Below are 144,179 nucleotides of genomic sequence, written 5' to 3'. Positions count from 1 at the left end.
CACAATTTGTTCAGCCATTCCCCGATTGAGGGGCATCCCCTCATTTTCCAATGTTTGCCATCACAAAGAGCACAGCTATGAATAGTTTTGTATATGTCTTTTTCCTTATTATCTCTTTGGGATATAAATCCAGCAGTGCTATGACTGGTTCAAAGGGCAGACAGTCTTTTAGTACCCTTTGAGCATAGTTTCAAATTGCCCTCCAGAATGGTTGGATCAGTTTACAACACCAGCAGTGCATTAATGTCCTAACTTTGCCACATCCCCTCCAGCATTCATTACTTTCCTTTACAGTCATGTTAGACAATATGCTAGGTATGAGGTGATACCTCAGAGTTGTTTTAATTTGCATCTCTCTGATAATTAGAGATTTAGAACACTTTTTAATGTGCTTATTAATAGTTTTGATTTCTTTAACTGAAAATTGCCAATTCATGTCCTTTGCCCATTTACCAACTGGAGAATGGCTTGATTTTTTGTAAAATTGATTTAGCTATTTATAAATCTGAGTGATTAGAACTTTATCAGAGGTTTTTGTTATGAAGATTTTCTCCCAATTTGTGGCTTCCCTTCTAATTTTGGTTGCATTGGTTTTGTTTGTACAAAACCTTTTTAATTTGATGTGATCAAAATGATTTATTTTACATTTTGTGATTTTTTTCTAACTCTTGCTTGGTTTTAAAATCTTTCCTTTCCCAAAGATCTGACATGTATACTATTCTGTGTTCACCTAATTTACTCATATTTTCCTTCCTTATGTTCAAGTAATTTCACCCATTCTGAGTTTATCTGGGTATAGGGTGTGAGATGTTGATCTAACCCTAATCTCTCCCATACTGTCTTCCAATTTTCCCAGAAGTTTTTATCAAATAGTAGATTTTGGTCCCAAAAGCTGGGATCTTTGGGCTTATCATAGACTGTTTTGCTGAGGTCACTTACTCCAAGTCTATTCCACTGATCCTCCTTTCTGTCTCTTAGCCAGTACCGTACTGTTTTGATGACCACTGCTTTATGGTAGAGTTTGAGATCTGGGATTGCAAGACCACCTTCCTTTGCATTTCCCCCCCTTATTTCCCTAGATATCCTTGATCTTTTGTTCTTCTAAATGAACTCTGGTATAGTTTTTTCTAATTCAGTAAAAAAGTTTTTTGGAAGTTCAGTGGGCATGACACTAAATAAGTAAATTAATTTAGGTAGGATTGTCATTGTTATTATTTTTGCTCATATTACCCATGAGCAATCAATGTTATTCAAATAATCAATTGTTTAGATCTAGTTTTAATTGTGTGGAGAGTGTTTTATAGTTGTATTCATATAGTTCCTGTGTTTGGGTTGGCAGATAGATTCCTAAGTATTTTATATTGCCTAGGATGATTTTAAATGGAATTTCTCTTTCTAATTCTTGCTGCTGAGATGTGTTGGAGATATATAGAAATGCTGATGACTTATGCAGGTTTATTTTGTATCCTGCAATTTTGCTAAAGTTGTTGATTATTTCCACTAGCTTTTTAGTTGATTCTCTAGGATTCTTTAAGTAGACCATCATATCATTTGCAAAGAGTGATAGCTTGGTCTCCTCATTGCCTATTTTAGTACCTTCAATTTCTTTTTCTTCTCTAATTGCTACTGCTAGTGTTACTAGTACAATGTTAAATAATAGAGGTGATAATAGGCATCCTTGTTTCACTCCTGATTTTATTGGGAAGGCTTCTAATTTATCCCAACTGCAGATGATATTTGCTGATACTCTTAGATATATACTGTTTATTATTTTTAGGAAAGGTCCTTCTATTCCTATACTTTCTAGTGTTTTCAATAGGAATGAGTGTTGTATTTTGTCAAAGATTTTTTCTGTAGCTATTAAGACAACCATGTGATTTTTGTCAGCTTGCTTCTTAATATGGTCAATTATGTGGATGGTTGTCCTAATATTGAACCATCCTTGCATTCCTGGTATAAATCCTACCTGGTCATAATGAATAACCCTCATGATCACTTGCTAGAATCTTTTTGCTACTATCCTATTTAGGATTTTTGCATCTACGTTCATTAGGGAGATTGGTCTATAGTTTTCTTTCTGTTTTTGACCTGCCTGGCTTTGGAATCAATACCATATTTGTGTCATAAAAGGAATTTGATAGAACTCCTTCTTTGCTTATTCTGTAAAATAGTTTGTATAATATTGGAATTAGTTGTTCTTTGAATGTTTGATTGAATTCATTTGTGAATTCATCTGGTCCTGGGGATTTTTTCTTAGGAAGTTCTTTGATGGCTTGTTCAATTTCTTTTTCTTATAGGGGGTTGTTTAGGTATTCTATGTCTTCCTCTGTTAATCTGGGCAATTTATATTTTTGTAAATAGTCATTCACATCACCTAGATTGCCATACTTATTGCCACATATGGCATAATAGCTTTTAATGATTGCCTCAATTTCCTCTTCATTAGAATTGAGGTCTCCCTTTTCATCTTGAATACTGTCAATTTGCTTTTTGTCTTTCCTTTTTTTAATTAGATAGACCAGTACTTTGTCTATTTTATTTGTTTTTTCAAAGTAACAGCTTCTAGTCTTATTTATTAAATCAATACTTCTTTGACTTTCAATTTTATTAATTTCCCCTTTTATTTTTAGGATCTCTAACTTAGTCTTTATCTGAGGATTTTAAATTTGTTCACTTTCTACTTTTTTTAATTTGCATGCCCAATATTCATTGACCTCTGAGCTCCCTAATTTATTAATATATGAACTCAAGGATATACATTTCCTCCTGAGTACTGCTTTGGCTGCATCCCATAGATTTTGAAAGGATGTCTCATCATTGTCATTTTCTTCAATGAAATTATTAATTGTTTCTATGATTTGTTCTTTAACTGATTTTGTAGAATCGTATTGTTTAATTTCCAATTAATTTTTGATTTGTCTTTCCATGTACCCTTACTAATTATTATTTTCATTGCATTGTGGTCTGAAAAGGTTGAATTTATTATTTCTGCTCTTTTGCACTTGTTTGCAATGATTTTATGCCCTAGTACATGGTCAATCTTTGTGAATGTACCATGTGCTGCTGAAAAGAAGTTGTATTCCTTTTTGTCCCTATTTATTTTTCTCCATATATCTACTAACTAATTTTTCTAAGATTTCATTCACTTCTCTTACCTCTTTATAATTTTTTTTTGGTTTGATTTATCTAGTTCGGATAGAGGAAGGTTCATATCTCCCACTAGTATAGTTTTTCTATCTATTTCATCCTTGAGCTCCAGTAGTTTCTCCTTCAGAAATTTGGATGCTATGCCATTTGGTGCATACATGTTGAGTACTGATATTTCTTCATTGTCTCTGCCTTTTATCAGGATGTAATTACCTTGCCTATCTCTTTTGACTAGATCTATTTTTACTTTGGCTTTGTCAGATATCATGATTGTGACTCCTGCCTTCTTTTTGTCAGTTGATACCCAATAGATTTGGCTACATCCTTTTACTTTTACCCTTTGTGTGTCCACCTTACTCATGGGTATTTCTTGTAGACAACATATGGTAGCATTTTGGTTTCTCATCCACTCTGCTATTCGCTTGCATTTTATGGGTGAGTTCATTCCATTCACATTCAGAGTTATGATTACCAGCCATGTATTTCCCAGTATTTTTATTTCCACTTCTAGCCCTGCCCTTTCTTCTTTCACTATTTCCTTCTACACCAGTGTTTTGTTTTTAATTGGTCCCCCTAATTCCCAACCTTATTTTCCTTCCCTTTCTACCCCCCCTTCTTATTCCCCTCATATTTTCTTTAGTCTTTTTAAACTGCCTCCCCACCCTCTGCTTCCCTCCCCACAAGTCTGTTTGTTACCCTTCTACTTCCCTATAAGATGCAAATCAATTCTCTGCCCCAAAGTATTTAATTGTTCTTCCCTCTTTGAGTCAATTTCAATGCATGTAAGAATTTAGTATTTCCTATCTCCAACCTCTTTACCCTTCCAGTGTATTGATGTTCTCCCCCCTCTGCCGTGAGCTTCTTTGTGACATATAAATTTTACCCCCTTTTGTTTCTTTTCCATTTCTCTTAATATTAACCTCTTTTTAAAACTCTCATTGTGTAAATATATATATGTGCATACATATACATATATATGTATGCACATATATGTTAATGCATACATATATCTATATATATATATTTATGTCTTGACATTTCATCCTATACAGTTTGTCAGTATTCCCTCTAAGTATAATTCTTCTAGCTACCCAGGTGATAATAACAATTTTTACGAGTTACCAATATCCTCTTTTCTTGTAGGGATACATATCATTTTCACTTATTGGGTCCCTTAAGAAAATTTTGTTTGTATTTTGTTTTATTTTGTTTTTGTTTTTTTTGTTTTGAGTTCTGTCTTTGGGCATCACATTTTCTGTTCAGGTCTGTTTTTTTCTTTATTAAATGACCATACTTTCCTCTGTAAGAATATGTCAGTTTTGCTGGGTAGTTAATTCTTGGTTGTAGACCTAGTTCACTTGCTTTCCAGAATATCATATTCCATGCCTTTTGGTCCTGCAGTATAGATGCAGCCTGTGTGTTATCCTCACTATAGTTCCATGGTATCTGAATGACTTCTTCTTAGCAGCTTGTAATATTTTTACCTTGCTCTGGTTGTTCTTGAATTTAGCTATAACATTTCTGGGTATTGTCAGTTAAGGATTAAGTGCAAGAGGTGATCTGTGGATTGTTTCAATCTCTACTTTTCCCTCCTGTTCTAGAATATCAGGGCAGTTTTCTTGGATAACTTCTTGTATGATGATTTCCAGGCTTTTTCTTTTGTCATAGTCTTCTTGTAGACCAATGATTCTTAAATTGTCTTTCCTGGAACAGTTTTCTAAATCTTCTGTTTTGTAAATGAGATGTTTCATATTTTCCTCAATTTTTTCATTCTTTTGATTTTGTTTTATAGTTTCCTGTTGCCTTGCTTCTAATTATTGTATTCTGGTTTTTAAAGACTGAATTTCATCCCCGGCTTTTTGATAATCCTTCTCCTTCTGGTCTGATTTTCTTTGTAGCTCATCTTTCATCTCCTTTGCCTCATCTTTCATTTTCTTTGCCTCATCCTTCATCTACTTTGCCTCGTTTTTAAGCTGATTAATTTTGGCTTTCAAGACACTTTTCTCATTTTTGTTCAATTTAGTTAGTTTTAGTTTTCTCATTTTAGTTAGCCTCTGTTTCCAGATGACTTATCTTGCTTTTTAAGTTCTTTCCCCAGTTGTCTTCAGCCTCTCTTAATTGTGTTTTGAATTGTATTTTGAGTTCTTCCAAAGCCTGTGTCAAATTCACTGGATTTTCTGTGTTTTTGCTTTGTGTTCCTTGATCCTCCACTGTTACATTTGGTCTTTGTTCATTGCCTGGATAGAAGCTGGAAAGAAGTTGATTGTAATTTCTTTTTTCTTTTTCTGTTGTTTGCTCATATTTTCCCCTTCCTTCCCCACTGTAGTTGCCTGCACACTTGCTCCTTTCATTGTGTGCTGGATCTGTGGGTTTGGGCTTTTCTGTCAACCTTCACCCTTGGAGCTTAGCAAGGCACTCAGAGCAGTCTGTGGGGTTAGGGGTGTTGGAGCTTGGGCTTCCTTGCCCTATGATGGCTTGATGAGATTAAGCCCAGCTGAATTGAACTTTCAGTGCTGGATGTGCCCTGAAGCCAAAAACCCCAGGAAGGGGGGGGGGGATATGGAGTCTCTGCTGCAGGGTCTAGGCTGCTTCCTCTTTGCTTCTCCTCAAATTGCCTCCCAGCCACCCTTGTTTGAGCCCTGAGCCTGGCACAGCTTTGATAGCAAGGTATTCCCTCCAGACTAGCGCCCTTGCCTGCTCAGAGATTCTAGTCACTGCTGGGGGCTCAGTACTGTGGGTGGGGGAGGGGTCCTGGGACCTTCCTTCTTCCTTCCCCTTAAACTCAAATGTTCTTGAATTCAGGCTTTGGGGGGGGGGGTGTATCTTTTAAGTGGAGTCCAGCAGAAGGGTTCCTTAGCTTTGTCCTATTGTTAAATTTGGTTTTCAGTCCCCTAGGAGAATTTGCTTTTTAATCGGTGAGGAAGGGTTTTCAGAGGTCTGAACTTTCGCTGACTCTATGCCGCCATCTTGCCCCATATCTATAATGAATCTTTTAAAGTGGCTGAATGCATTGAATTCATACATTTGGAGTTATAATTGTGTAGATTATGGTCACTAGTCCCGCTTCCAGCCCAATGGAAATTTGCAGTGCTAATTCAAATGATGCAGAACACTCCAGGGAATTAATTATTTACACTAATGGAAACCTAGTTTTAACAACATAGAAACACAGGAAATTAGCAGCTAGTTATCAAGATCTTTTTTGGAACAGACTGCAAATGCCTATGATTTCATTGCTATGTGGGTCTCCCAGTGAAGAAACTCCTCTTACTAATGCAAATCAGGAACTGCTTTGCAATTTATGGTCCTGGAAAATTTCTTGGGTCTTTGAGTGGTTGGGTTGCTCAAGGTCATACAGAGAGTATCAGAGGTGGAAGTTGAACATAGTAGTTGGGTATACAGTGACTAGAGCATTGGACTTCAAGCCAAGAAAGTCTGAGTTCAAATCCTGCCTCAGATACTAATTAATTATGCAGCCGGGCAAGTCACACTCTCTCATATTCGGTTTTTTATCTACCAAATGGGGATAATAGCATTCCCCTCATAGAGTATCAAATGAGACAAATATGTAAAGTTCATTAAAAACCTTAAAGTATTATATAAATGCTTTATTATTTTTATTATCTTCTACTTTAAAATCAACTATCCACCATACTATGGGGGAAGCTAACAAGAATAAGGTTAAAAGAGGAAGCTACTAGATGGTGGATTGGATTGAGCTCCACTTCATTCCTTTTTTTCCCTGTTGTCTTCTTCATGTAGTTGTCTCCAATGAGTGTCCTGGAGTCACCATTTCTCAAACATGAGGGAATATCCCATTCCCTTCTTCTCATCTGAGGATATCCCAAGTACTTTGTTCCCTAGACATGTTTTCTACTACTTACTTGATGCAAACATTCCTACGTATAGCTCTGCATCTTGATATATTCAAAACAGTGCCACAACTGGGAATTCTGGTGCCTGGGATGAGGAATGGTGATGGACACTCTGCAGTAGCATGCACAGTCACTATTGATTACATTAGGCAACCAAATGTGTCCCTAGCTGAGGGAGCATCTGGGCATTCTCTCTTGGTTGAATAGACTACCCTAGTCCCAAAAAATCATGATGTTGTAAAGTGGAGGAAGGTAGATTCTGAAAAAGATGGCTGGCAACAACACAGGGGTTAGTGGTCTAGGTTAGACAAATGGAGTGGGAACAGGGTTTCTTCCCCTTAGAGAATTTTATTATTGGGGGGGGGGGGCGTTATACTTCTTCTCAGTGCCATGACCCCTATTGAACCTAGCATGAAAGCATGTACCTTCCATGCAGAGATATCAATGCCACATAGGGAGGAAACTTGGTTTCCATGTCAGCAAGCCAGGGCAAAGCCAGGTCGCCCATCCTGATTATGGCTCAGACCCAAACCTTGATTTTTAGAAGCATAGAGTAGAATGATGCAGGTGTATGTGACAGGGAGGTGGGAACTCTGACAAAACAGTCTCTGGTTACCTTAAGGATAACAAGAAACCCTTTTGTGCTCCATCAACCCTTTCTGTTGAAACATTTCTGAAATGCATAAGCTGATATTTTTCACCTCCCAAAGCAACAGCTCTTGAAGATAATTGAATTTCTCTTTGCAGGACCTTAAAAGTATCACTGTGGACATCCATGATGACAGGTTAATCCAGTGAGGGTTTGGTTCAAACAGGAGGCTCTGTTGGAGGCTGTTGTTTTGTGGTGGTGTTTTTTTTTTTTTTAGTTGGTGTGTGTGTGTGTGTGTGTGTGTGTGTGTGTGTGTGTAACAGATCTCTTCTTGTTCTTAAAAGGAGTATAAAAAAAGGAAAAAGAAAAAGTGGGGAAAGAGTGTAAAAATATGTGATAGAATGTTAGACATTGAAGAAGGTCAGAATAGCAGAGTGGAGGGCACCCAGAATTGGACTTTCAGGAGCAGACTGGGGTGTGAATCCCAGTTCTTAACACTTTTCATTGTGATCAAAGGAAAGTTCTTTCATATCTTTTAAATTCAACATTTGCAAAATGAGAATCATAACACTTTGCACTACCAGCCTCACAGGATTGCTGCTTTGTGATCCTCAGAGTGCAACAGATTTAGAAGCTGATACTGTTAACTCATCCATCCTGTCTCTCACTGTGAGAACAAGTACTCTCTGAGGGGTCCCTGCCTCTGCTGCTCATATACAATTCCCAAAGGGTGAATCCTTTAGATAAGTCACTGCACTGGTAATAGCCACCATCCATGGCTCTTCGCTTCCTTCCTCTGTTCACTTTTCCCACCACCAGTTATTCTCCAATTAACTGTTATGCACATGGAGGGAAGAGGATCATAGACCTGGAATCCTGCAATTCTGTTAATAGGATCCTAGATTTAGAATTGGAAGAAATCTTATATCTAGTCCAATTCCCCTCATTTTTGTTGTGGTGTCATTGTGAAGTCATTTTCAGTCATGTCCAATTCTCCATGTCTCCATTTGGGGTTTTCTTGGGAGAAATACTGGAATGGTTTACCAATTCCCACTCCACCTCATTTTATAGATGAGGAAACTGAGGTACACAAAGTTAAGTAACTCATCCAGGGTCACATAGCTAGTAAATGTTTCAGACCTTATTTGAACTCATGAAATTGAGTCTTCCTAACTTTAGACGCAGAACTCTATCTACTTTGTCAGCTAGCTTTCTGGCCATTGTTTTACAGCTTATAAAATTGAGGTCCAGCGAGGACAAATCACATATGTACTAACAGTGCTGAGATTTTAGAGCAGGTCTTCTGATTCAAAACATCCAAGCTTTTCAACATTAGCAACCTGAACAAAAGTAACAGCCATGCTTCTGGACATCCTCAGGCATGCTTGAACTCTTGCAGAATATAATAATTTCTTGTGAGTCAGTGGGAGAAGGGGGAAAGGTCCCAGTACCCAGACACATAATTCTGATCTTATCAATTAATCAGCCAATAGATATTTATTAAGTACCCGCTACATATACCAGGCACTATTCCAGGTCTAGGGATACAAATAGAAAAGCAAAACAGTCCTTGCTGTCAAGAAGATTATATTCTACTATGGGGTTTGTAATATATTTACAGATAAGTAAACATATATGCAAAATAAAGTGACTGATTGATTGATTGATAAATGATTAATTGATTAAATTAATGGAGGTTTTGAACAACTAGAGAAATTAAGAAAGGTCTCTTGAAGGACATAATATTTCTGCTAAGCCTTGAAGGGAGCCAGAGATTCTAAGGGGTGGGAGAAAGGTGCCTCTCAGGCACAGGGCACAGCCTGGGTAAAGGGGCAATGGCAGAAGTCAGAGTATCACATATAGTGAATAGTCATCAGGTGAGTTTGTACGTTATGTAAGGGAGATTAATGTTCAGTAAGTCTGGAAAAGTGATCTGGTATTGTACTGTGAAAGGCTTTAAATATAGAATAGAAATTTTCATTTTATCACAGAGGCATAAGGGAGTCACTGAAATGTATTAAGGGAGTTACACAGCCTGTGCTTTAGAAATATCAATTTGAAAGCTATATGGAAGATTGATTAGACAGAAAGAATATTAATCTCTACTGAGAGACCAAAGAGGAGGCTACTGTAATAGTCTCATTGAGATGGAAATCTGACTACAGTAGTAGTTTTGTGAATAGAGAGAAGGGACAAAAGTGAAAAAGTTAAGGAGGTAGAATCAGGTGGCACCATTGGAATCAGGAAAAACTGAGTTTTCTCAAACATTTATTAACTATATGATGCTGCAGAAGTCACTTACCCCCTTTCAGTATTGGTGTTTCTTCATCTATAAAATGGAAAATAATCATGGCTTCTACTTCACAGAGTTGTTGTGAAGATCAAATGAGATGATGCAGATAAAATGCTTTGCAAACCTTAAATGCCTTATAAATTCTTACCATTGTTATTATGATAACTTGACAACTGATTATAATGTGGTAGGTGAAGGAACATAAAGACCCTTAGGCTGTGAATATGAGTAACTAGCAAAATGGTGGTGTTCTCAAAAGAAATTTAAATTTTTAGAAAGAGTAGATTTATGAGAAAAGGTGATGAGTTCTGTTTGGGGCATGTTGAGTTTGAGTTGTCTGTGGATGATCAGATAGGAATGCCTACTATGCAATAGATGTGGCATTAAGGTCAAAGGAGAGATATGACAGTTGAATACATAGGGTTTGGCGTCATCTAAGTAGAAGTGACAATTGAACTCATGGTGAGCTTACCAAAAAAGAGTATGTAGAGAGAAGAGTGATTCAGGGAGATACTTGGGATACCCTTATTCAACAAGCTCAGATCATGAATGATTATTCTACCAAGAAGACAGAAGTGATCAAACAGGTAGAGAGTCATGAAAGAGCCATATCACAATAGCCCATGGAAGAGGCAGAAATCAAGAGAAGGAGCAGGTCAACAGTATCGAATGCTTCAAAAAACTCTAGAAGGGAAAAGCAGAAATGGTTCCCTGGACCAGGTTTCAGCTGGACCTTGAAAAAGAAAGACTGTAGTATTTCATCAAGTGAACATGGAAGCAAGATAGAAGGCAAAACTAGAAACGGTGGCAGGAAGAAGCAGAGATTTATATTTCTGCTGGATGGAGAAAAACTTGCTAACCATTACTGTGATTCCAAAGTAGACTGGGCTGCCTCCAGAGAAAGTTTCTTCTTACTGGAGGTGTTTAAGCTGACAACTTGTCAGCATTGTTGGAAATTCTTGGAATTCTTGGTTAGGTACTGGTTGGTCTAGGTGGCCTCTGAGGTGCTTTCTAGTTTTTAAATTCTGTGAGGACCTTTCAGAGTAAATGGTGTAAACAAAGGAACTGAAACAGAAAATTCCTGGATGTATATAAAAAACCATCACTTCATGAGCAGTCAAGTTTACTTAAAGTAAAACATAGATGGGACAACTAATGTGACATAACACTGGAAAAGCAAGAAGGAGCCAATTTCAGGAGAGTCTTTAAGGTTAAATTAGGTATTATTTAATAAGCCAAAGGGAACCACTAAAGATTTTAAAGATCCTTAACACAGTCCTTGGCACACAGTGCATGCACAACAAAATGTTAGTTAATTGATTAAAAAAATTTTTTTTAACCCTTACCTTCTGTCTTAGATTCAATACTAAGTATTGGTCCCAAAGCAGAATAGTAAGAGCTAGGCAACTGGGGTTAAGTGACTTGCCCAGGGTCACACAGCTAGGGAGTGTCTGAAGCCAGATTTTAATTCAGAAACTCCTTTCTCCAGGCCTGACTTTCTGAGCCACCTAGCTGGCCCCCAGTTAATTGATTCTTACAGAGAGAAATGAGATAAAGCCTGTTCATAAAAGTGATGAATCTTGTAGCAGTGATGCAGGATATGAATAGGAAAGAGAAGTTAATGGAGGCAGAAGAACAGGCTATGCAGTTATTATAATGCCTTGGAAGATGATACTGAAGGCTTGACCTCCAGGGATTAATCTGAGAGTTCCTGCCAAGGTAGAATCACTGGGACCTGGCAATTGATTGGGCGTGGGAAGCAACAGAGAAAGCAGTGAAGCATAGAACATAGAGTGCTAGACTTGTAGTCAGGAAGACTTGGGCTCAGATCCCACCTGTGACACTTAATACCCATATTCCCAAGGCAAGCCACTTAACCTCTTAGCCTCCGATATAGAATACTAATGGCATCTACCTCTTAGGGTTGTTGAGAGTTTCAAAGAAAAGAATTCATGTAAATTACTCTAATACCTTTAAAACTATATTAATGTCAGCTGCATTTACTATTATGAAGTGACTAAAATAGCCTTTAGGATGCCAAGAAATATGTTTGCTGCTAAATGCTGAGACCCCTGCCCCAGGATACTTTCTTCTTTTTCATATGGTCCCTCAGGAAAGTCAGTTTTCCTTGTTATGTATGTGCAAAACCTCAATAGAGACAGTCATGTTGTTGTTTTTTTTAAGTTTGACATCGAGGTCAAGAAGAAAAATTAAAATAAAATAAAATGATGTACAAAGGTACAGAATAGTTTTATTTACAATAACAAGGAACTTTTCTTCAGCTACATCATGTCTAGACAGAATTTTAGACATATCCTTCCTGTCCTTGACCCATTTCTATGTCCAGGTTACCAACCCAGAGCTAAGCAATAGCTAAGCAATAGCAATGGAAGTTTCTTTCTTTGGGTGAAGCTTGGCATCTTGCTCTAATGAAACCCTAGGCTTGGACCAGGTAGCTTTTAATGGTGCTTCTGACCCCATGGCCTCCTTATCAGTGTGGTTCTGAATTCCAGGCCTTCTTGGGACGAACATTTTTTTTCTGGTTTCAACATGCTTCCTCTATCTTGTTACCCCCAACCCCAATTTCATGTGATTTCTTCCAAGTTCCAGGTTTTACCTCCAAAGGATAATAGAGAAAAGGCCAGGACAATCTAATGTTTCAGGATCATACATTCTGATCCAAATCTAGCAATAGCCTGCCTCTTTCTTGTCTAGAATATGGAAGATGACAGTCCTGGGATATCCTACGCTGGTGAAACACATCTGGAATACAGCATTGAATTCCAGCCATCCCATTTTTGCAAAGTCACTGACAGGCTGAAAAGTGCCCAGCAGAGGGCAATTAGGATGACAAAGGACCTTACAACCATACTGATGAGGATCACTTGAAAAGATCAGGGATGGATTAGCCTGGAGAAGGGAGGACTTTGGGAGCACATGATAGTGATTTTTAAATATATGAAGGACTGTCATGTGGAAACAGATGTCAGACTTGTTCTGCATGCCTCCAGAAAGCACAATGAGGAGCAATAGGGAGAAGCTGCAATGAGGCAGATTTAGACTTGATGTCAGGACAAAATGTTCAATCAATTAAAGCTGTCTAAAAATAACATTATTGTCTCAGGAGGTAGTGGATTTCTCTGTACTAGAGTTTCTTTCATGCATTCTTTTTAAAGTAATGGCTGGCTATTGGACATGTGGTAGAGAAGACTCTTGTTCAGGCATTTGTTGGATTAGATCAGTTTTTCAGTTAGTAAACATTTGCTAAGGACCTACTATGTGCCTGTATCAACTGTAGTTGATTATTATCTTTCATAACATTACTGGTTGACCTCTTTTTATGTGCATAAATTGAGTTTAAGTGAGGCAGAGTTTCACAAAGTTGTCAGCCTCACACTTTCTTCCAGAGTCATTGAAGTCCAGTGGCAAGATAAATGTGAAGACAACTGGTGTTGGCTCAGGATACATTGGATCATCTTGGCTTCTTTGACATCTAACCAAGTTCTAAGCACTTCCAGTGCCTTTTTTTTTGTCATCATCATGGCCCTTGGAGCCAACTGTTCTCATCCATCCATTCTGCCTGGGGAAATCTTCCCATGTCTGAGGTAGATACCTCCCTAATTCACCGATAGCTTTGAGGCCACTTGGTTTTCCTCAAACTGATTTAGCCTGCCTGCTGACATAGTTTCCCAAGGTATGCCCACTGAGCATGTTAAAGTTTCTTGGAGCCACAAGTGAGTGTCAGGTGGGCACCAAAGGAGGAAAGCAGTTCTGAAAAGACTTGGCAAGCCCTCACACCAGAGGTGCTAGTCTTCCCTGAACACCCCATGTGAACCAAGCACTATACTAGGTGTTGGAGATACCAAGACAAAAACAAAAAGTTTTGCCATCAAGAAATTTTAATTCTTCATGGAAAAATAAATACAAAATATCTTCTAAGAAATAGATGACTTCAGAGGTCACTTCCTGGGCAACTAGGTGTTGCAGTAGATAGAACACAGAGCTTGGAGTCAAGAAGACTCTTCTTCCTGAGTTCAAATCTGGCCTCAGACACTTGTTAGCTGTGTGACCCTGGGCAAGTCACTTAACTTGTTTGCCTCAGTTCCTCATCTGTAAAGTGAGCTGGAAAAGGAAATGACAGACCATTCCAGTATCTTTCCTCCCCACTACCCAAATGAGTCACAGAGTCAGACACAACTGAAAAACAACTGAACAACAAGGTCTCTTCTAACTCTGATACTTCTTTAATTATTCCATCAATAAACATTGATTAAACCTCTATTATATACCAAGCACTTTCCAAGTTCTTAAGAAGAAATGATGCATAGTCCTCCTTGTGTCATCTCGTTTTATGGTATTACAATTGTGTGAACATTGAATATCAACCAAACATTTCCCACTTTAAATAACAGCTGAATTTTATGTAGCACTGCATGTCAACATAATAGGAGTTTGAGGACTGACTTTTGTCCTGGGATTTTCAGTTCAAAAGTACAAGTATTCCATTTCAGCCATAAGAGTGATTTAAGACCATTTGAATGGAAGGTAAACAACTCATGTTTGGGGTTAAAGGGACACATGGTCTGTACGACAAGAATTGAGAAGTAGGGGCTTCAAGATTACAGCAATAGCGGCAAAAGAGAGAGAGCATCTCTAAGCTGAAGAAGTTGACAGCACGAAAACAAAAGGAAGAATTAAAAGAAGAGTTGAGGTCTAATTAAGAATGGAGAAAAATGAGGAGGATCATCAGGCCTCTAAAGGTACTTGAGAGCAAAAGTCTCATGCTGAAGCTATTAGATATACTTAACTCTTCAAGAATAGAGGGCAGTTTTCCCAATGCTCTTTCCGCAACTTCCTAGGATTAATTTTATGATGTGATATTCTCTATGTTTTATTTTATTTTGTTAAATATTTCCCAAATCCCAATTATTTGATTAAATATTTCTCATTTTAATCTGACTTTGGGCCACATGTATATTTGCCAACTCTGCTCCAAATAATCCCTCTAGGAAGAGAAAGGAAAGAGATGAGAACGATTCAGCTCTAATCCTCTTCATTAAGAAGGGAGCCAAAAGGATTGAGTACCAGTAAGCCTACTCTACCCAGCAAGACCCACCAGTTTTACACCAGTATGCCAAAGATTTAGCATTTCTTTAACTTGGGGCTCTCTTCCTCTGCCAGTGCAGATGACAAACCATCTGTACCCTTTTAGATGCGTCACAGGGAATTGCTTGAAGAACACAAAAGTTAAGTCTCCTATCCAGGTATCCAGAGCTACTAAGGGGCATAGGTTGGACTGGATCCCAACTCTGACTCCTGACCCAGTATTCTCTCCACTGTGGCAACCTGCTCTCTCCTCCCTCTCCCTTACTGTCTCTCACTTTATGAGTACATAGAATTAGTTTATTCATTTGATGACAACAAGTCTGTGGGGTGGGAATTATGGGTACTGTTAATATTTTACATGTGAGGAAACCGAGGCTCTGAGTTAGAGGCTTTTGACTATCAGTTGGATATCTGTGATATTCCAGAAGAGGGTCTCATTCAAGTAGGGACAGGTGGGGCTACATAATCACTGAATTCTCTTCCAACTCTAGGATTCTATGAGAAAGCCAAAAGGAATACACTGCAGGCAATTTCCAAAGGGGATGAATGGAGGATGAATGGAAGGACCATATCTTAATAAATTGTGGCTAAATGAATAAATGAACCAAAGAATCAATTTAAGTAGAGAAATATGAAATGCTTATAGTTTACATGTTTAATTGGGGAGTCAAGACATAAGGACAAAGAAAATTAAATAAACAACAGTACAAAAGCTACAGCACAACAAAGAGATGTCCCAAGATTGTCTGTGATTAATTGCCAAACAAGGCAATAAGTGCTACAAGAGTTCATAGGAGAGTGAGATCACTAGGGAAAGCTTCATAGAGAAGGGATTTGAGTTACTGTTGAAGGATGGGAGCAAATCATCACTGGGAGTGCTCAGGAAAAACAAATTGAAGGCGATGATGATGATAATTACAGCCTGCTGTTCCCCCATTACATGATTTGGTAAACCATGGCAACTCAGTAAACATGCCTTCCACTTACTTCCGGTATAAAGCAATTAGGGAGACTGTGTTGTAGTGGAAAATCAGAGGACTCTGAATCAGGGGACATGGGTTCTAGTCCCAGTTCTAACACTAATTGAGTGTATGGCTTTAGGAAGTCATGTTACTTCTAAGTCTCAGTTTCCCTCATTTAGAAAGTGATATTCCTTTCATCCCTAAAATTATGATTCTAAGATTATCATATTCTCTGACACCTGTGAATTTTGAGAAATGACGTAAGTATGATTCCATGTAGGTTTTATAAGCAGCATGGACTTCAATTAGAATATCAGTGGAAAGAACCTCCCCAAGTCATCCAGTCCAACCCTTTCTAAACACACGAGCCACTCTACTGTGTATATAAAAAATGGATAACATTTTAACCACTGCTCCAACACTTAAGTGAGGCAGCCCACTCCATTGTTGTAGAGTTCTAAGGAAATCATACATAGAATTTCAGAAGGGATAGTTAGGAGGCAGTTTCCCCCCTTCATGAAAATTGAGTGATGATAGATAGCAGCCTTCAGTTCTAAGTAAATTTCGTCAGCATCCCCCCACATCGTCTTAACTTTCCCGCTACCATTGGATGTGGTAGTTTATTTTAATGATAACTGGAAGTGAATCTAAAGGTTTCATGGGATTTTTTTTCTCACTTTGCTTATGTTTTTCATTAAGATAAAAGTGTCAGCTGCCAGAGCCTCAGCAAAGTGAGTTACATAATTTTAAATGTACAGTTCTCAGGACCATCTGTTCTCCGATCGAGCTTCGTTAGCTCATCGTGTTGTTCCATGGTTCTGAAACACAGACGCTATTACTCAAAGAATTTATGAAAAATAAATGAGCTCAACTTGCAGGTTTGAGCTGCAAGGCTAGGAGTGCTAATAAATTAAACATCACTGTCAGGAGATCTTAGCTACTGTTTAACTTTACAAGATTTGCTAATAAACAAGGCCATTTGGACAGTGGGAGGTCTAGCCTTGGGTCCTTTTTTGGAACACAGTTGAGAGCATATTTGATTTCTTTGGGATCTGGAGTCCTTTATAAAGCCTGGGTTTGAGTCCTATCTCTGCCACTAGATTGCTATGTGGCCTTGGGCAGGTCAGTTTGCTATTCTGGGTATCAGCTTCTCTTTCTGGGCAATAAGAGGTTTGGACAAAGGTGATCTCTAAAGTTCCTGGTTCTTTGGAGCAGGAGGTAGTTGGCTGAAAAAAGTATCCATTGTTCTGTTAATTTTTCTGGCCATTTTTGTACCTTAAAAAATTCAGGATGGGCATAATCACAAGAATTTGGGAATGTGTCATGTGCAAGTCTTAGAGACTAGAAGATTTTTTTTATTCTTCAAATATCTATATTAGGAGTATTCTCCTTGGGAATTAAATATAACTTAATGAACCAAGTACGTCATAAGATCCTTGGTACTTTGATAGAACTTTTAAACAGTTTATTACTTGAAGAATCAGTGATATAGTGGAAAAAAAACACTGAATTGAAGATTGATAAGACCTTGAGTATAGTCATGGCTATACTCCTTACTAGTTAAGCAACCTTTGAAAGGTCACTTAATATCTGGTTCTTAGTTCTCTAATCCATAAAATGACGATACAAATGTTTTTCTCACAGAGTAGTTATGAGGATCAAATGAGATAAAGTGCTTTGTGCAGAAGTAATCTGTAAACATTAAGTGCAATCCAAAAGAATTAATAATGCTTTATTGATGGTTATTTCACTGTTACTTCCCCCAAATCCATTCCTCAATAGACACTGTCCCTTGTAAGAAAAAAATGTACTTTAGGAAAAGAAATTCACCACACTTTACAGTGGATGCCTCATTCTACACCAAAAGTCCACCACTTCTTTTCTGAGAGGTATGTTTTTAACAATAGTTGGCCATAGCATTGATCTAAATACTGATGCCTTTTAGTGCAATTTTTCTTTTCCTGAATGAAGTGAATGAATCTTTCTAAGTTTCCCCCTAATTCCTTATAGTCTTTGTTTTTTTAAAGTCCAAAAACTTTCCTTTACACACATTAATCACAAGTTGCTCAGATATTTTCTAATCATTATCAGTATTAATGAAATAAGTACAATAAAGTGCTAACCTGGACAGAAGTATGATCCAGGAGGTAGAAGAACTGGATTCTAATCCTGGCATAGCCATGACCTTACTATGTGGCCTGGATGAATCATTTAATGTCTCTGGACCTCCATCTCTTTCATCTGTAAAAAGAGGATGGATGTGATGATTTTTAAGTTCTCTTCTTACAATAATATTCTCTGACTCTAAAGCCCTCTGTGGGCTCCAGATGGGGCACTAAAGAAATTTAATGACCATTTCTATTTTGTATTTCACATTCAGCAGTGTGGTACAGTAGAAAAAAAAATTCACTCCAGAGTCAGAGGACCTGGTTTCAAATCCTGCCTCTGAATCATTTAATTTCCCTGGGGTTGTTTCCTCATCTGTAAAGTGAAGGGGTTGGACTATGCAGCCTATTAGGTCCTCTTCAGCTCTAGAATTATAATCTTGAAAAGCTAGGGCCCTCCTTTTTCTTCTCAAGTAGAAGAGTCATGAGCAGCAAATTAAATGGGAGTATAAGGATTTGCATACTCATAACCTCCTGCTTTGAAGTATCTCTTTAGCTGCTTATCTCAAAATATTAGTTGATTCCACAAGGAATGCTGTGTAGCTAAGGGTATAATTTACTTTTGTGTGGAGCTTTTCTTTGGGCCAAATAACAGGTTGAATCATTTCAAAAGAAGTGCTCATGGTTTGATGGGAGAGTGAGAATCTGGGGGAGGAAAGCAGAGGAAGTGACTGATAGAGAAGAGAGAGATAAAGAAATTAATTTTGTTCCAGGCTGTCTAATCTAGCCTTGAAATAATAGTTGAAATTCAACAAATGTTTTATGTTATATTATCCCATTTAATCCACATAGCAGCCTCCCTGTGAAGTAGATAGTACTAGTATTATTATCCTCATCTGGATATTGAGGCTCAGACATGCGAAATTATTTAACTAAGATAAACAGTTTGTGGAAGAACCAGGGCTAGAGTCCAGGTGTCCTAAATCTTGCTTAAATATTCTTTCAACTATATCACAATATCTTCTGTCCATTCTTGGGGAAGGAGGCATATAAAAAAATCCCCTTTCTCATGTTCAGTATTAGAAGGAAGATATTGGCTATAATGAAAACCAGTTATATATTGTATGTCTTCCCTCTCCAGGAAAGTTATAAATCTTAATAAAGAAAGAAAAGGTGGGAGCAGGAAATTTCTGCAAAATTAACCAACTGATCAAAAAAGTGTGACATGACACATTGTGTTCCAGACATTTGTTCTCTCACTTCCTAAAAGACAGTGGGGAGGTATTTTTACATATCTCTTCTTTGAAGGCAAAGTTTGGTCATAATTTTACAGAATTCAGTTTCAATTATTTTTATTATGGCTGTTTCTTTCCACTTACATCATTGTAGCCATGGTGTATATCATTTTTTCTGGTTCTGCTTTACTTCACTTAGCATCACTAATATAAGTCATTCCATGCTTCTTTCCATGTTTCTCTGTAGCCTTCATATTCACTATTTCTTTCAGCCCAGTAATATTTTATTATAGTCATACATTCTAAATTGTTTAACCATTACCCAGTTGATTGACACCTACTTTGTTTTTAGCTTTTTGCTACTAGGAAGTGTAGCTATAAATATTTTGATGTATGTGGGTCCTTTCTTTTTGCCATTAGTCTCCTTGGAATAAATAACTAGCATTGCAATTTCTGGGTCAAAATTTATGAGTATTTCAGTCACTTTCTTCCCATATTTCTCAAATGCATTTTAGAATAGTTGGACTACTTTACAGCTCCACCAACAATGCATTAGTGTGCTCATTCCTCCCCCCCCCCCCAACACTTCCAACATTTACTATTTATCTTTTGTTATCTAAGTCAATTTCCTATTAATGAGATGATATAACAGGGTTTGGGAACTTGCATTTATTTTATCCGTAATTTAGAACATCATTTCATGTGTTGTTAATAGTTTCTAATCCTTTGAATCATTTCTTTTTTTTTTCTTTTTTTTTCTTTAAATTTTAAACATTATTTTATTTGGTCATTTCCAAACATTATTCACTAGAAACAAAGATCATTTTCTTTTCCTCGCCGCCCCCCCCCCCCCTTTTTCTCTCCCATAGCCTATGCACGATTCCACTGGTTATCACATGTATTCTTGACTCGAACCCATTTCCCGTTGTTGGTATTTGCATTAGAGTGTTCATTTAGAGTCTCTCCTCAGTCATATCCCCTCAACCTCTGTAGTCAAGCAGTTGCTTTTCATTGGTGTTTTTACTCCCACTATTTGTCCTCTGCTTGTGGATAGTATTTTTTAGATCCCTGCAGATTGTTCAGGGACATTGCATTGCCACTAATGGAGAAGTCCATCACCTTCGATTGTACCACAATGTATCAGTCTCTGTGTACAATGTTTTCCTGGTTCTGCTCCTTTCGCTCTGCATCACTTCCTGGAGGTTGTTCCAGTCTCCATGGAATTCCTCTACTTTATTATTCCTTTTTGCACAATAGTATTCCACCACCAACATATACCACAATTTGTTCAGCCATTCCCCAATTGATGGGCATCCCCTCGTTTTCCAATTTTTGGCTACCACAAAGAGTGCAGCTATGAATATTCTTGTACAAGTCTTTTTCCTTATTATCTCTTTGGGGTACAAACCCAGCAGTGCTATAGCTGGACTTTGAATCATTTCTACACTGAGTAATGGTTTTCATATATTCATGTTAGTTGCTTACATGTCTTAGATCTCAAATTTTTATAAGAAATATTTGATACAAAGGATACTTTTCCAAGATCTGAGTAGGAAAGGCTCTGGACACAGGATCCAGAATCTAGACCAACATCTGTCAGCCAGGGAAGTAAACCTTATAAAAAATAGGTTAGCCATAGTCATCAACTATTAACTTTTTCCTGTGGAGTAGGCAAACCAGCTTAGCTAAAGTAACAAGGCACCCTGAGGAAGATGGCATGAACCAGGCAGGTAAACCACCATCTTCAACTATGGACTAATTGACATGAATGAGTAGATCCTGAAGCCCTTTCCTGTTCAATAACCAGAGTTACTGAAGACTTGGAAAGTACAGTTCTCACCACCAAAGTTCTAGACATTCAGATGGTTCAACATCAGAAAACAATATGGTTTTGTCAGTGGAAAAGATGCAACAGTGACTATTTTGGCTCTCACTGCTGGGTATGCTACACTTCACCCCTCCTCCAGTCATCCAATAAGCATTTATTTAAGAACCAATTATGGGCCAGGATCTTTGCTAAGTGCTAGAAATACAAGAAAAAGACAAAAAGTACCTGCCTTTGAGAAACTCACATTATAAGGGGAGAAGCAACAAGCAAATAATCATGTGCCAATAAACTATTTACAGGATAAATAGGAAATAATCAACAGAAGACTCTGGAATTGAGAGGGATTGGGAAAGGCTTATTACAGAAAATGGGATTTAAGCTGGGATTTGAAGGAAACCAGGTTGGCTAGGAGAAGGAGACCAGAAGGGAGGTTTTCTAGGCAAGGGGGACAACCAGAGAAAATGCCCTGGAGATGAGAGATGGAATGAATGTTCAGGAGCAGCAGGGAGGCCAAAACCACTGTTTTAGGAATCCCCTATTTAGGATCCCAGTTCCACTTAACTACTTGCCAGCCAGATTAGCTTTTACTAAGGAATATTTATTTCAAATCTATAATATAAACAAACATTTAAACATTCCCCTAACATCTTATGAGTCATACACTACCTCAGTCTCTGGGAAGAGGAGAAGAATTGGGTTCACAGTTTAGCTTAGTTCCTATATAACATTAGACCCACCAAGTTCTAAGTCCAAAATCCCTTCAGCATCTATTGTAGCCCTCTAGCTCAGGGCTTCCCTGCTAGACAGGTAGCAACATTTGGTCTTTAGATCTTCATGGCTTGACATCCCAGGTCCAGGACTCCATAGCCTTTACCTGGAACTGAAAAGGACAAACAGATCTCTCTAAAACTCCAAGCCTGTTCCTCAGGGCCTTGAGGTGAAAGGGTGGTTTGACTGTGGACCTTCCCTCCAAAGCCAGTTTAATATGTGGTGAAAAAAGCCTTCACCACTGGACATATACAAAGAGAAAAAGAACAATTGTGTCTTAGTCACATAGATTTTGTAACACAGCTCATTATAGATATGCAGCCAATGGGAAGAGGTGGCTCCCACCCACGTGGTTGAGGAATGAAGGATGTCTCCCACATAGATGCCTCCATCATAAGTAGTCTGGGCACATGCAAAGCCCAGTGATGCTCACAAAAGGAGATGCACCAATGTCTGTTTTGTGGATGCATGTAGTGAGGGCTTAATAAATGCTTTTCCATTCATCCCCAGTTGACTATTTCATTTTTATACTAATTGCATTAATTTTTAGACTTTTAGATTTCATGTAATCAAAATTATATCTTATATGGTTATGAAGTAATCCCTTTATAAGGTAGAGGTTTCAAGTGGAACCAGACTAGTAGCTAAGACTGTGGTTATCTGAGGTGGTCATAAGGGGACCATGCAATATGTGGGGTCAAATAAAACCTCCCATGAGTTTGGTTTTTTGGTCGTTCTAAATTGTTGGGATAATAAAATTACTGTTGATATACTGAGGCCAATGTGCTTTGAACTGAGGCAACTAGTTAGCATCATGGATAAGATATTGGACTTGGAGTCAGGAAGACTTTAATTAAAATTTTATCTTGAATAGCTTTGAGATTTTGGGCCAGTCATTCAATCTTTCTCAATATTATTCACTGCATCTACAAAATAGAGGTAATAAGAGTTCATTGGGTTATTGTATAGATAAAATGGGATAAAGTAGATGAGATGCTTTATGAACCTTAAACTGCTATATACTACTACAATTATTACTATTTTAAAGGCTGAGTTGGATTGTGTGATAGAGAAATTTTACAAATATTCAGGGGGTAGTGTGAAAAAGAAAACTGAATCAAGCTTTTTGGCCTTTCTGCCACTGAAGTAGAACAGACAGCAGTTGGAATGTTAGAGTGAAGATTGATGGACAGCGATGACAGTTGGTGGGGGGAGGGGTGACTTGGAGAGTGACAGTTGCTCTCCAGTGGTGAGACTCTCTTTCCTGGCCCTTGTACTGGAAAGAGCTCTCTCTCCCTGTCTCTGGAGAGAAGTACATCTCTTCCTGGATTTTTCCCAACTGTGTGCTCTATCTGGATTCCTGTGATCATGTCATCGAACAAAAGGATTTAAGGGGACTGGTGTGAACCATAAGGCCAGCTTTTAGGGGCGCTAGCCTGAAGAGACAGGTCCAACCAGCTCTGAAGATCAGAACCTTTTCTTCCTCTTGCTGTCTACTGCTTGCTAAGACTTTGAACTTAAGAAAGCTAGCACAGATATAGCATAAACAGGAATAAAAGAAATCCTCCATCGGCCTGTGAGGTCTGGCCTCAGCCCAAAAGCTGAGAGAGACTCAAACCCACTGTGTGGCAAAGTATAGAGCAATCCCTCTTCCCTCTACCCTGATACCTTCCCAATCAAAACTTGTTATTAAATTCATATTGAGTTAAATAACCTGCAGTCAGAAAGGAGGAGGACTATCATTTCAGGGGGACATAGAAGGAGCAGAACCTAAGGACAGCCATTCAACCATAAACTGTCCTTAGCAGACCCCTGCTGGGCAACCTTGGTTCGGGAGGAGGCTTGTCTCTCAGGAGGGTCCATGTTTACTTGCCTTGAGGTATCTTCAACATCAGTCAATAGAGAAGACATCCCCTCAGGCTATCATAGTTAGCCCATTTCTTGGGAACCCCATTTTTCAGGGACAGTCTCTCAGCAGGAGGTATCTCTCTCCTTTTACCTCACCAGCATCCATATTCCCTCTATCCCTTCAACTCCTCCATTCCCTGTTACAAAACCTTCCTTATCCCCTGTACCTCTTCAATCCTCTACAATTCCTTTAATTCTTACAGTTTTGGCAAAACCAGCTAGGTTTTCCCAGCCTATTTTACCAAAAATTTGTGAAGAAGGCACTTGTAGGTGTTAGGGAAGTTTCAGAGAAATCAGGCCTACATACATTTCAAAAGCCTGTGTGACTGTGGAAAGTAGCCATTTTGAGAGCAGTGTTGAGCGCAGGAGGCAACTCTTAAAGGGTCAGACTTAAAAACATTTTTTTCCTTTGCCAAAGGCTTTTCAAGATACAAAACAGCAAAGAAATTATTAATTGCCTTGGGTTATCTAGCCTTGATTAGACATTTTTTTTATATGGTTTACAACTTATTTATTGTCATGATTCTAGATTATATTTATTTTTTGCTTAACATCTATGGAAGCTTTCAATGGCTGAAGATTAGTGTAGATAGCTTGATTTCATTCATTCCCACATATGCTAGAGCATTATTCTCCTTAATTCAATTATACTATACCCTGAAAAAAATATGTTCATCTAATTCATGGGAAAAAAGCAAAAGACAATAAAATGGCTGTGATTATTTTAGCTATGAGGGAGGAGATGACACAGCTAAAATAAGTGGTTAAGTACCTAACTGAGGAGAAACAAAGTTGCAAAGATATTAACACACAACAAGACACACCTAAAGATAACAATGTAACTGAGCAAGAAAATACAGATGGAGCTTAAGGGAGAATACCAATATTGTCATTAAGAGATCAAACAAGCCTACAGCCATATGCTAGCATAATTCATATTAAAACACATAAGCCATTTACAGCAGTAGACCTTGAAAGTCTGGGAAAAAAAAAGATGCCTTCCTGGTTTTGAGATCCTGTGCACTATTTGAAAGAATCTAAAAGAGCAATTAGACTTTATGATCCAAATTTCCAGGACACTGAAATTCTTCTCTCAGAATTATTTTCAAAAAGGGAAAAGCAACAATTCATTGATGAAACTAGAAATAATCCAAATTTAACATCATGGCCAAAGGAAGGAACAGACAGAGTTATCTAATAATGCAGATATACATTATCTAAAAAGGTCAGAGAAGATCTATTAGAGGCAATGAAAAGTTTTTCAAAAAGAGCAGATACTTGGAGACAATTTGAGAAATTGAGGCAGGAGAATGGGGAACATCCATTAAAGTTCCTTGAAAGGGTAATTGAAGTAGCAGAGGACATGCTTGGCTTTGAAAATTTAACTGAACAAAATTTCCACTATATAAGGAGACAATTTGTGAAAGGCAGTAACACACTTATTAGATCATATTTCAAACTTCAATGCCCAGACTAGGAAATTAGAAGTCTGGAATATTTAAGAAAAACTGTTCTAGTTAAAGGAATTGTAGAGGATTGAAGAGGTACAGGGGATAAGGAAGGTTTTGTAACAGGGAATGGAGGAGTTGAAGGGATAGAGGGAATATGGATGCTGGTGAGGTAAAAGGAGAGAGATACCTCCTGCTGAGAGACTGTCCCTGAAAAATGGGGTTCCCAAGAAATGGGCTAACTATGATAGCCTGAGGGGATGTCTTCTCTATTGACTGATGTTGAAGATACCTCAAGGCAAGTAAACATGGACCCTCCTGAGAGACAAGCCTCCTCCCGAACCAAGGTTGCCCAGCAGGGGTCTGCTAAGGACAGTTTATGGTTGAATGGCTGTCCTTAGGTTCTGCTCCTTCTATGTCCCCCTGAAATGATAGTCCTCCTCCTTTCTGACTGCAGGTTATTTAACTCAATATGAATTTAATAACAAGTTTTGATTGGGAAGGTATCAGGGTAGAGGGAAGAGGGATTGCTCTATACTTTGCCACACAGTGGGTTTGAGTCTCTCTCAGCTTTTGGGCTGAGGCCAGACCTCACAGGCCGATGGAGGATTTCTTTTATTCCTGTTTATGCTATATCTGTGCTAGCTTTCTTAAGTTCAAAGTCTTAGCAAGCAGTATACAGCAAGAGGAAGAAAAGGTTCTGATCTTCAGAGCTGGTTGGGCCTGTCTCTTCAGGCTAGCGCCCCTAAAAGCTGGCCTTATGGTTCACACCAGTCCCCTTAAATCCTTTTGTTCGATGACATGATCACAGGAATCCAGATAGAGCACACAGTTGGGAAAAATCCAGGAAGAGATGTACTTCTCTCCAGAGACAGGGAGAGAGAGCTCTTTCCAGTACAAGGGCCAGGAAAGAGAGTCTCACCACTGGAGAGCAACTGTCACTCTCCAAGTCACCCCTCCCCCCACCAACTGTCATCGCTGTCCATCAATCTTCACTCTAACATTCCAACTGCTGTCTGTTCTACTTCAGTGGCAGAAAGGCCAAAAAGCTTGATTCAGTTTTCCTTTCCACAGTAAGAGTGTATATATGTGTGGGAGCAATAACTGAGACCCTTCATTCTAGAGGGAACCATGACACATAGGTTAAATTAAGAAATAAACACAATCAGATTATCATAGGGATAGCAGAGACATAAAAGTTCATTTAGTTCCAAATTTACCTGAATAGTAATTCTCTCTATAATATTCATGGAAAATGGTTAGCCAGTCTCTATCTGAGTATTTTCAGTGACAGGGAACTCATTATATACTTATATAACCCATTCCTTTATGGGATTAAACTAATTGTCAGGGATTTTATTCCTTTACATGGAAACAAAATTTGCTTTCATGCTTTAGTTTTGTGGCCTGCCAAAATCAAGCATTTTCCTCATAATAGTCCTTCAACTATATGAAGATAAATAATACCTCTTCCTTTCTCCCCTTTGCCAACCTGCCCCCCAAAGCTTCTCCAGGTTAAATATCCCTATGTTCTATCTCCTACACTTACTGGTTACACGAAGGACGAATCATTTAATGTCTCTGAACCTTCATTTTCTATTTATATGAAATATTTGCAGTACTGTCCTCATATGTTTATTATAAGGTTCAATTGATCAAATATAGGTAATATGCTTTGATCTTAAAGGGCTTTATAAATGTCATCATCATGATCATCAATCAAAGGATCTTCAAGCGTCATCATTCTGAGTCTCTCACAATTCTGGTGGCCATCTTCCAGACATGCTAGATAGTTTGCAAATGTCCTCATATTATAGCTATAGATATACAGACACACATATATACATATACACATATAAAATGTATATATGTGTAATGCATACAGACAAGCATACTTTTCATAAGAAAACACATATACTATATCTATATATACACATTAAATATGTTATACATAAAACATAATATATTATGTATAATATGTTTTTATTTTACATACATGTATGATACATGTATATGTCATTTATGGAGCAGATAGTGCATTATGGAGCAGATAAGTAACAGCAGATAGAGTACTGAGCCTGGAGTCAGGAATACTTATCTATGTGAGTTCAAATCTGTCCTCAGATACTAATTGTGTGATCTCAGGCAAGTCATTTAACCCCGTTTGACTCAGTTTCCTTATTTGTAAAGTGAGCTTGAAAAGGAAATGGCAAACAACTCCAGTATCTTGGCCAAGAAAATCTCAATGGGGTAATGAATAATAAGATACAACTGAAACAACTGAGCAATAATAACAAATATTTAATATAACATATATAAAATATATAAAACAATGCATCATATATATTATATGTACAAAGTATGATACATAACATCCATCTCTATACCAATATGTACTAGGATCCAAGTATTATGGAACTTGTCTTCCACAGAAGCTAAACAGAAGAATTCCTTGTTGGTGGTTAGGTTCTCAAAATGTTTCTACTCATCAATGACACTGTGCTAATTGCACTGAACTCCTAAACACGATACACTGAACTCCCCAGAAATGTGAAGAAGACATATCTAACCATCTACATTAGAAACAAATGAATGAAAACCATATTTCCCTGGTCCCAGGCTTACATGTGAGGAAATTAAGGTATATTTGATCTCAACGCATTTAAAAATCCCAAACGGCTTGTTGCCACAAAAGCCTGTCATTTTTTAACATCAGAATTTCCTGGTAATGCTGCTTAATTATGAATCATGGATTCTTAAAAGAATAAAAATTATATGTGGAGCAGCACATGCTTTGAAGTATCTTTTTCCAACTCCTACATACACTGACAAGTCCAGTCCCCAGAGCATGTCTAATATATTTCTACTTAGGGAGAGGAATATAATGCTGGGACCAGGGATACGTTTTTTTCTTTTCTTTTTTTCTTGGTTCAATATGTATTATCACACAAAACATATTTCCATATTACTCACTTTTGTAAGTGAATAATCTTATAAAACCAAAACCCTAAAACATGGATCCAAATAAACAAGGGATCAATTGTATGCTTTCCTCTGCATTCCTACTCCAACAGTTCTTTCTCTGGAGGTGGATAGCATTCTTTTTCATAAGGCAGGGGCACATTTTCTAATGCTATAGCTCATGGTCTTTTACATATGTGCTTTTTAAAATGGCCAGGTAGGAATCAATCAGCCTGGCTTAAGTAACTTTTAGGAAGGGGTATTTACTAGGATGGTCTTGTCCCAACTACCATTACAAAACACTCCCCCTCCCCAAGACTGTGACACAGTCTCCCACAAATACAGGGGAGCATGGGTTCAAGCTTAGAGAGCCAAGTGGTAACCTATCTCTGGATTTCTAGAAAGTTCTTTGCTCCCCTTCAAAGGGTACTCATGAAATTTTCCTTAGGGATCATTTTTCTCCTGGGATCATGCATCAGCCTTACTATATTACTTATATACATAGAGCCCATTCCAGGTTCCCAATTCTGACACTGCAGCCAGCCATTGCTGTCCCAGGGATCAATCCTAGGTCACCAGAGGGAAGATGATAAGTCCAAAGGAGGTGGGGAAAAAGAGGCTAGTGCCAGGGGTGAGATATTATCCTCCACACAACAGTTCCTTCTCAGGGGTTTTTCTGGATATTGCTTCCTAGCTTCAACTCACTTCAACCTTAGTCAGATTTGCTGATGAGCTCTAGAACATGACCAAATTTCCTCAACCAATCTGAGTACATTTTTGGTGCAATTCCAGTGAGTCAAGAATCTTTCTACATTTGACCTAAATGGCTTGATTATTTGACTCAGACATGTTTTTACCCTAAAATATCACTTACTTTTAAAAAGTGGGGGTGATTTGAATCCTCACATGAGGAACTTTTCTTTAAAAAAAAGGAAATTGCATGTAAACAACCTGAGTTACTGCCTACTCTATGAGATGTGAGAAGAGCTATAAGAACCATTACAAGGACAGCCAGAGGGATGGCCCTGTAAAGAGAATGAGATATACTAAAGATGGACAACCAGAGTGCTACATTGACACCCAGAATCACAGAGTTTCAGAGTTGAAAATAACCTCAGAGGTCATAAGGTTCAACCTATATCTGAACTAGTATCCCTTCTAAAGCCTCTGTGACAAATTGGACATTCAGTGTCTACCTGAAGACCTCTAGTAATGGGAAACCTATTATCCCCGAAGGCATCCCATTATACCTCGGAATAGTTCTAATTATTTGGAAGTTCTTCCTTGCACTGATCAAACATCTGCCCCAAACCTGTAAAAACCATGTACTGCTCCTAGTTTCTTTTCTGGAACCAAGAAGAAACCCCCAAAAGATAGAAATAGGACTCTAGTCTATGGAATGAAGTCTTTATGGAAAATTTTTGCAAGGACAGGGAGAATTGCACAGGCTAAGAGGGTAGAGAAGACTATGTTCTGCATGGAGGGAAGTAATTCCAACACCAGAAAAAATCGTGAATCCCAGAACTGCTAAAAGCATCAGTACAAATATAGCCAAATAATTCTATTTATATATATATATGTATGTGTGTATATATGTATATATGTTTATATATATAAACTAACACGTCTCTCCCCATATTGCAAAGTTCTGATCATTTGTTTCTGGAACTCTACAAGATTATAAAGCTAATGCTTAGAGGTCATCTAATCCAAACCACTTAACTGTAAAATGATGAGGTTGGGTGAGAAGAGTCCTAAGATTTAGAGAAGTTCAGTGACTTGTGGGGTCACACAGGTAGTAAATGTTAGTGAGGTTTTTAATTCAGATTCTTTAACTTCAAGGCTCTTTCCATTATACTACAATACTTCTCAACACTGATTTTTTTTTTTTTGCTTGTCTAACATCTCTTGGCAAATTTCTGTTCTCACAAAAAGATTAGCAATAAGAAAACCATACTATAAGCTCTTTCTTTGTGATGTATTTCCAATTGCTCTCCCTCTTTATAAATGGAGACCACCCTCACTTCACTCAAGGGATAATGACTGCTAATTGGTTGCATATGTTTTCTCTCACACCCATTTTTGGAATCTTTTAAGAAGCAACCATGATATCAACACATCATATTATTTATAGCAGGATGTAGAAATCAGTAAAGAGAATGAGATATACTAAAGATGGATTTCATTCTGTAGAAAATGAAGCATTCCTGAAGATAAGAAAAGTAAACAAATCCTTGCATTGAAAGATGTCAACTTCTCCATCTACTGTAGCATTTCTAGCTTTGGAAGACTATAAGTTCTTAGAGAACAGGGAATTGTGTAAATAGAAATTTTGTACCCTTGAACGACATTACCCAGCATCCTTTTCCTTTTCGTCCCCAAGTTGCCTGCTTAAGTTGCGTGTTTCCATTGTATTGATAAAGGTGTGTATAACCCCAGGCTTGCTCTCTTTTCTGGAGGTGCTCTGCACTCTCGTGTTCTCCTGTGGGTTCGGTCCCGGGAAGCTTCTTTCTTTACTGAGACTATTACTTTCTTTTTGCTTCAAGTTATTATTAATAAAATTTATAAAATATAATACTTGGAATATTTGGATATTACTTTTTAATCTTACAGAATATTATTATTTTTTATGACTGGTACATAACAGTACCTGTTATACAGCAGGTATTTATACATGTTTAGTAAATAAATAAATAGATAGATAAATAAATAAATAAATGACCATGACAACAAAGTTCCTGTAAATAAAATGTGTGAGTAGAATAAATCTTTAAAATTAAAGGAGACATGAATGTATTTACAGAGATAATTCCCACTTTCCTATAATGTTTTAAGGTTTACAAAGCACCGTATGGCAACAACCCTGTGACACAGTGGCTCCAAATAGTCATGAGTCCCACTTAATAGCTGAGGAAAATTGAGGCTCAGAAAGACAAAGTATCCAAGAAAAGTCTAAGATCACACAGCTAGTGTCAGAGCTAGGACTTTAATATAGGTTTTCTGATTCTAAAACTCAGTTTCTTTCTACTACATACCTCGATTGTCAGTAAGTCTATGAGCCTTTGGTGTAAAGAATGAGATACTGAATGGGGAACCAGGAGACTGACTTTCAAATCCCAGCTCTGTTAACTAACAACCTGTGTGGTCTTGGACAATTCATTTCACTTCAAGGAACCTCAGATTCTCCATTGGCACAGTAGGGAAGGTAATTTTGTAATACTTCCCCCGTTGTTATAAGGAAAATACTTTTATACTTTAAAACACAATACAAATGTGAACCATTTCCTACAATTTTATTATTACTGTCACTACTACTTTTGCTTACACCAGTCTTCAGGATTCAGAAGGATGATAGTTTTCCCTCTTAGGTTTATGGTTTACATTCTTCTTCTTTTTTTAAACAAATCATAACTGGCTTCTCTTTTCCTGCTAGCTTTCAAATCATTCCATTTAACCTCTGAAGGGTAATCCATGGCTCCAAGTCTGCTGGCTGCAATTTCAGCTTAAATGTTTCCATAACTTCCTAGTGAGTTGTCATTTTCAAACCTTTCTTTATTAATTATTTAAGCAATTTCCATTAGCTTATGGCTCTGCCTTAGTTCAGCCATTTTTCTTTCCCTGTTTAACAAGTGAAAAACCGCCACCATAAGCTATAAATATGAGGCACCAGGAGGAGCAAATTGAAGCAAATTGAAGCATGACTCATATTTCACCCATCCCTGGAGCAAACCCAATGACTACCATGTTCTGGGAAGTGGTCTTAAATCGGTTACAATTCCATATATGAATTCAGAAGCTCTGAAGCCATGTTCAGAGAATCTCTTTTCTTCTTCACTGCTTTTCATTATTCAGCTCATTTTTTAGGTCTTCACTAAGTGCCAGTGCCAGGCTAAGAGCTATGAGTGATGCAAAGAAATATAAAACATGATCTCTGCCATCAAAGAGCTTACAACCTTATTGGATAGGCAAGACAAATCACTCTCCTCCTTTCTTTGTACGTCCATTCTAGCAATAGCACCATAAAGAATTGGAGACGTCAGAAGTCGTCTAGACCAACTATCACCTGAAGTGTACATCACTCAGACAGCTTTCCAACAAGTAGTTACCCAGCTTCTGCTTGAATAGTCCAATCTTGGGGATTTCATCAGTTCATGAGGTATTCCATTCCACTTTTGGAAAGCTCTTATCGTTAGGAACCATTTCTTCATTTTCAGTGGAAATCAGCCTTCCTGCAACTTCTATTAGTAGTTCTGTTTTCTAGATCAAGCAGAATAAATTTGCATCCTCTTAAAAAATACTTAATGGTAATGTCCATCCCTTTCCCTTCACAACTTCCCTTTACCAGGATAGATATCTACACTTTCTTTAGGATATCCTCATTGAAGATTCTCCTAGGTTAAACAATACGTCATCCTCACATTCATCTTCACCTCTCCCAATTAATTAGCTGCTGAATTCTATTGTTGCTATCTTTATTCTAAGTCTTGGATTCATTTATTCCTTTCCCACTATACCACACTAGTCCAGGGCCTCATCCCTTGCAATATGAGGTTATACACCATAATCTTCTATCTACTTTTCCCAGTTAGAGTTTCCAAACTTGAATCCACTCAACACACCATTACCCTATGGTTTCCCAAAGTACCATTATTTAATCAAGCTACTTCTCTACTCAAGAAACTGTAGCTCTTGTTAGCTATCAAATCAAAACCAAAATCTTTGGCTGGACTAGTAGATGCTTAATAAATACTTGTTGATTGGTTGATTACCTGTCCAACTGGACTCTTATTATCTCAGAGCTATTCTAGTTACGTTTGGATATGCTGAGCATCCAGAAGATTGTTCAACACATGACCGAGTCTTTTGGCCAAAGTAACACGTGAAACTGACTCAGGTAACCATGATCAGAACTATTGTGAATCAATATCTGGACTCTCTGGAGAGGTTTATTGGAAAGTTTAAATGAGACAATGTATGGGAAACCATTTTGAAAGCTATATAATAACACTGTTCTACATACATATTTACCAATTTAAGTAGATTTTTGCTATTTTCCAAAGTCCTATCCTTGCTCTCTGACTAGTCAAATTCTATCTATTCTTCACAAAACAAAGATGGAATACAAATTCTACCTTTAGGAAGTCTTTCTTGATTACTCTGGTTAATACTCATCTCTCTCTGTCCCTTGAATACCTGTGGTACTTCAACTTAAGACCGCATGGTCAAACCCTTAGCTACATGCAATTATGTGTTAATAATATTTTCTCTTTAATTTTAAGAACCAGGTATAAAAATTAATTGTAAGAACCAGGTATAAAAATCAGTATACCCAAAATACTTACAAATTTGATGGAAGGTAACTTTAGAGGGGAATGGTCTAGATCAGTGGTTCTCAACCTTTCTAATGCCGTGACCCCGCAGTACAGTTCCTCATGTTGCAGTGACCCCAAACCAAAAAATTATTTTGGTGGCTACTTCAAAACTGTAATTTTGCTACAGTTATGATTCAGAATGTAAATACCTGATATGCATTATGTATTCTCATTTCTACAAATTGAGAGGTTGAGAACCGTTGGTCTAGATGCTGAGGGGACTATACAAGACTTACTAAAGGTTGAATTTGAGTTGTCTTGAAGTAAGTTGGAGACCTCAGGAAGTGGAGGTGAAGAAGCAAAACATGAAGGGAAGAGTCAGTCCAAAAGCACACATATAAGAGTAAAGCATCATGTATGAAGAACAGCCATTGGGAAATATGGCTGGATATCTGCCCTACTTTCCTGATTAGCAAATCCTTCCCTGGGACCATCATTTTAGGAGACTTTCCATGCTTCTCCTCTCTCAAGCCTGCACTCTTCTTCTCCTTGCCAGTTGCTTTTCTATCCTGGAGGACTTTTTGTCCTGGGTCACTACTCTTCTTTCAACTTCCACTTTCCATACAGGTAGCCCTGCCATAGAAAGAAGAGCTTATTCTGGAGAGGGTCCACAAAGCCTTTTCTCCAGGCACTATTCAGGAAGAATCCTCCTTCCGTGAAGTTACACAGAAAGTTCACCCTGTGCTTCTTAGTGGTCAGAAGTTCCAGCTGGGAGAAATAGCAGTCAACTTTTTCTCTATGCTGATGAATCCTGGAAAACAAGGAAAATTCACAGTTACTATGCCTTCTGCTGCATAAGCAAACACTTCAGTGCTATTCCTAAATGAATATTGCCTTTCTCTGAGTCTGGGTGGAACTGCAGTGTTGGCTAAGAGGAAAGTTGCCATGAAATCAGCTGATCTTTATCGGCACTCGGCTTGCAATCAGGGGACAGAGGCTTTTTTCTTCTCAAATATTCAATACTTTGTTCTGTAATACTCCTGGAATCTTGGTCATTTATTCCAATGAAGACTCTAGAATGTCTTCAATAATCCTGATTTTTATAGCAATAACCAAAAAAATGTGTATTTTGATGCAATAACCTTAAAAGGCATGTAGAATGCTATTGGAAAAATAATGTTGGTGACCACTAGGCTAGGTGGTTCAGTGGATAGAGAGCCAGGCCTAGAGATGAAAAGTCCTGGATTCAAATCTGAACTATATTTGATACTTTCTGGCTGTACGACCTTGGGCAAGTGTAATAAATAATAATAAGGGACTGTATTGATTGGTAATTGATAACTAACAGATCAGGCAGTTATCTTCTGTTTCCCTACCTTCCTCTCTTTTCCTCCCTCTTCCAACCTCCCTCTTGCCTCCCCTCCTTTGGTGATTCTCCTTCTGGTTTCTCTAAATCAACTCGGGGTGAGTTTATGATGTTTTACATGAAATACTCTTTCTCTTCTTTATCTTAAGTAAGGGGTTTATTTGGGGAAGACAGGAAGGGATAAGGAATGGAGGTAAGAGGGTTGGGTATTTCCCCAGTACTACAATGAGTCTTAGATTGGGGGATGCTGAAATATAGTTCAATTGAGAGAAATGGCTGATAGGTCTGGAAGTTCAGTCACTCTCACAACAGAGCAGGTCAGAGAGATATCTGGACTATTGTCCTTCCTTCTTCTGCCTTCAAAGTCACCAGACTTCCTTCAGCTCGAGTCTCCAAAGTCCAAGAGAGAAAAACTAACCTTCTTCTCTCATACAAGCCACATACAGGGTCCAGCCAGCAGTTGGTTTTTGCCTCCAACTGTGTCTCCTGGTAACATTCCAAATAGAGCCCTCTCATTTGACTGACAGGTCATCACTCAGCTACTGCTTCTGCCTTTTTTCATGCTTCCCAATTTCTCTCTTCCACACAAGTCACTTAACCCCCATTGCCTAGCCATTACCACTCCTCTGCCTTGGAACCAATATGTAGTACTGATTCCAAGAAGGAAGGTAAGAGTTAAAAAAAAATCACAGACTATAAAATAGATAAATGCAGCAATTTAGTGCTTCAGTTTCATTCTAATATAAGGAACTATGAACTAGTATTAAACTATATCCTAGATATAGATGCTTTTCATATAAATAATTATGACTATATAGCCATGACTATTCCATGACGATCATCTATACCTTCTTTTTATTTTTATTATTTTTTTTAAAAACCCTTACCTTCTGTTTTTTAATCAATATTGTATATTGGTTCCAAGCCAGAAGAGTGGTAAGGGCTAGGCAATGGGGGTTAAGTGACTAGCCCAAGGTCATACAGCTAGGAAGTATCTGAGGTCAGATTTGAACCGAGGACCTTCTGTCTTTAGGTCTGGCTCTCAATCCACTGAGCTACCCTCCTGCCCCCTATACCTTCTTTTTAAAGAAAGCCTTTAACATCCTCTACCCTCCACTGGGAGTCTGTTCTTCCCTCCCCCACCTCCTTGAGGAACATTCAATCCTTCTCTAGCGTTAAGCTCCAATCGTTACTAATCCTAGTAAAAGGAGAACACAAAAAAATCTTTGTGCACAGGATTGGCAATCCAGAAAGAATGTTAGGATTCAGTCTGGTTCAGGGGACTGAATGTCAATGTGTTTGTACAACTCCCCTTCATAGTCTTCTCATGTACAGACAGCATAGTAGAGTGGAAAATATCCTAGATTTAGAATCAAGAAACTAACCATTTGGCCAAGTCACTTGATTCAGGCTTATTTCCTCAAATAGAAAATGAAGGGATTGGACTAGATCCAGCAAAAATTTTAGTCTTGCCCTCTTCTGCTTCCTCTAAAAACAATATCCTGCTCTTATATTCCTCTGCTGCTAACTTGGGTCTCTATTCCATAACTCAAATGTTGCTCTCCACACAATTCCCTCTACTCACACTTACTTCTGCCCAAACCTTCATACCTATTTCTTGTTATACATACCTCACTGAATTAAAAAAAACCAACCAACAAACAAAAAACCCTTAACTTCTGTCTTAGAATCAATAGCATATGTTAGTATTAAATTAGAAAAGCAGTAAGTACTGGGCAATGGGGCTGAAGTGACTTGCCCAGAGTCATCCAGCCAGAAAGTATGAATAGCCTGACTCTTAATCTATTGAGCCATCTACCTACCCTCTATCCCCAACTGTATTTTAAAAATCTCCTAGGGGGCACCTGGGTAGCCAGGCCTAGAGATGGGAGATTCTAGGTTCAAATCTGGCCTCAGACACTTCCCAGCTGTGTGACCCTGGGCAAGTCACTTAACCCCCATTGCCTAGCCCTTACTGCCCTTCTGCCTTAGTCAATACACAGTATTGACTCCAAGACAGAAGGTAAAGTTTAAAAAACAAATCTCCTAACCCTCACCTTCTTTTTCCCTTTCACTATGACTTATGGAAGCTCTATAGCTAATTTTCTTGTAAGTAAACCATTTTATTCTAAAGCCATTTATTTTATTGAATCATTTCAAATGTCTCTTTCTCCATATCCAAAAGGAGAAAAATAAAAATTTTTTATTACAAACATGTAGTTAAGGAAAACAAGTTCTTGCATTTGTTATGTCCATAAAATATATATCAATCTGCAAAGTGTTCTTCATCTCTCTATAAGGAGGGATGGACAGCACGTTTCATCATGGGCCCTATGGAATTACAGTTAGTCACTGTGCTGATCAGAGTTCCTAAGTCTTTCAAAGTAAAATATTTTTACAATGTTGTATGAATTGTTCCCCTAGTTCTGCTCACATCACTTTGTGTCAGTTCCTACAAATCTTCCTAGATTTCTCTGAAACTATCTTCTTTATTATTTCTTGTAGCAAACTATCATTCCATCATATGTATATACAATAACTAGTTCAATCATTCTCCAACTGATGGGTACCCTCTATTTCTAGTTCTTTGCCATCACAAAAAGAACTGCTATATTTTTGCATAGCCTTAGTTTGTTTTAAGACAAATCCCTTCCTTAATTCTCTCATCCCTTATTCTCTCATCCCTTTCCCTTTTCCTCCTATTTTTTTTATTAACCTATTTATTTATTTATTTAAACCCTTACCTTCTTCTTAGAATCAATACTGGATATTGGTTCTAAGACAGAAGAGTGATAAAGGCTAGGCAAATGGGGGTTAAGTGACTTACCCAGGGTCACACAGTTAGGACATGTCTAAGGCCAGATTTGAACCCAGAACCTCCCATTTATGGGCCTGGCTCTCAATCCACTGAGTCACTCAGCTGATCCCCTTTCTATTCATTTATTGAGTGAAATATATTTCTGTACCCAGCTGTGTGTATATTTTCCTTCTTGTGACCAACTCATATGAAAGTGAGATTCAAGTTCCTCATACCATGTCCTCCTTGTGAATATAGACTTTTACCTACACAAAGCAATTATGTGAGATAATTTTCTTCATCCTTCCTTTCCCTATTTTCACCCTAGTATATTACTCACCATCTCCCATTTTTTTTATATTATTTTTACTCCTAGGCCTTCACATTAGATTTCCACTATAATCACTAATGAGAGATATAAGATGAGGATACATTTTTCATCTCCTCAGATTATAAACACTTTATCCTTTAGTCCCATATGTTTCTCTTAATTCCTGTGTTTCCATGACAAAATGTCTATGAAGCTTTGATCTTTTTTATCAGCTATATATGGAAGTCCTCTATTTCATTAAAGATTTAATTTTCCTCTTGTTGCATTATATTCCATTTTAATGGTAAGTTATTCTTAGTTCTAAAATTGTCTTTTCCTTCTGTAATATCATATTCTAAGTTCTCCACTTCTTTTATGGTAGTGGCTACTAAATCATGTGTTCCTGTTTGTGGTTCTTAGGAATCTGAATTCTTTATTTCTCTATGCTTATAATATTTTTTCTTAGTCCAGGAAACTCTGGATTTTGGCTATGATGTTCCTGGGAATTTTCATTTTGGAACTTCTTTTCATAAGTAGCCAATGGAATCTTTCTATTTTGACTTCCTACCACTTTGGTGGGATACTTTTCTCCCCCTCATTCTTCCAACCTACTTTCTTACTACATATTTAAACTTTATGTTTGGTTTAGGTTCTAGAGAAAATGTCCAGGCTGTTCTTGTGTCTTCTAGTTCCTGCTATTGTTTCTTGAGATATTGATTATTATAAGAATTTAAAATTAAGTTTTTATGCTAATATGAAAGTTCTAAAGTAATACTGTGGTTGCCGATTAAAAAAAAAACTAACTCTTAAGTCACAAATCTGTTAGCTGCTCTTAACAATTTAGTTTAATAGAGATATAGTAAAAAAGAGAAATGTAGGAAGGAAGCAGAACGTATTGCCTAGCTAGATACCCTATAATTTCTGTCCGAAGAAGTACAGCTCACCACCCAGCAAGGGTTCTCAAGTCCCAATCTCCACATGGAGTTGTGGTAGTCTCTTAAGCCAGGAATCCAGGTGGTGTCTTCAGCAAGGGTTCCACCAATGCAGCCTCCTCCAGGAAAGGAAGGCCTCTCCACAACCAATCTCTCCAGAAGCCAGGAAAGGAAGGCCAGCTACACACCCAGCAACCAATGCAGGATCCAGGGAAAGAGTCTCCACCTTCAGTCCAGCTCACTGTTGTAGACTCTCCAAAGGCAAACTCCAAAGGAAAAAGAAATTCAAAGGAGAAGTCTCTTGGACAGGAATTTCAGGACTTTTTATAGTCGTTTTCCCACATCATTTCTTGTCTCTTCCCGGCTTTGCGGGAATCAATCACAGTCTTTCAATTTGCCTACCATTGCCTGGGGTGGGGCAGTGTCCTCTGGAGTACCCACTCTGGGAAGTGACTTGTGAACTCTCATACTTAGTGACTGGTAAGGTATTAAGTAGGGGTACTTAAATTTTTGATTGATTAACTTAAAAGTTGCTGATTGATAGACAAAGAGAATTTGATTCTTTCTTCACAGTAATGTTATTCTACAATCTCATGTGTACCTCAGATTAGGAAACATAAATTCAGTGTTCCTAAAGTGGGCTGATACAGGATAAAGTCAGATATCTGTCCTCCTGGGTTGAACTCTGCAAATTCATGACCTGAGTTTGCATCTGAGCATCATATCTCTGGATTTGCCTCATGTTGGAGTGCCAGTAGACTGTTGCTGAAGTCAGTTATTATCAGCCAACTAGAAAGATCTATTGCCTTACAGTGACAGAACTTTAAGGTCCCCTTTGGTCTGAGATTCCTATCATATCTATTCTGTTGCAGGCTTCAAACTGGGATGAAAATTGGAAGGGAATTCCTCCCATTCTGATCCTATGGTTAGAGCTACACAGCTGCTGCTTGCTTTAGAACTTTAGGACTTGTAGCCATTCCTTAACCAGGAATACTACCTCTAGGAACAAGAACTATCCTTAGTCAGTCCTTGATCTGCCACCTGGGACTTTGTAGTAAGTAACAAAGTGCCAATCACCACCTGTTTTTGCATCTGCACAGGTTTAGGCTCCTCTATGTTACATTTGAGAACTCTGCTCTCATACATGGCCTCTCTCTGCACTAGAATATGTGCATGACTGGTTCTGTCTAGAAATTGTAGCTAGCTCTACAAATCTATCTACTTGAGCTGACATGGGCTAGAAAAAAGACATGTTGTGATTTTTCTCTTATTTCCTGATAAGGATTCAGTCTGGTGCATTTTAAAACCTCTTTGGAGGTCCTATCAGGTTGATATTGTCTGCATTTCTTCAGACTACTCAGCCATATTGGCTCTACCTCTCCTCAACCACAGCCTCATACCTCTTAGAGGTATTGTGTTCTCCCACTTCCTCTCCCTCCCCCCCCTCTTTCTCCTCTTCCCTTTCCTATTCCCCCTTTCCCTCTCCCTCCCTCTCTTTCATGAGGTCTCCATAACTCATCCAGGCTGTAAGTGCAAGTGCTATTCATGGGCTTGATTGCACCTCTGATTATCATGGAAGCTTTGATCTGCTCTATTTTTGACCTGGGTTGGTTCTTTCCTTCCTTAGACAATCTACTGGCCCTCTGCTCCGGGGGGGCTCATAATAATGATGCCAAATGTTGTGTGGATGCCTGATTTACAAAACCTACTGCAGCATGGAATAACTGACCTTGAGTTATGTGCCAGCCTCAGTTTCCTTGGCAGCAGAAATGATGGTGTGCACAATCATGTACAATTCTCATTACTTCTTCATTTTTTACACTGGTAAGTTTCTCCACGAAGTTACTTTTATGTATTCAATATCCATATTTAAAATTTAACCCTAGTTATCTGCCTTCTATCCTTAAAAATGACTTATCACTTACCACAATCTAATTAAAAGTATATATGTATATATATATATACATATATACTATATATACACATATAATCATATATGATCAACTTATTAAATCTACTGCTGATATGAAGCTAGGAGAGCTGGATAGCAAACACATTGTATGATAGTCATAATTCAGTAATATCTTACAGATGGACACCAGAATGAATCTAATCATATTAGTAAATTAGTAGTAAAGAGACTTACACCTGGCTTCAAAAAAGAAAAACTTATTTACCACAGACAAAATTAATGCACTAAGAATAAGACTAGAAGTGGTAGAATGGGGGAAAAATCTTTGCATCAAATTTCTCTGAAAACAGTTTAATATGCAAAATGCATAATCTAGCTACATTTATATCTATATACACATACCCCCCCTACATATGTGTGTATGGATAAATAACCATTCCCAATAGATAAATGGTCAAAGGATATCAACAAGTACTTCTCAAAAGAATTGCAAAACATTCAAAAACACATGAAAGAAAGCTCCAAATCATTAATACGATGAGAAATAGAAACCAGAACAACTCCAAGGTTTCAACTCACATCTTGTCAATTGACAAAGATAAAAAATGGCAGGAGTCAATCTTTGAGGGATTTTGGAATGATAGGCACACTAATATATTGTTGGTGAAGTTGTGAAGTGGGCTTATACCCTAAGGAAGTTATTGAGATAAAGAAATCCTCACATATACTAAAATGTTTACACCAGAACTTTTTATGATAGCAAAGAATTGGAAAAAAAGGTTGATGCCAATCAATTGGGCAATGGCTAAACAAACTATAGAATATAAATATAATGGATTATTATTGTGATACTAGAAATTATGTATATAATAATTGCAGAGAGACATGGAAAGAGCTACCTGAACTGATATGGAATGAAGTCAGCAGTCCAGAAAATAACAGACAGTAACTATAACAATGTAAATGGAAAAACTCACATCAAAAAATCAAAAGTGAAGGCAACAAAATTATACAAAGAAAGCATGACTCAAAAAAGACACGATTATATATCTTTAACCCATCTTTTCATGAAGGTGGGAGTTCCATTGGCATTATATATTGCACATGTTTTGTTTTGTTTTTTACTTTTTCAGTGTTATCAATTATTTGTACTGATTTTTTTCCTCTTTAACAAAATACTATTTTCTAAATTGAATGGATTCTGGAAATAACTGTGATGATGATGATGATGATGATGATATGAGAAATGGAAGGCATCAATAAAAAGTTATTTTTTAAAAATCATCTTCACAAGTACAAAATGGTGAACATTTAGGGAAAAAGTTGTCTAGAAAAAGATCTGGGTTTAGATATTGCTGTCAAGAAAGTCAATACAATTTTAAGCTGCATAGTGAGGCATCATGTCTAGGACTAAGTAAGTGATATATTTTTTGTCTTCTATTCTGGTCAGACTATATCTAGATTGTTATGTCCAGATTTAGGCATCACATTCTAGAAAGTACACTGATAACATAGAGACTACTCAGAAAAAAAGTTTCAAGCTAATTTCATATTTGCAAGAGTAGGAGTGTGTATAACAGCTGTCTACAAATAACTGAAGGGCTGACATGGAGAAAAGAGAATACAGTTGTTCTTTTCAATCTTGGGGAAAGAACTGGAAAAAAATGAGAAGTTGGAGAAAAGGCAAATTTAGGCTTGAGATAGGAAAAAACTTCTTAATAATTAGAGCTATCCAGTATCCATATCCAGAACTGTGAGAACAGAAATGCAGAAGAAAAACATATGATCAATCATGAAGTTTGATATGGATATGATTAGGGTTTTGATGTTAAAGGATCACTCTGTTGGAAATATGAATAACATGGAAATGGGTTTTGAACAATTATACATGTATAACCCAGTGGCATTGCTTGTCAGCTGGGGGTGGGGGGTTCATGAATCATGTAACCATGGCAAAATATTCTAAATAAATTTAAAAAAGAATTAGAACTATCCAACAGTAAAATAGGCTTCCAAGAGGCCATGGGAAAGAGTTATTTAAAATAAAACAAAACAGGGGGCAGCTGGGTGGCTCAGTGGACTGAGAGTCAGGCCTAGAGATGGGAGGTCTGAGGTTCAAATCTGGTCTCAGACACTTCCCAGCTGTGTGACCCTGGGCAAGTCACTTGACCCCCTTTGCCTAGTATAAGAGTTAAAAATTTAAGGTTTTGACTAAATATGAGAATTCTAAAGTAATACTGTGGTTATCAATTTAAATAAAAAGAGATGGAAAGAGTGAAAGTGGAAAATGTAGATAAAGAGACAGAAAGTACTGCCTAACTACAAATACCCTAAATTTAATCCTAATGTCTCCAGATCACAAATGTAAATCGGAAAGCAAACCTCACCAGAACCCAAAGTCCTAATTAGGAAGCTGAAATCTGAAGAGCCAGAAGATGCTAAAGAATCCACTGAGAATCTTCAGTTCACAGGAGCCTAAGACCACCAAGAATCTCACCAGAACTCATCCTGAAGGGAGTGTCCCACCAAAGAGCCCACGAGCAGAGAGGGTCTCCTCACCAAAGAACCAAGGAAGGAATCTCTCCACTCACCATGGCAAGCCTACGCAGGATCCAGGGAAAGAGTCTCCTCCTCCAGTACAGCTCACCAACACTGAGTGACTGAATCTTTGATCAAACCTGGTCTTTTAAAGCAGTTTTCTCGATGATGTCACTTCCTGTTGCTCCCCCACTTTACAGGAACCAATTATTGTTTTTCTAATTTACCTAGCACTGCCCAGGGGGTGGGCAGTGGCCTTAGAGTTGTCACCCACTCTAGCTAGTGGCTTGTGAACTGTCATACTTAGTGACTGCTAAGGTATTAAGTAGGGGTATTTAGGTTTTTGATTGATTAACTTAAAAGTTACTGATTGATAGACAAAGAGAGTTTGAGCCACTCTTCACACTAGCCCTTACTACTCTTCTGCCTTGAAACCAATACAGTAAGTATTCTAAGGTGGAAGGTAAAGGTTTAAAAAGAAAGAAAGAAAAATAGAATTAATATCCTTTTCATCTTTATACACACATACACATATACACACTCAAGGTCATCTCAAGAGTTGGCATCACAACTGTATTTCTGTGTGTTTTCCCAAGATCAATAATGGGGTATTTTATCTTTGCACAAGGCTTCTTTTCCATTTAAGCACCTAAAAAGATGATTCATTTCAACATGAAATCAGTTCACTAAGTTTTAATGATAGAGGTATACTAAAGCTCAAGCACATTACAAACTATTGTTCATTCTGACTTAACTTAATAAATCAATAGACATTCACTAAACAATGGCTATAAGCCAGAAATGTTGCTACATACCAGGATACAAAGGTGAGGCAATTCCTGACCTTGAGAAGTTTAAAATTTAGCAAGAGAATTCAAGAAATGCCCATATACAAAGTACGAAAAATACAAGATCATTTTGGGAGGAAGGCATTAACGGTTTGTGGGGAATGAGTAGGGAATAAAAATGCCTTTATGGAGGTTATACTTAAGCTGAACATTGAAAAAAGCTGCTAGAGATCCAGGATAATGAGAGCTTGAAGGGATGGTAGGGTTTGGAGAGGGTTTCATTATTTCAGAGATTGCTTCCACTTTGCTATTCATATCTCATTAGTACCTTTTGTTGCCTCTTTCTGATTGGAGGGGTAAAGTAAACAACAAAAACAAAAACTCTACCAAAATCCTTCTTTAAAAGAGGGCCAAGAAGCTTAACTAACTCTTCATAAAGTGCTTAGCACAGTGCGTGGCACATAATAGGCATTAAATCAAATGATGACTATATTTTTTATGGAGTTATTACAGATTTTGGTATGTTTGTAGGCAGCAATTAAGGAGCATGTCTACTGTAGATGTTGCTAAGCTGGAGTTAAAGGAATAGGAAAGGATGATTATGGGGACCATTTGCTGGAGAAAATGAGAGGGAATAGAATCCAGAGTGTATTCAGAGGGATTAGCCTGGAGGTGATCACACGGATTTCATAGCTTTTGCATGAGTCCAGAAGGTGAATACTTTGGGGCAAAGGTCTGTGAGTGAATGAAGATAACCATGGTAGTTTCTGTTAATGTTCACTTGTTTTCAAATCTTCATAACCCATTTGGGGTTTTCTTGTCAACAATATTGGAGTGGTTGGGTATTTCCTTCTCTTTCTCCAGCTCATTGTCTAGAAGAGAAAACTGAAGCAATCAGAATTAAGTGACTTGCTCAGGGTCATGCAGCTGCTAAGTTGTCTGAGACTGGATTTGAACTCAGTTGTTCCTAACTCCAGGCCCAGCACACTATCCACTGAATGAGCTATAGCAGATGGAAGTCCCAGCCTGGGCAGTCTTCATTCCATGGTATCTCCTCCATCTACTTCAGTCATCAGTATCTTTCTCTTTGCTGATCATTTCCCATTAAATCAGGAAAAGTAGCTCCAATAATAATTTATATCTGTGACATCCTTCTAGTGACAACAGTGCTTAACTTTAACCTGATGCTCATCAAATGATAGAATTCTGGAGTTGGAAGATCCCTGAATTTCCAGCCAGGCCAATTGTTCTTTGTAGACTAGATACAAAGAAAAAGCAATGAGACCCCGAGACATTCAGAAGTTCACAGGGGAGAAAATCCAAGCAAGGAACCAGGAGTCACCCCTCTGCCATTAAATGCTTATACACAAACTTCCCTGACTTAGGCACTCAATAAGGGGAATTAGAGAGTCAAACACAAAAAGTTCTGTTTGGCCTCATCAGTATCACTGAGGCTTAGTGGTATGCAACTGCTTCTTATGGCTCTGGAGAGCCTTATTCAAAAGAAACAGGAGAGGCATTAGAATGAACACAGAAGACATATCTGAAGAAACCAAAAACCAAATAAAGACTATCAAAGGAGGGAGAAATGGAAGTGATTTTTAAATGGGTTTATTATTATTTTTTTTAAAACCTTACGTTTTGTCTCAGAATCCATACAGGGCATTGTTTCCCAGACAGAAGCTCAGTAAGGGCAAGGTTGTGCTGGTTAAGTGACTTGCCCAAGGTCATACAGTTAGTAATTTTCTGAGGCCAGATTATCTGCTGAACTCCCTAGCTACCAAACCCCCTGCCCCCAAATGATTTTGTGACTATCCTACAGACACCTAGACAGAAAGGAGAAACAGATGAGAAGTTTGGAGATCTGAAAACAATCCTGGTGTGTATGCACACACACACACACACACACTTTCAGGTTTGCCTTGACAAGTTATTTTTCAACTTTTCTTTGTAAAAATGTAAGGTGAAATGTTGTTTTCAACTTACTCTCCCGAAACAGGAGGAAATGGTTGCTCAGTAAAGATGATTAAAACCTTAGGGGTGGAGAAAGTGGCCACTTCACTTTAAAATTTGTGAAAAAGAGGTCACTTGGGCATAGAGAGCCATGCAAACTAAATTTTAGTTAAACCAAATGTTTATTGTGTTTTCAAACCCTGACCTTCCATCTTAGAATCAATACTGGGTATTGGTTCCAAGGCAAAAGAGCAGCAAGGGCTCAGCAATGGAGGTTAAATGACTTGGCCAGGATCACCCTGCTAGCAAGTGCCTGAGGTTCTATTTGAACCCAGGACTACGCCCGGCTCTCAATCTGCTTAGTTGTGCCCTGCCACTATGAAGAAACTTAAACGTTTAATCTATCCCATGTATAACTTGTCATTGACAAGGCTGTCACTTCCGCTCTGCGCTGCACCGTTATCTCAGGGATTGTCGGGCTCTATTTGGTAACGGCGCTCAAAAGTCAGTCAATTAAAAAAATAATGAAATGTTTACTGTGTGCCAATAGCCGTTCAAAGCGCCGGGAATACAGACAGGGAACGCCGGCTCTTAGCTCAAGGAGCTCACTTTCAGACACACACAAACTACTTTCTACATAAAAGATGTAAATCCCAGGGGAAGGTACAAGCAGCGGGTGTGCACGGGGGGGCCGGGAAAGGACTGTGGAAGAAGATTGGGGTAAAGCTGAAGGTCGAAGCAAGCCTGGAAAGCACGAGGAAAGAGAACACCCCAAGAGTGGAGCACAGCAGGGGCAGAGGTCCAGAGGCAGATGAAATGACTTGTGGGAGGAAGAGCTAAGGAGCCAGCGATACTAGATTGCCAGCAAGAGGACTAGGCAGACTGGGAGGGATTGAAAAGCCTAACAGTATTTTTGTATGCGATCCTAGAAGTAAGTGGGAGCCCGTGGAGTTGACTGAGGAAGAAATGACCACTTTAATATTTACTAAGTGGACGACTGACGGAAGTGGAGAGAGATTGGAGGCAGGAAATAGAACCAGCGGGAATAGTCCGGGTTCGAGGCGATGAGAACTTGTATCAAAATAGTTGCTGCAGAGAGAGAAAGGGAGGATAAATATGAGAGTTGTGGAAGTAGATGGGGCAGATTTTAGCAAGTAATTGGGTAAACTTTCATTACTAAGCTTTCCAGAAGTTTTAAATAGGAATAAATGTTATATTTCCTCAAAAGTTTTTTTTTGTCATCTAGTGAAATAATCCTGTGATTTTTAATGTTTTTGTTATTAATATGGTCGGTTATGTTTATAATTTTCCTAATATTGAACCCATTCTGTATTCCTGGTATAAATCCTGCCTGGTTATAGTATATTATATATAGTAGTAGTAGTCTTTCGGAAGCCGAGAATGACGATTGTCTTTGAGCATCTCATCTATTGATGTACCCTCATGTGGCTTTGAAGTCCAAAGACTGAGGCGCAAAGTTTATATTATATATAGCATACGACATATATGATAATATAGTATATATTATATAGTATTGTAATACATGACTATTTTATCTTAAAAATTTTCATTAATATTCACTAGAGAAATTGGTTTTTAGTTTTCTCTTTGTTTTGATTCTCCCTAGCTTGGGAATCAAGACTATGTTTATCATAGAAGGAATTGGATAGAATCCCCTATTTACTTTATATATATGTGTGTGTGTGTATGTGTGCATGTATGTAATTGCAATTAATTCCAATTTAGAATAGAATTTGCTTGTGATTCCATAAGACCTAGAGGTTTTTTTTCCCTTGGGAAGTTTATTTATGGCTCATTCAATGTCTATTTCTATAATAGATTTTTCCTTTTACCTTATTTTGTTAATCTACGTAATTTACATTTAAAAATATTTATTTCATGTAGATTGGCAGTTTTTATTGGTATATTGTTGGATAAAAAAGCTCTTCGTTTTTATTTCTTCATTAGTTGTGAATTCCCCTTTTACATTTTAGATACCTGTAATTCATTATTTTCCTTTTTTTTTAATAAAAGAATTAGTTAAAGGGTTTTCATTTTCTTTCCAAAAAAACAGCTCCTACATCTACTTATTCAGGGATTTTTTTTTGTCATCTTCAATTTTCTCTCTTAATTTCCAAGTTTTATATTTTAGAGTTTAATTGGAAGCTTAATTTTTTTTTTGTTTTGTTTTCTAGTTTATTTTTAAGTTTAGGAATCCTTTGTAGCATTTAGAGATACACATATTTCTTTAAATACCGCTTTGGCTACATCTCACAATTTTGATGTGATCTCATTGTTCTCAATGTCTCTAATGAAACTGATTGCTTAAAAAAGTTTTCTAAACCCACTCATTCTTTCTTTTAAACCCTTAATTTCTGTCTTAGTAATGCTACAACTGAAGAGTAAGGACTAGACAAATGGAGTTAAATGACTTGCTCAGGTTCACAGCTGGGAAGTGTCTGAGGCTGAATTTGAACCCAGGTCCTCCCAACTCCAGGCCTGACATTCTATATATAGTGTCACATAGCTGCCCCAACTCACCCCTTCTTAAAGAGTTTTTAATTTCCAATTCATTTTGTTTTGTTTTTAATTAATAGAATTTATCCACATGTCCCAGCTTCTCCCTCCTTCCCTCCACATCACCAAAGGTATCATTTGAGAGACAGATGTACTTCTGCAAGTTATGTCTTTCATATCTCTTCCTTTCAGTTCCTCTCTGGAAGTAACATTTACAATTTATTCTTCAAGTCTTAAGTATGTAGTTGTGTATGATGTTTTCTTGGTTCTACTTATTTTGCTGTTCATTATTCCATGTAGTTCTTTCTAAATTTTATTAAAATTAACCTACTTATCATTTCTTATGTATTTCATTGCAATCATATACCACAATTTGTTTATCCATTCCCCAATTGATAGGTATCCCCTCAGTTTCCAGTTCTTTGCTACCACAAAGAGAATTGCCATAAATATTTTGGAATATATAGATTCTTTTCTTTCCTCCCCCTCCCCACCCCCCCACCCCCAGTCTGTCTGGGAAACAGACATAGCATTAGTATTGCTGGGTTCAAGGAAATATACAGTTTTATAATTTTCTGGGTTTAATTCCATATTGCTCTCCCAAATGATTGGATAACAAAGTTCTCTATATAGTTTTGATAAAAGATCTCTATTTGAGGGGCTGTCTATAAACCCCCCTCCCCCCATCTTCTTCTTTGCTTCTAATTTTGGCAATATTTATTTTATTTGTACTGAAAATTTTCAATTTAATGTACTCAAATTATCCATATTCTATTTCATGATGTTCTTCATCTCTTGTTGACTCATAAATTCCTCTCCTATCCATAAATCTGATAGATGTTCCCTGTTCTAATTTACTTATATTTCCTAAGTATCTTAGTGAATGATGTAAGATATTAGTTTATACGTAGTTTCTGCCAAACTACTTTCCTATTGTCCCAATAATTATTACCAAATAATGATTTCTCACTCTAAACAACCTGTATCTATGCTTTTGTCAAATGCAAGATTAGTATAATCTTTTATTCATGTTAGTAGTACTTTTGTACTATTCCACTAATTTGCCTTTCTACTTCTTAGCCAGTACCAGATAGTTTTTATAAATACTGCTTTATAATACAATTTAAAATATGTTACTGCTAGGACTCCTTTACTTTTTTCTTATTAATTCTTTTGATATATATTTTTTTAAACCCATACCTTCTGTCTTGGAGTCAATACTGTGTATTGGTTCCAAGGCAGAAGAGTGGTAAGGGCTAGGCCATGGGGGTCAAGTGACTTGCCCAGGGTCACACAGCTGGGAAGTGTCTGAGGTCATATTTGAACCTAGGACCTCCCAACTCTAGGCCTGGCTCTCAATCCACTGTGCTACCCAGCTGCCCCCTCTTTTGATATTCTTGATCTTTAGTTCTTCCAAATAAATTTTGTTATTTTTTCTAGCTCAATAAAATAATGTCTTGGAAATTTAATTGCGATGGCCCCAAATAAGTAAATTTGGCAGGATTTTAATTTTAGTTATATTGGCACTGCTCATTCATGAACAATTAATATTTCTCCAATCATTTAAATCTTAATTTATTTTCATAAAAAGTGTTTTATAATTATGTTCATGTATTTACTGGGTTTGTTTTGACAGATAAACACTCGGGTTTGTTTGTTTTTTTTAAATCTGTGATTATTTTAAGTGGAACTTTTTTTTCTATCTTTTCTTGCAGGACTGTTAGTAATACATAAAAATGCTATTGATTTATGTAGTAACATTGTGCTACTTTACTAAAATTATTGATAGTTTCAACTAACTTTTTAGTTGAATTTCTAGTATTTTCCACATATACTATCATATCAGCAGATAATTTTATTATCTCTTTGCTCATTCTAATGCCTTCAATTTCTTTTTCTTCTTATTGATATTGCTAGCATATCTAATACTATGTTAAATAATATTGTTGATAATGGGCATTCTTATTTCATTCCTAATCTTACTAGAAAGGTTTCTAACTTTATTCCTGTGACAAATAATACTTGCTGATTTTTTTAGGTAGATACTTTGTTTCATTTTAAGGAAAAACTATTTAGACCCGGGCTTTCCAGTGTTTTTAATTAGTATTGTATTTTGTCAGAGGCTTTTTCAATTAACATATCTATTCATATAATCATGTGGTTTTTATTTGTTATTAATATAATCAATATGTTGGTAGTTTTCCTTATATTAAACCATCCCTGCCTTTTGGGTATAAATCCTATTTGATCACAATGTATAATCTTTGGATATATTATTATGGTCTCTTAGCTAGTGTTTTATTTAGTATTTTTAAATCCATATTCATTAGTGAAATTATTCTATAATTATCTCTCTCTGTTTTTGCTCTTCCTGGTTTAGTAATCAGCACCATATTTCCTTCATGAAAGAAGTTTGGTGAACTTCTTTATCTGCTATTTCAGATAATTTATTTAGGATAGTAATTAGTTGATCTTTAAATGTTTGATGAAATTCATTTGCAAATTCACCTGTTACTAATACTCTTTTTCTTAAGAAATTCATTTATGGGCTGTTTATTTTCTTTTTTCTAAAATAAGCTTATTAAGATATTATATTTCCTCCTCTCATAGTCTAAACAGCTTTTTTTTTTTGTAAGAATTCTTCCATTTATCTTCTAGTTATATTTATTTGCATATAATTGAACAAAATAACTTCAAATAATTGCTTTAATTTCATCTTCACTGGTGGTATATTTACCCTTTTCATATTTAATGATAGTGATGTTTTCTTTCTATTTAAAAATCATATTAACCCATGGTTTATCTATTTTGTTGATTTTTTTTCATGAAATTAATTCCTCAATTTATTTATTAATCCAATAGTATTACTACAGTCAATTGTTCTGATCTCATCTTTAGTTTTAGAATGAATAAATAGGCATTTACTTGGGTATTTTTAATTTATTATTTTCCTAGCTTTTAAAATTATTTTTTAAATTAATTAGGGTGGTTTACTGGATTGAGAGCCAGGCCTAGAGATGGGGAGTCCTGGATTCAACTTTGCACTTCCTAGGTATGTGATCCTGGCTAAGTCACTTAAACCCAATTGCTCAGCTCTTACTGTTTTTCTGTCTTGGAACCAATACTTAGTATTGATTCTAAAACAGAAGGTAAAGGTTTAAAAAAATATTTAAATTAATTAATTTAAATCAATTTAATTAATAATTTAATAAATAAATTAAAATAATAAAATAAAAATAATTTCATTAATATTTTAAAAACCTTTTTAAATTAAAAATTATATTCTCAATTCATGGATCTTTTCTTTCTCTTTTAATAATATAAACATTTAAAGATTTTTTCTAATTACTACTTTTGCTGAATCCCGTAGGCTTTGATATGTTGTCTTATTATTCTCTTAAATGAAATTATTTATTTTTTCTATGATTTGTTCTTTAACACCTTCATTATTTAAGATTGTAGTTTAATCTCTAATTATTCTTTTCATTTCCATAGTCCCTTATTATATATAATTTTTATTGCATTATGGCCTGAAAAGGATGCATTTAATATTTCTATTTTTCTATAATATTTTTGTGTTCAGATATATGGTCAGTTTTTTAAATGATATTATCTACTGCTGAGAAGTTATGCTCCTGCTTTTCAGCATTTGTATGGAAGATTTTTATGCCCTAATACATGGTCAGTACATGCCATGCATATCTGAGGATAGGCCCACACCTTTGTATTTACATTTAACATTATCCAGAGATCTATCATATCTAACTTTTCTAAAATTCTATTTGGGTTCTTAGCTTCATTTTGGTTTGTGGTTTGGTTAGATTTATATAGGTCTAATAGGGATAAATTGACCCCCCCAATATTTATAATTTTATTATTCCTTCCTATAACTCATTTAATTTTTCATTTAAAAATTTAGATAAACTATTTGGTGTGCTTTTAATGTTGATAGTCTTTATTAACTTCTAACAATGAAGAGTTTCCATTTAACTCTTTTACTTAGGTCTCTTTTTTTTGCTTTTGATTTGTCTTAGATCATGATTACCTTTTTACTTCAGTTGAAATATAATAGATTCTGCTCCAGTATCGTATTTTTATATAGTATGCATCTTTCTCTTTCAAGTGTATTCCTAGTAAACAATATATTTTGGGATTCTGGTTTCTAATTCATTCTATTATCCTCTTCTGTTTAATGGGTGAGCACATCCCATTCTCATTTATGATTGCTAACCATAGTTCCTTCTCTTCTATTATTTTATATTTTACCCACTCTCTTTTCCTATCTCTTCTCTTAAGAAACTTTTGCTTCTAATACGTCCCCTGATCTGCATTCCTTCTTATTCCCCCTTTCCCATTTTCCTAGGTAAGATATATTGTGAGATCCTTGGGGCAAGAATGGTCTTTTGCCTCTTTTTAAAAAAATTCTTAGCACTTAACACAAAGCCGTCATATATAGGTGCTTAATAAATAAATAAAAATAAATGAATTAGAAACCATAATCCAAAAATATATTGTTTACTAGGAATTCTTGACTGATTGACTCAACTGTATGTGTATTCTTCCCTCCTTTAACCAACTCAGGTAAGTGTAAGGTTTAAATATTATCTGTTCTCCCCTGCCCCTACTGTTGTCCTCTTATAGAAACTCATCCTTGTGTACCCCATTTATGTGAGTGAATTCTCCCCATTTTTCCTCTCTTTCCTGTTCCTAATGTTCTTCCTCATCCTTTCCATGCTACTTCTGAGATGATCCAAGCACAATACAATCCATTTTTCTTTCTCTTTTGCTCATTTTTCTAGGGTTTTTTTTTTCTGTTGCATTTTCTCTGCTCCTGGGGCATAGGAGCAGTTTCCAAGCTTGCAAAGGACTCTTCTCTGGTACTTGGGGTAGGCCCAGCTGCCTTTGTTTCTCACAGTGTGTGGGTGGAGAGGGTAGCCCTTTGGGCTTACTGTGGGGAACCTTACAACCACTTTGCCCAGCTAGATTCTGCTTCCCATCCAGACAGTTCCCCTACTGTCTCAGAAGCTGGACTGCTTAACTGCCTCAGGCCACATCGACGTGCTTTGGTCTTGTACCCTCTCTGCCTTCACTATCCTCGCTGAGTGTCTGACGTTGAGCCAGTCCCCTCTTGTGCCACTTTATTGCTTCAGGCATCGGGCCACCCCATGGAAGTGCACTGATCACCTACCTGCGCGGCCTCTGTGCCCAGAGCCAGGGCTTTTTCTGTCCCACTTCATTGCCTCTGGCCCCAGTAGCAGCATTTTGAGCTGGTCTGCATTCTGCTGGTTCCCCCAGTGCTGCACTCCAGAACTTCTCTCTCTTCTTACCTCCAGGAGACGTGTTACTCCTGCTTTCCTTTGTTTTGAAGTGATTTATTTTCTGTGTGTGTTTGTGTGTGTGTAAACAGAATTCAGGTGAGCAGAGTGTCCTTTAACCGTCTCAGTTCCCAGCATGCAGCCCCTCCCCCTGTATTCTTTATGTTGGGGTTCTTGTTTTTGTTTGACCATTCTTGCTGTCTACTTTTTGATTTGGGGCGTTGCTAGTGTTGGGCTTTGTTCACTTTTGGGGAAGAGATTGTGCTCGTAGATCCTTTCGCTGCCTTCTTACCTCCAACTAGGGACCTGAAAACTTGATCAGGCAGTAGGTCTGTTCACCAGACGCCCGAGTGCAGGGTTCTGCGAGTTCTTGACCTGGAACAGCGACGGTTTCTTTCAGAACTTGTTCTGGTAGTACCATCGCTAGTACATAGTTAAGCCAGTGCTCGTGAGCGCGCTCCTTTCTTTCTGGGATCTTATCCCTCCCTGAGTAGTGGGTAGTGGAACTGTCAAATAATACTCAGCCAAGTACCTAGCACTTGTTCAGGGATCCCTTGTTCTCACGGTTTCTGGTCTGGCACCCTGACTTTTAGACCTCAGACACTGAAATGCCCAGTGCTGAAAAAGCTCCTAGTTGGATTCTGACCCCAGGCTCTTTTTCACTCTCCCTAAACTGCCCAGGGCTAAAAAAGTTCATTCACTGTAATTTATTCTTGGCTTTCTTGATAAAAATTGGGATGGTACATTTTCTGGATATTTATTTGTTGAGGATGTGTTACTGGACAGCTAAGATTCTAACGCTTTCTCTTGCTCTACGATTTTCAATACTCTCCACTTGTTTACTTTACCTAAATATTTCCTCTCTTGATTTTGCCTGAAATATAAAGGAGCTATATTTATCTAGAACTACACAAAAATTTAAGGCAGAGAGCCAAAGCTGTTTAAATGTTGGGTATTTTCCTAACTACGGGTTCCAAGTTATTGTGATTATATTAATAATCTTGGATCTGACATAAATTCCACAAAATAGGAAACATGGAACCAAGGTCTCTTTAGCCCCAGGCTAAAAATCAAGCTAATTATAATAGGAAATGTATGGTTAAATCTTCATAGAGAAAGGGAGTAGAGAAGAAAAAGCAGTGATCAGAGAAATGAGCACACCCTAAACAACACCTCAGGGAGGAAACCGGAGACTGGAAGGATTCAGTTCTACCCTTATTCAGCAGGGGGAAGAGAAGAGGAGGGAATGCGTATAATAAGCAAGTTAATTCTGTTCTCCATAGTGACATGTAAATGTAAATACATGACTGATAAAAAAAGTAGGGGATTCATCTGCGATAAATTGTGGGTCCTTTAAATTAGCAAGAACTCACTGGGGAGATTCTCTATCCAGGATATATTTTATTAAATATTATCATTCAAAGGTTTCCTCTAGGAAAAAAAGCCCAGCATTCCCCACCCAGGCCCCCTTTTGAATTAGACTGTAATTGGATGGTCTATTTTATGGTTTGTTTTCTTTATAAGTTAGGCCTGTATTAATTTGAATACTTAAACACTAATACATGTTATAGTACTGTATTCATTTGTTAAAGATCATCTACTGTGTTGCACATTGCAGCTAATATGAACTGCATAGATTTGGCATTGTGGATTTTTGCATACCTAAAATAGTAGTTAGTGCCTATCAGGTCACAAAGAGCACAGTTTGAAAGCTTTCGATTCTCATTTTTTTCCTTCTTTCTTGCTTTTAAGCAAATTTAGACCTTGACTCACTATAACATGAGCCCAGACAGCCAGTCACAGGACCCCTACAGACTATAGGTCTGGAGGATGAGGTTTGCCTGGTAGCCCAGAAAATCTGATTGAAACAGCCTCAAATAGAAAGATGAGTGGACAGAGTTAGAAAGGGACATTTTTTTGGGGTGGGGTGATGTTGGATTGAAGAAAATGAGAATAAAGAGCAAGAAGTGGGGACAAGATGGGTTCTAATGACAGCTGGAGGTTCAGAATCACTAGAATGGAAAGGGTGTGACAAGAGGTGAATCGATTAATTGTTGAGAAATTCCTATAAAGTAGCAAAGAGCTCATGAATATTCATTTTTTCTTTCTTTTGAATGACCTCAGAATACAGAACTCTCAGGAATAATGTGGCAGTAAAAAGCTGGGAAGCTAAAAACTTAAAGTTGCTTACTGAGGTAGTAGCTAGAAACTCCATTTGGAAATGGCCCCTGGCGAAATTTCAAGTGACCAAATGTAAGAGACTCCGTAGAAATGTATGTCTGGCTCTCCAGTGGAATCACCCTGTATATGAAAAGTACTCCTGGAGACACTTCACGTGAAATATTCTGCCTCAACCTCCACTGGACTGCTTTCTAAGCTAAAGAGAATCAGGAAGGTTTTCACCTGGAATAGTTTAGTTACTTACCTAACAGTGACAAGTTGACTTCTAGTTGATCTCAGGTCCTCTACTTGTGGAGAAACTCCAGATGTTCTGGGAGCCCTTTAATTAGCAGACTTCCCACTGAGAAAGGGGCTTTGGTTTTCTTTTTGTTTTTACTGTTCTTGGGTTGGGGGGAATGCCTTTGCAAGAACCAAGACAGGACGTGAACTATGAGAATTGTGTAAAGTGATATATATATATATATATATATGTCATGTATCACCACACATTTGGAAGTTTAGAATAATACTGTTGTCTTAATACACATACTTTTCTTGTACTTTTTAGTACAAGGCAGTCGACAACAGATTTTTAAAAAAAGATAATGTTTTCTAGCATTATTTCTAGCAACCTAGTTGATTTACTAGGGAGAGAAAATGTTCAAATAAGTTTAAAGGTGAGTGGCCATTATCACACACACACATAATCACCCAAGGTCCAGAAATTGCAAATGACCCATTCAAAAGTGAACTATGGAAGGGGCAGGTGGGTAGCTCAGTGGATTGAGAGTCAGGCCTAGAGACAGGAATTCCTGGGTTCAAATCTGGCCTCAGACACTTCCCAGCTGTGTGACCCTGGGCAAGTCATTCAACCCCCATTGCCTAGCCCTTACCACTCTTCTGCCTTGGAGCCAATACACAGTAGATGGAAAGTAAGGGTTTAAAAAAATGAAATATATATGAATAAGTACTTAATCAATTTTTAAAGATCATAGGAGCCATTTCATTAAAAAGAGGTAATGTCAAATTAATCACATTTCTTTATATTTTTAGTCCCAAATTCTCTACCTTCCCTCAAATTCTCCTCCATCCATTCAGAAGGCAAGAAACATGCTGCCTATTATACATAGAAATCATTCAGAACACATTTTCAAATTAGACATGTTCTGAAAAAAAGGAAAACATTTATCAATTGGGAAAGATTAATCTCATTTCAAATAAAGTCAATAAGCAGTTATAGAAGAAACACTTTCTGCATAAATTTTAAGTTTTTAGTTTTCTAGCTATTTACTGCCACATTATTCCTGAGAGTTCTCTATTCTGAGGTCACTCAAAAGAAAGAAAAAATGAATATTCATGAGCTCTTTGTTACTTTATAGGAATGTTGATAATCTATCCAAGACATTTCTCAACAATTAATCAATTCTCCTCTTGTCATACCCTTTTCATTCTAAAGATTCTGAACCTCCAGCTGTCATTAGAACCCATCTTGTCCCCACTTCTTGCTCTTTATTCTCATTTTCTTCAATCCAACATCACCCCACCCCCAAAAATGTCCTTTTCTAGCTCTGTCCACTCATCCTTTCTATAGTTTTGTGTGTGTGTGTGTGTGTGTGAATGGGGTGTTCAGGAAGGCCTTATTCCTCATGACCTTCTTCTTTAGATCACCTCAGCAATACAGAGAGATGGTCATATCCTTGATCTTATCTTTTCTACATCCTGATCAGGAATTCTGAATCCCCTTAACTGAAAATGATCTGTTGTTCCACTTTCTCTCTCTCTCTCTGCTTGCTATTACTATACTGGGGAGATTTGTACTACTCTGTGGTCCTCCAATTCCACAACCTCTCAGTTCTTTCCCAATCCATTTCCTCAACAATGGCAATACTCTCTTCTTTCCCATCTTTATCCATGTTAAACCAATTCATCGATATCCTGTTGTCTTTTCTAAAATTGTTTACTTTCCTTATCCTATCTCTGATCTTGCCTTGCAACCTTTGCTTTCTTTCCTGCACACATGCTGCTACACAGTGCTAGAAAAAAAAATCAGGGAATCGTGCTGATTTTCAATACAAATTTGTTACACAATCTCGACTCTCAAACTATTCTATTCACCACAAAAAGTGTAATGTCAGTTGGACTCTCACTGTAGTAAGGCAGTCCTTTGAAAAGTCACTAATTCATTAATCCACTCACCAAAGTGGCAGTTCCAAACGGTTTCTTCTTTAAAAACTAAGTTTTTATTGATGTATTTTGTTTTTCACATTACCATAATTTCTCCCAGTACCTCTTCCCTTCTCCCCTATCCTGTAAAAAAAATTCCATATAAATTATATTTTTAAAGACAAAAAAGAGAGAGAAAATCAGCACAATTGTCAATAGGTGGAAAATGTAAAAATATGAGTCACATTTGTGGACCTTCCTTCTATGCAATGGGATGAGGTAGGTAAAAGTATATTCTCATATCTTTTTTGAGCCATACTTATTCTTTTAAATTTTTAAACATTTGATGTGGGGAGGTATATTTTGGTCATTCTTTCCATTTGCATTGTTATAATCATTGTGTATTTTTTTTTTGGCTCTGCTTACTTCTCTCTAAATCAGATCTTTCCATGCTTCTCTGTATTCATCACATTTATTACATTCATATTATATTCATCTACAATAATTTAAGCATTTTCCATTCAATGGGTTTATACTTGATTTCCAATTCTTTGCTTTCACAAAAAGTGCTACTATTAGTAATTTTGGGGAATATGAGGAATTTTTTCTTATCAATGGTCTCTACCTATGGTATAAAGCCTAAGAGTGGAATCCCTAAAGGTATGGGCACTTTAGTCACTTTACTATCATAGTGGCAAATTTTTTCCCAAAATGGTTGAACTGATTAACAACCTCACAAATATGCCTATCCTCCCACAAATTCTTCAACACCTGACTATTGGCATCTTTTGTCATTTTTGCCAATTTGCAGGATGTGAGATAAAACCTCAAGGTTTTTTTTTTTAATTGCATATCTCTTATGAATTATTTAGAACATTTTTTATGTTTGTTAAAAGTTTGTAATTATTCTTTAGCAAACTGTTCAGATACTTTGACTACTTTAACTACTGAGAAATGACTTTTAGTCTTCTATATATGCTAATTATTTCTACATCTTGGGAGCCAAAACTTTATCAGAAAAATTTGATCAGTTATCCTTCTTTCTCTCATTAGACCTGCCATGTAGAGTTAAGTTTTTCTGTTCTTCAAATTATTTCTGCCCTGCTTACCATAAATTCTGCTTTTCATAATTTTAAAATTCAAAGATATTTTATTTTCCCAATTATATGCAATAACAATTTTTAACATACATTTTCTAAAATTATAAGATCCAAATTGCTTCCTTCTCTCCTTTCTTTCCCTCCCCCTTCTTGGAGATAGTAAGTAATTTGTTCTAGATTATACATGTATTATAATTCAAAGCATTCTTCCATGTTGATCATTATTGTAAGAGAATACTCATATGAAATCAAAATAGTCATATAAAACCCAAAATAAAACTATAAATAAAGTGGAAGAGAGTATGCTTTGATCTGCATCTGATAGTTCTTTCTTTGGAGGTGAATAGCATTCTTTGTCATAAGTCATTCAGAACTGTCCCAGATCACACAATTATTTTTTTTTAATTAGGAATAACCTGCTATTATTCCATAATCTCTTGGAAATTTCATCAGATTTTGATCCATTTTCTTTTGTCTTGTAATTCTTATTTATAGATGCCTGAATTCTTTTGTGTGATTTTCCCTTCATATCTTTCCTGCTGGTTTATCTGCTTATGTCCTAAGTGAGTTTCCTTTCTTCTGAGATCTTTGGTCATTTCAGTTTTCCCCCCTATTTTCTTTATTGCTCGATTTCTGACTCTAATAGGGGCTTCCCTAAGGATTGGTTCATAAACCATGTTGCTCTTCTCCCACTTGTGCATTTCATGCTGGGGTGACATCCTGCACTCCGTGTTCTATAAGATGAAACAGATTCAAAAACTCCTCTCCCTTCTCCCATTTTTCAGTTCAGTTTTTTTGTGTGTTGTCTTTTCTAGTAGCTTTTTGAAGGGATATTTTGTCTTTCTTTGTATCCTCAATACTTAGCATAATGCCTGGTACATAGAAGCACTTAATTTTTGTTGACTTAGATGGTTTGCCAGTTTTTGTCTTTGCCTCAGGTGACTACAGAGCCCCAAGTGGATATTGCGTTCTTTCCTTCAGGCTTAGGGATCCCACAGGATTCAAGTGTCCTGCCTCTCTGGTAGCACATGGCCATTATAAACTGGACAAATTTCTGCAGCTGTGGGAGGAAGAGGGCTAGGTTGAGTATAGAATTAAGTTCTATTGCAAATATGTGGGCCAGCTGGTGCAGCCTTGCTGCATGGAGAGTAGTGACTGGTCTGATAGTGTTGAGTGAGGGAATTAGGAGTTAAGATTAGTCTTTTCTGCTATTAGATCACTGAGTTTTGTTTTTAATTTTTTTTTAATCTTGTTTGTTCTTGTGCTAGACTCTGGAGACTGATGAAATAGCTTTATTCCTCATATATAATTTTTATTTTGGAGAGATTTAAAGAAACATGATAGAGAAAATGCCCAGTTCTCTATCTTACCACCCATATAACCCAGTCCTTTCCAAGTCTTTTCTTCTCTCCTCAAGCATCCCATCTTTTCCCTTCCCCCTCTGCTGAAAGCCTTGCCTCATATTTCAGTGAAAAAAAATAAATCAAGTCACATGAAGAGATGTCCCTTCTCCTTGCCAAGACTGATCCCTCTACATGCCACAAGTGATTCTATTCCATCTTCTCTTCTTCAAAAGATCTCTCATCATGACTATTCTCTTAACTAATTTTTAATCTCCATCACTGGCTATTTCTGTCATGACTACAAATACAACCATGCCTCCTCCATTCTCAAAATAATACTCACTTGATCCATTCTTCTCTCCTGGCTTTTGCATTATATCTCTCCTTCCTTTTTGTATCTAAACTTCAGAGGAGGCGTCTGAAATTGGTGACTCCATTACTTTTCTCTTCTTAACTTTCTCTACTCTGCAGTCTTTGATTGCTCACTCTTTCTAAACACTTTATAGTTTAAAAAAATTATTTTCTCCTCTTTTCCCTGTTTAGCACTTCTCAGATTCCCTTTTGGGACTTTTATTCAGGTCTTTTCCATTAATTGTGGATGTCTCCCAAAGATTTGTCCTGAAACTCTTTCCTTTAAACGATTCATGATCTCATCAGCTCCCATGAGTTCAAGTATTATATCTATGGTGATCTTTGCAGATCACTTATACAGATCCAAATCTCTCCTGACCTCTAGAATCACATATTCAACTACCTGTTGGACATTTATCCTTTGGATGTCCCATATACTTAACTCAAACTCAGCATATCCCCAAATAAACTCACAATCTTTCCCTTAACTGCTAATTTTCTATTACTATCAAGGACATCACTATCTTTTCAAACATCTAGGTTTGCAATCTAGGTGTCATCCTTGCCTCCTAATCTTAATTCCCACGCCCCATATCCAATCTGCTGCTGAGCTCTATTAACTGTCTTTGTAAAATTTCTCATTTATGCTCCATTCTCTGCTCTGACAGTGCTACCACTCTGGTAGAGACCTTTATCATCCCATGACTGGACTACTACCGTAGACTTCTGGTTGGTCTCTAGGTCTCATGTTGCCCCTTACAGTTCATCTTCCACTTAACTGTCAAATTCATCTTTCTAAAGCAGAAATATCACCACTCCTAAGAATTTAAGCCTATTCTCCACACACATGCTGGCAGGATATTCTAGTGGATCCCTATCATCTTCAGAATTAAGTGTTCAATCTTCTACTTGACATTCAAAGTCTTCCATTATCTCCCCACCCCCACCCCACCCCCGCCTACTTTTCCAGAATTCTTATATCTTATTCATCCTTCCCTTACTCATCAACTTTGGCCTCCTTTCTGATGCTTGTTCAAAATTGCTCTCTACTACTCTCTCTTCTACATCTCACTACTCTAGGCCCTTTTACTGGATATCCCCCAAGTCTAAAATCCCCTCTTCTCTTTTATCTGGTTTCCTTCATCTCTTACAACCCTATTTTCTTTAAGAAAATTATTCAAATCAGCCTCAATGGCAGTGCCTTCCTTTTGTTGATTATTTCAAATTTATCTTGCATATCTTGCAAATAATTTCCTATTGTATTTTCCATCTCTCACTAGAATACAAGGTTCTTTTTTTCCTTCCCCCCATCCCCTTTTTGTATATACCCAACACTAAGTCTAGTGCTAGGTACAGAGTAGGCACTTAATAAATGCTTACTGAATATTCAAGGTATGGGACACAATGAAAGAACTTGTCCTCAAGGAGCTCAGAAACTAATGAGTGAGACAAATTTCATTTTCTGGCAGGGTTACTAAGCTTGTAGATGAGGGGAATGCTGTAGACATAGTTTGTCTATGTTTTAGTAAAGCTTCTGATACGGTATCTTATATTATTCTTGTGGTGAAAATGGAGACATGGATTAGAAAATAATATGAGATGGCTTCAGAACTTGCTGAATGGTCAGACTTGAGTAATTTTAAATGATCCAATGCCAACACGAGGGAAATCCCTAGTGGAGTAACCGAGGAAAATGTGCTTAACCCTCTGCTGTTGAATGTTTGTATGGATGACTTGGATAAAAACATAGGCAGCATGCTCACCAAATTGGCACATGACAAACCTAGATGGCTAGCCCAGGGAGTGACATGATACAAAAGGGGTCTAAAAAAAATCGACTTCAGAAGAATAAGATGGGTGAGATGGGTAAATAGAAGTTGTGCTGAAGAAGACCTTGGGGTTTTGGCAGAGAAAACTCAGTGAATCAACAGTATGATGTAGGACTGGAAAAGAAAACTAATATAGTCCTGAGCTGCACTAATGATATAATTATGATTAATGATATAGTTGAAGACCTCCATAAGGTTCTTCAAGCAGATGCTAGACAATCATATTAGTTATGTTTTGGAGGAGATGCCTTTGTCTAGGTAGCTGCTGATGTCCCCTTCCAGCCCTCAAATTTTATGAACCATTTGAATTTGAAAAACAATTCCCTATATAACTGTGGTCCTTAACTTGGGCTTCTTGAAAAAATAAATAAAAAAGATTTCTATAACTGTCTTTCAATATAATTGTTTTCCTTTTTAATAAATTTTCTGTATCACAAAAACATTATTTTAAGAAAGGATCCATAGGCATCACTGGAATGCCAAAAGAGTCTATTTCATTCACATGCTCACACACACACACACACACACATTTCACTCACATGCACACACACACACACACACAAAACTCCTGCTCTACAACACACTCAAGTTGTCATTTAGCTTGTGCTTAGAAAAACATCAGAGAATATGTGGAAAAATGGGGATACTAATGCACTATAGGTGAAGCTGTTAACTGATCCAACTCTTTTGGAGAATAATTTAGAATTACACCCAGAGTTACAAAACTGTGTATATCCTTAGACCTAGCAGTACCATTATTGGGTCTATTTCCCAGGGAAATGAGGGGAAAAAAAGAAAAGAACCCTTATCTTCTAAAATATTTATAGTAGCATTTCTTTGTGGTGGTAAAAAATTGTTGACTGAGGGGATGCCCCTCAATTGGGAAATGGCTGAACAAATTGTGGTATATGATTGTAATGGAATACTACTATGCCATAAGAAATGAACAGACTGATTTTTAAAAACAACAAACTTACAACTACACAAAATAATGGACAGTGAAATGAATAGAATAAGGAGAACATTATACATAACCACAGAATTAATACTAGAAGAATAAACTGAAAATTTGCCTCTAGAAAGTGAACAGAAAGGTGAAACATGAAAGAGTTAATTTGTAAGTACAAGTTGGCCACTTGGAGAATCTTTTTTTGTGTGTGATTTGGGAAGGGTAGGGAAAAGCTGGAACACTAGTGAATAGGATTTATTATGTAGACATTAAGAAAAATAAGTTAAACACATATTTGTTATTTGTGTACTATCTTTTTCTTTGTATGTGGAAATGCTCATTTAATTTTGGTTTTGTAAAATTTGGAATTAAAAAGAAAAAGAAAAACCTCAGAGAAGAAACCCACTACTTTCCAGGGTGCTCCTTTTCACTTTTGAATAATTATGTTTATTAGGAAATTTTCCTTTTTCTCAAGTCAACCTTCCCATTATATTTAATATTGCCCTATGGGGAAAAATAGAACCCATTTCTCCCCCCCTCAAAATAGATCTCCCCATTTCCTTGTCTCCAAGTGAAATATTCTCAATTCTTTTCACTAATCCTCATATAGTCTTAATCATCATGGATGCCTTTCAATCTACACACTATCATAGAATCTCAACAGTGCAAATGCTCTTAAGAGGTCACCTTATCTGGCCCACAGATAAGCATATATCCCACATCATTACTGTGGTCTGCTTTCAGACTTCCAACAACAGTGAACTCACTACCTTTCAAATTAGTCCATTCTCCTTGTTAGATTTGTCAGATTATCACATTAAGTAACATGATGTGATAGAAAAGACCTTTTCTCAAAATTATGGCTCTGCTCTTTGGTGTCTGAATTATCATAGGCAATAACCCCGACTTCCCACATGATTGTTTCCTTTCTTATCAAATGGGAAAACTACCCCAATTAGTTTATAAGGTTCCTTCCCATCCAGAACCCATGAAATTGTTCCTTATGTTGAACTGAAACTCCTAGTCACTCTCGAATTCTGCCTTCTTATGGCTAGCAAAGCAAGTCTAATGTAAGGAGGACATTGGTTAGTTGGTGTCTGAAGAACTGGGAGGTCAAGGACTTTGAGATCATACAAAGATTGATTAAATAAACTATATTTATCCAGCAGAAAAAATATGAGGAATATAATACTTATATTTAGGGCAGTGACATGTAAGAGAGAATATATTTATTGTTGACTCCACTGGGTAGAATTAATAGCAATGAGTAAAATGTTCAGAGCTACAAGTTATAGAGAAACAGTTTTTGGTTTGGTAGAAGACAAACACTTTCCATTAGAGATTTAAAACACAACTGACTCCTTCAGAGGAAACAGGTTCCCTCCTTTAGATATCTTTTCAAATGAAAACCAGACTGCCATCTAACTAAGCTTCTTAATAGAAACCCATCTAGGTAGACTACTGAGATGGCTACCATCTTCTTCCTAAGTTTTCTCCAGCTTAAACAACCCTACTTCCTGTAATCAGTCCCTCAGTATTTTTAGATTGTTATAAGTCTATATTTATATACCAAAGGTATGTTAACCTTTAGTAAGTTTTACTTAAAACATCAGAGTGGCTTCAATGATTTAATTCTGTGGCCAGAGGAACTTTCCAAGATTTGAGTTATAAGGAGCACTCACATCAGTGAAATCAGAGATATTTTTGAAGTTTAATTTGATTAGTGTAAAAGTTAGATTTTTTTTTCTCTGAATCTCCCTCTACCATCACAAGGAAGGATGAGGCTAGTTCCTTAGGAGCTGCTGGGTGCAGAGGAATATAACCAGCGATCATTGGCTTCTTTCTCACTGGATCACTATTTTTGACTCTCCTTATTCTTCCAAAGATTATCATGCGTTTTGCTTTACCACATGGAAGGAAAACCACAACTCTGTGATCCGGAGTTTGTTGTTGCAATTTGTCTAGGAGTCAACTCAAGATGAAGGTAACAAAAGATAGCACCAGAACTGTTCCTTCATGGGTACCAAGTGGAAGTAGTGAAGGGGAGTTAGGAGAGGAAGGAAACATGGAAGGCTAGGTGGGTAAAAGTACACAGAATCCCAGGATGAGGGATTAAAGGCATTTCGGGAATCCAGGGCTTGTCCTTTAATACTTATGCATCACCAAGTGAAATGACAAAGTAAGTATATTACATCAGGACACTGTGGAGTGTGCCTCACTCAATAAAATTTAAGGTCCTTCAGAGCAGGTTCTATTTCACTTCATATTACTAGAACCTAGTATATTGTTTGGTAGAGTTGGTTAAGTATTTGTTGTCCTGAATATTGAAACATTATACATGCATGAGAATAATGAGAAGGAAGGCTCTAAAACTGTGGTTTATATAAAAGAGTACTAATTACAGAGACATATTAAATGATTAGCTAGAAATAATAAACATTTAATTTTTTTCAGATAATTTATTTTCCCAATTACACATAATAACCATCTTCGACATGTTTTCTGAAATTATAAGATCCAAATTGTCTCCCTCCTTCCCTTCCCCCTCCCAGACATGGTAAACTGATCAGTTTAACATATGTATTATCATGTAAAACATACTTCCATATTGGCTATTGATGTAAGAGAGTATTCCTATAAAACTAAAAAGCCCAAATAAAAACTAAAGTGAAAAATAGTATGCTTTGACTGGAAGTGGATAGCATTCTTTGTCATAAGTCCTTCAGAATTTTCCTGGATCCTTGTATTGCTGAGAGTAGCTAAGTCTTTAATAGTTGATCATAGTACAATCTTGTTGTTACTGTGTATAATGTTCTCCTTGTTATGCTTATAATAAGCATTTATGACAATGCAGTATATCATCTAATTCATGTCAAATTAACTTTACTGAAAGTTTATTTGGTGATCAACCTTTATATCTTGTTGCTTGTCCAACATGAGTGTTCACAACAATAGCCAAGTTAAAGATAATGCTGGTGGCATGGTAAAGCATGCAATTCCCAAATACTAGGCATTAGAATATACATGGTACTTATGTTTGAATGTCAGGGTGTCATGTCTCAGAGAATTTATATTTCAAAGCAAAAAAAAAATCTACATGAAATGAAGTACCAGGGAGAAGACGGAAAATCGCTTTTTCTACTCTGTTCTTTCTGCTCCTAGAGATAGGCATGGTTATTTTTCAGATACCAACCTATTTATTTTAATAAGTTCTGGTTAGGTTTTCTCTCTCTTTTGTTAAAAGTAATTAGGAGTCTTGGTTTAAATGGCATTCTTCTGGACTATAGAATACATAATGGCAAACAGCACTCTAGTGTTAACAAATGACCACTATCTTATTTAAATATTAATATTTGCTGATGAATCATATAGTATAAATATAAGAAATGAGTGAGGGGGCTTGGTACTATAGACAAATTGACCTTTAAGAACTCTTATAACTAAATTGTAAGATAAACACAAACTTGAAAGCAAGATTTACTCTCTTATCTGTAGTGGGAATAACATAGGATAATGCCAAAGGGGCTGGGCTACTAAGCCAGCAAATGTGAAATTTCCCAGCGGCCTGTGGAATAACCTTTATTTCACAAACTTTTAAAGAAGCAGCAGTCACTTATGCCTCTGTAAATTGCACCTGACAATCTAGTGACCTAGGAATTCTCTCAGCCTGTATTTAAGCTTTTCAAAGGGCTCCCAAACCATTTAAGTCAGTAGGATGAACAGTAGTACTTAAAATAGCTGAGTATATGGGTGTTTAAAGCCATTCAAAACAAGCAAAGAAAGGTCATAACTTCTAAACCAGTTTTAGCTGCACAACCTTGAGAGGCCTAGGATACCCAGAAAGGTAGCTGAACTGGTTCAACTACTAAAACCTTGACTCATGGGACAGTTGGAACATTATGAAAACAGCCTTGAGGCCAGTTCATTTCTCTAATGCTAACAAGTCTAATAAAGGAAAGTGAAATTAATTTCATGTTATTTCTATTACTTTTAAAATAGGAAGAAAAAAAGATTTTGGTTTTTAAATGCAAAAGTAACTATGACAAGAAATGAAACTTTTTAAGTATCTTTAATTTTTTCCCAGGATTTCAAACAAGTTACTTTAAACTGAGAATTTGAAAATAGAAGTTGTAGCTACTCTAATTTGACAAGTATTCATTAAGGGCCTACTTACACGTCAGGATACAAACACAGGATACAAACACAAAAAGTAAGCAATTTTTGCCCTCATGTAGTTTAAATTCTTTGAGAGGAGAAAACATAAACACAGTGTAACATATAAGACATTCAAGATACAGGCTAATTTTTTTTGGGGGGGGGAGAGGCACTAAAAGCTAAGGGTGATCATGAAAAGCTTCACGAAAAAAAGGGGGAATTTGTGTTGAATTTTGAAGGAAAAATGGAATTCTAAGAAACAGAGGTGAGGAATAAGAATTTCCCAGGCACAAATTGAACAGAACTGAGAACAGCTTAGTATGTAGGTTACCATTTAAGAGACAGTTTAAAGTAGGAAACAAGAGGGCACAGATCCTAGTTTAAAGAATCATTTTAAATGTTTTGCATAAAATCATAGATTCTTCTAAGTGGAAAGCATCTCCACAATTGCCTAGTTCAAAATCCACTTGTGAAATAGGCAACCCCTATCCAACCCATGACAAAGCCCTGCTTTTCCTCTGAAGCCCTCTGAAAGTGTATTATTATGTGTTATGTTACTCATAAGGTACCTGAGATTGCAGCAAACATTTATTCCTTCATATTCATCTATGAATCTCTGATGGGCAGCAATGAGGTCCTGTTTGTCTTTATATATGTGACAGGACCTCGCACAGAACTCATAGCAAGCACTTATTTTTTTAATTTGAGACTACTAATTTTGAGAATGTGGACAGTGAACTAATCATTGAGTTGTAGCAAGGGAGAGAATGATTGACAGGTCATAGAATCTTGCCTGAGCTGGTTGAGTCAGAGTTTCAAGGAGTAGTTTGTCAACTGACACTCTGGAGCTGAAAGGTGAAGGAAAAAGGTATATGCTGAGACATCCTGGAAGTCCATCCATCAAGCAACTGGCCTTTGAGAATCTACTGGCTTTGGTGAGAGGAAATCTCCAGTCTTCTGGTGGACAGATACTAGAGGGCAGACCTCTACTTTGCTGAGATCATCTGAGAACACCATACCTGGGATTCCTGAAATCTAATCAACTATTGACTGTGTGTGTGAGATTTGGGTTTACTGTGGGATTTAGCCTTAATACTCTTTAGATAGTAACTAGATAAATAGAGTAAGCTTGATTTAGATAAAAATATAGCGGGATAAGAGTCAGATGATAACCTTTTCCCCTTATTCCATTCCCAAATCCTATTCCTTACCTGTTAATAAACTTAATTTTATTTATATGTGCCTTCTCCCTCTGTATAACCTTTCTTTTCCCCTTTCCGAAAAACCATAACAACAGAATCTCATGAAATGCTAGCATCACATAAATCTCCATTTTAAAATAAATGTGGCTTGACTTGATCCAGTGTCTAGATAGGAAATGTCTATAATTAATAGTGGAAGGTGAATATATACAAGTACATGTGTTACATTGTGAAGATTGGATTTAGCTATTTCCTGATTATAACAATGAAGATACTTAGTTTAACAAAATCAGGAATGTCTTGGGAACTTTATATTACTCCATCCTACTTAGACCGTACTTTAGGGGAAGATAAAGTTGTAATCTCCTGATTGAACAATGAAGGTACTTACCTCTTACCTTATATGAAGCTAGAACTTTAGGTCTATTTTAAGATCTTAATACAAAAAGGTGTTAAGTAACTATAAAGGTTAAATTAATCATAAAAAGGTTAAGTAACTCACAAAAGGTGAACTTAAAGAAGTGTTAAGTAACTCTAAAGATATAATCTAATCAAAAGATGAGAACTAAAAGTATGGGTAGCCCTGGAGAAAAGCCTTTAATGTAATTGGTAGATGTGAAAATTTAGAGGAGCTACAAGGGTGAAAGGTCTATATATTTGGGATTTTTCATTTCTCAGAACACTCTCCCTGATTGACGGTGGAGAGTTAGCTGAGAGCAGCGTGCTGGCCTTTTGGCATCTTAGAGTGGCTACAAGCTACTGTCTGGTTCGGTGGTGAGTTTCTGGCTGAGTTTTCCTCCTTTACTTTCCAACTTTATCCTCTTAGAAGCCTCTAATCATCTTCAGAGACCTAGAGGTGGGTATTTTAAACTCCCCCTGGCACAGGCCAGGCAGGAGAAATCCTATATCCTCTTCCCTTCTTCTCCTTAAATTCCTTCCCTCTACATTAAATTACCATAAATTTTCAGACTGACTGGGGTATTTTATTTGAGATGTTCCTTTGGTAACCAATTAAATCTGGATTTAAGTCACAACCCTAAATTATCTTTATAACATAAGACATATTTTAACATGATTACATATATACATATTTAGGGTTCTACTGTATAGTATGTCATCATATGTATGCAACTTTTTCATCTATTACCCTTTTTATGTGCATCTCCTCAGAGACATATTCTGTGCTACCTCAAAAACAGCTATAAATGTTTCTGTACATCCTTAGGGTTTGCTTTGCTTAGGACGAATCCCTCCCTTCATTTCCCCATTCCATCCTATTTTCTATGTGTGGTATTTCTTTTAAACAGCTGAGATTAGAATAAGGTTAAGCATCTGCCATTTACCACCATTTCCTTCTTGTTTGTATATTTATTTGTGGTTATGTAATACAATTTTCTCTAAATTTCCTTTGCCTTTCCACCTGTCATGCCCCCATGTACTCTTCTTCCCTTTTCCATTTTTTTCTTGATAATTATGACATAACAGAACTACTGTCAGACCTTATATAATTGGACTCCATGAAATTCCAACAATGATAGAGTTCGGAGGGGATACATGTATCATATGCCCATATTTGAATGTAAGCATTTTATCTTTTAAATCCTTTATCACTGTTCATTCATATTTACTTTGTCTTCCTTTATTCCTTTATTTTTAACTTCAAAGTTTCCATGCAGCTCTGGACTTTTCATGACACATGCTTAGAAATCCTCTATTTCTTTTAAAAGTTAACTTATTTTTCCTTTACTATTATATTGGGCAAATAACGTTTGGTCATAAGCCCATATCCTTTGCCTTCTGGAATAACATACTACAAATTCTCTACTTAAGAGTTTCAATGGCTGTGTTTTCTGTGATCCTTTGATTTTAGTTATTTATTGAATTTTGATGGCTTGCAATTTTTTTTTTGACCTGGAAGCTCTAGACTTTAACTACATTTTGGTTCTTGGAAATTTAAATTTTGGAGGTTCTTTCAAGAGGTAATTGGGAAATTTTATTTTGTTCTCTAATTCTGTAAGATCTAGGTCAGTGAATTGAACCTATGGTACAGGTGCCAAAGATAGCACTCAGAGTGCTCTCTGTGGGCACATGGCTATTTCCCCTGCCCCAGTCTAGTTCATTACTAGAAAGGCAGAGGGAATCAGGCAAAGCTGCTCCCCTCTCTACCACCTATTATTTTCTTCACATCCCCAAGGAGGGCAGCTCACAGGTGGCAGAGCACTCAAGCCACTCCCCTCCCCCTCTCTACCTGAACTGAAGACATTCCTCATTTCACCCACCCCTCCTTCCAGTAGCCCAATGGGAGCACTTCTTCCCTCCCCTGAGAGGGGTAAAGGGTGGGTGGGTGGCAGGGCAAGCCCTGCACTTTGTGGGAGGATAGGCATGGCATGTGGCTACTGGGGGGGATAGGTATTGCACTCAGTCTGGGGGTAGGGTGGGGGCAGGGCCCAGCACTGTCTCTAAAAGGTTTGCCATTACTGATCTTTGAATATTTGATGGCTAGACTTTTGTTGTTGTTGTTATAGAGTTCAGATAATCCAATAATTCTTAATTTTTTTCTTCGGTTTTCCTGGTTTGTTGAATTTTTTGTTATATTTAATATTTTCTTCCATCTTTTCAATTTTAATATTTTTCATTCCTTTGTGAACTGATTTCTATTTAGTTCATTCCAATTTTCAGTTAATTTTTTGTTTGGGCAAGGTTTTGTTCCTCTTACATTATTTCCTTTTCCAACTTTTTCTTTCAAAGCTCTCATTTCTTTTCCTTTTTTTCCCCAAGTGGTCTAATTTTTTTTACTAAAAACATTTTAAAACTCTTTAAAATTTTTACTTCATCTCTTCAAGGAATTCTAGCTGAGTTTGTGCCCAACCCATGCTTTTCTCTGATGTGTGTTTTGGTCTCTTTTGCATGTGTCTTGGAATATCCCTGCTACCACAATAGCTCATGGTGGGATTGTTTTTGTTAATTCTTGGAAGTTTACTTCCAGACTTTTGGACTTGATGTGGTTGAGCTCTGCCACACTTTAGGTGGGAAGGTCTGAGCTAGTACTGTTGCTGCTTTCTTGAAGTAATCAATGTTATTGCAGGATCTCAGTGACAGGATAGGAATGTGAAAAATGTCTGTGTATCCTAAGTGGTATAATTCTGGGTAAAGTTTGATTGCTGGCTTCTTAAGTTGAGCTCTTCAATCTCCTGACCTGGGTTTGAATCTGTGCAAGAGAGACTATTACTGAACTTTGCTCCAATCAGATAGCTAGAAAGCTGTTGGTTCAAAGTAGCAGAATTATAGGATCCCCTAGACTCAAATTCCTGTTTTTTCTCTGCAAGAAGCAAGATCCTACTCTGTGCGTAGGTTCTGAGCCACACCTTTATTGCCATTACTGGCTTCTGAACTTCTTCCTTTTTCTATATACAATGCAAGGCACTTCCTAACCTGGAAGTCTCACTCTCCCACAGAGGCCCCTCTTCAGGCTGCCCTGGATCTTTGAACTGAAACTGGATAGTGATCAACAAAGTTGCCAATTACACCTATCCCTATTGCAATAACCTAGCATAGGTCTGGGATCTGCTCTTAGGTGCTTGGTCTCTGCATGGCATGCCTGTGGCCCAAATTCACCCCAATTGTTCATAGTCCTCCTTATTTGCCTTGCTATGCAGAGCAAAGCTGGATAAATTACATACTGTTTCTAGATATGCCCATAAGATTCTGGTCTGGTATATTTTCTAGATTTATTTGGAAGAGTTTGTGAAGAGGCGCTCACTGCATTGCTTCCCATTATTCACTTATTTTAATTATTTTATATTAATCAACATATCTTAGCAGTTAAAAAATGAAGTAGAAGAGTCCACATCTTTTAAAAAATGTTAAGTAGAATGTAAGATTTTTTAAGGACAAGAATTATTGTATTTTTGTCTTGGTATTTCCAAAGTCCAATAGTGTTTGGCATATAGCAGGCACTTAATAAATACTAAATCGAACTGGCAAAAAGTAATGAGTATAAAACAACTTTGAATTTGCAGTACAAATTCAAGTATAAACCTAACTGAAGAAACAGAACTTTGTGTTTTCTATCAATAAAAGAAAAACGTTAAAAATATACATGGCATATATGGAGTAGTTTGGTGAAAAGGAAGAATCATTTCAGTATTTACTGCTGCCATAAAAACACATTTTTAGCAACAGATACTCATCTTTGGGTAATTGAGCTTTTATGTCAGGAATGTAAAGTTTTTTTAAAAATCACGTTTGTTTTACTAGAAAAGAAGCCACAACATTTTAATTTCTCAAAACTTTATTACAAAGTTCTATATACATACAGAAATTTCTCATTATTTGCAATAAAACTTCCACATATGGTTGCTTGGAGAAAAAGGAAACAAAAAATTTTAGTCAATAGAGAATATTATTTTCAGGTTTAAATGACTAAATGAACAATTATATGAAAAAAAATGCTGAGAATGTCAGTTAGGAATTTGACCTATGTGTGGCCAGATAACCTCACCTTATGTAAGCACTCCAGCAATTTTTGAGAGTGTAGAATAAAATACCTATTACTTTTTAAATATGTTTGAAGTGGTATTAGAAAAAATATTTTCAAGCTACTTTTAAATTGTGTAGTTTTTTCCATAACACATTCTAGAACTGCTATTGAATTTAAAGAAATTATAAACAGATTTGAAAACATTGGATAAGTTTGGGTAAGCAGGTACAGAAACTGTAATAGTATACAACTAATGCATCTCAATATACTGAACTGTTCCAAGTCACTATTCCCATGACTGAGGAATGAGGAGCTTGGCACACAGTGGATAAAGAGCTGGTCTCAAAATCAGAGGCCCTGGGCTCTAATCTCATCTCTGATATGTTTCCATTGTATGACCCTGGGCAAGTCACTTAAACTCACAGTGCTCTAGCGCAACTCTCTAAAACTACACATTGTAGGAAAGGCCAGATTTTCATTAGCAGAGGAATACCAATGCAATCCCAAAAGTTCAGTCCCCATTCCTTCATTTCAGAAAGCTCTTAATGTATCAAACACTAAGTAGGAGAAACCTTCAGAGACTTGGGGTTTCAATAATCATCCTTTTGGATTAGGATTAGGATAATTCTTGTGTTTGCTTTTTTAACTAGGATTGCCCTCCAAATCTTGTAGTCATCTTCCACAGCTGCAAAATTAAACTTATATTCCCATTATTTCTGGACTTAGGTAATTGGGTTACAGATATGGGTTTGAGGAGCTTGCCAAGTTGGTGACAGAACGTTTCTTAAGAGAATACAGAAGAATTTTTACTTGTTAGATTCAAATAGGTCTATAGATGTTTCATTGATAGCAAATAGCAAAGATTTATACTTGTAAAACTTATGGGAAAATTAAACAAGTATATTTTAAGTAGTCTATAACAAGGCTGAAAAATGTTAAATATATAAATATAACTACACATGGATATTAGTTTATCTTTAAATCATTCAGAAAAATATATTATAACTTTTATGATCCAAAAATGCTATTGGTAGCTATAATAATGTTAGATAACAATTGCTCATAGTCATCTCCCTTAAACCAGAAAATTAATATTGCTTTGACTACCTTAATAAAAATAGTTTTAAACTCCTTTAAATCTGACAGAGATAATAACCAAACAGAACGTATCTAATAACCAAAAGCTTCTATCAGTACTTTTTGTCTCCAAAACATCACACAGCTGCCTGTAATGTTGTTAGAAAGACTATAATAGATCAAATCTTTAACTATGACTTTGAAAATTCAACCCCCTAAAATATTATTGCCAGATTCTATTTTAGAATGTTAATAGGCTGTTATTCCAAGTCAGCTGAAGTAAACATCCACCTCCCAGCCGATCCATGTGTTACAGCTGAGTGTAGGATGTTTACATGAACTGGAACTCAGATTAATGGCCAGTTTATGAAACTTTTTTATTTTAGCTAAGTATACTACCTATGAGAGGCAAGTTCATCTTAGGATACATATAAGGTCTCATACAAACTTCAATATAGTGGAATATAAACTTTAAAACAGCATAATAAATGACGGATTAAAAAAAAAACAATTTAGAAATGTACTTCAAGTTTCAAGAATTCAGGCCTCAACTTGTTAAGGAAGAGAGTTATAGCTATACATACTGATACTTCCTATATACATGATCTAAAGAATATCTTAAATTGAATATAGTAAAACCTAGCCACACTGTATCCCTCTGTCCCCACCCTTTTACTCCCACAATTACTCCATTCTGTATATGGATTCATGTATTCTTTGTCCTGCCCCAAACTGTCTTGGATTTTCATGCAGTGCTTCATTCTAATTCAATAATTCTTTTCCATTTCTCCCTCAGAATTCTTATGTATATATTTAGTCTTTTTTTCTATTTCTACTTCAGGCAATCTCTTATTACAAAGAACACTAGGTTAGCAGATAGAAGACCAAGGTTTAAGACCTTGAACAAATCACTTCATCTTGGGGCATATTTCAGCTTCCTCATCTGAAAACAAGGTGGCTGGACTAGATTATCTTTAAGTTTCTTTTTAATTTTCCTCCTTCTCTCTTCCCAATCTTGCTGAGTTACCTTAGGGGGAAAAAAAATCCTCTTCATTTTATTTGACAGTCAAATATTATCTTAGTATTAAGAGTTAAAACTGAAGTAAAATTATATATAGAACAAGAATCAATAATCTCTAATCCTTTAGAAGTACCCAAAAGTTCTTTGATGCTTATCTGCTCATTCTTTGTCTTTAAAAAAGCAAAACAAAACAAAACCTTACCTTTACACCCTCAGTACCCAGAGTATCAAGCTTAAGACAGAAGAGTGGCAAGGGCTGGGCAATTAGGGTTAAATGACTTGCCCAGGGTCACACAGCTGGATAGTGGCTTCATTATTTTCTAATGAAAGGAGTTTTTTAAATACAGCTGTCAATATTTAAAAATAACATCCTATTTCCTTGCTTAATTCCTAGCTTTACAAAGGTTTTATGAATCTTAAAAAGGAATAGCCATAAAATAAAATTAACTCCCAATTACCACACAAATGGAAGGAAGTTGTGATGAATGTAATCCCAAAATAACAATCTATTTCACTTGCCTTGACAACTAGTTAAAGATAGGATTAAAATTAGTTTACATTTCCTGTGCATATGTAGACTTAGACTTTTGGGGCACAATTCAAAATCAAAATGAGTGGATTAATTCACACCTCCATCAGTAGTACATTATCATACCTGTTCTTCCACAGCCTGTCCAGCAATGGTCATTTTTTTTCTTATTTCATCTTTGCCAATCGTATATTTTTTCCTATGATTTTTGATAGCCTAGATATCCTGCTTTAAAAAGTCTGTTCAAAATTGCTTAATCAAGTATCTGTTGAGGAATTTCAAACATTTCAATCAGCTCCTTACATGTTTTGGATGTAAGACCTTTATCAGAGGAATTTGCTGCAAAAATTGTTTTCTCAGTCAACCATTTTCTTTAAAAAACATTTCGATTCCATGTAATTTCTTCTGATGCTCTTTTCTCATTTGCTCATGAATTCGTCACTTAATCCACATTTGGTAAAATTCTTGATCCTCAAATTTGGATGAAATAACTTTTATATGTAAATTATATATTAATTTAGAGAACATCTTGCTATATGGTGTGAGCTATTGGTCTAAATCTAGTTTCTGCTAGAGTGCTCTCTAGTTTTCCCATGAGATTTTTTATCAAATAGGGAATCTTTCCAATAAATGGCATCTTTGAATTTTTTAGCACTATTTGCTTCTCTGTGTTAAATATCCCTAAAAGTACTTCTAGATCATCTTCCCAGACATTTTTCTTTCATAACATAATCCCTTGAGATTCTTGACCATTTGTTACTTCAGTTAAGTTTCATTTATAGTTTTTTCTAGCTCTACAAAATAATCTTTTGGTAATTTAATTGTTATGGTAAGTATTTAATATGCTCAAGGCACTATATTAAAACATTCTGCCTCCTATATGGAGTAGTGTTAAGAGCATCTGGCATGTAATCTGGAGACAAATGTTCAAGTTTTGATTTTAGTACTTTCTAGCTGTATGGCAATGTTGACTTCATGTCCTCATATACATATATAAAAGGGTAATAATATGGCTCGTATTGTTCACATCATTGGCCTAAGATTTGAAAAGGTATTTAAAGTGCTTTCTAATTATTGCTACATAAATTATTATTACAAATACATTGAGCAATAAAGTAGGAACATTATGCAATTTGGAATTTGCATTAATCTACTTTTAAAATTACACACACCTGGTTAAACAAGGGCTGTTGGAAAACAATTTTAACTAAAAAAGGGTTGTTTTTTTTTTTAAATAAAAAATTTCCTAATTTAAAAATGAGCATTTGGTTATTTGATTTTAACAGAAATTTTGGGTTTAAATGAAGAAAAATTATCTCACAATCATATTAAAAACACATTTTAGCAAAAAAAAATGTTTGAGAGATTTTAATTAGACACAACTAGATATAAAAGTAATCTTTAAGTGACAAAGCTTCCTAAGCTTTTTATTAAACCGAACATTTTCTATTTTCCCAAAGCACCAATTAGTACAAGGCTACTAAGAAACAACTTAATGGAGTATTACAAACAACTTAATGGTTTATGACAAACAATTTAAAAAATTTAACTTTTCTAAGAAATTATGATATAAATAATAGGCTTGATCACTTAGGTAAAGTGAGATTTGCCACCTTCAAATATTAAATTAAAATCACTCACAAAATACTCAAGGTCATAGCTAAAGACACCTGAGCAAGGGCATTTAGAATTATAGCTGACAAAGAATTTATTTCACCTCATTAGGCCTGAATAAAATAGAACAAGTGTTATATAATACCAACTATACCATTAATCCTGAAGTATCTAGGGACAACGGAACCAGCTGAGCATAGTATGTCAGCTTTAATGAAGAGGTCCAACCCTTTTTGCTTAAAAAAAATTTATCTTACAACTCTATAAAATATGCAGTTGCTAATGCATATGATTATACATGAATACAAGAAATAAACTTCTAAATTAAGCTTTTCACAAATAAACAATTATTTGATAAAATGTAAGATTTTAGAGCAAATTCTGAAGCTCATGTATGAATGTATATAATTTATGCCATTAATTCACTGGGTTATATATGGTACTAGATATTCTACTACAAGGAAAACAAAAATAAATGGTTTCATCAAGATATCAGTATGAAGTTAGACTTGATAAGTGGTACCATAAACTGAGATTGATTGCTACAAGAGCTCAAGTTGTCTGCATTTTAAGTAAACAAAGGAAAGACTTAGGCACTAACCCTCTCACAGAAAGAGAACATTACTACATAACTTAAAACATCACAGTTCAGAGATCTTAGAGGACAATTAGTCCAACCCATATGAAACAAGTACACTCTATAACATCCTTTTAAACAAACTATATAATTTGGAACAAATTGGTACTTTGGAAATCTATGATTTCAGTATTATGGGTCCCTCACTACCACCACACCCAAAGAAGACAAAAACCCCACTATGCCTGACTCACATCCCTATTTTTCTGAAAATCTTCCATGAAGAAGAAAATTACAATAAACATCACATGATATATACGAAGGCTTTACTAGCAAGGCACCTCAAAAAGCTCATAATTTGGGGGGAAAAGTTGCTTTGTAAACCTTAATCATGATAGGATAAGAAGCTATCAGTAGTATTAATAATGTAATAGAATACAAAATTATTAATATTTATAAACAAAAATGTCACTTCAGGGAGGAAAAGATGCTTATTAAAATATGTTCACTTTAATCATTATTATTATGAACTTAAATGGTCAATTATAAGAATTTTAAGTGTAAGGGCAGAAAAGAAGCAGGGTGATATATAGTGGAGAGAAGCCTGGCCTTAAAAAGAGAAGATCTGAGTTCAAGTTCTCCCTATTACTTATATTGAATGAGAGGTCTGGATTAAGTCATATAATTTCTTAGTATTCTAGGCCAAAGGTATCAAATATGGGAGGCAGCCAGATACAACCCACAACATATCCAAGCTGCCTGAATCAGATTAAAATGTAATTTGGTGAAATAAAAAAACAGAATATGTTAATACATGGGTTTTCTAAGTCAATATGTACCTATACAAGGATGCTTATGTACCATTCAGCATATTCCATTTCTATTTGGGTTTGACACCACCACTCTTGGTAACTCTCTAAAAAGAATATGGCTTTCAGAAAGGGCATCAACATGAATTTGTCAAGCCAGTTTCCTTGTATGGAAGATACCTATATTAATGAAATCACAGGCCCAGTTCATATCCCAGGGATAAAGAGAGAACTATGTTTTTGGCTCAACTAGGTGTTGGATTAATATATTTCCATGGGTGAAAAGATGCCTAGCAATTGATAAACCAGTGTTTTAACTGAAGAAACCTTAAATAAATTAAGAAATCATTACACTAAAAAATGCAAAAAAGAAACTAAGGTATTGAGGAAAAGCATCTTTCAATATTACATAACATCAGTCAATGATAGTTACTGAATAATCATGTTGTATTTTGTGTAAAGACATACATTCTCTTGGTGAATTTAAAACCCAAATACAGTAGGAGAGAAGTTAAACAAGGGAATCAGGAACATATACATAAAAAATGCTTTAAAAACATAACAAAGGTGGGGTAATTAGATGGGTTCAGTGGATTGAGAGCCAAGTCTAGAGGTGGGAGATCCTGGTTTAAAATCTTGCTTCAGACAATTTCTATTTGTGTGATCCTGGGCAAGTCACTTAACTCCTATTGTCTATCCTGTACCACAGTATTAATTCTAAGACAGATGATAAGGGCTTTAAAAAATTTACCAAAGATAGAGATGAACAACTAATTAAGTCCTTTGGATATTTTTAGAGTTGAAAGAGACCTTTAAACTGTTTACCAGATAAACTGGGCAACTGAGGTCCAGAGAGGTTAAATATCTTTTTCCAAGTCATGTACATAGAACAGCTAGGATTTGAAATCTAGTTAAATCCAATTCTCAGCTGTGAACAAGGCAATGAAGAAATGCTGGCATGTTTGAAGGCAAGTATTTGGGGTCTAAAGAAGGCTTCACAAAGAGGCAGTATTTTTTATCATTGTTCCAAAGATTAGTGACAATTTGGCTGAGAGTAAAGAGGTGGGCATCATAGCCAGGGGGAAATGTAGTATTTCCTGGATCAGAGGGAAGAACAAATATGTAGAGATAATCACAGATAAACTGGCTTATCATGTATGGAAAAATATGATAAAGAATAATACTGATTAACCTAAATGCAGAAAATGAAATGATAGAAATGGAGCTATAAAATGGTAACTGAGAGTTTTAAAGCATACACTACAGAATGATTAGATTATCCCCAGCTATAAAATTATGTATTACAGAGCTGGATTTTGGTCAACAATTCCTTAACTTTTACTAAAAAAAAAAAAACTCTTGAGAAAAATTCCTTATTGCAAGCTGCATTAAAAACACTAAGGAAAGAACTAAACTAATTTCTTAGTAATTCAATATAATGCCTAAAGGAATATCAGTACAATGATAAACTCTACCCTCACTGGAAATATAAGGAATAATAGAAAAAGCTTACTTTTATGATATAATTAGAAAAGAATACAAAATTAAAAACTTCAATGAGTTACTAAGGGTCCTAAAGTATAAAAACTAGCCGAAGTCTGAAGAGCTCTGAAGAACAGGATATTTATTCTATTTACAAATACAGAAGTTTATTAATCTAATTTACAATTAAGTGCTACACAATGTAAACAAAAATACAAACTGAAAAACACATTTAAAAAACAACTTGGTACTTCTAAATTTTTCCACACTCTTCTTATATCCTCTCTATGACTGCTCCATAGGTATAGGAGAGATCTTGTAGAGGATATATAATTATAACAAGATGATGTTTGTGATTAGCCGGTAGCAGCAAACATCTGACTGAAAGCTTGGCTGTGTCTTACAGCTTCCAGTCGGGGATGTTTACAACAACAGACTTTCATTGATAGTTATAAACTTGATGTACTGCTATAAACATATCAGTTACTTAAAGGAAGTAATATTATCTCCAGTCCTTTTTTACTTATAAAACTTGTGTTAAATACCGATTATTTTTAAACCAGGATAGTAAACCTATAGTTAAATTCTGTTAACATAATAGGAAAAAGTCTTAACAATTTTACTTTCCATAAAGAAGCTAATGAGAAAATCTGATTCAAATATATGACCATGAAAACACTTCTACTTATTTTTCTTTATGGATGTCATTTAATGATCTTATATAACAATGAAGATGCAGCTCTTCTCCTAACTGCTTATTGAGGAAAAAAATTAGAGATACAATTGCTTTCTCTCCCCAAACTGGAGAAATGCAAAATGCTTCTGGGAAGGGCTGAATCAGATAACTTCCAAAAACTCTTCTAATATTTTATGATATGACAATTTACATATTTTTTAATCCAAAGTTAACCCTTCTGAACTTCCCTCAGTAGAGCATGACCTTTTTATGCTACTGATGATAAGATTTATTATCTGTTTATCCACTTTTATCCACCCCCCCCCCCATTGTGACTAACAGGATTAGTATGTCATCATGGATTAACATCACCTTCTTTTGTCACAAAGTCACTAGAGAGGTGTCAGGTACTCCAGTACATTGGTCTCCAAGGTGGGGATGAAGGAGCTGTGGCACTTTACTATGGAGGTTTCATGGCTTAACTCCAAGTGATGTAGTGATTAACCAAGAGACAAAAGTTAGATAGCACTGTGGATGCTGATGGACCTGGAATCAAGAAAATAAGTTCAAATCCAGAATTGGACATATCAAATGCCTACTAGCTGTGTGACTAGTTAAGTAATTTAAGCTTTCTCAGTTTCCTCAACTATAAAATATGTATAATAGCACCTACCTCCCAGGGTAGTTGTGAGGATAAAATAATTTAATATTTGTAAAGTGTTATGAAAATCTTTAAGTACAAAATAAATGCTAGCCACAGATCTAACCTCCAAATCTTCCAGTAGTTGAGGCAACTCTGTCCTTGGATCCACTCGTTCATATTTTCAGAACCTGTCACACTTTTGACTTATTTTCTCTCACTGCCAACTCACCCCCAACACATCTACAATCAGTTGCCAAAACTCATCACTTCTTCCTCCACATCACTCATATTTGTCCCCCTCTTTCTATCTACATGGCCAACACCTTACTATCCTCACTGTCTTTCACCATGTCTACGTAAAAAACCTTCTAATTGGTCCTGCATCATGTCTCTGCTCTTTCCAATTCATTCTCCACATTGATGACAAAAGTGATTTTCCTTTAACAGATGTGATCATGTCACTCCTCTACTCAATAAACTCTAATGGCTCACTATTAACAGTAGAGTCAAATATTATTTCACCTTTATCTCATCCTTTTTCATTTGCATTTTTATGGAAGTTTTATAATGTACAGAGTAGGGCAACAATACAGGTATACAATTTAAAAAAGGTAAATATACATGAATTGAGGGTATATTCTTAAAAACTTTTGCATTGATGGGCTATGACATCAAAAAAAGTTTGGACACCACTGCTTAAGGGGAATGTATATACAGGTATATGTATATACCTGAAAATCAGGAAGGCATTTCACAAAATCTTTGAAAAAAATAAGAGAAATACAGACTGCATAATAGTAATGAGGTAGATCCATAATGATTTAATGGATAGAGCTTGTAAGGAGAGCATTAATAAAATATCCCAGTAATTTGCTCTTTGCCTTATGCTATTTAACATTTTAATCTATTATTTGGATTTATGTTTGTAGAAAACACACGAGGCAGCTAGGTGGTGTGAGCAACAAGCCTGGAGTCAGGAGGACCTGAGTTCAAATATGGCTTCAGACACTTCTCAGCTATGGTATCCTGGGCAAGTGACTTAACTCTGTCTGCCTAGTCCTTGACCTTCTGTCTTATTGTAATAGGAAAGTAAAAGACACAAAGAATTTGGAATTTTAAAAAGGATCCCAATAGACTAGAATAAAGGACTCGATCTTAGGTTCAAAATCAACTGCAATTACATGATAGGCTTAGAAAATAATAAGAGCAAGCTTGCTTTTTATATTGCACTTGCTTTATAAATGTTATTCACTTGAAAAAATTCCCATGAGAGCTGGTATATTTGAGGTAATTGGGAGCTGAATTAGTCTACACCATGTTATGGAAGCCAAAAAAGGCTAACTTGATCTTAGGTTATAGACAGGGTGGCATACTTTTCACAAAAAAAAGGTGATCGTCCCATGTATTCTGCCCCAATATGATTGCACATGAAATGTGTTTACTGTTAAAAAATATCTCTAGTGTCTAACATAGTAGTCAAAAAATACTTGTTGAGTCCACATATAAGGAAGGATGCTGATAAGTTAGAAAGCAACCAAAGGAGACTAAAGATGATGGTAAGAATGCTTGACACTATGGTATTAAAAGTCAAGTTGAAGAACTGGATATGCTTAAGCTAGAGAAGCTAAACTGTTTTCAAATACAATACATGAAGGGCTGTCTGTCAGTAGGGAGAAGGAAAAGATTTGTGATTTGCTCAGCTCCAGAGGGCAGAATGAATGACAGTTGCAAAGGCTATGACTGCAACTCAACCAACATAAGGAAAAATTTCCTAAGAACTAGAGTGGTTCAAAATTGGGGTAAGCTGCTTTAGGACAAAGTGAGTTTTTCATTCATATGTAGAATGAATAATCATTTGTAAGGGATACTGAAAATAGGATGTTTGTGCAGATAGATAACCAGGTCGAAAGATAAAGAAATCAAGAAATCTTACTAGTCTTACTTAGAATCTAGACTTCATTTATGTTCAAGATAGATGACCAGGGCTAGGGATACAAACCAGGATTATGAAACTGAGGAAAGCAAATGGAACTACATTACCCTACCTTACTACCTGAAATTATTACATTGTCCGAACTATTTTCCTAATGGGAGCAATGTAGCCTCTCTAACTGTTTTTGCCAATACAGATATATAGATGTGGAGTCATTAAACCTCTGATATTTGTTAGCCCTGTGATCTTGATTAAGTTGTATGACTTCTCTGAATATGTTTTTTCATTTCTAAAATGGAGATGGCAATACCTATACTATCTATTCGGGATATCGTGAGGAAAAAATTTCTTTCATTCTTCCTACTCACACAGCAATTGCCTTGTTCATGCCCTGACTTCCTCTGATTTGTAACTATCTAGACTTCTTAACTGTTCTTGTTTCCTGTCTCTTCTTCTTTCAATTGATCCTCTAAACAGCTGCCTAATTAATATCCCAAGGCATTTGATAACTATGTGTTAAAATTAAAATGGCCATATTCAGCTTTCCTCCTGAAAAGTTCCGAGTGGCTCTCTCTTTCTACCAGGACAAATACAATCGTTTTGGCTTGACAATTAATGTACCAGATAGTTTGGTTCTAACCAAGAACTTCCAAATTTTATTTCTTATTATTTACTTTAAGGTCTCTATTTAAGCATTTAAGCCTTGCACTGTTCCTGGCACATAGAAGGCAATTAATAAATGTTTGCTGACTGATATCTTCCAACTAAAGTAGACTACTAAAAGTTTCTCAAACTTAAGCACCATGTAAATAAACAATTAATATTCTGAAAAGTACAAGAGATAAAATCTAATTAAAAATTGAAGGATATGAATTTTAATCCCAGCCAAAATATGTTTTATAATTATTTTTTTTACCAGACTTGTGATTTCATTCATAAGGGCAATGCCAATGGAATAGTCCTTCTCCCAAAGTATATCAGCAATTATATTTCTAGTCTCAGATTTGCCAAGGTTTCTGAGAAGACAAGCAGCTTGCTTAGCAATCACAGAGCTGGTATGTCTGAGTGAAGTATGTGAGATATTAGGTGACTTGACCCCAGGTCTTTCTGACTCAGGGATCTATTCTCTTTATCCACTATACTAAGGCTGCCTCATTTAATTTTGCAAAAGTTAATGTGAAAAGACAACGTTTTAAAGTATATATGTTATCCTAAAAACAAAATTAGAGATATCTAAGGTTAAATTATAGGGAAAATTTCCAAGAACCTATTTTCTTTTAGCCTAGGAATGTATGAAATACACTCTCAATGTAGCAAGCAAACATAGCATACATCTACTGAGGAAAAAAGTATCTAGTATTCTGAGGATACAAGGATGATTGCCCCTTAAACTACTATAATTTTTTGCTTCCTTGAGAAACAACATAGAAACTATTATTTTAAGTGCTGCTAACTACATGTTAACATTAAAAGGTTGTTTTCCAACATAAAAGTTTTTGTTCAAATAATGTAAATAATTCTATTATAGGAACTGTGTTACAATTAATGAGAAAACTACACGTAGTCTCTATGGTTACACACTTGACCACTGTTTTTGAGGACAAATATTTTAAAAATACAATGGCCATTTACAATGAAGTCACTGTTGTCTGCTCTACAACTGAAAAATTACAGGTTTAAATAGAAAAGAAAGTTGTTTCATGCAGAGTTAGGCACATGGTATTTGACTAATTAGGCTACCAAGCATCAAGTTGCAATGAACCATTTATTACAGCAGCCTCCTTTGAAACATTTATTTCTTTAAAAATCAGTGAAGGTTAACATAATGTCAGCTACTGAAAATGAAGGAAAAAGACAGTTTTAAAATAAGGATTTCTGTACCAGTCATAAAATTTCACAATATTGTAACATCTCATTATTAAAGTACCTTACTATACCAGTATTTTTTTACACTATAGATCAAAGTACGTCCTTTTGGCTCATACTTATATACAAAGAAAATCATGGCATCTAAAGAGTTAGACAACCCCTGTCAGCAACATGAAAAACTACAAAGTGCCCACACAAGAAGTCACCCAGTTTCTACTTGCACTAGGGTAATAGTTAACTTACCACTTTCAAATTGTGAGACAGTATCTCCTTAAAAAAACTCTGCTTTTTAAGTTCCATATACAGGTCCGACTTCTGCCCTCTGCAAAATATGTTTTAGGTGTTCAATAAATACTTTTTAAAAAGAATGCCTTTCATTGTAATATGTGATAACATTTTTATCAGCCACCCTTCCCTACCTAGAAGTCCTAAAGCTAACATCAACTTCAATGAAAAACCGCACCCATAAGCACACACTGAAACACCAGAATCCTATACTATATTTAAAACTTTGGTGTGGGCAAATTTTAACAATCCCCCTACCACCTTATGCATTAAGAAATTAATTTTTTCCCATCAACATGTCATTTCAAGTTTTCTTTCATAATGCCAGTCTTGTCACACTGCATACAACTGCAAACATTTTCATGAATCTCTTCCAGAGTCCTTATCCCTAATTCAAACCAGCAGGTCTATCCCTTCAAAGGGATACCTGGTAGGTTCTTCTTGCAAATCTGTTCCATAATGCACATTGTAAATCCCACTCTATTCTTTAAAAAAAGATTTAAAAAATTAACTGTTATTCTCATATCACTTTCATTTATGAATGTATTTCTTTCCATTGCCCCATTTAGACCAAAGTAAAATTTTCCCTATCATCAAGAATGTATATTATCGTATAATTGTATTATAAATAATGTTGTATATTACTAGGGAAAACACATAAATATATACAGCTATACACAAAAATATGTAAGATATTTGGGGGACAATGAAGGAGATATTAGTAGCTGGAGACCTTCTGGAAAAATATCATATAGAAATGAGCATTTGTGCAAAACCTTGGAAGGAAACGGAAGAGTCTATGGAATCAAACAAATGTGTAACTAGGCATGTTAGTTATTATTTCTCCTTTGTTTTTTAAAAGAATTAACAACATCACAGGGTGATGTCTTTACTTTGGGCATGAATTGGATTTAAGTGAGGCAGAGTTGCAGTCATCAACCCTACTCTCTCACTGAGACATTAAAGTCCAGTGGCAAGACAAAAGTCAGGACAACTGGCAATGTCCTAGGATGTAGTGGATAACTATGACAATTTCAATGTCTGACCAAACTACAGGTGTTTCACAGGCCTTCATGGCTGGTGGAACAAACTGTTCTCATCTACTCATTATACCATGGAAAGGCTTCACATGCTTGTGTTAGATACCACCCTAACTGACTCACAAGTTGTGGCCTAGTGGTCACTCTGGACCTGGTTTAGTCCATCTGTCAAGATGGGTTTACTGGAGTGCGGGCCACTGTTTATGCTCTAGTTTCTTGGGGTCATTAGTGAGAGTTAAGTGCCAGGTAGACACTAAAGGTGGATGAACAGCCCTCAAGGCATGTTAAGCCCTCATAGTAGAGGGGCAAGTCCTCCTTTAACACCCATACCTGGTAGTTCAACACTGCAAAGGCAGAAATAGGATATGGAATATTGTACATAAAGGAAAAGTTAAAAAGGCCATATTTGCTCACAAGCAAAGGAGGGGAGAAAAAATGACAAGGAAATATAAAAAAAGGTGAAATACTGACAAGATAAAGAAAAGAAAAATTCATTGTAATTCTAGCCACAAGCAGACAGAGAAGATGCAAACATCAGAAGAATTGAGTTAAATCTCAGATGATACAAAGTTCTTTTAATAAATATAGTATGAAGGAAAGTGAATTAATAGTAGCTGATGAAATACAGAAACCTGGACTCTCCAGTGAGCACAGAACAACAAGAAACTCTAGAATGAGTTCCAGGGAAATAAAATACATAAGAGAAGAAACCAGGAATGAATACTGGTCAAAAATTGGTGGTCTCAAAGTGGAATTTTAAAAACTATTATTAGATTAGAAAAAAAAATTAAATCCATCATAGAGAATCTCTCTAAAGAAGTAAGATACCAGATTTGGAACCCACAAAGACTAGAGAAAAACTGGTAGAGGGTAAAAATAAACAATGATAAAGAAATACACATACATATATAAATTCTAGAAAAGCCAAAGCACCTAATATTGAAAACATTTCAAGAGAAATAACCAAAGTTCTCCCAACACATTTAAAAATTAATATCATAATGCAGGAAATAATATAAGAAAACTGAACTTCTTGGATCCACACAATAGTGTAGCCTAAGAGACCGAGGATTACCTCTAAGAAAGGAACAACTGCCTTGTCCTTCAACTTATAAGACATTTAATGGTTATATTGAACAATTTCAATGATAAAAAAAAATTCAGAAAGAGAACATAAGAAAAACTTTCAAGTATGAAGGAAAAGAAATTCAAATGATAAAAAATGATTGTTATTCTGAAATATCAAAAATGTAATGGAATAACATAGAACTTCAAGCTGCAACCTCAAATGGCATACACTGTAATTACCAAAAATAGAGAAAGAAATGAATATGCCATAAAAGAGAAGCATTTGAGATATTTCTAGAAGAAAAACAAAATATTTTATTTACCAACATCCTAAACAATAGCAACAACAAGAAAATACATAAAAGTAGAAAAGTAAAGTCAAGAAAAGAATAAGTAATCAATTATATCATATTAAGATGTTATTATTTAATAGAAGAGAGAGACTGACCTATGGGCTAAAAGAAAGGGAAAAAAAAGGGATGGGGGGGTGGGCTGGGCAGAGATGATTGCTAGCCAAAATATATTTAAGTGAAATTTAAAGAATCAGGAGGTACAGAGTGGAAAAGATGAAATTATATGAATGTTAGTGTTTTATAGGAATTTTCTATCTGCCTTTGATGCTAATGGCCTCTATTATTGACAAACTCTCCTACATACTTAAATGTTTCCTCCAAAATTCTCCTCCCTTCAAGTTTTAACTAAAATATGGCTTTTTCACTAAGAACAAATAGCTCTTAAAACCCTCTCAGTTGAGGACCATTTCTCTCTAATCCCAGACAATTCACAGATCCAATTCAAATGGTTAATAGACTTCTTCCTAACACCTCTTGCAACTTCGAGATCATTTTCAATAGTCTTCCTCTATCATGATTTTTCAAGTTTCCTCCTTTGAAATCTATCTCACCTATTTAAATCCTCTTTGACCAAACTTATTGCAATTACCTACTTATTCACAGGTCACTTATTCTCCCAAAGATTTTAATTAATATGAGTTTTCTTCTTTATACCATTCCTTGTGTGCTGATCACACTCAAAATTCCCTTCCTCGATAAATCTTTCTTGTAATTTCAAACAGCTGTTATACTGGCAAAGCTTAGATTCTTACCACCTCACAAAATTATACCACTTGTAAGGACATGAATGTTAAAATTACATTTTCTCTAATTTCTACCACTCCTTAATTCACATTAAACTTCATCTTCATTTTTATCAGGACTTTAGTTTTCCATGATTGTGCTCTGTCCATCTATTTCCATTCTAGCTTCATTTACCTCCAAACACAGGATTGGTTCAATTATAAATTTCTTTTTAACAAGGAACTAACTAATTGTGGATTTCCTTCACATGCCCATATACCTACCACACCATCCACAATTCCCAATCTGCTAATTTTCAACCTTGGGTATGTAATAGATAAATTTCTCTACAGGTATTCCTATCATTTAGTTCCTTAAATTCCTCTCTTCTGAGGCTACTTTTCCCCACTTTTCTTTAGGATTGAGATAAATTGCAACTTCTAGAAGATTTCCTGAATGACAACTTGCCTTTCCCTCAAAATTATTCTGTATCTATTATATATATTCAGGAAAACATATATATATATATATGTTGCTCCATGCTAGATTGATTACAAAGTTCTTGACGGCAGGGACTATGTGACCTTAAGTTTTGTTTTTCCAGAGTCTAGGATTGGCTGATTCAAGATGCTTGTTGACTAACTGGGCTATTATGTACACTAGACAATAATAAAATTGAGTTGATTTCACTATTAAAAGTATATAATATAGAGCTGGTCAACCATCCTGGAAAGTAAAATGAAAATATGCTAAGAAATTACACTATGGCCCATAAATAACATTCCTAGGCACATAATAAGCTAAGGAGATGATTTTTTAAAAGTTATATATATATATATATACCAAAAATATTTAATACTTTTTGGAGTGGCAAAAAACTGCAAACAAAACAAATGCTCACTGACTATGAATAGCCAAACAAATTGTGGTATGTGAATATAGTAAAATATCATTGTGGAGAAGAGAAAATGAATATGAAGGTTAGAAAGGCATGAGAAAACTAATACAAAGTGAAGTAAAAGGCACAACAGGAGAACAGGGGACACAAAACGCAAAAAGAAAGAATGGCAAAAAACATGGATATAAAACATTGCATATATTGCCACACTTGACTGCTATGTTAGTCTACCTTTGCTGAACAGTTGTTTCCTCTCCTTTTGTATTCTGTCATAAGGAGGAGAGGAAAAGATACATCTGGAATTAAAGGTATGTAAAAATAAAAGATAAAATGTTAGATTAAAAAGTATTCATGTATAATCTCACTTGGGCCATCAGTACTACTCAATAATTCAATTCTCCTCTTGTTTTTCCATTCACAACTGATAATTAAAATTGGTGGCCAAATGTAATAGTTAAAAATTTTGTTTCACAAAAATAATAATGGTTTAAAAAATTGCTGTGGTTGCTGTTTATAAAAGTTAAAGTTAAACTATGAGTCAGTAGAGTGTTAGCAACTTCATTTACAAGGTAGAGATATTAAAGCGGGAAATATAGGAAGGAAAAAGAAAATATATACTAGCTAAAAATATCCTAAGTCCTAATCCTAGTGCCTCCAGACTGTAAATGTGAATCCAAATCCAAATCTCACCAGAATCCAAAGTCTAGATCAGGAAGCCAAAATCCAAAGAGCCAAAGATGCTGAAAAAAAACCACCGAGAACGTTCAGTGCACATGAGGCCAAGACTCCCAATAATCCCACCAGAGATCACACCCCCTAGGCTAAAGGCTGCCAAGAATGAAGAGCCTAAGAATTCAAAGAGAGTACCAAGCATGAAGAGAGTCCGAAAATGAAGAGCCAAGAATGAAGACCCTGAATCTCTCTCAGGCTCCCGCTTATATTTTTCCCCACCCATCAGCTCTCTTCATTACATCTCAGGAATCAATCGCCTTTCAGTTTGCCTAGCACTGCTGGGGGTAGGGGGGGAGAAGGGGCAGGGCTTGTGGTCTGTTAGGGTGTGAACTTTCTTTGTTAGTGACTTATTAAGTGTTAAGTAGTTATACTTTAAGTTCTTGATTGATTAACTTAAAATAGACAAAGGGATAAAAATTCTCTTTCACATAACTATGATTTTAAATCTCTTCTTCTCAAAACCCATATACAACACAAACTCCAAATTTATAATAGACAAGTCTCCAAGTTCATGCACTTTTATTTCCCTTTTGCCATTCTGAATGGCTTTCCCTACTCCACTCCATAGGCCAATAGGACACAGATTTGGAGAAGAAAAGAATTTTAGAGATTGTCTAGACAATTCCTATTGTTTTAAAGATGAATATACATGATCCAGCAAGGTCAAATCACTTGTTTAAGATCACTTAAAGACGGAGAAATATGTACCTTCCTGTTTTGCCAGTAAACTCTGTGAAAGGAAACATACAGTCTTGTACCAATCAACACCTAACACAGGGTTCTGCACAAAGTAAGGCACTTAAAAATATTTGCTGGGGGCAGCTAGGTAGCTCAATGGATTGAGAGCCAGTTTAGAGATGGGAGGTCCTAGGTTCAAATCCGACCTCACACACTTCCCAGGTGTGTGACCCTGGGCAAGTCACTTGACCCCCATTGCCTAGCCCTTACCACACTTCTACCTTGGAACCAATACACAGTATTGATTTCAAGATGGAAGGTAAGGGTTATTAAATATATATATATATATGTATATATATATATTTACAAATATACATTTGCTTATTTTTCAACTAAGTTTATTGTGAAGATTACAGGTTTCTAACCCACAGATAGCCCATGAATCAGAAAATATAATTAATAATAGTGGAAGGAAGAGAAATAATGAAAAAAAAAGAGAAAGATTTCTTAGAAAAAGGCATAGAAAAGGAAAATAAATAAAAATAATAAACTGGAACATTTGGAACAAATCACTTAATTAAGCAAGGAATGGAAAAGGAAAAAGAATAGATAATAAAAGAAAAAATAATTTAAATAAAATTCAAGTATTATAGAAAGAATAGGCAGTCTTAGAAAGAGAAGGGGAGAGGAATCTGGGAATAGGATAGAATAAGAGTAGTTTAAGCAAATTTAATTATAAATAAAGTAAAAGATGTAAAAGAGATTTCTAAAAAAATGGAATAATGAAAGGAATAAGATATAAGACTAATAATGTAGTGAACAATCTAATAAAATGAAAATAAGTGGCATAATCAATATAAGAAATATGGGAATAATCATGTAAGTTGAGGGGAGAAAGGGAGTTGCAATTATTTCAGATAAGGAAAAAAATTCAAAATATCAAGAGATAAAAAGGAGAAAATATGATAAAAGAAAACACAATGACTTAATAACAATATTAAGTATATTTAAGCCAAATGACAATGACAAAGCATAAAGGAAACAGTAATCAGAGCAGACCTTAATGTTCCTCTATAGTTAGGCCAGTTAATAGTGTTAGACCAATGATTAGTCAGATTTTAATTCCAATCCTGAATCAGACACTACCATTGTGGGTGAATCTTAATCTTTCTGTACCTTATTTTCCTCATCTTTAACATGAAGGAATTGGACTTGATCAAGTCTTCCAAGTTCTCTTTAAACTGTTGGAAAACTCAAAAAGTTAAAAGATATGGTATTTCTCATTACCAAATGATACTCTTACAAATCTACAAACGAGGACATAAGGAAATTATAAATGGGAAAAAATCCAAATACTAAATACATCCTTTATAGATCACAACACAATAAAAACACAAATTAAAACAAAGATCATTAAGAAAAAGAAAGTCTATTAAGTAAAGGTTTTATTTACAATAGCATCCTAAATAATGAGTGGGCCAAAGAACAAATCAAAGAAATACTAATCATTTAAGACAATGAAAATGATGAGAAAAATGTCTCAGCACCTAGCACAATCCTCTGCACATTAGCAAATGCTCACAAGATATTTGCTTCATTTAAATGTATTTTAATTAAATTAAAATTAAATTCATTGTGATAATACCACACTAAACTAATAGCTCACATTTATAATAGTACTTTAAGATTTGCAAAAATTATTATCTCATTTGATACAATATTCCTAGTAAAAGAGGTGTTGTTATTATCCCACTTTCCAGATGAAAAAGTTGAAGCTTAAATAGGATAGATGATTTGTCCACAGTCACATAAAGAACAGATATGTAGGGTAGAATCTGAATCCATGTAGGAATATGACCCAATATCAAAGCATTCTATCTACTATAATACAATTCTTCTTGATCAAAATATTGCAAATGTATTGATGACTGTAAATTCTGTGTGATTCATCTGTATCCAGGTAAAGCTAGGATGCTTACATTCTCTTGACAACACAAGGTGACAAAATAAGTATGCTGGTTCTCCATTGGTTATACCTTAGTCTCACCACCTAACCAATCTTTTTTTTTTTCACTTATACATTTCTTTGATAACTTTCAATTATAGATGCCACTTGTCTTTCATAATTCCCTGTTTATAAAGTGCAGCATAGCCTGTTCATTCTTGCCATGTATTATCTTGATAGTTTTATGAAGATTTTCCACATAAATTCTCCCGAGGCTATAATAATGGTCTACAATTTGCAGTCATAAACATAACCAGAATAATACTGGTCTTTGCTTCAGAGGGTCACAGAGGAGCATCAGAAAGAGGCTTGTTCTAGAAGTGCCATCTGAAGTAAACTTGGAAAGACAAAAAAGGGGCAATAAAAATTCCTGTTGATTTAATCTGTATAAGTGATCCCTCCACTGACACAGATTATTACAATTCCCTGTCTTAGTAGATGATGTCCATAAGGTACCAGGGTCCAAAATAATACATTACCCCAAGGGCTAAGTTTCTAGTTATGAGTTTCTCAGAATTTGCCATCACTCTTGATTAACAGTCATAGTCTGTTGTAAGGCTACACTTGAAATCTTTCCAGCAGCTTCATAGAATTATAGGATTAAAATACCTCAGTTAGAAAGGACCTAAGAGACCATCTTATCAAACACAAACCTGTACAAATGGATAACAGATTTAGAGCTAAAAGGGTAATAATCTTAAAGGCCAAAACCCTCATTTACAGATGCTGAGACCGTGGCATAGAGAAGTTAAGTGACTTGCCTGCGTCACACTGCTAATAAGAATCTGAGCAAGAATTTGAAATCATATCTTCTTACCTCCAAACCTAGTATAATTATACCATATTACCAAAATTAAAAATCCTCTATACAGAGTGTCAGACAAATAATTATCAAACTTTTGTTTTTAGACCTGTTGTTTGCAATAATAAGAAGGCACTCTTCCACTCTCTCAACCTATTAAATATGATACTGATTTCTAAAGACATGATGATTTACTTGGAAAACCCTAAAGAGTAAACAAAAAAAAATTAATCACTTCAGCAAAATTTCTGGATCTAAAATGAACCTACAAATCATCAGTATTCCTATATATCAATGTCAAAAACCAAAAGGAAGTGCTAGAAAGTGAAATTCCACTTAAAAAAACTACAAAAGTTTTAAAATATTTGGGAGTGTATCTATCAAGATGAACTCTGAAATTATATAAACCTCATCTATAAAATACTGTTGGCACATAAAAGTAGGGCTAAATTAAGAGAAACATTAACCATTCATGGGTAGTTTGAGTCAACATAATAAGAATGACAATACCACCTAAATTAATTTATTTATTCAGTGCTATACAAATCAAACTACCAAAGGAATATTTTATAGACTAAGAAATAATAATAAAATCCATATATACAAAAGGTTCAGAATATCAAGACAAATGATGAAAAAATGGAACAGTCTACTCTTGATTATAGACCAGTGCTACCGGGTGATCTCAAGATCATGCTGTATAAAGACTGGTCAAAGAAAATGGGTACATTAAGCATACCTTCTTCAATTTTAGAAAGGTCAGGGGAGAAACACTAGAATATATGTTACTTTTATTTTCAAGGGTTATCATGATATTGGATTTTTAAAAACTGCTTTTTTATTATAAGAATTCAGGAGCAAAAAGGGGATATTTACAGAAATGACTGGTTTGCAAAAATAAAATGTAATTGATCTTTACAATTTTAAATAAACCTTAAAAAGGGAAAGGAGCTTATTTATTCTGAATTAAGAGAACACTTAGAGGATAGAAATGATATCAGCTTTCTTCAAGTATTTGAAGGACTGTAACACTGAAATGGAAATAACCTTTTTCTTTCTGTTTGATCCCTGAGGGCAGAACCAGAAGCAATATGTTCTGAAACTTCTGCCAAGATATGGTATTTAGGATTCATGTGAAGAAATTCCTAATGATTTGATCTACCTGAAAGCAAAATGGTTTATCTTGGGAGATAGTAGTTCCTAGTTTTCTAGAGGCCTTTTAAGAACAATTGTCAGAGATGTCATAGAAAACATTCTCATTCAGAAAAAGATATTGGATTGGATGACTTCTTAGTTTTCCTGAGATTTAGTCAGATTCTATGAGTGGGTAGTTCTCTTTCTCCTAGTCCTTAAAACTTTACAATATCATAATTATCCCCCCCCCATTCAGATAAAAGAAGCATCCCTATTTGTTAAGGTTAAACCCTTTAAATAAGCCTTTGATCTCATACCTTCAGAACTCTTTAAGATCCTAACTTTGACAAGCATTCCTTCTCTCTAGTACAATTAATTTCTGCCTTCTAAATGGTTGTTTCCCATGTGCTTGCAAATAAAGTTCTCCTAATCCTTAAAAAAAAAACAAAAAACTTAAACCTTCTTTTCACTCTTCTACCCTAATTATGTCATCTTTCTACCTTGTGCACAAGCCAATTTCTTGAACAATTTGCTTACAATACCTCTATGTCTTCAAAAATTCTGCTTCTTTTCCTTATACACAAAAACTGTAATATCACTCTTTTAGTCAAAATCATCAATGGCTCACTTCTACCTATTCAATTTAAATTTTCCAAGCAGCATTCAAAGTCTTCCACAATGTAGCAATGCTTATTTATATTCTTGCCTCATTCAATATTATACTCTTCCCAGCTTTTAGCTGTAAACCTCAAATTTCCTTAGACTTATAAATGTTGGAAATTTCACCATTGGGATATTTCATACTTGGAAAATTTCTTACTGATAGTCTATTGGAATGGGAACCCCATTGGCATGGGAGGTTCCTTCTCTTCCCTTCTTAAGATTACTTTAGGACAGAAACCCTTTGCTGAACAATGGAAAGGACTTTGACCTATGCTTAAGCATAGAACAGGAATTTCTTTGAGTCTTGATTGATTTTAGAATTGATACAATGGAGATACTTGGAATAAATCTCCACCCTATTCAGTCCTAATAGGATTGAGTAAGGGCTGCAGCCTAGATCAAAATTTAATTATTCCAATCTCTACCCTACTCAAGTTAACAGGATTTAGAAAGGGCTGTAGCAAAGGAGTAAAGATTTAATCATTTGAAAATATAACCTTCAACAGACATGTGCAAAAGCCAGAAACCTCTGGGCGGTCCTGGGTTAAGCTAGAGCCTCCATTGACAGGGAAATTGATGAACAGTGATTGGTAGATGTGAGGACTGAGGGGAGGCAACTTGGAGGGTTTCCTTAAAGATAGGAGGGTCTGAAGCTGGAGGAGGTGGCTGAGGTTTTGGTCGGTGTGGTTCCTGGGCTCTGAGAAGGCTTGCTCTGAAGGAAGCTGAAGGTGGGGGCCTCTGAGACTGTTTCTCCATTTTGGACACGTGAGTAATAGGGACTGATCTCTTTTCTTTGCCCCAGCTATCTAAGGGCTTGGGCCTTTTGGCCCAGCCTAAACAGAAGGGGTATTTAAGCCCTATTCCCTTCTCTCCCTTTTTCTCTCTCTCTATCTCTAATTCCCTTCTTACTCCTATTGTAATTAAACTCCAAAAAAGGCTGACGGCTGACTTGAGTTTTTCATTTAGGAATTACATAGCTGATTCCTTGGCGACCTTAAATTAATATATATCAGTCTTTTAAAGTGATTCCCTTGTAACATAGCCAAATTGGATTACTGTCTGTACCTTACACCCAAATGTCCTGCTCTCCTCTCCGAGCTCTCTCTTTGTTTACAAAGGTTTTCTCTATACTGGGAATATCCTACACCTCCTGCTGAGGGTCAACCCAAATTCCATCTCCTTTTTTAAAGTCTTTTCTGATCCTTCTCAATAGCAATGACATTTTAAATCTTCCACTGAATACATAACAAAATATTGTGTTTACATGTGATTTTGCATATTTCTTATACCCCTAATAACTTTAATATCCATCAGTAGAGAATCCTTGTTTTTTTAAATGTATATCTCACCTAACACTATGCTCTACATATTGTAGGCATTAAATAGAAGTTTGATGAAATGAAAGCCTATCATCAAGAGGCATAATTCCTTTTCTCCAATGACAGTGTTATATAGGATTCCACTAATGTTCTTTTAAGAAGTTATTTGGATACATAGGTAGTATATGGAACACTGAAAATAGATAATACTAGGAAAACAAATAAATTAAACTTAAGAGTGAGCAGAGGACAGGCTTTCCTCTCCCAAAACAATTTAATTATTTCTACTTAGTATAGTAGTACCTAAAGTAGGGTGTTTTTTTCTATTGGTGGTTTTGAAATTGGTGTTAAAGATTATAAAGAAAAATGCCAGGTGTCATGATGAAGCTTCTTATTGCAAATGGCACCCAGGATTTATTGAATTTTTACTTACTTAGATTAAAAAAGAATCATAGCTTTTGGGTGCTGAAAGGAATCAAAAAATCCAACTCCTTGATCTTATACATAAAGTATACCTATAAAGAATCATCTGAGATCATACAACTAATGAGTGGCAAAGTCAAATCTGTAGCTCTAGACTTCCTTGAGCCTTCACTGCTAGCAGAGCATCTTTCCATTAAATAGTTTAGGCAATCAGAAAACCATTATATGAATGTATAAATTGTAAATATGAGATTATTTATAGTATTTTTGAATCAGAGCACCTGTGGTCATCAAGGCACTTCCATTTACCACTTGTATGAGCTTAAACAACTCACCAAACCTCATGTCTCAAGTTTCCCTAACTAAAATTATGGATTGGATTGACTGCTAAATACCCTTCTAGCTTTAAATCTGTGATTCTTTGACCCTATTTAGTTATAATTTTATAATGCTGTTTTCAGATTAAAAGGAATTAAGACTCTTGATGGGGTGTCTAGATTATTTATCTGTATCTTCCTCAATTCCTGGTACACACTTAAGAAATGCTTGCTGACTGCTTTATAAGATATAGGGCTATAGTAATTTTTAAAAATTTCTTTCAAATGAAAAATTATATCATTCAGCAAGTTATTTATTGAGCACCTACTGTGTAACAGACACAGTGCTGGGTGTTTTATCAAAGAATTAGAGTAGAAAGCACAAAAGGTATGCAGGGGAATAAACAAGTGTTTAAAGGAGTGGATTAAATAAGATCCCTTTCAACTCCGATTCTGTGATGATTGTGCTGGGGAAAAAGCAGAGATGACTAGCAAATCTCTTCAGAAGAATACAATTACAAAAAATGAGGGAGAGGAAATTATGGTACTATTAAATGGCATAGATTAAGCATGCTTATCTATTGACTACAGCCTAATTATGTGTGTTATGACTAGAAACTAATCAAGAGGAAATACATTTAGTCTAATTGTGGTCTTATCCATAATAAAACAATCTCTATCAGAGCACTGGAAGAATAGAAAACAAAGGAAAAAAGTTGAGAACTCACTGTGAAACATGTTTTTAACTTTCTTTTAAAAAGTTATTCCTAGGGGCAGGTGGGTGGCTCAATGGATTGAGGGTTAGGCCCAGAAATAAGAGTTCCTGGATTCAAATCGGGCCTCAGACACTTCCTAGCTATGTGAGCAAGTCACCTGACCCCCATTGCCTAGCCCTTACCACTCTTCTGCCTTAGAACCAATATACAATACTGATTCTAAGACAGAAGGTAAAGGTCTTTAAATAAATAAATAAACTAATTAATTAAAAAAAATTATTCCTGGGGCAGCTGGGTGGCTCAATGGATTGAGAGCCAGGACTAGAGACAGGAGATCCTGGGTTCAAAGCAGGCCTCAGATACTTCCCAGCTGTGTGATCCTGGGCAAGTCACTTAATCCCCATTTCTAAGCCCTTACCACTCGTCTGCCTTGGAACCATCACACAGTATTGATCCTACTAGGGAAGCCAGGGTTAAAAAAGTTATTCCCTGCAATAAGAAAAAAAAAATGTATATAACCTATATCCACTGTAAACACATATGTAGTGCCCCCTTGGTCCTCTTCTATTCCTTAGAATATGTTAAACTGGCATTTCAGTCAAATGCATAGAATCTGGGGGTGGGGTGGGGTTGGGGATTGGGGTGGGCTTCTCCCTCTCCTCTACCCACCCCTCCCCACCTGCCGCACCTTCAGGTAGAAATAGATGTACTCTAGCTGCTTCTCTGTGGCCATGATGATTTATAGACTCACACCCCTGGGTAACAATTAAAAAAAGGTCTAACTTAGCTGCTGAACCCTATGGATAAACTAAAAGGGATTCCCATCCTTCAGGTTTCTTCTTCCTATCAACTTTGAAGCAAGGGCAATTGTTTGAGTTCTTCAAAGGATTGGATCAGGCTGGAGGTATACTTCCCCAACATAGCCACCAAATTGTAAACTCAAGTTTCTTAGGCAAGAATGTATCAAGGAATCGGCTAGCTCCTGTTTATGATTAGTTAGGTGTTTTGCTTTTTTGTTCTTTGGTAGAGGGCCTTATGAAAACATGAAAGGGAGCTGAAGTCCTTTCCTGTTTAAGCACTCAAGCATCAGGATAGCAGTTCTTGTAACAATTGTGGCAGCAACAATAGTAGAAATAGAATTGCCAAAATGAAAGAATTGTCCACAGATTAAAAGAACATCCAGAAAAGGCAAATCCAAGCACTCCAAGGCCTGGGCCCCCACTGGCAATACACCTACTACTACAGACATAATAGCAACAATAAAGTCACAACATGAAGACCTCAATCTAGAAATTCTAAAATTGTTTATTCCACCCATTTCCTGACTCCTTGGGTCCTTACATCCTAAGAGAGAAGGCATCACTTACATGCTTGAACGAAACCTGCTCAGGTTTCTCTTATTATCATTACTTTGCTTTTCTATCATACGTGTGTATATCAAACACTTTCTCAAATGATCCTTAATACATCTTTATAACAAGTATTATCATCATTTTTTCAGATATGAAGCCAAATCTTAGTTTTGCCATTTATTCCTATGTGTAATCCTGGACAAGTCAACTCCTCAAGTTTCATTTTCCTCATCTGTAAAACGAGATGGCTTGACAAAATTGACCTCTAAGGTCCCTTCTAGCTTGAAAACTATGATCCTGTGTATCTTAACCGAGATCACATAGTCAGAAAGCTGGAATTAGGAATCCATCTCCTAACTTATGGTCTAAATACATAGGCCTAACAGATAAAATTTTCAATTGTTTATGTGTTCTGGGACATCTTTCTATATTTTTAGTGAGATTACAATCTCTTTGAGAATAGGAATATCATCTTCACCTTTCTTTTTTATCACTCTGATAGTGTTTGGTATTCCAGGAATGGAAGAGTCAATAAATAAAACTGGTTAGGAGGGAAAAGAGATAGTTACATTTTGATTTAAATGATCATTTCCTAAAAGCAGAACTAAAGTCACAGAAATAATTACAAATTTCCCTTATTTTAAGAAAAATTCATTAATAATTTTAAGCATCCTAGCTAAAAATTGTATTTTTCTGAAATATGAAATTACAGGTGTTATCTTGCCTATTCATGCTTTTCCTAAGTGAGTGTCCCTATGTATTATTTGTTAAGATTCAATTCAAATACTTATTAAATGCCTATTTATATTTTTATATATTTATAACTATGGTTTATTAAGCAAGGTATATACGAATATAAAGAATTGCTATTGTTTATTAAGTGACATAGCTGTATATGGAATATTTATATGCATACAGAATGTGTGTGTATACTGATACTCTCAAAAACCTTGTAATATAGCTAGGAGAGTTATTACATAATACCCATTTAATAGATGAGGAAATTGAGGCTTAGATTAGTTAACTGACTTGTCTGATGTTTCGTAGATAATAAGTTATGAAGCCAACATTTTTAATACAGAACTTTCTAATTCCAAATTCAATGTACATTTTTACTACTTCAAGGGAAGATGTATCTGATACGATATTCCTCCAGCATTTCAATTCCACATTTCAGTGCTTACTACCAGAACAAATGCATGGTATGATGTTTGGTTGAAATGAAAGAGCCCTCAACTAGAAGTCAGGAGATTTTTGTTCTGGTCCCAGTTATACTACCAGTTAGGTCCATGACCTTTAAAAATGAATATTTCAATCATGTTAAAATAACATTCACTAATATATTTCTGTCCTGCCAGGTACATGCACTATCTTGGCTATGAAGAAATTACTTTGAAAGAAAAAGTATTGTGTACATCTTATTCAATTAACACCTAAAGAAAATCACATTGTTTGGACTTTGGCTTATAAGCCCAGCCATAAAGACCCAAAGATAAAAGTAACTACTAGTTAATAAGAGTGCTTGACTTAGAGTCAGGGAGATATGGCAAGGCCTGCCTCAGATATTTAATTAATTGTGTGACTTTGGTCAAGTCACTTAATCCATTTGCCTTAGTTCCCTCAACTGTGAAATGGGGATAACAACACTTGTCTCATAGGGTTGTTTGTGAGGATTACATGAGATAATATCTATAAAATGCTTAGCACATTGCCAGGCACATATAACACATAGTAGGTATGACATAAATGCATATTCTCTTTCCTTTCCTCTATCCCTCCCTGCAATTATAACTGATTATTCTCTTTCCTTTCTCTTACCTCCATATTACAGATGAGTTAAATGACACAATTTACCTGAGGTCAGAAAGGTTAAGTGCCCAAGAGAAAAGGATCATGAAAATCAAGAGAGAATAACATGTCCAGGAAGAGAGGTTGGCCAACAATGTCAGATGCTACAGACAGGTAAAGAATAAGGCGGGTTAATCGAGTTCATTGATAATTTTGAAGAGAACAATTTAAGTGAGGAGTTAAGGAAAAATAAGAGGTTGAGAAATTGGGAAATTAGTCGGACCATGGTACCCTTCATGGACACAAGAAAATGAGGAAGATGACTAAGTTTAGGGAAGATACAATTATCCAACTGCACAACCCACCCATGCCTGCTCATTGGTCGCTGCTCACTCTCAATTAAAAGTTAAAAGCATGTGTATAAAAGAGAGCTGGAGTGGAAGGTTGGAGTTCTAAGTGGCTGCTGCCCCAGCATGCAGAATCCACATACTGATGAGTTATCCGGAGAGGGTAGACACAAGGAATTTATCTTGCTTAGCTGTGGTTTGCCTACAATGGATCTGGTTATAATCACTGGAGGAAGCCCACCAACACAGGCTGTAAGCAAACATTCATTTGATATTTAAACAATGTAGCCAGCTTGTTAGTTGTACTCACTACTCTTGGAATACTTAGCAGTTCAACTGAGAAAGGATCTCAGTTTTCAGTACCTTATTTTGTCAGGTGATTTTCAGATTCTTCCCAAGACAATTCAAATGGACTTGATCCAAACTCCTAGTATGGCACTGACAGTGTGTCCAGGTTTCACATGCTCAGCACCATGACTCTGTAGCCATTCAGTTTGACAGGCAGCCTAATAACTCTTCTCTACCACATGTTCTTTTGGAGCCTGCTTGCTGATTGAGACTACTAGACATTTCAGATAGTTATGATACAATACTATTTTACATTCAATGTGTCCAGAAAAGAACACATTATCCATACTCTCCCCTAGACCCACCCCCTTACACCTCCTCACCTCTTCTTAACTTTCCTATTTTTGTTGAGGGAATTGTCATCTTTCCAGTTACCTAGGTTCTTAACCACCACATCACAATCAATTCTTCCCTCTCCCTCACCCAGGTGCCAATAAATCAAGTAAACATCCATCTAGTCAATTATATGCCCCACAATCTACATCCAGGACCTAACATTTCTTGCTTGGACTACTTCAATATTTTCCCATTCTTTTCCTCTTTTAATCCTAACATTGGCTGACAAACTGATAATCCTAAAGCAAAAGACTAACTCTAGGTTAATCCTCTTCTAAAAACACCTCCAGGGGGCAGCCTGATAGCTCAGTGGATTGAGAGCCAGGCCTAGAGTTGGGAGGTCCTAGGTTCAAATATGACCTCAGACACTTCCTAGTTGTGTGACCCTGGGCAAGTCACTTAACCCCCATTGCCTAGCCCTTACCACACTTCTGCCTTGGAGCCAATACACAGTATTGATTCCAAGATGGAAGGTAAGGGTTAAAAAATAAAATAAAATAAAAAACTTCCAGTGATTCCCTCTTGACTTTAGGATAAAATGTACTCTTTCCCTCCCTGTTTCACAAATCCCAATTAAAACTTATCTTCTATAAGAAGTCTTTTCTGATCCCACTTAATGTTAATTACTTCTTTGCTGATTATCTCCAAATTGTCCTGTAACTTATTTGTACATAGTTTGCATGTTGTCTTGCCATTACACTGTGAGAACCCTGAGGAAAAGGAGTGTCTTTTGCCTTTCTTGGTAGCCTCATCTCTGTAGCACAGTGCCCAAAGCATAGTAGGCACTTACTACTTATTGATGCTTTTTAAAGGCCATCAAGATCTGGCCTCAGCATACCTTTTCAAATGGATGGCATATTACTCTACTTAAGGCACATTTGTTTTTCTGCAGCCTGGCCTACTTGCTCTAAACTTCTTTGCACAGGCTGCTTCACTGGGCTAGAATGTACTCATTTCTCTTATAACTTCTGCCTTCTTTAAGGTTTATCACGATTATCACTTCTTACAAAAAGCGTATTTGGATCCTCCCAGATATACCTCATGAATTACACTGTATTTTCATTATATATAAATTCTGCATTTACTTAGCTGTGAACATGCTTATTTCACCACTTTCCCTTCAGATTTTAAACTCCCTAAGGGTAGGAAATGTATATTTTTGCTTTTGTATTCCTAGTGCCTAGTATAAGACCTGGCATATAGTAGGTGTGTAATAAATGCTTGTTGAATAAGTAAATTATAGAATTAAACTAGCTGACATCCATTCTAGCTCTAAGGAAGTATTATTTTATGATTCAAGTCATGTTTATGAAGATTAATCATTGTACCCTGCAGTGATATCCTGAGCACCTTACAGAGTTATGGAAGTTTGTTTGCTTTTATATTAAACAAATAAACCAAAAAATAAAATGTCTAAGCTTTTTCTCTTCCCTAATCATCAGGCTATCATTTTAAGCTTCTACCTATATTGTTCTTCTCTACAATGAATTGTCTATTTCTTCTAATTTCCCAAGAGCAGGAAAAAAAATCAGACAGTGAAGCTTAAAATTGTATGTAAAATAGAAGTAAATAACATCAAACACCACCACCCAAGCCTTACAACCTAGATCTCATGCTCAACTCCTCACATTTTTACGTCTGAAAACCAATGAGTGGTCAAATCCTGTTACCTTCACCTTCATAACATCTCTGGAATACATCTATCCTATCCTCTAACACTGCCATAACTCTGGTGTGGTCCTCTTCACTTCGCATATGGACTTCTACAATCACCTGCTGATTGGTCTCCCTGGCTCAATTCTTTTCCCAGTCCAATCAATTATCAAACTGATCTGCCTAAAATGTAGATGTGACCATATCCTGCCCCATTAAAAAAACCCAAGTGGTCCCTATTACCTCCAGGATCAAGTATAAAATCTTCTATTTGGCTTTCAAAACACTTCATAACTTGGCCCCTTCTTACTTTTACAGTTTTCTTACACTGTAATCTCTTCCATGTATTCTGCAATCCAGTGACACTGGATAAGACACTCCATATCCCAATTCAACACATTTTTATTGCCCATCATCTATGTCTGGATCTCCCTCCTCATTTATGCCTCCTGACTTCCCTACTTTTTTTTTCATATCTATGATAAAGTGTTATTTTCTCTAAAAAGCCTTTCACATTGTTCCTTAATATTGGTGCCTTTCCTCTGAGACTACTCCCAATTTTTCATATATTACACACACACACACACACACACATGAAAATAACCATATATCCTATTTTTACACAGTTGTTTCTATGTTGTCTCCTCCATCAGACTGTGAGCTCCTTGAAGGCAGAGACTGCCTTTTGCCTTTCTTTGTATCTCCTGTGCATAGTACAGTTCCTGGCTCATAGTAGGCACTTTAATAAATATTAGATTGCTAACTAATAGGCTATAATACCAATTAAGTTTCAATGTAATATTATGTAAGAGTTATACTAGCCATGTTGAAGTCCCTTCTAATTCTGTGACTAAAACACTGATTATCTGGAATGTTAGAGGAATAAACATTTGTAGTATGTCATGATTTTCTGATTAACAAAAAGTTAGTCAGAAATTTTATTTTCTCACTGAAAATTTCTTGTATATCTTTATTTCACTACTTTAGTAATAAATAAAATATAGCCAATAACATTTTTTTCTTTGAGATAAAGGATCATTTATTCAATAAATATTAAGAATCTGTGTGAATCTTGTCTTCATGGAGTTTATAACCTAGTAAAGAACTTACTATATATAAAATATATATTTTATTTATTTATAAATTAATTTATTTATAAATTATATATTCTCTTTCTGTGTATTAGTTTTGACTGTTATTTGTGTATATAAAATATAAAATATATATAAATATATACATATATTTATATATATATAATATATAAAAATAAAATATATATAAAAATATAAAATATACACAAATAACAGTCAAAACTAATACACAGAAAGAGAAGTATGAAAAAGGTATTATGAAGTATAATACAAAGATGAAAGATTATTAGGGGGAAAGGAAAGAGGACTTCACAAGAGACCTGGAATTTGGACTGGATGGTAAAGGATGAGTAGAATTTTGCTTTTAGAAGAGAAGTATTTCAAGCATAAATAATATTAAGAACAAAGGCAGGAAAACACAAGATGTGTTCCAAGAATAGTGAGTAATAAATTTGGGCTAGAATTTAAAGAAAATATGATACCAGAATGTAAAAGGATTTGAGAATCAGGCAAAAGAATTTAAACCTTATTTGACCAGAATAAGATACTTAAGGGTTTTGAATAAAGAGATCTAGTCTTATTCATAAAAAAAAAAAAAGAATGAATAACACAGAGAAGGGAAAGTGGAGGCAGGAAGACTAGTTTAGGGGAAAACACTGGGTTACAACTATAGAAACCTAAAGAGATGGTAAGGAGAATTCATAATAGCTTCTAAACACCAAGTCAGGTGACAGATAAAAAAGGGGCAAGTACTTCCACCATTTAAAAATACAAATAGAGTTCCATTTCCCACCTCCTGTCCTCAATTTGTATGAAATATCTGTAATAATTTAAATTGGTTATTTTTATATTAATTATAAAAATGTTATAGTTAAAAAATTTGGCTTGACAAAGATAATAATGGTTAAAAAAAAAGAATTGTTGTGGTTGCCATTTATAAAAGAGTCAGTAGGCTGTTAGTAGCTTTATTTATGGCAAGGTAGAGATATTAAAGTGGGAAATATAGGATGGCGGTAGGAAAATATCACCTAGCTAAAAATACCCTAAGTCCCAATCCTAGACTCTCCAGACCACAAATGTGAATCTGAATGAGAATATCACCAGAATCCAAAATCCAGATGAGGAAGCCGAAATCTGAAGAGCCAAAGATGCTGAAAAACCGCCAAGCACCTTTAGTGTACATGAGGCCAAGACTGCCAAGAATCCCATCAGAGATCACACTCCCTAGGCTAAAGGCCACCAAGAATTCACCAAGAAGCCACCAAGTCTTAAGAATTCAAGAATGTGCCAAGCAATGAAGAACTGGAATCTCTCTCAGGGTCCCGCTTATATAAAGTTTTCTCCATGCATCAGCTCTTTATAATCACCTATTAGGCATCATGGTTCAGTGGAAAGAGTACTAGCTAAAGTAAGAAACCTGAGGCAAATCACTTTGCTCCTTGGAACTTCAGCTTTCTCAGCAGTAAAATGAAAGGGTCAATGTGGTATGGGACCGCCCTCCCCACAAATTCATGTGATGTTGGGCTTTAAAGAAAGACAACTTAAAAAGAATGTGGCAATATTCCTCCTATACTCTAGTTAGGCTAGTTAGGAAGTTGCAAAGAAGCAAATTTTGGTTTGATGACTAACGCTCAGAGCTATAACAAAGTGAATGGGCTATTTTGAGAAGTAATATTTCCACTCCTCACTGCAGGAAAGGAAGAGAGCATGGAGCTTATCAATCAGAGACTAAATGACCAATTTAGAGTATGGGGTAGACACAGGTTGGACCAGGTAGTCATTGTATGTTCCCTTTCAATTCTAAAATTTCTGTGATTCTATAACTAGAAGACCTCTAAGGTCCTTTATAGCTCAAAATCTATTAGCGTATGAATAGTATAGTCTGGATTAAAATTAATTTGATTACAGACCACAGATAGGCTTACATATGTACTAAATATTGACTACAAACTGATTAAATATCAATTTATACCAACTTGTTTTTTGTAATTTGTGTCTCATTTAAAAGTAGGACATTAAAAATATTCTGGTCAAAGTTTCTAGTTAATCAGGTTAAGCTAACCAAGATCTTAATGCAGTTTTTAAAGAAGCTTCTATTAAAATGTTGCTTACTTCTGAAGAAGAGAAAAATTAGTTAGAATAACCTAATATGAAAGAGCTTAATTCTAAAGGGATCAAAGATGTAAATAGCCCAAGTCACCAAGAAAGAGAAAATATAAAAGAAAGAAATAAAAATCTATGCTAATATTTCACCTAAAATCTCCAAGAAACAACTGTGAAGACTTAAGAAGTAGGAAAGTAAAAGTTCTTATTTGAGGAACTGAAAGAGAAATTTGATAAAAATCAGGTTATTTATGAACATCAGAGCAATCTCTCAGAAATTCAGGTTAACTATGATGCTTAAGGGAAGAAATGGTACAATTTTAAATGAGAAGAAAATAACAATAAGCGAAATAATTGCAACCCTGTATTTCAGACAATGCCATAATGCCAAGGTGAAATTAGAACTGATGGGGGCAGGAAAGAGAAAAACCTTCATTATTCTATAATAATATTAGATATATACATTCTTTTTATAAAGTATATAACCGAAGAATACTCAACTTGGGAGTCAGAAAATCTGAGTTCTGGTTCCACTTTTGCCATTTATTAGCAAGGTTGGGTGAGTCATTTTGCCCTTTTCTAAATTTCAGCCAGGGTTAACACCTTCACTATGGTGCTGGTTTGTTATGTTCTATCTGGCAGAGAACCAGATAAATATAAGCTGTTGTTATTATCATATTCAATCTTTAAATCCTATAATTCATATGATTTTAGTAATTCAATCTAAACCTAACAAGATATGGGCAGTTTTTAATTATGAAATTTACTATACCTGTGTGTGTGTGTGTGTGTGTGTGTGTGTGTATGTATATGTGTATATATATATATACTGTACATAACAAGATATGGGTTGTTTTTCACTATTTAGGTAATAAAATGGGTTCCAAGAGTTAGGAATCCACTTAACATCTTTGATATCCACACCCAACCATGAGCATCCTGGACCATTCATTCCTTGACTATTACTTGTAGACATTTAAAGGAAATCTATTCAGAGTAGCCTTGCTCTTTGTACCTTCAACAACTGTTCCTGCCATTCTCAACTATAATGCTCTGAGAAAATGCAAACAATTTTTAAGCACTTGTTATGCAAAGTTTTATCTATGTTAGTCATCTTAAGCCTGGACTATTGCAGTGATCAAACCAGTCTCACAGCTTCATAAAGATGAAAAAGTACTGACTGTAGTCAGAGAAACTGGGTTATAAATCCCACTTCTAAAGCTTAATTTATCTGCATGACCTTGGGCAAGTCACTGAACCTCTTTGAGTCTCAATTTCCTAACATGCAAGAAGAAAAGGTTAGACAAGATGGCCTCCAAGGGCCCCTCCAGACTTAAATGTATGAACTGATAATCTCATAGTTGTCAAAGTAATTTTCCCTAAGCACAATTCTGACCATAACTCCCGAACTCAATTAAGGTTTAGTGGCTTCCTATTGCCTCTAAGATAAAAATATAAACTCCTTTGTTTGGCAGAGTGCCAAGCACAAAGTAAGAGTTGAAAAAATGTATTTGTTTTAGCTTTTAAGACCTTTTGTAACTTGGCCACAGATATTTTTCTAGCCTCATTATACATTAGTGCCCTCCTCACTGGCCTTCTCTTTGTCCTTCTGCCTTTCCCCTCAGACTTTTCACCATCTTCCAAACTTAAAATGAGCCAGTTCGTCCCTACTTCTTCTTTCAGGACAGCTCCAGCAGCACTTTCTACACGGAGCATATCCTGATTCTCCTATGCCCCTTTTATTTATTCTCTATTTACTTAAATAGCTCCATGGTATCTCCCCAAATTTAATATAAGCTTCTTAAGAACAGGAATTGTTTGTGTTAGCTTGGCAGTTGGTATGTGCCTATAGTAAGACTTCATAAATGCTTATTATTTGACTGTCATTAAATGACAGCCACAGGTATCCCTGACCTCAAGGAGAGTTGCCTATAGATTTTTAATCTTTAGATTATAGGTTTTCTTCCTACCTTTCTAGTAGATTCTTCTCAGTTTCCTTTGCAGGGATCATCACAGTAGAATATCCAAGGGCTCTGGCCTGGGCCTTTTTCTCTACTCTCTCAGGAATCTTATGAGTTCAACTATGTGATCAAATGAGATAATATTGGTAAAGCACTTAACACAATGCCTGCACATAACAGGAGCTATATAAATGCTTATTCCCTTCTCTTCTCTTTTATAGAGGTAACTCCCCTATCTACATACCCAGATCCAGTCTCACATAAGAATTTTAGTATTACATCACCAACTGTCTATTGGATATCACTAAATGGAGATGTGGTGTTTATAATGCCTACTTATAGAACAGAACTTGTATTTTCCTGCGAGCTCTCACCTCTTATTAACTTTGTTATTTTTGTCAAGGGAACCACTTTCCTTCAAGTCACTCAAATTTGCAACCTTGAAGTCATTCTTCAGCTTTTCATTCTCTCTCACCTACTATTGCCAAATCTTTCTGCTTTTACTGATAGAATACTGCTTCAATCTGTCCACTTCTATCCATCCTACACAGCTACCACTACTCTAGTTTAGGACCACATCATTTTTTACCTGAACCACTCTAATATCTCCGAATTGATCTCCTTGCCTAAAATCTTTAATCCATTCTCCAGAAAGCTGTCTAAATGATATTCTCAAACAGGTTTGGCAACATTAGTTTTCTTTTTAAGAACCTCTAGTAATAGCTTCCTTTTACATGCTGGTTAAGATATAAATCCCTTTTTGTTTTCCAAAACCTTCATAATCTAGTTCCAGTCTAGTTTTCCAATATTCCTAATACTTTACTGGCCTACCTATTATTCCAAAAAAAAAAAAGTCCCATCTCCAATCTGTGACTTTACACAGGTTCTGTCTTTTCCCCTATGCCTGGAATGAATTTCCTTTTCATCTAAACCTATTGAAATTCCTTGTCATTGTTCAGTCATTCAGTCTTGTCCAAATGATCATAATCTCATGAACTGTCCAATACTGTCCATGAGATTTTCTTGACAATGCTACTAGAGAGGCTTGCCATTTCCTTCTCCAGCAGATTAAGGCAAACAGAAGTTAAGTGATTTGGCCAGTAGCATACAGGTAGTAAACTGTCTGAAGCTAAAATTTAAAGTCAAGTCTTCCTGACTCTAGGTCCAGGATTCTACCTGAGCCACGTACCTGTCTCCAAGGTGAAAAAAGGTTAAGTGATTTATCCAAGGTCACATAGCTCGTGTCTGAGGCCTGATCAGGGCATCCTAACTCCAGGTCTAGAGTTCTATTCACTGAACTATCTAGGTGCCTCTTTTGGAATCCCTAGCTACCTTTGAAACTTAGTCAAGGGTCATTTGATATAGGAAATCTATCCTAATCTCTTCAGTTACAAGAACTCTTACCATCCCTGGAATTACTTTGCATATATTTTATACGTAACTTCCTATATGCATGTTGCTATGATCCCATCTTCCTCCCCAATCCTTCTGCCAGTAAAATTAAGTTTCTTGATGTCAGGAACTATTTTGTTTTTATCTTTGTATCATCAGGGCTTCAAAACACTGCTTTTCACCACCAGGTGTTATAGGATTTTAAATATTCAGGAGAGCTATCCCTGTGTTACTAGAGTTAACCAACGTAAAATACATTCTGTATTCTTAATTTCTTCAAAAAAGAGTGGGCTCATGAGTGTTAAAAATCCCCAAACTGTGGAACTATGCCCAAAGAGTGCTAAAAGACTGCCTGCCCTTTGATCCAGCTATAGCACTGCTGGGTTTATACCCCAAAGAGATAATAAGGAAAAAGACATTCATAGCTGCGCTCATTGTGGTGACAAAAAATCGGAAAATGAGGGGATGCCCTTCATTTGGGGAATGGCTGAACAAATTGTGGTATATGTTGGTGATGGAATACTATTGTGCTAAAAGGAATAATAAAGTGGAGGAATTCCATGGAGACTGGAACAACCTCCAGGAAGTGATGCAGAGTGAGAGGAGCAGAACCAGGAGAACATTGTACACAGAGATTGATACATTGTGGTACAATTGAATGTAATGGACTTCTCCATTAGTGGTAATGCAGTGATCTGAACAACTTGGAGGGATCTAAGAGAAAAAACACTATCCACATTCAGAGGAAAAACTGGGAGTAGACACACAGAAGAAAAAACGACTGCTTGCTTGAATACATGGGTCGAGGGAATATGGTTGGGGAATATAGACTCTAAATGAACATCCTAATGCAAACACCAACAACGTGGAAATGGGTTTTGATCAAGGACACATGTAATATCCAGTGGAATTGTGCGTCAGCTACAGGAAGGGGGATGGGGGAAGGGAAATAATATGATTCTTGTAACCAAGGAATAATGTCTAAATACATCAATTTAAATAAAAAAAAAACCCAAACTGGATCCCTAATAATATTAATGAAATGATCCCCAGAATGATTAGGGATATCTTATTATGTTTAGCTATTATTATCTACTAAAAGGAATAACTATTACACAGAAAAATACAGATAGAAGGTAGTTTCCATTTGTTAAAGACATGTATGATTACTTTGGCTCTCTACTCTGGCTTATGTCTTTGCATGTGCCAAATTCAAGACATATCTTTTTTATGTAACTTTTCTTCATAATCCCACACCACAATCTGTACAAAAGGGTAAGCATACAATCACATTATTTGATTGTGTCATTCTCAGGCTACTAACCTGAGTCCAAATGTCTCCATTCAAATTCTGAGCACCTCGCTGTCATCATCAGTCTTAGATGTGACCCAGGGGATGGATAATACATTAGATTGTCAAAATTGGACCTGTGCTAATAAAACCTGAGGAAACATAATGAAGCCTTCAAAAATTTATCACCTAATATTCCCTGAATTACATGCTATAGTTAAAAATTTCAATTTTGTTTCTCTCTAAATACATTTTTCTTTAAAATATATCAAAGTCACTCCTTAGGAGAAAAAAGAAACTGTCAAATTATGCAGGACTAAAAGTTTTGAATTATATAAGCTTCATTTAGAAAATACAAAGTCAAACATTTATCTGAGCATTTATTTTTTTGGTGAGAAAAGTAAATTTATTATTCTTTTTTCACCTCAAGTGTAAGTAATTCTGCAGGCTCTAAATAAAATTTTACTCAAACCTCATAATACAAAATGACTTTTGGGTAAAGGAAAAGAATAAAACATACCTATTCAAGGGATAATTTCTACATTTTGCAGAAAATTATAAGCTCCTGAAAGAGAAACTCTTAGAAGGAAAGTACTGACTCCTACCTAATTACAATGCTACCTGACCTATCTCTCCTTAGAATGTGTCTGTGAAGGGCTTATTTTAAGATTCAGAACATGTTCATTAGAATCTACAATGAAAACTGCTACTTCCTCAGGAATGATCATTCACAAAAGATTAAAAAGCATTGAAAAGGTTAAGCAAAGGTGTGCTGTTTCCTTAAAATATTTTTCTAAAATTAAAGTTATTTAATTTTGCAATATTACTTAAGAAAGGCAAAATTTACCTCTTCATAGGTTGAACTAAAATAACAGATTTTATATTTTATTGAATATTTAGTTGAAACTAGATATACTATTATAACTAACATTGAATGGGTCAGAGGCTTACTTTGCCACCTCTAAGACTTGTTCAGAGCACTCAAGGTTGTACAAAGCAATGGTAGCCAGGTTTTGCTGGTCAAATATAAATTCAGCCTATTTTGAAAGCTTCTGTAGTCTTCAGGCCTAGAATAAACTGTTCTTAGGTCATATACTATGACATTGATATAACAAAAGATGAGAAATGTCATTAGTTTTGTTTCCACAGATCACAACCAATCTATTCTCCACTTGAATAGTTTCATGAATCAGAATGTATCTCTTAAAAAATTCACCATGTGGTTCTCAATATTTGGACAATATGCCACCCTGAACTTAACCAGATTGGTCCATTTCTAACTTTAACCCTCAGTTGATAGACACAGAATTCATTGCCAGGCAAAAACTCCAACTTTGTTGACATGGCATTGGAGAATCCATGCCAAGCGGGGGTATCAAAGTTGAACTTTAATGGTGGTCATAAGCCAATATGGACTAAAAACACTAACCAAGACAACTTGGATATTTTTATCCATGGGTTCTGACTGATCAAGTATAGAGACTCTATAACCAAAGCCACATTCATCTATGTATATTTTAAATGAACAGGTTAATATATAATCTGTTTGAATGGTAGATAATAGTTTTAAACTTAGGTAGTTAGGTGTTGCAGTGGATAGACTTAGAATCAGGAAGACTCTTCTTCATGAGTTCAAATTTAGCCTTAGATACTAGCTTCTTGACACTGAATAGATGCCAATGGAGCACTCAAGCTATCCATCAGTTATACTTCCTTAACTGATTAATTAATTTAGGTAGACTAATTAATATTTTCCTGATTTAGATTTGACTTTGTGTGAAAAGTGTTTTTGTAATTGTATTCATATAATTCCTGTGTTTGCCTTGACAAATAGATTCCTAGGTATTTTATATTGTTTAGAGTAATATCAAATGGGATTTCTCTTTCTAACTCTTGTTACTGGACTCTGTTGGTAATATACAGAAATGCTAATGTTTTATGTGGATTTATTTTGTATCCTGCAACTTTAAGAAAGTTATTAATTATTTTAACTAGTTTATTAGTTGATGCTCTAGGATTCTCCAAGTATATATACCATCATATCATCTGCAAAGAGTGACAATTTAGTGTTCTCATTGATTACTTTAATTCCTTCAATTTCTTTTTCTTTCTTTATGGCTAAAGCTAGCATTTCTAATACAATATTAAATAATACTGGTGATAATGGGCATCCTTGTTTCACTGCTGATCTTACTGGGAAGGCTTCTAAGTTATTCCCTTTGTCAATTAATACATCTCACTGGTGATATTCTTTATATCACTTTTCCTGTTCAAGTCTTCATAAGTTATATATTACAGCTTATTTAGGCATACCATGCTCCTCTTTACTGCCGTTTAATTTTATTTCTCCAATGACTGTAGTATTCCATGATTCTCAGTCTTACAGTATCATAGAAAGACTCTTTTTTTTTTAAAGTTAGGCTTTGTTTCATAGAGAAGAGTTGGTGTATAATTTCCCAAATGCAATCCAGCCTGTTTTCCTCCTACTCAATTCCTGGCCCAACACCATGGAGTATTAAAAACAAACAAACAAAAAAAGCAGCCTACTAATAAATTGCCTTTCTTTACTACCCTTTTCCCAAACTCAAAAATTCTTTATAAATTGCCTTAAGGATTTAAAATATTCAATATGTATTCACATATTACCAGGACTTATGCCCAATTCCTTCTGGGCTAAAAAAAAAATTTGGAAGATTTTATATATCACTGTAGAAATACATATATTTCCCTGTAAAAAGAATATAAGGTATTAGTGAAAACAGATCAGTTGATATTCATAACATTCCTCTTATTAGAAACAAAGGCAGCTTTAAACATAATGAACAGTAGTGAAGTAAATCCAACGTATATTGAGAACACTGATGAAATAAACACCAAATGCAGAACTGAAGTCAGACACAATGGATGTCTAAGATAACCAACTATGGCAAAATTAGGTGGATTCAAAGGAATCACTTTCCACAAGCCTCAGTCTTAAGGTAGCTTAAAAAATTGAGAAAGTAGTGGAAGATGTATTTCAGTCACCACCAGCAGCCTAGATAGAAAATGGACAGAAAAAACTCAAAACTTCTAAAGATTGGTTTCACCTCCACTGCTACAATTAAATAAGCTATTAATGACAACCACAATAATCTACATATCAGAATGCCAGTCTACAACAAAACTTAAGAGCAAAAGCTTACTTATGGTCACTCAGCAATCAATGGAAAGAACAATGCTTAAAACCACTCACTCTACTAAAAGGTAAGTAAAGATCAATGCAGAGAAGATCACTTGTGAGAGACACATTGATATAGCTTAGCAAAAAAAAAAAAAAGGCAAATTATGCAAGGGTAATAGATAAATGACAGAAACTTATAGAATGTCAGAGCTGAAAGGAACCTAAAAGATTGTTTAGTCCTGTAATTTCCAAACTATATTAAGGAGTCACCATGAACTCACAGGGGTGCCATGGGATATTTTAAATTTTCAAGGGAAACAAAGAGACAATGAACATCTGGTGGACACTGCATGAACTATTAGTTTCAGGAAGTTGACAGTTTCAACATCAGATTTTGCTATATTCCTTTTGATGACATTAGTGAACATTATATATGTTTTTGTTTACTTGTACTTTTGGTTCCACCAGTAACTTCTCAAGCTTTCTTTCTCATTTTCAATATCATATTTCTGTGAAGCTGGGTATTCAGCAGTTGTGATAAAAAGTACCACATGAAAATTAATGAATTAGGAAATGACATTGATGATATCCAATATGATTCCAAATTTTAAATGTTAGTGTTGAACAGATGCACATCATATTAATAACTGTGAATTAAACAAAATATTAAAAATGAAAATGTTTCTTTCAAATTATATTATTTTTTCAAGCACTTACTATGTTGTTAGGATCTAATTATTTAATAAATGTAATTATGTACTTCTTTGGGCCTAGTGGCAGTATGAAAATATAGAGATACTAAGGGCATGAAGAACCAGGAAACTTTGGGAAACTCTAATTTAAACCAATTCTCAAACTTTACTTGAGGAAACTGAAAGTCATGTGACCAGTGTATTCAGGCCTTCAGACTCTAAATAAACCCATATCATCTTGACAAAAGGTAGCCTGTTCAAATAACAGGAAGTATCACACAGTACCATAAACAGCTGTTGGGACAAGACGGGCCAGCACTCCCTACTATTTGGCCAAAACTGGTAGCAAGGATCACCAACTTGATATTCAGTAAAATTAGGCTCATGTTGAAGCAAGCGATAAAGAATTTAAACATAATATTTATTACACAATAAAATCTTCCTGCACTCACCTAAATCATCATTCTTATTTTAAAACTGTAGAAAAAGTTAGAGAAATAAACTTCTGTACTTTCTTACGATACTGTTAGCACCAATTTTATATCTGAATTTGAACTATTTTAAAACATCAGCAACTATTCTGTAAGGCGCTTGAAAAATGGAGAAACAGAAATGGATCACCAATAGTAGAAGGGATATATTTGGAAACAAAGGTAACATAAAAACACAAAAAATCATAATAATAAAGTTTTAAAATGCATTAGCATTTTTATTCCTTTTCATGGCAAAACCAAATAAAGAATGTAGAGGCACTCTTGTTTTATAAATTTTGTATAAGTAAAATAGGAAGGCATTTTGCTAAGAGGCCTCCAGAGTTAATCATAACACTAAATACACTCATATCCTCCTGTATCTCTGAAAAGGAAATAGGCTTGGTCTAAACTTAACTAATCCTAGAAGTTGTTTTTCCTTTTGTGGCTTAGCTCCCAGAATCCTAAATAGAAGAAGACAAAAGAAGGCTCCCATTAGGAAGAGCAGTCACATTTAGAAATTCTTGCTTACAATGTTTGGGAAAATTTGGCTTATGTTAAGAACCAAAGCACCAATTAAAATAAACTATTTCTGTCTGATTAACTTACATGAACATTTCTACTACTTTTATCATTCTTTAAATGCAACCTAAAATGCTTGTCATAAATTTACTTTCTGTTAACATTTTGGTTGCTCTACCCAAGAAGAGAGCAAACTAAAAGGGTATTATGAGAGTATATTTTATCATAAAAGGAAATCAGTCTTTACAAAATACTTTAACTAATACAGTAAGTACCTGCTGCATGCAAAACAAGGTAGCTAGATGGCACAGTGGATACAGTGCTAGACCTGCTAATAGGAAGATCTGAGTTAAAATTTCTCCTCATACACTACTTTGTATGACCGTGGGCAAGTCACTTAACCCTTTTTGCCTCAATTTTCTCATTGCAAAAATGAGCTAGAAAAGGAAATAGCAAACCACCTCAGTATCTTTGTGAAGAAAATTCCAAATGGGGTCCATGAAGAGATAGACATGGCTGAAATGACTGAAAAACACACATGCAAATCACTTTTAATTACTAAGGCATGGGGACAAGGAAGAAGAAATACAAAAATTTACTAATGAGATAATATTTGGCTCAAGGAGTTTACCATCGAGTAAAATCTTAAAAAATAAAAACTAATCTGTTATACTTCTGACATTTCCCCCTTCCCAGTGTTATTTCCCATAGGCATATTTGTTTGTTTATAGAATTTTATAAGACTGCTGAGTTCCTAACACATTTCATTAATAATTTCATCAATAATAATAATCTTGCATTTACATAATGCCTTTTGCAAAATACTTTCCTCACAATTGCTCTGAGGTAGACCTTATAAATATGATTAATCTCATTTTACTGATGAAGAAACTGAGGCTCTGAGAAGTTAAGAGCTTTCCCTAAGGTTACCCAGTCATCAGGTCTGGAGACAAGATATGAAATTATGTCTCCCGACTCCAAGTCCAGGGATATTTCACCGTGATTTAGTGGCTCTTCCATACAAACATAGGCAGTATGCTATCTTGAGTCAGATTCTCTAAAGATTTTTAAAGGGCCTTTTCCACTATAAACAAATGAGTCTTTCTTTGGGACACAGACAAAAGAGTACTAATTCAGAGGATGTACCCAATATGAAGCCAAAAAGGAAAGCAAAATGCCAAACCTGAAACTGTTGGTTCTAAAGTAAAATAATGAAGTTTTTAATACTGTTGGGTTTCCATAAATTATGTAAAAGTTGTTGACATTCTTTTCTCAGAATCAACATTATTCTCCTAAGGTTTGTTAAGTACTGGCTAGAGCAGCACAAATGGTACGTAACACATCATACTTAGCTCTAAAAGCCAGGAGAATGTAGTTTCCAGTTTCCTCGTGTCATTCTGATTGAAGCAGTCTATGCTCTACTAGGAACTATGAGAATGGAATACACTAACCTGTCTTAAAGATATGGTGACACTGGGGCAACTGGGCAGCTCACTGGATAGAGAACCACCCTAGAGATGGTAAATCCTGGGTTCAAATGTGGCCTCAGACACTTCCTAGCTGTGTGAGCTTGAGTCACTTAACCCCATTTACCTAGCTTTTACTGCTCTTCTACCTTGGAAATGATACTAACCATCAGTTCTAAGACAGACAGTAAGAGTTCTTAAAAATGGACATGGTGACACCTTGAAAGTAGAAAAAAAATCCACAGGATATATAACAGAAAAGTGGAACAAAAAGAAATCTCAATTTCCCACCTGAAAGAGGTTCTCAGAGGATATCTACTACAACTCATATAATGAAAAATAAAATCAAAAACATACCCAACTGTTCATCTAGACCCCTTGAAGACATCCAGTGAAGAAGAACCCACTGCCTTCCAAGACTGCCCATTTCATTACTGGGCAACTTCTGTGAGGAAAATTTTAAAAAAAATCATGCCTAATTTTGCTTCATTGTAACCTCCATCACTGATGGTAGTAGTTTTGCCCTCTTGGACCAAGAAGTCTTATTCTTACCCCAAACAATACCTCTTCAAATACTCAAAGATCTATCATGTCCTCCAAATCTTCTTATTCTATGTTCCATCAAAACTGGCCTATTTTGCTATTCTTCCTACACAATAATCTATTTCTCATTTCTGTGCTTTTGTACAAGCTGTCCCTCATGGTAGGAAGCTACACTGTCTTCACCTTTAACTTTTAAAAATTCCTAGTTTCCTGACCACCTCAACTGCTCATACCCATTAGAATTATATTTGCTTTGTAACTATTTTGTACATACTTAAATGTATACACATTTGCCCTAATAAAATGTAAGCTTCTAGAAGTTAGGTAATGTTTTGTTTTTGTCTTTGTACCCTCAAATCCTGTACACAGTAGGTACTTAATAAATGCCTGTCAACTGATTCCTTCTCCAGCTAAACTATATTCCTTTCCTTCAGGTGATTCTTGTATGGAAAGATCTTGTCAATCTTCAACATCCTAATTATATTTCTCTGGTCACTCTCTAGTTTACCAATATTCTTACTAAAATGTGGGCCTCAAACAGTTGCTCAGAGGTTAAGCTGAGCCAATATTATAAAAATGACAATTTCACTGAAACTAATCTATCTATTCATATTCATATCTAGTGTCATACCACTCAAACTACCAAAAATTATTTCATAGAGTGTAACCGTGAAAAATGTGGGTTTCAAGACTGTGAATTGCCAAAACTGTAAAGGTTTTGGCCAAACTGTAAAGATAATTTTTAGTGTCTCAATTTAAATAAAAAATAAGTGGTTGCCATGGGAAAATCCCCAAATATGAAAATATCCAAGTCAGCTGGGTTTTATGGAGATTTTAATTAATACAAGTGAAGGAATTAAGGGAAGGGAGAGAGACAGAGAAACAGAAAATAGTAGGAAGGGCCTAGGCCAAATGGCCTAGGCCTGAGCCTTAAGAGAGACTAGTCCGTCTTTTATCACTCACCACAAGATCGTCCTAAAGCAAAACTCCAGTCCTTCCCTGAAATCCTCAACTCCTGAACTCAGTTCAGAGACACAGCTCCTCCAAACTAACTCCAAACTCCAACTAAGTTCAGAGAGCCTCCTCTGAACTCCTGACCTCCTTTTAAAGAGAATTTTCTCTTGTGTCACCTCCCCTAAATTTTCACATCTACCAATCACAGTAGACGCTTTTCCCCAGGACTGTCCATTCTTAGTTCACATCTTCTTTTGTTATCACCTTCTCTGATTAGATTATATCTTCTGAGTATTTCACATCTCTTTGCTAAGCTTGCCCTTTGTAAGTTGCTTGACCTTTTAGTGATTAATTGAACCTTTATAGGTACTTATCACCTTTTTGAATTGGATCTAAAATAGACCACCTAGCTTAGGGTTTTTGCTTCACTATAAGTATGAGTTGGGGACTTTTCATTGTTCAATCAGGAATTTTACAACTTTATCTTCCCCTAAGGCACTGTCTGAGCAAGGTGGAGTAATTTTAAAGTTCTCAATACATTACTGACCAAGTACCTCCATTGTAGAAAATGGGGAATAGCTTAATCAAATCTTCTTTAGTAGAGTCTGAGCAGTTTTAAGATTCACAAAAGCTATTAACTCCCCCACCCCCAACAAAAGTCATCTGGAAAAACAAAAAATCAAGAATAGCAAGGGAATTAATGGGAAAAAAAAAACTGTAAAGAGGAAGATGGCTTAGCAGTATCAAATCTCAAACTGTATTATAAAGCAGTAACCATTAAAACAATTTGGCATTGGCTAAGAATTAGAGTGGTGGACCAAAGGAAGAGATTAGATACACAAAACACAATAGAAAATAACCAGAGTAATCTAGTATTTGATTAAGTCAAATATCCAAATTTCTGACAAAAACTTCTGGAAAAATTGGAAAACAAAACAAAACAACAACAACAAAAAGCAAAAAGCAAAAACTAGGAATAGACTACCATCTTACATTGTTTACCAAGATAAGGTCAAAATAGATACAAGACTAAGAGAGACATAAAGGGTACTAACATAAGCAAAATAGGGTAGGACAGAATAGTTTACCTGTTAGATCTATGGAAAAGGAAAGAATTTATGAACAAACCAGTGATAGAGTATTACAAAATATAAAATGGATAATTTTGACTATATTAAAATGAAGTTTTTACATAAAACAAACCAATGCAACCAAGATTTAGAAGGAAAACAGAAAACTCGGAAAATGTTTTTACAGTAAGCATCTCTGACAAATTTCTTAACATATAGAGAACTAGGTCAAATTTATAAAAATACAATAATTCCCAACTTGAAAAGTGGTCAAAGGATATGGACAGGTGGTTTTCAGATGAAGAAAGCAAAGCTATCTATGAAAAAATGCTCCAAATCATAACTGATTAGAGAAATGGAAATTAAAATTACTCTTGAGATACCATAACAGCAGATTGGCTAATAAGAATAAAAAGAAAAATGATGAATATTAGGAGGATTGTGGGAAAATTGGGACACTGTACAATGGCACAGTAATCCAACCATTGTAGAGAACAATTTGGAACAATACCCCAACGGTCTAAAACTGTGTACATCCCAGTAATACCACTATTAAGTCTCTAACCTATAGAAGTTTAAAAAAAATAAGGGTGGGGGACCTATTGTACAAAAACATTTATAGCAGCTCTTCTTGTGCTGGCAAAAAACTAGAAACTGAGGAGATGCCCATCAATTAGTAAATGATTGAACAAGTTATGGTATGTAATACCATTGTGTTATTAGAAATGATGGATTTCAGAAAAACCTAGAAAGGCCTATATGAACTAATGCAAAATGAAGTAAGCAGAACCAGGAGAACACTGTACATAGGAACAGTAATATAGTACAATGAACAACTGACAATTCAATGATCCAAGACAATCCCAAAGGATTTTACGAAGAAAAATGCCATCCATCTCCAAAGAAAACAACTGGTAAGTCTGAAAGCAGATCAAAGGAGATCATTCATTACTGTATTTTCTTCATGAGTCTTTAAAATTTTTTTAATATGTATCCTTCCAAAACATGATGAATGTGGAAATGTTTTATGTGATAGCACATGTAAAACCAATAGCAAATTGCTTGCTGTCACAGGGAGGTAGGAAAAGAAGGAAGGCTGGAGTGAATATAGATTTCAAAATATTAGAAAATGAATGTCAAAAATTGTTTTTACATGTTAAATGGAAAAAACCAAAACATTATCAAATAAATTTGACCTTAAAACATAATACCTCTCATATAGTCAGACAAGGACAGAGAACAGATGGAATATCACTTCCCCAGCCATCTGTGGACACCACACCATTCTTTAGACTGCATTAACTTTTCTGGCTGATATATTACATACTGACTCATATAGAAGTAGGAGTCCACTAAAATCTCTAGATATTTTCTCAGAAAAACGGCTGCCTAATTATCTTGTGTTTCTTATATAATATTATATACATAGTGTGTCATAGATAATATGTATCCTATTATGAAATTCAGAGTAAGATTGATATTTCATATCATTAGATCAGATACAAATTCTAGATTCTCAAGATCTTTTGGATTAAACTCTTTTATGCATTATTTTAGTAATATTTCCCAGCTTTATGTTATCTACAAGTTTGATAAATATGCTGTTATCTAAATCACTGATCAAAATGATTAAATGGTAGAAAAAGGCAGTATAAAGCATGATTTATCTCAATGAGGACCTACTTCATACCACAAAGAGTACTGTCATATGAATTGGTATGTGGAACCAGAGGCTTAAATTTTATACAAGTTATAGAAATGCTTTCTGAGTTATTCAAAATTATTAGCAGTTTCATGCTATATGTAGAAGGTGGCATTTCTCAACCAATTTTATAAGTATAAGAAATTAATCCCAGTCATTCATTTACTTTTGAACATTTTGCTAGTCAGTTAAACTCATTTTGTACCTCCAATTCCCCTCAGACCATAAAGAAGAAAAGCCAAGATCATGAACTCAAAAGGCCTTGGGAATAGCAGTGTCTTAAAATTATCAACCTTGCTTCTAGCATGGACTCCGCAACCACTGAGAGAGAAATCAATTATTACAGTGAAAAGGCTTACTTTACTTGCCACAAATACTAACTTCTACTATCAGTCAAAAGAGCTTCAGGAGTGCCAGCACCTCTCAGACTACCAGTCCTGCTTCTAGTCCAGTTTCTGAAAGATCATCCATGGAAGCTGGCACTATGGAGATGCTAGCAACTGCTCCAAGGGGTACTACAGTCCCTGCCTCCTCAAAGACCCTGAAAATAAAAGTCCTTGGCATTGTCGAGGCAACAAAGTGGCATAGTGAATAATGCATAGGATCTGGCACCAAGAATACTCAATCTAGCTCAGCCTTAGATCCATACTAGTTGTGTAAACTTTGACAAATCACTTAAACCTATTCTAATTCCGTTTCATCAACTATAAAATGGTGATGATAATAACAGCACTCACTGTGTATAAGGGCATTGTGCAGATAAAATGAGATAATATTTTAAAGCTCTTAGCACAGTGTGTGGCATATAATAAGCTTTTAATAAATGCTTATTCCATTCCTTCATATGGTTCAATATCAGAAATATGATTTTACCAGTGGAAATGACATTAAAGTAGATACATTACTATCAGCTTTGCTAAAGTATCCTAAAGACCATAGGACCTTACTATGACTTTGGACTTTCCAGACTTGCCACTAAAACTTTCCATGTCTGTTGTTTCACCATTAGATTTCAAGTTCCTTGAGAGTATGGATTATTTGGGTTTTTTTTAATTCTATCCCCAGCCTTTAGTATAGTGTTTTAACTATAGTAAGCATTCAATAAATGCCCTCCCTCTCTTCCTTCTTTTCTTGTAACATACACAAATCACAGAATCTCAGAGTTGACTGGGACCTCAGAGTCCATCAAATTCAACTTGAATTAGTATATGATCTTTGTGCTTTCTACCTTCACTCTTTGAAAAATGCTAGTAATATGTCTTTAATACACTATTTGCTCAATAAATATGAGTTGATTAATTAGTATTTCTGATATGAAAGCAATTTGGGAAATATTACGTCTACATCCTGCAAAGCACTATATATATACTAGGAATTGAGGGAGGTAAGAGATAAATATCAACTGGGCCTTGTCCTCAAAAGACTAATTTTTGATCTGAAAAAAACTAAAAAGGTAGCTAGGTGGCAAAGTGGAGAGAGTGTTCAACTTCAGAAAGACCTAGTTCAAATCCTACCTTAAATATTAATTGTGTGACAATGGACAAGTCACTTAATCTCTGCTTCAGTTTCCCCATCTATAAAATGGGGATAATACATTGCTTCCTGAAGGTTATTGTGAGGATAAATTACAATTTTTGTAAAAGTGCTTTGTAAACCATAGCTATTGTTTGCTGAAAACACCATAATTCCATAACCAAAAAGCAAAAAAGAGACCTTAAGAGAGGCAGCTGGGTAGCTCAGTGGATTGAGAGCCAGGCCTAGAGATGGGAGGTTCTAGGTTCAAATTTGGCTTCAGACACTTCCCAGCTATGTGACCCTGGGCAAGTCACTTAACCCCCATTGCCTAGCCCTTACCACTCTTGTGCCTTGGAACCAATACACAGTATTAATTCCAAGATGGAAGGTAAGGATTAAAAAAATTAAAAAAAAAAAAGGCCTTAAGGTCAACTAGTTTAACCTTATTTTATAGTTAAGGAAACTGAGGCCAAGAGAGAGTGTGTCACTTAAAGTCATAAAAGTATTAAGTGGAAGAGCCCAAATTTTGATTCTAAAATATTTTTAGTTTTCATATTCAAAATTAATGAATCAATGTAATTATTGTCTCATTTTCTAAGTAGTATAGTTGAAAGGCCTTTTTTTTTTCTTTTTCAAGGGAGAAAGTCTGACTTTGTGATTCATTTGGGGTTTTTCTTGCAAAGATACTGGAGTAGTTTGCCATTTCCTTCTCAAGCTCACTTGACAGATGAGAAATTGAGGCAGACAGGGTTAAATATTTGCCCAAGTCATATAGCTAGCAAGTGTCTGAGGCCAGATTTGAATCTCAGGTCTTCCCAATCCCATGCACTCTATTTGCTGCAAACCTAGCAGCCCCAACAGAAAAACAACTTCACTAATATTCAAGGGAGTCTGGGGCTTTAGAACTGACTGTTCCTAACTACTTATATGAGCTCAGATAACTCACTTCAATCCCTTGGTACCTCATCTGTGAAATGAAGGTATCTGATTCTATTTGATATGAGTCCAAGTTCAACAAAACCAAGGTGCCATGTCATCATGAAATTTATCATGACATCTAGCATGTTCTCTGCAATCTCACTCAAACTACAGAAACTCTCTTTCTTCTTCTTATTGTCACAATAGCCTCCGACAATAGGAGACTCCTCTAAATTCACTAGTCCTTGCCCCAGCTCCTCCTTTCTGGTTTGCACTGGAGAGGAAAGAAGATTGCCTGGAGCACTCAGGAAGGACTGATAGCAAAGGTGAGTTTTCCTCAATTGCTACCACACTAATCCTCATGGTCCTTAGTGACCCAGTTTGGTTCTTGTGTTTCAAAAAAGGAATCAAAGACTTAAGGCACTATATAGTTTTATTTTTATTTTTCTTTCCTAGACACTTAAATAATTGGTAAAAATGTTACAGTACAGGAAATTATAGTATCTCTCTTTTACCACTGGCCCCCTATTCAGTTCAGCTTCCAAGCACACCATTACAAGCACATTTTGCAAACCAATGGCCATGGGGAGTGATGGTGAACCTATGGCACAGGTGCCAAAGGTGGCACGTAGATCACTCTCTGTGGACACATGTCCTCCCCCACTGACCCCAGTTCATTACTAGAAAGTCAGAGGGACTCAGGCAGAGCTGCCCCCTCCCCCTTCTCCACCAAGTCTGACAACATTTTTTTTCACATCACCTGCCCCTCTGCCCAGCAGCCCAATGGGAGTGCTTCCTCCCTCTCCTGTGTGGGATAATGGAGGTGGGGGCATAATGAACATGTATGTATGTGTCAGGGTGGCACTCCATCTCTAAAAGGTTCCTGTCACTGGCCTAGGGTAATGATGTTGAACCTTTTCAGAGATCAGGTGCTGCACTGCCCCCTTACCCTAGACAGTACAGGGGGAAAGGGAGTGGAGTGGAAGTGAATGGCCTGAGTGCCCTGCTCAGGGGAGGGAATAAGGGGCGAGGGGTGGGGCAAAACATCAATGGCAGTGGAAAGGGGGAAAGGAGCAGTTCCATCGAGACCCTCTGCCTTTCTAGTAACTAACTCTGGCAGGCAACAGTACATGTCTCTGTGTGTCATCTTTGGCACAAGTGCCAAAGGTTTGCTATCATGGGCCTAGGGTTTCCAAGGAGAATTTGTATATGCAAATTCTTCCACTGAAGGCTTGTTCCTCTTTCTTCCTTTCTCCAGTCTTATAAAATTCAATTCTTTTAAGATTTAAGATCAATCACCCAGAATAAAAATTAGTGAGAAAATAGCTTTATTTTCTCTCTGATGGTAGTCTTTTAAAAGTACAATATCAAAATATAAAGTTTTTAAGGACTGGATTATTTCTATTTTAGCAACTTCCAAACCATATTGTAAATCACTGACCATTCAACATTAGAGCTATGTAAACAAATAGGATTGTAATCTTGGGGAAATAGTATGAAGCAATTCAATAGATTTTACTTCAGTCACTTAATTCACTTTCTGTAAAGCTCCTCCTTTTCATTTTTATTCTCAAACTCTGAATGCTAACATTTTAATAAGATTATACATTCTGAAGAACTGTTTTCCAACAAGATTTCCTTTCTTTTACACACATTCAAAATAATTGTTCAATACTCAACTTAAGTGTTATAGGAAACGCAACAGTGTGGGCTAAGAATTATCTTGCATAGTTCTCATTTCTTTGCTCTATCAGATAAAAACACTGAAAAAAATGTAGTCCATAACAAAGGAGGAGGCAAACCATAAATTCATATTTAACCAAAACATATAACACTTATATTATCCACATGATAGAGATGACCAGAAACAAAAATAAAACTTGTAACTGCCAAAGTATCACTTCTGTGTGGCATTCTAAACCAGCAATTTAGAATCAAAATGGTATTTCAAATAGTTTTCAAATTCCTTAAGTTCACAAATTTAAGTTATTCCATTATATTTATTTTGTTTTTTATGGGTCTTTATATCATAAGTTAAATTTAATTGTGCACTCTCAACAAAATTACTACAACTTAGTATATAGGTTTTAGAACTGCTATATAACTATTAAAAAATATTTTGTAAAAAACCAAACAATGTAAACATGTTTTTTGATATACATTGTTTTATATTTATTTTAAATATATTTTAAACATGTAGGGGAATATAGTCTCAGGAAAAGATTTCAGTACTTTGAAAACTACCTTGGCTTGTGATGACAAATCATTTCCCATCTCTGGGCCTCAGCTTTCTTATCTGTAAAATGAAAACATAAGATAACATGATCTCCAAGTAAGGTAGTGGCTCCATTGGCAGAGGGATAGACTGGAAGTTAAGAAGATCTGAATTTTAAATCCTGCTTCAGATACTTAACTAGCTGTGTGATCCTAGGCAAGTCACTTAAACTCTCTAAACGAGAGAAAATTTCTCGATTTTCTAAGGAAAGTTAGGTGGTGAAATGGATAGTGCCAGGCCTTGAGTCAGGAAGACTCAACTTCCTGAGTTAAAATCTGACCCCAGGTACTTATTAGCTGTGTGGCCCTGGGGAAGTCACTTGACCCTGTTTGCCTCAGTTGTCTCATCTGTAAAACGAGCAGAAGGGGCAACTGGGTAGTTCATTGGATTGAGAGCCAGGCCTAGAGATGGGAGATCCTAGGTTCAAATCTGGCTTCAGACACTTCCCAGCTGTGTGACCCTAGGCCAGTCACCTAACCCCCATTGCCTAGCTCTTACCACTCTTCTGCCTTGGACACAATACACAGTATTAATTCCAAGACCAAAGGTAAGGGTTTAAAAACAAACAAACATTCCAGAAAAGTCTAACAAGACTGAACACCAACAATAAGATGAGGATAGTAACACCTACCTCACAGAGCTATTGTGAGGATTCTGATCACATAAGAGAATATATGTAAAGTAATATAACAACTTTAAAGTGCTATATAAATACCAAGTATTATTCTTCCAGGTTTAATAATGAGAAAAGGGTAATTTCTAGATTATAAAAAATTTCAGTTATTTATATGTCAATTATTAAATAACAGAAAATTTTAGGATGTAGGGAATAGTTTAAAAAATATTCCAACGGCATGAAAAGTTTTTGTAATAACTCTCTGTTGTTCATACTAAAGTTAGTTAAGTGCTAGATCTAATATCATTTAATTAAAATGTTTACTAAAATGTTCTGCATTTGGTTGTCTCACTTAAAATTTACAAATGCTCATTTATAAATTGATTTGGAAGGTTAAGTTTTTATTTTTCTTTCCTCATATGAAATGCAAAAGTCTTCTATTTAAAATAAATTGATTAATGTATGCTCCCTAATACAATTCAAACAATGTTTAACTTGAAATACAAATAAAGAAGAACTGGGAGAAAAGATGTAGAAGGAAATAAAAAACAAATCTATTGGTGTTATAGTTAAGATGGTTCAGTATGTAATGAGATCATTAGTTTATAAAATGCAAATAAAAAAATCTGTAAGTGGAGACATGAAGGAACTTCATTTTAGAAGACAAACTAAAAGCTAAAATCTATTAAGATTACCTCTAACATTTTACTCTAAATTCTGAATATTAGTTATATAAGGAAACTTAAAAAATATGTTAACAAATATCAGACTAAAATAAAAATAAGCTTATGACAGATTCCCAGAAGCTTTTACGTTACTTTATATAAATTAGCCCTAACTTACAAAGTATATTCTTAATTCCTTTTGTAGATAAGAAAAATAAGAACAGGAAAATTAAATGATACTGAACAATTTAAAGAACTGGGATTCATTTAAGATTCCAATGCTTCCTTCTAATCATTATCCCATTCTTACAATTCTATGAACTAGTATATACTATGCTGCACACAAAAAGCATATATTTGCTGCATTTAAAAAAAAACAAACAAACCTTAAAACACGTAACCTCACATTTTAAAATTTGGAACTAGATCCAAGTATCTACATTAATGGTACTTTTATGCTTCATTCTGCATTCAAAAATTAATATTCTTTTGATATGGATATTCTAGATAAGAAATAATCAAAAGGTAGTTCTTTAAATACATATTCTCCAAAATCCTTCTTCCTTCCTTCTCTCTCCCTCTCCATAAGACAACTGCTCTAACATAAAATGAAGAAAACTGTGCTCAGTATCCTAAATGAAGTCTCTTTTGATCATATATGTAATATCACAATAACTTTGTGCTTTAAGGACAATGTCTTCATTTTTTAAATAAAAAGTATTTTAAAAAAAGTTTTGAAATATCTATTCATCATTTTCTTAAGATTCTTTTTTCTCATTCAGTATGAAGTTGGAATGTTTTATTGTCAACACACTGCCACATGATTTGTTTTCATAATTTTCCTTCTTGTTAATCATAAGATTACTTTTAAAATGCTGGAAAAATACTCACCTCTATTCTACCTGTGGAGTAAACCAGGCCAAAAATGATTCCTCTTCCTTTCAGGTCTTTGGCCTATTCACTTTCTCTTTTCCTCTCTTTCCCAACTACATAAAGTTTGTTATAACACATAGGAAGCTTTAGTTACATTATTACAAACTCCTTTTAGGTCATTCAACCAAATTGGTCTCAAAATTAAATTCTGAAACCAATCTATTCAACTATCTTCTGCCATTTCAAATAAATGCATGATTCTAGCAAAAGAGGAAAAACTCTTCTGAAATTATTAAGTGTAGTAAGGGATTTCATATTGTGAGAATCTTGGACCCTGTTGACTTTACAAATCCCTCTTTATCTTTAATTCTCCTTTAATTAGTCAGGTTATGATAATTTAGAAAGTTTAAGGTTTTAATATCTGAGTGGGTTTAGAAGTAAGTCACTCCCTGATTCCCTTTCCCCTTCCTTTCTCCCTTTAGTTAAATAAACTTTTATTTTAATTTATATATAGTTTGAACCCTTCCTTTACCCCTCCCCATAACATAAGGAGATGTAAATACAAAGTACTTATAAATTCGAAGAGCCATGATTAGTACTAAAGATCTTATATATGAAGTGAATATTAACTATATGTAGGTCCTAGGAAAAATTAGTACATCATTAAAGCTTGTAATTCTGAAGAAATTTTGCATCTAAATGTATTTTCAAAATAACTGGATTTTATTTAAAGTGAATTTCAGAACAAAACTACATTATACTGGAGTTTCAATTTAACATTGCCCCAAGGGTCCTATGGGACCACCTTACTGGTGAGAGTATCTTATGACAAGATGCTTCTGATACTTGAGTAACTAAACCCTTTTGGATGGGATCCGAGACAGACTTGCCTCAGACCAAACTTTGCTAGAAACCAAACGGTGGGAGTTCAGAATACTGCAACATAAATGAAGCAGCACAAATCAATGACAATTATACAACACCAAAAGCAAATGGCCAAAGAAAACACTACTTGGAATCACAAAATACAAAAATACTAACCTGGGCACCTATGAAAGGGGAGATTGTACAACGAATGTAAAATGAGGGAGTTGAACTAGATGATCTCTAACATTTCTTCTAGTTCTAACTCTGCCCTCTGTGTCTGTCCCTGTTCCTGTTTCTCTCTAAACACACGTATACCTTGGCTATATGCCACAAAGATGTTCATAAAACTTTGTGAAACTGAACTACTGCCAAACAAATCACATTTAAAATGTATAATACTAGGAAAGCTCACTATTTCAAAAAGCCCTATAGTGAATTCTTTTATAAAACAAAGAAGCCTTTTGTATTATGAATAACCACTCCCATAGTTATTGATTTGTATATTTGCATGTTTTTTTTAATCAGGTAAATTCACAACTACACCTGCTTTCTTCTCAACCTCAACATGTATTCATTAAAAAAAGTATCACTTTTCAAAAATTGTAGAAAATACAAGTTATTCTGGAAAAGTGTAAAGAGTGAACTTTTAAATTATAAATGAGAAAAACATATATTACAACATGAAAACCGGTACCAATACACTTGTCGGGTTTTTTGGTTTGTTTTGCTATGGCCTCAGTAAAGAAAAAAACATGAAAAAGGTGTTCATGTTTTGAAGCATTTATTTCTATAAACCCTGAGGTTCAAACTGTTTAAAATTGGTTTCTGTATTAAACCATGACCTCTGAAATGTCATCAAGGTCAATTAAGATCCACAACACAGGATGATCTGCTGAATAAGTGTTGTTTACAAAAATTAATGATGCTCAAGGGCAAATATAAATTTACAATTGTTAACTTTCCCGTTTTACTGAAAATCCTGGACTTATGAATTAAATGAAACAATTCTTCGTATTGCACAATCCCATAAAACACAGTCAATGTCAACAAAGTATAAAAGCATAGTACGAGGTACAATCTCCTCCAAATAGGAGAAATTACAAGACACGAGAACTTTCTTACACTGTGTACTACAGACCTTTGAACTTATGTTTTGGTTAAGTGCCACAGAGCCCAAATTTCAAAATAGAGGGCCCTCTGGAGAGATGACAGTTTTCTGTAAAAGTATAATAACTGAGAAGCTGAAAGAATATTTCAACTGATCAGAAATCTTTTAGTTACTAATAAGTTAGTTTGGGTGTGCTGGGCCTCCTACTCAACATCATCTTCATTTTTCTTTCTGCATTAACCTTTTGGCCACTACTTTCACTACGGCAAAACAAATTATTTTCCAGTGTATGCTTTAAATATTAAAAATTAATGCTATCCAATTTAATTTAATCTGTTTAGGCTACACGTACAAAAAAAACTTATAGTAAAAGGAATTGCTTTAGAAAATAAATGTCAAAAAAGCTTAACACTTCACAAATTAAACACATTAAAGTTTAAATACCTACAGATTTAAAATTAATGTGGGAGAGTATCTTAGTCAAAGAGACTTCTTTCCAACATCTGCATTTAAATTCAAGCTGAAGTGATACAGATACTTTGAAATGAATACTGAAGTATACATTCTTTATAAGGAAGTATTTTGCTATTATCATCCCTCTATGTTTCTTCAAGTAAAGCTTCAATCTGAAAGGTGGCACTAGGTCAATGTGATTACTAAACCCTAGCAGGAAAAACTAAAGTGCACTTTGATAGTTTCCAAAGCTTATTACAAAGATGACTTCTTGAACATATCAAGTACTTATACATTCTCTTTCCAATTTTCTCCCAGGCAACACTGAACCACTTCAAACTCACCTGACAAATGTTACCTAGGCAGATTTGTGTTTATTATTTTTAATGTTTGTTAAACACACAGAACAAAGATTAACTTATTTTGCTTAAGTACAGTAGATATAATACAAAGGCATTTAAATACCTACCAATTTCATTAATCAGTTAGTGCTCCCTAAAATGACCAATTAATAAATTTACAAAAAACTGAAATGTCAATGGTAACAGTCAGTATCCTGATATGCATATCCAGTTATTATTTATCCCAATCCAAACTTGGCCTTCTTTTCTTACCTTACTTCTGCCCTACTTAGGTCCGGTACTAGCTAACGTTTCTCCCCAAATTAAGCATTTTGGACATTCCAAATGCAAGGGATTGGCCCATTTCAGAGAATCTCCATACCATTCAAATTCACCCTGGCCCAATAACTCCCCAAATTTGAAGAGTTCTTGTTGATCATCCAATGCACCCCATCATTTTACCGACAAAGAAGCTGAAACTCAGAAAGGTGAAGTTTCTTGTTCAAGGTCACAAAGCATTGGGTGGCAGAACTACATGTAGAACACTCTGTTTCCCAAATACTAAGCTGTACTCCAGTGTTCTTTTTGCCTCGATATCTTAGCTGTCTTTTTCCACGGTTACTTTTTCGCCACTAAATTACCTTTGCTTCACTATCGTCCTCCACCAGATTCTTCTACTTTTGAGCACCTTTAGAGCCCGGGGAATTTACTTCTCCATTTCACTCTCGTCAATATCGATTCCCCTCCCGCCCCCCAACTTGCTTAATCTACTCACTTCCAAAACCTGGAAGGCGGTAAGCGTAAGCGTACCAGAGTCTTCCCCTTTGCCTACTCTTCCTCCAACCCGGCAACAACTCACCCCCAAACCCTGAGAGGAAGAGGTCCTGTTCCCCTTAAAAAGCCGCCCTGGCTTAAAACTTCATTAAATTATTACCTCCCCTCCCCAGTTTCTTCCACTTCACTCACATCTAGAGTCACGGGGCACTTGCTTCCCAACTTCACTCTGACCAGTCCTGCCTTCTTCTGCCAACTTCTGTTCTAGTCTCCCCAGCCTGTTCTGCCCACCCACTTCCAGGACTCCTAGAACAAGAGAGCCGGACTCTCTCAAGTCCTGCCCTCTCCTAGCTCTTCCCCAGCCCAAACAGCCCAGCTCCCAACAACTGAGGGCATGGGACCCTTTCCCCACAAAAGCTGTTCTGGCCTAACTCTTTCCCCCTGCATAACCCCCACATCTTTCTAGAGTGCTTCCCAGATTATAAAGTGAGGAGTGGGATATGCGTGTGTGGGGAGGGGGGACAAGATGCCCTAATCTCCCCCTGACAGTCTACCCCCCCCTCTTTAAAGCACTCACCTGGTCAGACCCCTCTGGTCTCTTCGGGGTAGGGGGTTGTAATGAGTCTCGAGTACAGGGAAACAGTAGTCCCAGCTGCTGCCCGGACCCCCTCCCAGGAACCCCTTTTCACTCCCCCGCCCCTCTTCCTGCGCGCACTCGCGCGCGCGTCCCCGAAGTAACGCTCCCGCGGGAGGGGGGAGTGGTGAAGGAGGGGGGCGTGGACACGCTCGCGCCGAGTCGGGGGAGCGCTTCCGAGGGGGGGGTGGAACTCGGGAGTGGGGGGGGTCGGCGGTGTCCGGGAGAAGGAAGTGGATAAGGTAGCGTCCGTCATGGCGCGCGCGCCGGCAGCAACGGCGACTGCTTCCTTCTGTCTTCTCCTCGCCTTTACTTTGACCTTTTCCTCTCGTGTGTGCGTGTGCGTATCCGTGTGTGTATGTGTGTGTATGTGTGTGTGTGTGTCTCGGGTTCGCTCCCCGACGCTGCCTGACGTAACTACCATGGCAACGGCAACCCCCGCCCCTATCTTCTCCCATTTTGGGCTCCCCCTTTCCTCCTCCTTCCCACTCCGCGCCTCGCTTCCACGTTCTCGGGAGGTCTCGTGCTCGTTCGCACGCGCTTGCGCGTGCGCCTCCAAAGCTTGGAGCGAAACAGGATAGGAGAGGAGAAACTGTAAGGTCTCCTTTCCCTTCCCTCTCCCAGCCCCTCCTCCACATCCCCCTCTTCCTTTCCCACCGCTCTATTCGACCAATCCAGCGATGATATGTTGTGGGCGGGGAGGGCTTCGGCGGCGTGAAAAAGGTCCCAGGCGAGATGAAAGGCACTGGGGTTATTGAGCATGCGCTGTGTGGGACTTGTGAATGTGGCTTGGTAAAGGGGAAAGAGGCTGACGAGGCTGGAGGGCGCTTCCCGGGCTTTTAGGATTAGCGGAGATGGCGGAAAGAGAGGGTGAGAGGCCACAACCTGGCTTCTGTACTTAGTTTCCTGAGAGTAGATATTCAGATTGAAGAAGAAGGGGTAGGAAGGAAATCTTCACTGAAAAATCCCTTAAGGAGTTAGTGGTTCAGCATCCATTTGAGGGCTGGAGAAGCCTTTGGCCAATTCCCTAAATCCCATGCAGGTTTGGGATCGTTTATAAACCTTATCCTACACTAAATTCTCGAAATATATCCCTTCAAAGACTGGCAGTAGGTGTTGAAGGAATAGCATTGGGGAGAATGGCTTCATCTGCCACAAATACCTGTATGAACTTGATCAAGTCATTTCCCAACCTCCAGCCTCGGTTTCTGGATCTGTAAAATGAAAATATTGCCTTTCTTACTAGGCTATATAATATTTGTAGGTGCCTATTGGCAGTGACCCTGGGTTTTTTAAAACAATGCCAGAAGAGCATCAACTCTCACAGACATTTAGAAAACAAAGTGATATTCACAAGATACCAGTTTATGATGTCAAACCTTATTCTCTGTTTTGAATTGAGTCTCTAGAGTAGTAGACCAAGTGGTCTACTCCAGTTATCTGTGTTTGGCTCTGTACTTGGTCAATGACTTGATTAAAGACTTGGGTCATAGATTGATAAAAATTGGAGAGGACAAGTCAGGACAGCAGAAAATCAGGAGTCAAGAAGGACTTGTTCAACAAGAATGTTGTTACAAATATAACAAAATGAAATTAAATAGGAATAAAAAGGCAATGTTTTATACTTTTGAAATTTATTTTTTAAATCAAGTACAGAAAATAGAATGTGTGGCAAAACAGCAATCTATCTGGGGAGAAATTGGGTATTTTAACTAAACACAAAGAAAGCAAACCATAACTGTACAAGCTTATTCAACAATGTAATTTATTCCTGGCCCCAGGGATTGGGGGACTATATCCCTTTACCTCTTCACTAACAAGTCTGTCTGCTCTAGACTCAGCACAGGATCTGACTCATAGTATATAGGTTCAATAAATATTTGTTATATGACTGAGATGGTCTGGACAAGGTTCCGTCCTTAGACAGATGAACTTGGTCTCTTTTTCTCACATTCTTTGGTGCTTTGCATCCATGCTCTCACTGAAACCCTGAGGAAAATTATTTAAAGCAGGTTTTGGCTAGTCTATGGTGTCCCCAGACTGGGGAATATAAAGGTACTCAATATGAAGTATGAATTAGGTATTTTTTTCCTACAAACAAAAGAAACACCAAACACAAACATCATTAGAAAGACTTAGAAAACCTATTCAGTAACTTTTAACTGTTATACTCTCTGAGACTAAAATTTAAACCACATGAGAACATGGGACAGTTTTCAGAACTGCCATATAGATATTTAAATATTTTTCATTAACTATGTACTCACTCTAAGTCTATCTGTGATACAGCTTAGACCCCTTTCTTGTTTGTAGTCATCTTCTCTAATGAAGAAATTTCCTCTACTGCCATCTCCAGTTATATCCACCCAATGTGCCCTGAACATTTGGAGTTCTTAAACTCAAGGTCACATTCAAACCTAGAAAATTCCATCTAGACAATATCAATATTCAGTTGACTGTATTTAGGAAAGAAGCATCAAAAGCCACTAGGATTCTTCCCTGAGATCCAATTTCAGGCTCTTGGTAAAAAATGGACTTTAGTTTCCATGTACTCACAGCCACATGGCGGTCTGGGTGGATTAAAGGGTAAACTGTATTTCCCAAACCACTCACAGAAAATGTCATCAAAGGAAGAAAAAGATAGGAGTGGAGCTACTTCCCTTTTAAAGGTCCATTAAGTCATTGCTTCTTCCTGTTCAGTGGTAAATAAGAGGATGGTTTAATTATCCCCAAAATACATAAGCATTGAGCTAGCACATGTGGTCAGCTGAGAACAGGCAGGGAATATCTGTGCGTCCTCTTTGCAACCCATGTTACATTGAGGCTACATTGATATACAGTTTCACTGTATACACTCTGCCATATTCAAGCCACATCTTTAATTTGTGTTAATTTTTAGGAAGGATACTGATAAATTGGAAGTATTCAGAAGAAGGCATATGGGATGGTGAATTTAACTTTCATGCCCTACAAAGATTGATTAAAGGACCTGGGGACATTTACCTAAGAGAAGGAAAGACTTGGGAGGGGGAACAGAAGAGGAGGAGAGGCGATTAACTATCTTCAAATATTTGAATGATTGTCATGTGAAAGAGAGGAAAAAATTGATTTGTTCTGCTTAGTCATGGAGGTTAGGTCAAGGAACACTGGGTAAAATTTTAAGAGGCAAATTTAAATTTGATGTTAGCAAATTTTTCAAAAATCAAATAATCCAAAAGTGAAATGGATTGCCTCAGTATATATTTGTTTTCTCATCATAGATCTGAGTTAGAGATTTGTGGGCCTAAAAAGGTAATTTAAACTATCCTGTTCTTCCCTCCCGCTTACCCACTCATCTCCACCCCATTTAGCAGCACATACTCTCTAGATGTCTTTCCTAATAAGTTATCAGCCACTACTATAGGGAAGTGAAAAATTGTACACACAATACTTATGTAATTGTATTGAAAGATATTTTTAAGTCCATAAAGAGATCCTTGGTCTCAAATAGGTTGGTACCTGGTTGTTAAAACCTCTGAGTGCCTCTTTTAGGAGTGAGCTATTCCAGGCCTTTATATCTCTATTGGAGACAGATGGTATTTCTGGATTCAGGCTTATGGTTGATCCTACTGTAAGCCTAAATTCCAACTCCATCATAGATCCATTAAGAACAAGGCAATGCAAAGATGAGAATTTTAGGGGATTTCTATACAAACTCATTTTCTCACATAGATGGTACCATTCTTTTCAGTACTTCCCTTGGGACTTGGAATCAGAGGCCAGGAATAGAGGCTAGAATGGTTTTTTTTCAGATAAGTTCATAGCTTTCCTTAACAAAGTAGGTGGGTATAGCCCAACTGGCCTTCAGAATTCACAATTCAAGAATTCAATTCAATTCAGAATTCAAGTCAGTGATAAACTAGAAACCATTAAGGCATTTTTTAATTTTTAAAAGATACCTACTATGTATATATCTGCCTATATAATACCAACATTTGCATATTTATATTTCCTGTTATAAATACTTTTTAATCCACATTTTAAAATCATATAAATAAAAAGTATATAAATAAAGGGTATACAGAAAATTTATTAGTACCATATTTAGTGGAGACTCTATCTACTTTTATTAACTCCTAATAAAATATGTCCAATAAGAAGAATTTGCAAACTTGATTTCTGTGTGATTTTGGATTAGCCTGGAATAACAGAAGAACAGAAGAAATCTCTTTAACAAAAGACTAAGAAGACTCAAGGATTTTTAGGTTCTTGTTAGTAGAGAGCAGGGAACAAATTATACTCAAACTTGCATTTAATTGAAGTATGAGGGCAGGGGAATCCAACTCTTAACCAAATTTATTTTCTTTTTGTCTCCATCTCTGTGTCTATCACACACATATATACACAAAGACAACACAGCATGGAGTTAATAGATAGAAAACTGACCTTAGTCACAAAGGTCTGGATTCAAGTCCTGCCTCTGAAGTAACTCTTGGTTGACAATTATTGAACTTCTCAGTGACCCCTCCCCTTTAAACACCCCCTCACCCCCACAGAGATCATGGATTGAAGTTTCCAATGTTCATTGGTAGAGGAAATTTATCTCCAAGAGCTCCCTAGACTAATGAAATCAATCTGAGAAAAAAAATTTATATATGTATGTGTATATGATACACATATATAAGTATTCAATACATATTTATACATGTATGCATATATACATATGTATATATGTGTATCAAGAAATACCATTATTAATTTATAAAAGTGAAGATAATGAACATCTACATATTTTTATTTTTTAATAAATATTTGCCTTTTGGGATCTACTTCATGACTGTAAGATACTCTGATATATTAGGTACCAAAACAAATGTAGTCTAGTATGTTCTTTATGATTTTAGTTCTAATCCCTAGAAATAAATTGGAGTCTGTATTCAAGACCAAAAGGTTAAGATTTCTGGAAGAACAAAGTCTTCTAGCAAAAACTACTCGACCACCATCTTGTATGCTGTAGAAAAGATTCTTGTTGGAAGAGTCATTGACCTTAATTGCTGGGGGCCATCAGTCCATGATGCCTTGACAGAGGCACACATGGTTGCTGGGGAGACCACAGAGTGGTCCTTGGTACAGAGCTTTCTTGGGCAGGCTAATTTTCTCTGCACAGTTTATCCAATCATCCTCACCCAGCAACATGTCTTTAGTGATCCTATTTCCCTTTCTTTTGTTGTTAGCTGCTTCTCTCTTAGCAACTTCTTCGTATTCCGCTTTCCAAGGGAGGAAATCTCCCCCTGTCAGACATGCTTTAACAGTGTGATGCCAATCATAAGGGGTCATCCAGTTCCCTGCAAGGGTCTCTACTAAGGTTAAAGTGAACAGGGAAGTGGGGCCATATGAGGCACATGCTGTTTTGATTTCTTTAATCATTTTGTAGGGGAGAGGTTCCCACTTGGGCTCCTCTTCATATCTGAGTCTCCTCCCTCCGCATAAACGACCGGGAAGAGAGAGAAATCTCTGTCTCTTTGTACATTTTGTATTGCCCCCTGAAAACCTAAAGTGCAGGGTGGGGATGGAGGTCGACTCTGCTCTCCTTTTTCCTTCCTTTTCTCCTTGGTATGTGTAGGGGATGGGGGGTGGCCTGAGCCTAACCGGAAAATCCCAATCAGTGTTATATTTTGCTGCCTCTCTGGAGGGGAGTTTCTCTTCATTATCATCCTCCTCTTCAGACTCCTGGTCTGAGACTGAGACCCTGAAGATTTCAGCCCTGGAATTTTGCCTAGATAATAAGGGTGTTTTTTCAGTTGCAGACAAGTTTGAGAAGGTCTGTGCAAGGCTAGTGGCCTCATGAGTTGGATCTAGTGTGTCCCTGTTCGGGCACCAATCAGGGTCCAGCCTCACTTGCAACTCTAGCATTCCCTACAGGTGGCGAACGATCAGTCAAAATAAATAAAATAAAATAAATAACAAACAGAAGACAGCTTAATCATTATGGCCATGGGATTGCTTTGCATCTCAGCTGCTCCACTTTCCCAATGTCTGATCTTTATTTTTATACCCATTCTCTTGGCATGCAGATACACAAAATCAAAGAGAGATAATTGGAAAAGTGATACATTAACTGTTAACAAATCACTTGATTAACATTCTATATTTTTGTATTGTGATTACAGACAGAATAAAGGTTGTTGCACACAAGATAAATGATTTTGTCACAAGTGGCTTAATTTTCTCATTACCCTGTGAGAAGTTTTGAACTTACAAACAATCAAGGAAAATTACATATTGCTTTTAATAAAATGGAATAATCAGCAGTTCTTAGAAGACAATTCAACAATCATATCATCGAGGCTGAGGGGTCTGGGAACACAATTCAAATTTAGACTGGTGGCTTCTAGGGAGTTCCTGAGTCACTGAGGCATACTGAAGCTTGATGTACTTGTACTTATCGCTTGGGCCTCTTTGATTGATTTGTGTGCTGGCTTCATGAGAAAGTTTTGGGCTTGGCCTGTAGCTGTGGTTTTGCTGGGAATTATATACTTAAGTAAAAGTTAACCCATGATAGTTTTTTGGGATTGGGTTTGAGGGTCTGATATTTTGGTGATGTTTTGGGGAGTAAGGGTACATGTGTTTTGCTCTTGCATTATTTCTTTTGAGACTAGAGGGAATAATAATCATGTCCATTCATAGGTAAGGGGCATTGATGAAAGAAGTCATGCAAGGGGGATAGAGTGGGCAGTCACATCTCGCCAAAGACCACTCTTTTGTCTCCCCAGCTACCACCCGTGACTCTGTCAAGGCGTCGTGGACTGATGGCCCCCCAGCACTTAATGACCTCCAAGATCCCTTCTAATGACAAAATTTTGTGATTCTGTGATGGTGCAGAGTTGCTGAAAAGATTTCAGGTAGAAGCTAGCAATAGACTATGTCTGTTAACCAGGGAACAGCCTAGTTAAATTGTGAGAGGTTCAAGACCAATTGCCTTACTTTTCACAACTTTCTATCTACTTTGTATTTACTATACATGATCTCACTGGACTTATTATTAATTGATTACAGTTTTTAAAGTACTTGATTGAGTAGACTACAATGCCACTTAAAAAAATTTTTTTAAACCCTTACTTCCATCTTAGAATCAATACTGTGTATTGGTTCCAAGGCAGAAGAGCAGTAAAGGTTAGGCAATGGGGGTTAACATGACTTGCCCAGGGTCACACAACTAGGAAGTGTCTAAGGTTCATATTTGAACCCAGGACCTCCCATCTTTGAACCTGGTTCTCAATCTATTGAGCCACTCAGTTGCCTTCTATAATTCTTCTTTAAAGGCTTTTCCAATAATATGTCTTCTATCCACACATTAAGATTAGTAAAGATTGTGAAAGAGATAACAAAGATACCTTTGTTTGCCATATGATCATAAATACTAGGCATGGAATAAAAAAATGCAGACCTAGGCTCATTAAAAGTACCCATAATCTTTAGAAAGGAGCTGGATTCGCTAAATGGCAAGGTCATCCACATGTTCCTCTTTGCAGATGACTTTGTACCGGTAATCTCAGGTTCTGGGAATGTGCATACAGAAGAGAAAAAATGACACGTGAATGAAGACTATCTTTTGTCTAGAGTATGACATGTAGCAAGATGGACCACTTAGTCTATAGTGGGAGCAGCTCAAGTTAGCCATCTTCATAGGAACCAAAGGCGCAGTCTTTCCTTAAAGCAAATGGTTTCTCTATCCTCTCTCATGAAATCTATTGCCTTAGAGTCCCCTACTACTCTGCCCTGACAGTGTATAAATGTTACAGCCTCTGTTGCTAGGTGGGACCCAGCCCAGAATCAAAGCCTCACATACCTCATATTTTACCCCTAGGATTTGGCCCAAGATCTAAGCCTTACCTCAAGGACTAAACTTCAGACACCAGAACTTTCCCCTTTAGGATCAAAATCCCATATATCAAATCTCTAATTTCTAGCACTAGGATTACCAATACAAGGCCCTTGACTCAAGGACAACAATGCCCAGGACCAAAGACTAAATTGTAACACCATTTTTTGTCACAACTTCACCTAGGTGAACCTGGCTGATTCTCTTCTGTTTGTCTTTTTAATTTTTTTACAATCTGCTTTCAGCCTACCTTTCCAGAAATATTGCATATTGCTCTCCTTCATAGACTCAAAATGTATATCGTTCTAAAAGCAATGGAGAGTTATACTGAGTATGTGAGAAGGCTGCTGTGCATAACAAATAAGAAATTACCCCCTCCCCAAAAGAACTAAAATACAAGTGGCTATCAAAGAAGTGTATAATTGAAAAAGAAAATGAGCAGACCAGGTCACAGCCGCACCTCCCGTAACAACTGGCGTCCCAGGCCCCATGTGCCACAAACTGCGCCTCAGCCTTTGGACTGCAAAGCCACATGAGGGTACACCATAGATGAAACTGCACAAAGACAATAGTCATTCTCGGACACCGAGAGACTACCACTAGACTAGACTAGACAGATGATGTAACCAATGGGCAGTCCTTGTATTGCCCAAGAATCCCTAGAAAGCTAAGTCCTTGAGGGCAAAGACTGCTTTGTTTTTGTGTCTTCACTGGTCATCACAGCGCTTTGCACATAGTAGGTCCTTAATACATATTTGTTAATTTTGAAATTCCCATACTTAGCACTGGAGATCCAAAGTAATAACTGACATTTAGATAGGTTTTGGAAAGTGCTTCACATGGTTTATGTTTAAGTGAGTAGGAAACAAAGGTATTGTTACTCAATTTTATAGAAGAGGAAACTGGCTCACTAGGATTGATTTTCTCTTGGCAATACAGCTAATAAGTTTCAGAGATAGAATCTGAGCTCAAGATTTTCTGAATCTAAGTATAGCTAGTACACCATTTTGCAGTTCAGAAAGATAAAGGTAATGCAAGGTAGAATATGGTAGTGGAATAAGAGTGACCTACACAAAATGCCCTGTGAAGATGTATCATGAATCTTTTAAATTATTGAAGTAAATCTATCTTTTGTGAAGTCTTATTTAACTATTTAAAAAATACTTTTTCAATAATTATCTTCATGGCAAATCTGTTATCTCCTAATCTTGACATGTAGCTAATGCAAATGATTAATTCTAACTTTTAAAGAATTTGTATACTTTCTTAATATTGCATTTTTATCTTGTAAAATTTTTTGTTAGCCTTGGGCTTTAAGCCCATAAAGAAGAAAGAATAAGTCTGTCTAAATTACACTACATGTCACTTACCATGTCAGTAGTAGGTATATAAAAAAAAAATTCTCCTAAGTAGTGCTTAGTGTTGTTTGATTGATTGTTGACCCATCAAATATAGCTCCCAAATGGTCCTAACCAGAAAACATTTGGAGCCTGTAGACCCTTCAGATGGACCAAACCAGATTAAAATGTTATTGAGAAATTTTTTCAAAACAAATATAAATACAATACAGCATAAATAATATTAATTTGTGGGATTTCTAGGAATCTGTTTCTGTTTGAGTTTCATACCACTGTCCTAGATCATTCCAAGGACACATGACAGATTACGTACTCAAAGCAATACACTATTTCATCACTTAAAAGATCTGTGATTTCCTCAGTTTGGGCACATCTTTCACTGATGCAAATATAAGCTCTCTGTGATTTAGTAGATGGTGTTAAAGAGTTTTCATAGCTATAGAATTCACGGACTAACATAATACACTAGCTAGACTGATCTTTGAAAGATATAGTCTGTTACCAGGTCTGTACTTGAAGGATTCCTGGTTTTGTGAATATTTAAAAGTTTACCCTCAATTAAAATAGTCTTAAAAAACTAAGATAACTCCACACCAT

General features: G+C 36.1%; 1 protein-coding gene, 1 long non-coding RNA gene and 2 other non-coding genes across 14 annotated transcripts; 1 reads left to right on the top strand and 3 right to left on the bottom strand.

Annotated features, from left to right (window-relative positions):
* Nucleotides 1-30,809: 30,809 nt before the first annotated feature.
* Nucleotides 30,810-135,028, bottom strand: LOC103097748 (uncharacterized). Of its 11 annotated transcripts, none has more exons than XR_001629205.2 (6): nt 134,307-135,016; nt 128,002-128,053; nt 112,779-112,897; nt 110,072-110,182; nt 78,579-92,945; nt 61,121-78,489 (listed from the first exon to the last, which is right to left on the bottom strand). XR_001629205.2 is itself a non-coding variant. In XM_056823029.1 (2 exons), exons 1-2 carry the CDS (start codon nt 134,999-135,001, stop codon nt 34,132-34,134), a joined length of 912 nt encoding a protein of 303 aa, XP_056679007.1. In that variant the 5' UTR covers nt 135,002-135,028; the 3' UTR covers nt 30,810-34,131. The 11 variants fall into 11 exon arrangements, 1 of the variants encoding a protein (XP_056679007.1); XR_008917488.1 differs by having other exon boundaries at nt 130,205-135,013; XR_008917491.1 differs by lacking the exons at nt 128,002-128,053; nt 134,307-135,016 and having other exon boundaries at nt 61,121-75,801; nt 86,171-86,249; nt 90,985-91,034; nt 92,881-92,945; nt 112,779-123,557.
* On the bottom strand, nt 75,051-75,110 carry MIR30B (microRNA mir-30b). The gene has a single exon (NR_127484.1). It is a non-coding gene; the product is annotated as a microRNA mir-30b (primary transcript).
* MIR30E (microRNA mir-30e) lies at nt 81,172-81,234 on the bottom strand. The gene has a single exon (NR_162888.1). It is a non-coding gene; the product is annotated as a microRNA mir-30e (primary transcript).
* On the top strand, nt 81,960-123,676 carry LOC130458328 (uncharacterized). Its single transcript, XR_008917495.1, has 3 exons — nt 81,960-82,095; nt 102,267-102,397; nt 123,546-123,676. It is a non-coding gene; the product is annotated as an uncharacterized LOC130458328 (long non-coding RNA).
* Nucleotides 135,029-144,179: the final 9,151 nt, after the last annotated feature.

The sequence above is a fragment of the Monodelphis domestica genome, chromosome 3, assembly GCF_027887165.1.
Source record: "Monodelphis domestica isolate mMonDom1 chromosome 3, mMonDom1.pri, whole genome shotgun sequence".
Classification (NCBI taxonomy): Eukaryota; Metazoa; Chordata; class Mammalia; order Didelphimorphia; family Didelphidae; genus Monodelphis; species Monodelphis domestica.
This window is presented reverse-complemented; position numbering and strand designations above follow the sequence as displayed.

Bases quoted from the DNA above. Each gene is read 5' to 3' on its own strand.
- LOC103097748 (XM_056823029.1), bottom strand. From the start codon at position 135,001: ATGTGGAGGAGGGGCTGGGAGAGGGAAGGGAAAGGAGACCTTACAGTT. The intron at 34,349-134,306 runs GTGAGTGCTTTA...CTTGTTTTCCAG, and splicing joins GACCAGAGGGGTCTGACCAG to GATTCATCAGCATAGAGAAA.